We start from the raw sequence: 144179 nt of genomic DNA, 5'->3' as shown, positions 1-144179 counted from the left end.
GTCTTTCACGTGGAATTCCAATAAAATTGATTCATGTTTGTGGCTGTAATGTGACAAAATGTGGGAAAGTTCAAGGGGGCCGAATACTTTTGCAAGCTACTGTAAATGAATTCTTTAGGTACTCTCAAATGCACAAAGTCTCAACATCAGTCACTAACAGCAACCCGAACAAATATTTAAGTCAAGGTAAGTTTATTGCTCAATGTGTTCTTTCTTTTTGTTCATTTCTTATAAGTGTTAAGTAATCAGTTTCAGCCCGGTTCTTTTTATTCCTCGGGCCTCCAGAGATGCACCGGACTCAGTAGTCCTTTTCACAAAAAACTTTATTCATCTTCATTTAAGCACGCATCTTCTAGAAGGGGAGATGTGCCAGGCTGGTGTCCCTCTGCAGATCTTCACTCTTCTGTCTGTGAAACACAGTTTTGTAGAAGCGATCCATCATAAAACCCCCATGGTGTGCTGCGAACTCTGTGTGTCTGAGTGTATGCAGGAGCACTTGAGTGCCTGTGTATGCGCGTACCCATATGTCTATGTGTAGCATTCCAGCCGGACTTTATTCAGACGATGCACTCAATGATCATTACGGATGGACCATGGTGGGGTATTCCAACCCATTTATTCACAAGTTACCATAGACACATCGTAAGAGCTGTAATCATAACATAAAACAAAATAAAGATTCACTTGATATAACCACGTTTCCGTTATGCTAATTAATTCACAGAAAAGGCACAAGAGGTGCTAGCATCAGCCTGCGAGATCACTCATAAACTTATTAACAATCAAGTAATACATTTACAAATTGTCCGAAATGTAAACAACAAGTATAACACATAAACATACCTGTTCGCCTTCTGGCTAGATCCTAATTTAAAGATGGATGGAAAACGATAACCTTCTCATTAACCTTTTCTGCGGCAAGCAGTAGCAGTACGATCTTCCTTCCCGGAAGTTGCCCGTTCCGAATTTCAAAATAAGAGTCTAATCTATATTATAAGGTATAATTCATTCAGGGATTTAACTGTTTGAAAAATATCAATAAGATAAATAATCTGGGTCATTTACACTATGTGAGTGCATGTGAGGGAGTGTGCATGTATGTGTGGGTGTGTCGTAACAGTTAAAGCACTGTGTGTGTCTCTGTATACGTGACTTCCTGGGGGTCATAAAAGTAATCTCCTCACCCAAACTACACCAGATTCCTCTACAGAACATAGAAAACAGAGTTAACATATTACTGAGACTCCCACTCTGCATCCACTGGGCCATTGGCCTCTTATTGTCTTACATTTACGTTTAAGGTGGAGAGTCTCCTGCTTCTAAGTTTATAACAATTATGAGTTTTTATTAAAGGTACAAGCATCATCATCAGCAACCCCCCAAACTGTAGCTTCCTGTCTCCTTTTATGACACCAGACAATAAATTCCTCTCTCTCTACACAATTACACACACTCTCAGGCCTACAGCTAAGCCAAACTGAAACACAGAGACAAATCCTTTCCGAATTTCAAAATAAGAGTCTAATCTATATTATAAGGTATAATTCATTCAGGGATTTAACTATTTGAAAAATATCAATAAGATAAATAATCTGAGTCATTTACACTCCCACCAAATCATTAGTGTAACAAACATCATAACTCCATAACCATAGGAAGAGAGAACACAAATGATTTCATAATACAAATAATGACCAAACAACAGAAGCATAGTATGCAAGGAATGAACTAGTCATTTTCCAACAATAAGACTAGTTTTTGAACTGCCCGTTCGAGCACTGACCGCTTAGTAAGACGTTCACCATTTTTGCCAAGTCTCCTGACACCTAGACAGAACTTCACTCTCCTAACCAGTCCATCTCTACGACTCTTCCCAACCTCCATTCATTTCTGGGCAAGTCTTCATCCTTCATTATGACTATATCCCCGATCTGCAGGTTTCTCTTTGGGGTGTGCCAGCGTTGTCTAAAGGCAATGTTGGCCAAGTACTCTTTCCGCCAACGGCTCCAGAACTGCTCGGCCAAATATTGTACGTGGCGCCATCTCTTTCTCGCATACATATCTTCCCTTATGAACTTGCCGGGGGGAGGAAGGGCCATGGTAGACTTCAGGGTAAGTAAGTGGTTTGGTGTCAGTAGCTCAAGACTGTTGGGATCATGTAGGTTTTCAATAGTGAGAGGACGACTATTAACTATCGTCATTGCTTCATAGAAGAATGCTCGGAGGGAAGCATCAGATAGGTTTCCAGGTGAGAGTCCAAGGGTCGCGTTGAGAACACTCCTGACTGTTCTAATTTGACGCTCCCACACTCCCCCAACATGACTTGAGCCAGGAGCATTTAGGATGAAGTCACACTGCTTCTTAGAAAGGAAGTTCGTCAGTTTATCACCATCTAATTCCGTGAGGGCTTCCTGCAGTTCATTCTTGGCTCCTAGGAAGTTACTGCCTTGGTCAGATTTGATCTGGCGCACTGCTCCACGTATAGCAATGAAGCAGCGCAGTCCAATTATGATTGAGTCTGTAGATAGATCCTCCAGCATTTCAATATGTATGGCTCTGGAGGAGAAGCAGGTGAAAAGGAGACCATATCGTTTTCGCACACTACGTCCTTGCTTGCTATAGAAGGGTCCAAAGCAATCCATTCCACAGTAGGTAAAGGGTGGGGATGGATTTACTCGCTCTGGAGGGAGATCGGCCATTTTCTGTTCTTCTGTCCGTCTCCGAAGCTTCCAACAAACTACACATCGACGAAGATAGGATGCAACCGTCCTACCAATTCCTGGTATCCAGTAACCTCTTGTCCTAATTGCACTGAGAGTCATCCCCTTGCCTTGATGCTTGACTTCTTCATGACAGTATGCTATGATCATCCTAGTAACATAATGTTCCTTTGAAATGATGGTAGGGTGTTTGACTAAGAGAGGAAGGTTTGAATCACGGAGTCGACCTCCCACCTTAATCACACCATTGTTGTCCAAGAAGGGGTTGAGCTGATGTAGCTTGTTATGAGGTGGCAGCTGACAACCTTTCTTCAATAGCCGCACTTCCTCCGAGTATGTTTGTCTCTACAGATCTTTGATGATGAGGCGCTCGGCTTCTTCTCTTTCCTGCATTGTAGAGAGGCCGATTGACTTATCCTTGTTGATCCTTCGAAGAATGCGAGCCACTGCACAGATGGCGCGAGTCCAGGACGAGAACTTTGCCAGCCGATAAGTAAGAGAATCTTCTTCTATAGTTTCCGTGTTTAGAGTCCGTGTTTCCTTAACTTCTGGATCTCCGACTGATAGTTCCGGAGCCACCTCTGCTGAGAGGTCAACTCCCTTTTCCCATAGAAATGCAGGGCCGGTAAACCAGTTCGATAATATTAGCTCATTGACGAAACAACCTCTAGAAGCACGATCCGCAGGATTCTGGTCGGTAGGGACGTATCTCCATTGCCTTTGATTCGTGTAGAGATGTATCTTCTGGATACGGTTGGCTACGAATGTGTGAAAACGTCGAGTCTCGTTATTGATGTACCCTAGTACAACCTTGGAATCAGTCCAAAAATGCTCATCAATGTCCGCATATCCAAGTTCTTCCTTCAAAACATTGCTGGTTTTCACAGAGATGACTGCAGCCGTCAACTCTAATCTTGGGATCGTGGTGACCTTTGTTGGGGCAACGCGAGATTTGGCCATGACTAGTGCACAGTGGATGTCTCCTTCTTCATTGCTAAGCCTCAGATATGAACACTGTCCATAGCAGGTAGTGCTTGCGTTGGAGAAGTGATGTAACTCACGTTTGATAACCTTTCCGAAATCTGCCGGGGCGTAACTTCAGGGTATATTTATCCTCTCCAAGTTGTTGAGGTCGTTTTTCCATTTCTCCCACCGTGGACGAAGTTCGTTGGTTAGAGGGTCGTCCCAACCTGTTCCATGGCAGCACATCTGCTGCATCACTTCCTTTCCAATGAGCAAAAAAGGGGCTATGAGACCCAAGGGATCGTACAGGGATGCAACAATGGACAATATGCCTCAACGCGTTGCAGGCTGTTCCTTAAGGTTGGTGCTGATCTTCAGGCAGTCTGATTCGACGTGCCATTGGATACCCAACGCTCTCTCCGAAGGTAAGTTATCAAAGGCAAGGTTGAGGTCTTTAATGTCTGATGCACGTTCAGTTGCTGGTATGCTTTCCAGGACAGCTTTGTCGTTGGACACAAACTTGTGGAGCCTAAGACCACCCAGGGCACAAAGTCTTCTGGCTTCTTCTGCTAACTTGATAGCCTTCTCTGAGCTGTCTGTACTTGTGACTCCATCGTCGACATAGAAATCTCAGAATGAACTGAGAGCCTAATGGGAATTGGTCTTTATTTTCTGTAGCCAAATGCTTCAATCCGTAGTTCGCACAACCAGGTGATGAGGCTGCACCCTCATACGGTATTCTTGGGGTTGTGCACCGAGATCTCCTTTCTTCCACCAAAGGAAGCGCAGGTAATCCTGGTCCGACTTCCTCACATGAAATTGGTGAAACATTTTCTCTATGTCGTTCATCAATGCAGTGGAGTGTAACCGGAAGCGAAGGAGTACGCCGTTGAGATTGTTCATCAGGTCAGGACCAGTGAGCAGATGATCATTCAGACTGGTTCCCTGGTACTTGGCAGAGCAGTCAAACACCATGCGCAGTTTGCCTGGCTTCTTGTCGTGGAATACACCGTGATGAGGTATGTACCATTTTTCGCCCTCTTTCCCATCATCGTGGACCTCCTCTGTGTGACCAAGTGGTCGGCGGGGTTAGATAAAAGGAAATAATAAAATGACAACGCCACCTAGGGGAATTTCACCCCCAGGAAATATATTTAAGAAAAATGGATAAAAGGAGGCCACACAGATTCAAGGATGCACACTGAGGCAGGTTGGCTCCAATATTAAAACAGTTTTATTTATAGTAAAAATAAATAAAATATTAAAAATCAAGATGTAGCGTCATTGTTGACAGTGTCCTAAAGTGAAAATAAAACAATCATGGAACTTGGACTTACCAGCAGCCGTGGAACCAAAAGAAAATCACACAAAAAGAATCACTGCAGCCCACCCGGTGCTGTACAAAAGAAAGTGTGAAAACGACCCACCACCTGAGGTCCCAGGGCCACTGGCACGTCCTCCGTTCACTGAAATAAAACACAGAAAAATATGTTAAAAGAATAAAAGGACACTGAGCGTCAGGCTCGCTACAGATCACAAAAAACTAAAACACACTTTAAAAACTTTAATAAAAGAAATCACACACAGGTCAAACTACCACTCGTGCTGGTAGTAATTATTCTCAATCGCAAGCCGATCTGGCTCCCCACCGGCTGAGACCAGCAACCAAGGCGATTTAAAGTCCCAGCATGACACTCGGGCAGAGGGTCGCTTCAGCCCGATCACAGAAGCGTGGGTACGAGCAACAGTCCAGAATAAAATAGAATAAAACCAGGCGAACCAGAAAAAGGTAAGCCTACTTAATAAAAACAAGATAAGACAAGCTAAAACAAGACAGAATGAGATAAGACAGCAGGCTCCACCGAGGAGGAGTCCTCACAACAGCGGCTGGGAAGACGTTTCACTCTTCCGATTTGAGTTGGGCGATTTGCCACGAAGAGGTGAATACAGCAGTCAAACCCCCAGGACCGGAGCTACTCTCAGCTGGTGGGGATAACACGAGCACCTCTCTCCGCAACGTCGGAATAAAACAAACTGCCACGCTGTAGCTGTCATATGATCTGCTCTTGCTGATCAGTTCGTCGCAGTGTGCCAACATTTACTGCTGCTTTGCGCTGAATGCACGGGAGGAATGATCCAACAAAAACACCGGCTTAGCTTTATACGCCACCCTGCAATCAATATGCAGGTTGGTTCCCAATTAACCTAGTTGTGCAGCGAAAAGAATGAGCGCAGGAGAGAGAGAAAAAGAAAGGCGAGTAGTCCATCTGGCTACATCTGCATCACCCTTTTCTATGACCTCCTCCATGAACTTGACATACTGTTCTTTGTACCCTTCATCCTTTAACAGCTTCCTCTTTAGGTGCCTCAGACGCATGACTGCAAGCTGTTTGTTGTCAGGTAAGGTAGGTCTCTCCTTAAATGGTAACGGCATCTCGTAGTGACCTAGACTGTTCCTTTTGATGTGGTTCTTGAGTTTGTCCAGGAACAGGATGTCCTCCTGAGACACTGGTTTGCCGTCTTCCTTAGCATCCTTAAAGTCAGACTCTAGAATGCGAATGGCATCTGCCGGGGTGACTGGTGGGAGCTCCCTGACTGCAACTCGGAAGCACTGTCCCGCCGTACTTGAAGTGTCGGGGTATGTCGACGCACCACCAACTATGCTCCATCCTAAGTCGGTACGGATTGTGTAAGGCTCATCGTCTCCTCCCGTTATGACGTCTCTTGGTGCCATTGCTCGTGCACAATTATAGCCTATCAATAAACCAACCTCACAGTCCTGTAGAGGTGGAATCTCTTCTAGGACCTTGGAGAGATGATTCCATCCTTTAGCTGTCTCGCTTATTGGGATATGGGCTCTGTTTACCGGTATGCAATCCTTGGTATAAGCAGGAGGAAGGTTGATGAGGAAAGAAGAGCGATAACCCTGAACACAAAGCCCTGAGACTCTTTGGCTCTTTACAATCGCGTCACGTCCGATCATAGTAGTTAACTTCAGCTTAACTGGACAGGAATCTGCCTTTAGTACATCACTCAGTTCCTGGTCAACAAATGTCGTGTCGCTTTGTGTGTCCAGCAGGGCGTAAACCAGTTCCTCAGTTCCTGCATCCTTTTTTGACACCCACACAGGCACAATCATTGATGTGTTAGTTGGCTGTCCAGTAATCACTGACATTGAAGTTGCAGCAGCCTCTGTTTGGCCGGCGTTGCTCAGGATAGCGGTTTCCTGTGGCAGGACCCTTTCCTTCTTTACATAGTTGTCATCGTGTAAACAAGTGGGATGTTTACCCTTGCACGTGTTGCATGAGTGTCGATGTCGACAGTCTTTTGCACTATGTCCAGGTTTGGTGCAGCCATAGCAAAGCTTATGTTCTCTGACAAAATCTCGACGCTCCTCCAGAGTTTTAGCAATAAACTTGGGACATCCATGTAGTCTGTGCTGATTATTTTGACAGAAGGCACAAGGAGGCCTTTCCTTTCCTTTAACTGGCTTGAGCCTCTCCGTGTCAGCCTCAGTCTGTGTGTTTAGAACGCTTGCCTTGTTCCTCTTAGGGTCACTGCTGCCTTGTTTTGCAGTGCTCGACTCAGAGCTGCGGAGGGCATAAGCTGAGGTGATTGGATTGCAAGCGATCTCTGCCTCTGTCGCCATAAATGCGGCGAAGTCCTTAAAACTGGGGAATTCCTTATTGCCCTTTAAGGCTTCAGTAACCTTCCTGTTCCAGTGAGATGCTATCCACTCTGGTAGTTTGAGGATTAGCTTCTTATTCTCTTCACAGTCATTCAGTATTTAAAGGCTCTTCACATGTGTCATTGCATCTTGGCAAGTGTTTAAGAAATCTGAGAAGTCTCTTAATCCTTCTGCATCTCTTGGTTGGATCTTTGGCCAATCTGTGAGCTTATCTCTGAAGGCTTTCTGTATAATAAAGGTTTGGCCATATCTGTTATCCAGTTTGTTCCACGCATCCTTATAAGCGTCGCTGTCATTTCTATAGAAAGTTCCTTCCAATGTTTTACGAGCTGGGCCGCCTACATACTTCCTCAAGTATTAAAGTTTGTCTGCTGAGGAGATGGCCTTTTTGTCAATAAGTGACATGAATGAAGTTTTCCACTCAATGAACTGAATGGGGTCCCCACTAAATACAGACGGCTCTGGAACTGGAAGTCTATTTAGAGCCATACTGTCTTGTAGGGCTTGGGCAAGGGATGACACGTTTAGGTTGGGTGGCGATGCTGTGACAGTGGGAGTTGGAGGGCTGATAGCAGGGGGAACATGATGATTTCCCACTGAACTATTAGAGGAATGGAGACTGCCTTCCTGCGAGGCTACCTGGCTGTAGACCTGCAGTTTGGCTCGAGCAGCCCTCAAATTCTTTTCTGCTTGAAGGCGTTCAAGTCTGCGCTTTTCTACTTCCATTTTTCTCTGCTGTTCCTCTATCTTCTCCATTTGTCTCTCTTCTTCCAGCAACCCTTCAAATTCGACTTCCTTAGCAGCTAGCTCTGCTGCTGCATCCGCCTGTTTGAGTGTTAGAGTAGTGCTTTTGTGACTACGGATTGACTTTGTCACTCTAGATGCAGTGGATCCATAGATGGAGCGTGTGTAGCTGTTCTTAAGCAGCTCTCTGAGATGGCGATGTACTTGTTCTGCATCATAATCGCCACTGAAGTCTGACATTCTCTCATAGGTAACTTTGATAATTTCGGCTGTTAACTGCCTCACAACTGTCAACGTGACGTATTAATTCTGGAGAAGGTGTAATGTGACTTCGTATTTCAAGGTAAGTGTTTAACACACTTTCTTTCTCTTTCTCCAAAGTATCCATCAAAGATGCCAGCTCGCCTTTACTAATGTCTGACTTGAGCTGCTCTCTTGACTCTCGGGCTCGAATCTTCCATCTTTCGTATGTTGAGATGAACTTTCTTTCCCTTTTTCTTGCATTTCGAGCGCCTTTGGAGTTGGGATTTTTGTTCGAGTGGAGCGTCGGAGGCCTTCTTGTAAGTTGTTCAACGTTTCTTCTCTGCGTTGAATTTCCTTCTCCAAAGGTTCTATTTCCGTAGTTTCTGATGTGTCTTCAAGAGATGCCTTAAGCCTTTGGATTTTATTCTGCAGGTCGACTATCTGATGCTCTAGTTCTGTTTGTGAGGAGGGAGTCTCCATTTCCTTCATGTTTATGTTATTTACTTATCTAATTTGCAGGCTTTAGTTAATGAGCTGCTTGTGGTTACTATAACTTACAGGCTGCATTGACAGAAGGGAGGAGAATCTTTGCACTTTAAACCAAGTTGAAATAGAGGCAGATAACCAACACAATATTGAGAAGAAATGTATAAAATAATGAATGCAACCTGTTAGCTGTTGCAAACTGATGTGCTAAAGTAAACCTCTTATGCTAAACACAAATCAATACCCCATTAAGACTGTACAGTTACACATTAAACTAAATGCCCCCTCTTTCACCCACTTTTGGGTCAGTAGAAAGAATGATAAATAAACAGTAGTGGTGGTAAATACCAATAAACAAAATTACTTCACTTGTTATTACTTCATGTCCGTTGTGTCTTAATGCAGCAGATGTCCAGAGTAGTTGACGACCTTCTCTCTCCCTTTAACCACCACTGATGAGAATGAATGTCCTTTCCTTGTCAATTAGAATGAAATGTTCCATACCTTTTCTGACACACATCAAACTCACATCAAACCATTAAGCCAGCTGCATGATGATTATAAAGTCTCTGTCTAGAAGACCCATAGAATGGCGCTGAGTTGCTCCGTGAAATGTCTTGTCAATCCCAGACGAATAGCAACACAGCCCTGTGACTCGTCCTCGTGGTTCCGTGGTGCAGAGTGGCAGCAGGATGATGCAGGGGATCAGCTCTTACTGTAGCATTCCAGCCGGACTTTATTCAGACGATGCACTCAATGATCATTACGGATGGACCATGGTGGGGTATTCCAACCCATTTATTCACAAGTTACCATAGACACATCGTAAGAGCTGTAATCATAACATAAAACAAAATAAAGATTCACTTGATATAACCACGTTTCCGTTATGCTAATTAATTCACAGAAAAGGCACAAGAGGTGCAAGCATCAGCCTGCTAGATCACTCATAAACTTATTAACAATCAAGTAATACATTTACAAATTGTCCGAAATGTAAACAACAAGTATAACACACAAACATACCTGTTCGCCTTCTGGCTAGATGCTAATTTAAAGATGGACGGAAAACGATAACCTTCTCATTAACCTTTTCTGCAGCAAGCAGTAGCAGTACGATCTTCCTTCCCGGAAGTTGCCCGTTCCGAATTTCAAAATAAGAGTCTAATCTATATTATAAGGTATAATTCATTCAGGGATTTAACTGTTTGAAAAATATCAATAAGATAAATAATCTGGGTCATTTACACTATGTGTGTGCATGTGAGTGAGTGTGCATGTATGTGTGGGTGTGTCGTAACAGTTAAAGCACTGTGTGTGTCTCTGTATACGTGACTTCCTGGGGGTCATAAAAGTAATCTCCCCACCCAAACTACACCAGATTCCTCTACACAACATAGAAAACAGAGTTAACATATTACTGAGACTCCCACTCTGCATCCACTGGGCCATTGGCCTCTTATTGTCTTACATTTACGTTTAAGGTGGAGAGTCTCCTGCTTCTAAATTTATAACAATTATGAGTTTTTCTTAAAGGTACAAGCATCATCATCAGCAACCCCCCCAACTGTAGCTTCCTGTCTCCTTTTATGACACCAGACAATAAATTCCTCTCTCTCTACACAATTACACACACTCTCAGGCCTACAGCTAAGCCAAACTGAAACACAGAGACAAATCCTTTCCTATTCATCTGATCTAAACAAATTTAACACATTACATTCTAATAATTATTTTCTTGTACTCACATAAGCTATCGTCATTGAACTCCATGTTAGTGTTTAAAGTCCAACATCTTCCTCTAGTGGCCAAATATAAACCATGTGTGAGGATGGTGTTAATGTAAAATGTGAATCATAGTGTTCCAGTCAGTCATCAGTGTGTCTCTGCACAGCTGTAATTAAAATGTGTTCAGAGGGCCTCAGTGTCTGAATGGTTCCAGTTCAGCTCCATAACAGCAGCGTCCCTGGTTTGATTCCTGTGTTTCAGCTCATATCTGCCTCTCTCACTGAGGGGACGTCCACTACATGGACATGGATTTGTTCATCAACCAAACTACAGATCACTGAGAGCAGAGGACATTTAAATTATTGATTGTGTTTCAGAGAAATCTACTGTAGTGTGTAAAACTCTAGTCCCGACTTCTGTGTTTGAACCAATAGAAAGCTGGTGCTCAGAGGAAGAGGGCGGGCTTTACTTGGTGTCAGTGACAGAAATGAAAAAAAGCTCAAATGAGTGAGAAGGACGATGAAGGAAACATCTGTGCTGTGTCTGCTCTGTAAGTAGAATCTCTGTTTGTTTGAATTCTTGTACTTTGACTGTCTGCTCTCCTGATAACTGATGATGGAGGAGAAGACATGAAAAACAAATCAGGCTGAATTCAAGTTCAAACACCACGAGGACCAACTGCAGGTCTGAACTGACTCTTTATCTTTGCTCAGGAGTCGAGGAAACACAGCAGGCAGTGAAAAGATCAAATCATTCACTCATTATATCAACACAGCTGCACAGTGGACACATGACTTTAGAGGGTTATTTAAAAGTAGTGAACATTTTGTAAATTTTCTACACTGTCATTTCATATCAAGAAGCACTTTCATCTGACTTTTATTGCTAGAGTTGCTGTGTGGACATTGAATAGTCTCTTGTTTTACATACAACATACTGTTCTATAACTATGAACCAATTTTTATGAGGCGCACAAAGAGTTGAAAGTGTGTGCATACTATTATACTAACAGAATTACTCCAGAAATTGTTTGATGTGGTGTTTAAGCACCTGATAGAGGCGCAGATGTTAAAGCTCTTTGTGTGGAGTTGTTCTTTATGTTCACCTCAAATCAACCTGAGTGTCATTTCTCTTTAGTTCTGATCTCACTGCTGAGCTGCACAACAAACCAAGGTCAGTAACCTTCTTCTGTCACAGTTTAAACCTGATAAACTCTGACATGTTTTACACATTTGGATTAAAACTTTCAGTAAAGATCTCAAAGACGTGATCATCAGTTTTTCATTTTAACCCTCACAGCTCGTCTGACTGTGAGTCCCAGCAGCTCTCAGTTCTTTGAAGGAGACTTTGTGTCTCTGAGCTGTGAGGAGGACGACAGCTCTGCTGGATGGACTCTGAGGAGAAACACAAGCAAACGACAGAGGACTCAGTGTGGAGGAGAGGGGTGGGGGTGGAGAATAGCTGGTTCGACTAATTCTTCCTGTAACATCAGTATAACGAAACAGCATGACAGTGGAGTTTACTGGTGTGAGTCCAGAGAGGGTCCCATCAGTAACATGGTTAACCTGACAGTCACTGGTAAGCTGAGTGTGTGGAGTTAGTGTTGATGAAGCTGTGTGTAAATGGATGAAATGCTGTAGTTTGTCTCTGTGTTGAGGTGGATCAGTGATCCTGCAGAGTCCTGTCCTCCCTGTGATGGAGGGAGATGACGTCACTCTGCTCTGTAAAACAAAGACCACTCCCTCCAACCTCCCAGCTGCTTTCTATAAAGATGGCTCCCTCATCAGGAAGCAGCCTACAGGTCACATGACCATCCAGCATGTTTCCAGGTCTGATGAAGGCCTCTACAAGTGTGACATCAGCGCTCATGGAGAGTCTCCATCCAGCTGGATCACTGTCACAGGTGACACACTCACCTGTCTGTGTTTCTGCAGCTTTCAACATTCACAATGTGACGACAACTTAATGACTGTGTTTGCTTTATTTTAGGGGAACACACCACCACACCTCCACCTACATCCACCTCTCCTCCATCACTCTCTCCTCCTGTTCTCGCTGTGTTGTCATGTGTTGGATTAGTCTGTGTTTTGGTTCTACTGGTGTTACTGGTTCTGCTGGTGAGACGATGTGTTCATAGGAAACCTGAAGGTGAGACTCAGACTTCCTGATCTTTCATTTTCGAGTTTGTTTAGTAGAATAAAGTTCAAACTAATTATGATCACAGTAACTTTCTTGAATGTGATCTTTTTTTAGCTATTTAACTTATATTATTGTTTATTTTGGATCATTTCAATAGATCAAGAAGAAACTGAAGAAGATGAAATCATCACTCATGTCATGTACTCTTTTGTCAAAACACCAAATTATCAACAGCCAATCACACAAAACAGAGGTAGTACTTTGAAACATATACAACATAACTGAGATGTTAAATTTGCTTCTAGAAGGACTTTTGTGCAGCTTTACATTGTGAAAATAGATAAGGAAAATAGAATAGTTGTGTATTATGTTATAGTCATGAAGACTGTTGCTGACTTTGATGGATTATGAGGACATGTAGAATCAGAGGGATGATCAGAAGTTTAAAAATGTTTGCCTGATCAAAAGCTAAAATCACAATATTTAAGTCTAACTCTGTACTTACTCAGTGTTGTTCACTGTGAGCTGGACTGTGTTTGTGGTCTGTGGTTAACTGAAGCTAACAGCTCTGCAGTCATCCAGCATCCTGTTTCTGATAGAAAGAAACACTTCAGCTGCAGCTGTTTCAACACAGAGCTGCTCATTTTAAAATACGAAGGATCGTGGAGACATATTTTGAAAAAGTATTTCAATAAAACCTAATTTTGGAGTTTCTGTAGCATTCTGACATGTTTAACATTCATCTTGAAGATGATTTTAGTTAACTGTAGTTGCTGATGGAAGCTGATGAGACTTCTCACTGCAGTGTGTTCCGATCTGGCCAATGAGAGTGTTCATGTTGTGAGAACATGTTTGCTCTGTGGTTAAAGGTGTCAGACTGCACTGAAAGAAAGCATACATTCATATCACATAAGTAGTTCTTCGTGGTCACTTTGTGTATCACAGGTATTTATAAGTCTGTAAAAAGGTGTTGTTGTGTATAACAATCATCCCAAAGTCCCTTTATAATGGAACATTACAAATAACCAAAAACCAGTACCTTTGCAGTTTTATCTTCAGTAACCTTAATGTGTTTTATTCTGCAGACGCTGATCTAGCTGTGAGAACTGAAGAAGTCATGAAACAAACAACCATCAGACCAAGGAGACCCAGGTACAGCTACTTTGTATCTTTAACTGTAGACAGATGCAAGCTAGCTGATGATCAGTGGAACAACTTTCCTAAAAGCTACTACTCTGTGCTATAGCATGTAACTTTCATACAATTTGAAAGCCTCGTGCTAAAAACAGATTCAAGTCCCAACAGCTCTGCTGCGGCTTCGTTCACAGACTAATGTTACCCTTGTTTATGCTTCAGCATTAATTATGCAGCCTGACATAATTTAGGGGTTGAGATATTCACTGTAGAAAAACCACCAGGAACACTTGAGATTTCCCAGAATCCTTTTCAACTAATGTCCCTCAAAAAGCAACCGCCCCCTAGTTTCCAAATTTGTGTAACAATCAACAAAAAAATAATCTTAAAATTGTGTGTTTGTGTTCAGACTTTAAACCAGAGCCAGGCGTCATCTACTCTTCACTGAAGTAGCCCACCAGTCCAACCACTGACGTCCAGCTGCTGGTCTCTAACTGGTCCCCCCAGCACCTCAGACCAGAGGAGATCCATATGCTGTTATTTGTCTTTGTCTTTTTCTCATTTAGAATATTACAATTCAAAAATCACAAATATGTATTTTTAACTGGAGTTTTAAAAGTGTTTTTCCTGCAAAATCAACAATGAAAATATAAATGTGTTAATGTTTCTTATGGCCACAGTAAGTTCCCTGTTATTTATATTCAAAAATATGTCTCAGACCATCGTTTGTATTTCCCCAGCAACAATTTAGTTTCTCTGCTTTAATAAAATGTTATTCTTTCTTATTTTCCACGTGTGGTTTTGTGGGTTTCACCAAGATGTCAGATGGAAAATTTGACTTCTTCCGGTTTGGTTGTGGTTAAAAAGAAAAAAAGAAGCATTAAACCACAGCAGCAGAAACGATTTAGTGTTTGTTAATGATAACGCAAAGAGCTTTGTTTTAAATCACACAGAAACCAGCCAGCAGCTGCTTTCATGGCAGAACATTTTATTTTCGTTAATTAACTTATCAATGTTAAAATACAAATAACAGCCTAAACATTCTTCTTAAGTGAGTCTTTACCTTTATCTTTATTATTGATTACAAACTTCACATTTGAAACTTTCGTCTGCTAAACAAAAAATAAAGTAATCTAATTGGGTTAACTTGGACTAGAAAGTCACTGAGTGTCCATTTATCATTCCTCCATCTGGGAACATTCACAGTGTAACACTCAGAGCTTTAACATGAAGCCAGAGAGCTGAAGAGTTTAGAGATGAACTACAAACTGATGAACATGTGACTCAGACCGGACACGGCAGGCTTATCTCCTGAACCAGCTCAGAGACCCTTGTGTTACACCTCAGTGAAGCTTTATAAAACAATAAGTACCACTTAAAATCTGCTGCAACTTACTGGAGTAATGACTGTTACAGGAGAGCTCAAGCTCAATAGTATTGACACTGCCCCTAATATTGGTATTGAATTGAAACTACTTGGAAAGGACTGATGTTTGGATTCTATTCCTAAGTTCAGTATAGATCCCACTGAGATCTGTTGAATTACATTCTTGGGAGATGAAAAACTAGACATCAAAGATTAACCTACTCGCCCAACATAGCTGCCTTATTAAACATTCATGCAGCAATTCATTATTTGATCATGAATGGAAAATATACAAGAAAAAGAGGAATTATTAAGAAATATTTCTAAATGCCCCTCATTGAATCACAACTCTATCATAGTGGAGGGATCAATATGTCCCACGGGCTATGTTGTCAGGGGGCGTTTTCCCTCTTGTTAGGTTCTCTTACGTAAAATTGACTGCCCCTTGGAGAGGGACCAGACAAAGAGTGATTGAAGACCCCTATGAGTGAAAGATCTAGGGAACTTTTAACCCTGTCCAGGATAGGGTTACCTTGCCCTGTGGAGGGTACTAGTGGGTGAGTGCCTCATGGCTGGGCATTCATCCATGGCAAAGGGTGGAAACGCTGGCGGACTGATCCCTGAGTACTGAGACTAGCGAATGTTATGTCATGGAATGTAATACATTTATACTTTAATTTCTGAGAAAAATGGTATCCTGCCAAAACCCTGTTTTCCACCAGCTTTCGGCCAGCATTCCTTATTAAAGTTGACATTCAAATAATCTGCAAGCTTTCACTAAAAGATTAGAGAAGACAACCCCCCTCATAAAACATCCTGGCAAAATTGGTTTCATGAAAGGAAATTTTTATTTGCAACTTTACACAAATTTGATTTTGGAAACTCTTTCATAAGCTGATTAAAAATATTATATGATTCCCAACAGCTTGTGTCAGGGTAAATGACCAAACATCCTCCAGCTTCTGTCTCCTGAGAGGAAGTCTGAATATAGAGAAGACAAGGTTGTTAGGACAGAACACTAAGAAATCACAAACAATTGCTGGAGAAGCTGGGGCAACACTGATAGTAGTTAGAACAATGATGCAGCAAAGAAGCAGATCCTCCTGCAGTCTTAAGTAGTGAGGAGAAAATCAGTCGCGATGAGAAGCCATCGGGTGATTAACCTGAATGAGCAAAAGGTGAACATTGTGAGGTCAGAGGCGGGGAGTTTCGTCCTGCTTTGCCGTGGCAAGACTTGTAAAGGCAGCAAAACATAACACATCCTGCAGATCCGGGGGACCATGACAATTCGTCTACTTCTAAATTCCTTTGGAGAGATAAATCCCCACTTATCAGCTTAGAAATGCTACAAAGGACCCAGGATAAAGGAGGACTAGATTTGCTTAAGCTTCAACACCACATTTTAGCCAGCTGGATGCAATTCATCTCAGGATAGTTAAAACATACCATTGTAGATGAGCCCTGGCTAGATGTACAGGGTGGGCCATTTATATGGATACATGGGAATGGTTGTGATATTAAAGTCCTGTTTGTGGCACATTAGTATATGTGAGGGGGCAAACTCCTCAAGATGGGTGGTGACCATGGTGGCCATTTAGAAGTCGGCCATCTCGGATACAACTTGTTTTTTTTTTTCAATAGGAAGAGGGCCATGTGACACATCAAACTTATTGGTAATGTCACAAGAAAAACAATGGTGTGCTTGGTTTCAACATAACTTTATTCTTTCATGAGTTATTTAGAAGTTTCTGACCACTTATAAAATGTGTTCAGGGTTGCATTGACAATCCAACACAATGGGCAGCACCATTGTGTTGGATTGTCAATGCAACCCTCTTCTCCCACTCTTCACACACTGATAGCAACACCGCAGGAGAAATGCCAGCACAGGTATCCAGTATCCGTAGTTTCAGGTGCTGCACATCTCGTATCTTCACACCATAGACAATTGCCTTCAGATGACCCCAAAGATAAAAGTCTGAGGGGGTCAGATTGGGAGACCTTGGGGGCCATTCAACTGGCCCACGACGACCAATCCACTTTCCAGGAAACTGTTCATCTAGGAATGTTCGGACCTGGCACCCATAATGTGGTGGTGCACCATCTTGCTGGAAAAACTCAGGGAACGTGCCAGCTTCAGTGCATAAAGAGGGAAACATATCATGTAGCAATTTCAAATATCCAGTGGCCTTGAGGTTACGATTGATGAAGAATGGACCCACTATTGTACCCCATATACCACACCAAACCATCACTTTTGTTGTTCCAACAGCCTTGGAGGGATCATCCAATGTGGGTTAGCGTCAGACCAAAAGCGGTGGTTTTGTTTGTTAACTTCACCATTCACATAAAAGTTTGCCTCATCACTGAACAAAATCTTCTGTGTGAACTGAGGGTCCTGTTCCAATTTTTGTTTTGCCCATTCTGCAAATTCTGGGCACCGATCTGGGTCATCCTCGTTGAGATGCTGCAGTAGCTGGAGTTTGTAAGGGTGCCATTTGTGAGTAGCTAATATCCGCCGAGGGGATGTTCGACTAATGCAACTCTCCAGTGACATGCGGCGAGTGGTACGCTGTGGGCTGTTACTGAATGAAGCTAGGACAGCCACTGATGTTTCTTCATTAGTGACAGTTTTCTTGCGTCCACATTTGGGCAAATCCAACACTGAACCAGTTTCATGAAACTTAGCAAGCAGTTTGCTAACTGTAGCATGGGAGATGGGTGGTCTCGTAGGGTGTCAACAGAACAATAAAATGATCAACTTCCCGTATTGGAGCTAAAAGGGGGGTCCTATTCCTCTGCGGGGCAACCTGCATATGGCCAATAAAGCATTATTCAACTTCAACTTCAAAAACTTCAAAATACATATTCAAAGGAACAGACTTTATTCTGTTTGACAATTAGTTATACAATATGGGATAAACAAGAATAGAGTTTTAGAATATCAACAAATTAAATCTTTATTTAAAAAGTAGTTTAAGCCTAATCAAGTTAAATTGTGTGTTGTACAATTTCTAATCTCAAAATCCCCAAATTACCATCTAAAATATACAGGACACCTTCCAAAATAGATGAATCAATATCCCTTCCTACTGCAAAATGGGAGCTGCATCTATTGCTCAACTTGGGAAAAAGAATACTGGTCTCAGATATGTTTAAAAATCTATCCCAGTCTACAATTAATATAACACCAAATACTACATAGAGCGCAGTATGCAGGTCATCAGATGTTCAGGATGGATTTTACGTGCTCTGACAACTGCTCACATTCAAGGGAATAAACCTGACAATTACATACACACTTTTTGCTTCTGTCCACCAGTTCAGAGGTTTTGGGTCTGTAGCTGCGCTGCTCCTGGGTGGGTCCATGGCTGGCTTGGGATCTTAGGGTTCTGGGAGTTCTCCGCCTCTGGGCTGGGGTTCTGGCTGGTCCTGGGCGACTTGGGTCCTGGTTGGTATGTCGCCGGGCTGCTGGACGGGTCCATGCATGGGGGCCTGGCCCTGGTGCAGTAGAAATCTGGTGCAATAAAAAAAACTTCAATGTCAATTGAAAGTGATCCATTTATTAAGGCCATTAAGACCTTACAAAACAAAATGCAGAGCTGAAGCTGAACAATAACCTAAACTAAAGATAAACATCAAAAAATGAAACCTGACATGGGCACAAAGGAAGATGGAAAAGTGACACAAAGGACAACCTGACACTGAACAAAGGAGGACAGAGAACTTAAGTACACACAGAGATAATTGGGGGATGGGGAACAGCTGGGACAAATCAGACTTAACAAGACAAGGGGAAGCAAAACTAGACACACTGCACATAGGACAAGGACAATAAAACAGAAAACAGCATGGAATGCAGACATGACAACACAAACTTGACAACATGGAGAAGAAGACCTAAGTGAACATAACTAAACTAAACTTAAGGCAACAAAATGATAATCCTATTACTCAGTATATTTAAAGTGATAACTTGAAAACTCAAAACATAAACTGAAAACGCTGGGTCAGAGACCCAGGATGGTGACAGCATCTATAAGGCACTATGGCTCGAAGGTCATTGGTGCCTGTTGTGGCAGTAATTCCAGGACCAGAGGCTGGACAAGTGGGGCAGCTGTCAGGCTGAAGAAGGAATCTTATCAGTGTGGAACTCTTGAGGCAGTTAACAGGTGATGGCTAGCCCGGCAGAGTGCAACTTTGGCAGTGGCTGAAAAGAAAACTGGGTGTGAGAGACATTTGGTGAAATTATGGACTTTCATATGATCTCAAAGAAATTCTGGCAAACTTTTAGACAACTAAGGTAGGTGAAGTAATGCTCTGTTCACACTGTATACAGTGGTAGTGTGATGCTGCTGACCTAAACTGAGGGTACAGTCAGGTGGTGGAAGGAACACTTTGGGAATCTTCTGAATCCTACTGTCATGCCTTCTGTAATGGAAGCAGTGTCCAGTGATTGTGCTTATCAGTGGGTTAAGGTCACTGTTCTAGTTATGCAACTGCTTGGTGGAAGAGCTTGTGAGGAGGACAAGGTGTGCTCTGAATTCCTTAAAACTCTGGATCTTCTGTTGCAGTCTTGATTGATCTTTCTGCAACATTCTGTGGAGGTCTTGGATGATGCCTGTGGATTGGCAGATGGGTACCAGAGGGTGCCGTCCAACACATAGACTAAGTTAGAGAGGTGGAAAACTATGTCGGGGTACTGCAGAGGAGTGTCTGTCTGTTAGTTGAATCTCAGAGTGGAGATGAACAATGCAGTCTTCATCCTGGTTGTGGAACACTGGAGCTCTTCATCCTTAAAAAAAATATCCAAGGGTGTATGTGAATTTGCTTATATTGCTCTCTTCTGGTCCATGTTGGACTCTGTAATGGCTGCCTTTTTTCACAAATTCTGTTCATAATTTTAATGGTACGGAAATCAAGGCATAGCCAGGAAGTGGAGCATCTCCACTTTAGTTGCCTTAGGATATCAGCTTTGCTTTTGTCAACTCTAATTAATGTGGTGTTAAGCAGCAAGAATGAAAATTAGCACCTAGAATCTAAGGGCTTAATTCTCAGCAGTAAAAGCATGAAGTGGGCAATCCAGGACAAGTTCCTGCCCTGAGTGAAGTTTGAGTGTGAAGGGGGAGCTAAGCGTGACATTGACATATGTATTGATGTGGAGGCTGTACCGGTCCATTGTGGTGAAGAGAGAGCTCAATGTAAACTTGAAGCTGTCAGTTTTCCAGTCCATCTATGTTATTACCAAAAGGCTGATGTTGCCAATTCAAGTGACTTAGTTTCCCACTAAGGGAAAAGACTAAGAGTTGAGATGACCTGTTGTTTCAATCTCTATGTTAACACACTTGAATAAAATTTTGTTTGCTTACTTAAAATGTCCATCCATCCATCCGCTTCCGCTTATCCTTTTCAGGGTCGCGGGGGGCACTGGAGCCTATCCCAGCTGTCATGGGGCGAGAGGCAGGGTACACCCTGGACAGGTCGCCAGTCTGTCGCAGGGCCAACACACAGAGACAGACAACCATTCGCACTCACATTCACACCTAGTGGCAATTTGGATTATCCAATTAACCTATCCCCACAAGCTGCATGTCTTTGGATGGAGGGAGGAAGCCGGAGTACCCGGAGGGAACCCACGCAAACACGGGGAGAACATGCAAACTCCACACAGAAAGACCCCGGCCTGATGGTGGAATTGAACTCAGGACCTTCTTGCTGTGCGGCAACAGTGCTAACCACCGTGCCACCGTGCTGCCCTTACTTAAAATGTTTTATATATGTTCATGTTTAAGTTTATTTTTTTAAATGGCAGTTTAAAAGTTTAAGTTTTACTTGCAGTATTTTTTTAATTTGTATTTTTTTCATTCTTAAGGCACTACGATGTCCTTATACTTATTATTTATTTTTAATTATTTTTAACACTCACATCTTTAAACAAAGTAATAAATAAAAGTGAGTGCCCCACCACTTTCTTTGAACCAATAGAAAGCTGGTGCTCAGAGGAAGAGGGCGGGCTTTACTTGGTGTCAGTGACAGAAATGAAAAAAAGCTCAAATGAGTGAGAAGGACGATGAAGGAAACATCTGTGCTGTGTCTGCTCTGTAAGTAGAATCTCTGTGTTTGTTTGAATTCTTGTACTTTGACTGTCTGCTCTCCTGATAACTGATGATGGAGGAGAAGACATGAAAAACAAATCAGGCTGAATTCAAGTTCAAACACCACGAGGACCAACTGCAGGTCTGAACTGACTCTTTATCTTTGCTCAGGAGTCGAGGAAACACAGCAGGCAGTGAAAAGATCAAATCATTCACTCATTATATCAACACAGCTAGACAGTGGACACATGACTTTACTGTGTTATTTAAATGTAGCGGTTGTGTGTATAGTCAAAGTTTAGTCACTGTGCATGATAATTAGTGAGTGTTGATTTTACATAAAAACTGGGGTAGAGGAGAATCAAAAAGACAAAACTGTCTCAATACTTTCATGTCAGTAATGAAGTTTCTCCAAAAATTTTTAGATGTTGTGAGATTTGGTAATGAACAGAGTATACATTATATCTAATAGTACAAGTGTCACAGAGCTGCAGTGTCTCTGTATGTTTTCCCCCACAGTCCAAAGACATGTTTGGTTAACTGGTGATTCTGAACTGGCTGTAGGTGTGAATGTTAGTCCTTCTGTGTTACTCTGTAATTACCTGTAGTCATGTTAAAACAGCTGAGATAGATTCCCTAATTTTAAAAATTGGTAAAGAAAATTGAAGGATTGATTCTACCAGATGTATTTTAGCTTCAGGCACTTTTTATTTAGTCTTTTGTCAGAGAGAGATGAGTTTGTGTGTTTGTCAGATGTTTGTGTGGAGTTGTTCTTTATGTTCACCTCAAATCAACCTGAGTGTCATTTCTCTTTAGTTCTGATCTCACTGCTGAGCTGCACAACAAACCAAGGTCAGTAACCTTCTTCTGTCACAGTTTAAACCTGAGAAATGCTCACTGATATGACCTGATTCATATAGTCACGATGGTGCTCACATATAAAAATTATTAAATGAAGGATTAATTACAGAATTATAACAGTTTTAACAAAAGTATAACAAATCAAATATTTTTCATTTTAACCCTCACAGCTCGTCTGACTGTGAGTCCCAGCAGCTCTCAGATCTTTAAAGGAGACTTTGTGTCTCTGAGCTGTGAGGAGGACGACAGCTCTGCTGGATGGACTCTGAGGAGAAACACAACAAAGAAACAGAGGACTCAGTGTGGAGGAGATGGGTGGGGAAAACCAGCTGGTTCTTCCTGTAACATTGGTGTAACAGCACCTCATGACAGTGGAGTTTACTGGTGTGAGTCCAGAGAGGGTCCCATCAGTAACATGGTTAACCTGACAGTCACTGGTAAGCTGAGTGTGTGGAGTTAGTGTTGATGAAGCTGTGTGTAAATGGATGAAATGCTGTAGTTTGTCTCTGTGTTGAGGTGGATCAGTGATCCTGCAGAGTCCTGTCCTCCCTGTGATGGAGGGAGATGACGTCACTCTGCTCTGTAAAACAAAGACCACTCCCTCCAACCTCCCAGCTGCTTTCTATAAAGATGGCTCCCTCATCAGGAAGCAGCCTACAGGTCACATGACCATCCAGCATGTTTCCAGGTCTGATGAAGGCCTCTACAAGTGTGACATCAGCGCTCATGGAGAGTCTCCATCCAGCTGGATCACTGTCACAGGTGACACACTCACCTGTCTGTGTTTCTGCAGCTTTCAACATTCACAATGTGACGACAACTTAATGACTGTGTTTGCTTTATTTTAGGGGAACACACCACCACACCTCCACCTACATCCACACCTCCACCTACATCCACCTCTCCTCCTGGTTCCACCTCCATCACTGTTCCTCCATCACTCTCTCCTCCTCTTCTCTCTATGCTTTCATTTGTTGGATCAGTCTGTGTTGTGGTTCTACTGGTGTTACTGGTTCTGCTGGTGAGACGATGTGTTCATAGGAAACCTGAAGGTGAGACTCAGACTTTTCAATATATGTGGTTATGTAAATCCATGTGTTATACTATTTATGTTTATTAATTTTATTATGATTTGATGATTTTTAAAATTTTAATTTCACATTAAAAATGTAAAACTGTTTATTTTTTGTTTTTATTTGGACTCTTCACTGTAAAATGTTGTGATTGTAAATACTTTCTTAATTTTAATAATTTCACTAGATGAAGCTGTGGAAAATGGCCTCACAGATGACATCTTGTACAGTGATGTCAAAATATCAACTCATCAACATCCAAAAAAACAAAACAACGGTAATTTGAGGTCCTTTGTCGGTTATTTATTTGTGTTTATTCAGCTCCAATTTTATAAAATACTTTTAAGTTCTGATTATATTCATAGAGATTTTATGTCTCATGAAAAGATTTCTATGAGGATATTATGAAGCAGGTGAAGAAAGTACAACTGTGCATTGTAATAGAAAAATAAACGTTCTATTAAATTGATGCTAAAGTTTAACTCTGTAGTAATTTCGCCAGAGTTCATCTTTGTATGTCACGGCTTTGACAACACTTTTTTTCTTTTGTTTTGTTTCCTCTCTCCAAATTTAATAATTCAGTCATTTTAAGTCTGTAAAATTTCACTCTGTGCTCATTGAGCATTGCTCTTTACATGCTGCCCTCTGTGTTTGTTGTCTGTGGTTAACACAAGCTAACACCTCTGCAGTCGTACAGTTTCCTGTTTATGATTGTTTTTAAAGTCACCTGCAGGTGTTTCTCTATCAGGCGCTAGAAATAAATAATTCATATTCACATTAAGTAAACTTACTATAGTTTTATTCATAATTTCCTTTTATAATTAGCTTAACTCAGTTTAACATATGTAGCTTTACTCAAAGTTTAAATTACTTTACTGTTTCATATTTATGTTAAACCAACAATTTGTGTGTTTTATTGTGCAGACAGTGATGCAGCAGTAATCTACTCAGCAGTGAGAACAGAAGACATCGGTTATGGTCGAATCATCATCAAAGACACGAAAACCAGATCACAGATGAGAGGTACAGCTGCTCTTATTGGTCTCCTGTCTGTCTGACAATAAAAAATTTAAAGCTGTAGGTAAATTACAAATAATACCACCACCTTTTAATCAGGATTTGATGGTCAGTTGTGTAAAATGCAGACCTGAGATTATATCACAGATGAGAGGTACAGCTGCTCTTCTCCTGTCTGTGGTGATATGTCTGTCTGACATTAGACAATAGAAATTTAAAAATTGAAAGAAATTTAAAGCTGTAGCTAAATTACAAATTGATGGTCAGTCGTGTAAAATGCAGACCTGAGGTTATATACATTAGACTCAATCTATAACATACAGGCAGATTTCTTTCTTTGGAACATAAAATAAAGATATTCAATAAATTCTCATCACTGACTTTTCCTGAACAACTAAGTGAGCATAAACAACTCGCATATTCCAAACTGTGAAACCTGCCCAAATCTAGTCACTGGTTAATTGTTTGTGTATTGTTCTTTTTTTTTTTCACCTTTCCCCTTTCTGATTGTTTCTATTGTCCATTTCTTTAGTATAATTCCTGTCCTCAGATATTTGTTAAATACTATCATAGTAGGTTAAGGACTTGCCTTCATGCACCCATGGGTCAGGACTCTGACCTAGCTTCAATTGTTTTGACTCCACCTTTCTCACAAACAACTCAGAGTGAGCTGCTGAAAACACAGACAAAGACATCCACCACATACTCTTTTCTTGATGTTTCTTTAGTCTGAGACAGTGAGACTACATCTGACACTTTCCACTTTAACGTGAAGGTTTCTACTTCCTCTTGGAGAGAGGACAAATAGGACGCATCTGCAGTTTCCCTTGTGCCACACTTGGCCTTTACTAATAACATCGACTCATCCACAGTTCTGTTTTATAGAGATGTAAGGTGTGGTATAACTTTTCACAGTGCTACAACTGAACAGATTAGGCTCACATGTGTCTGCTTTATCTCTACAGCGTGTCCTTAACAATGTCTTCCTCCCCTCACTCCAACCAGTCACAGGTGATGGCTGCCCTCCCTGTGCCTGGTTCTGCTGAAGTTTTCTTCTTGTCAAAAGGGAGTTTGTCCTTTTTAACTACCTAAAGGGTTCTGCATGTAAAACCACAGCAGCTCCTTCCTGTAGTCTGAAGCTGATGACACTTCTCTGTTCTGGTTTGGCCAAGCACAGAGTTCATATCGTGAGAACTTGCCCTGTGGTGAAGCATCAGTTTGCACTGAAAAAGGTGTCAGATCTGTGGTCGTGCACCTTGAACTAGTTAGGGTAGCTGTTGTTTCTCAGCAGAAGTGTTGAGAAATGCAAAGACCATGAAAAGCTTGAGCTATTTACAAAAGTTACATACATGTGTTAATCTTCACAGTCTTTTTAGCTGCGCTCTAACTGCTCTGTACTGCTTGGTACCCCAGTTTTGATCGAACTAGGTTGAGTGGTGGGTTAGATGAAAAGCAGAAAACCAAAAAAGATCTGTGGTCGTGCACCTTGAACTAGTTAGGGTAGCTGTTGTTTCTCAGCAGAAGTGTTGAGAAATGCAAAGACCATGAAAAGCTTGAGCTATTTACAAAAGTTACATACATGTGTTAATCTTCACACAGTCTTTTTAGCTGCGCTCTAACTGCTCTGTACTGCTTGGTACCCCCGTTTTGATCGAACTAGGTTGAGTGGTGGGTTAGATGAAAAGCAGAAAACCAAAAAAGATCTGTTGTCGTGCACCTTCAACTAGTTACAGCAGTTGTTGTTTCTCAGTAGCAGTGTTAGGAAAGAAGACTGAAAAGCAAAAGCTACTTACAAAGGTTACATACATATGTTAATCGTTGCATCTTTGTATTTTTATCTGTGTTCTAACTGCTCTATACTGTCTCCAAAACCTGGTCCCCCAGTTTTGACCAAACTAGCTTTAGTGTTGGATTCAATGTAAAGCAGATACCACAAATGTTCTGTTGTTTGCAGTGATCTTATAACAATTTTAATATTAACCACACTGGCTGAACCTTTATTGAAATTTAACTCAGATTATAAATGTACAAAAATCAACCTGTTAAATAATATATCCAAACAAATAATTTGTCTTTATAAAACAATCAATACCTTTTAAAATAATATTACATAAAGATTTTAACTTGTTGATTAACTCACATAATCATGTCTTAATCGCCTGAGAAATTTAACTACACCTGAAGTCGATGCACCCCACAACGACTTGAACTGGTGTGTTTGTGTCCACGCTTTCTAGCTGCTTTTGCAACCCAGTATCATGACTAAATGTGAAATAGACATGCAAGTCCACTGTATCCATTTCACGCTTTGCCTCTTCGAAACATGAAATGGACATGCATGCAGAAGTTACCAGCAGTGAAGATGGTTTATTTAAAGCGATGAAGTCAGGTAGGGACCTGATAACTGGAAACAATTAAGTTAGGAGGATAATATGTATATACACATGTAAATGTGTTATGTCTGTTTTCATGATTATTTTTGTACTGGCTTGAAATGAAATGCCTACCTCTGCTGTTACAGCAACTTACTGGAACTTCTGCATGGGTGTACATTTCACATTTTGAAGAGGCAAAGTGTGAAATGTACATGGTAGCAGGTACCAGCCTACCTATTACATGGTTTGCCATGATATTGGATCACCCCAGGTTCTTGTCTCTTTAACAGCAATCAATAACAAAAACACACACGCTCTCAAATAGGTGTGTTCAGAGTGAGGCAGCTTGGCCAATTGCGTGATCTTTAAAACTTTAAAACTATTAATCTCATATCTCTCTTACACTCTAAAAATTATTGTTTAAGCTCAACAAAAAAAAAATTAAGGCAACAATTTCCATTACTCTTTTTGAGTTATGATAACTTATGTTGAAATCAGATTGAACCAACAAACTATATTGAGTTAGGGGAATTAACTTTTCCTTCATAATCAAAGGTGATTTTAATTACCATTTACGTAATATTTGGTAGCTTAAAACATATTTTTAAGTTGTTTACTCATAAAAATGATGTTCCTCCAATTACTTTTCCCACATTATTTAAAATGATTTTAAGTGTTATGTAATTAATTACAGCAATTACAAAAACAATTTTTTAAAGTTCATTATTTAAAATATTAAGTTGCTGATTTTCATCATTATTATCATCATTTTAGCTTTCTCTTATTTTTTTTTATTGTAATAGCTTTTAAGAAAGGAATTCATTGAACATTTTTTTTTATTATCAAAAAAAACTTTATTTTTTAACTGTAGGCATTTCAACACTTTGTATTTACAAAGTGAAAATAAACCAGAAATTTAGATCTATACCATCACAGCCAAGTTATAAAATATGCCTTTATGTATTTAACACCACAGAAACAAATGTGTTCAATTGGTAAAAAATCTACTTAGAAAACATTTTGTTACAGTAATACTTCCATGCAAGTGTTCAGTAAATGTTAACTTTCAATGCCTAACAAACAAGATCTTGCATCTTTCTATTACACAATGCAGCAAACACCTTTAAGATCAATGTTACACATACAGGATTCAAAACAGTTACCAATTTTTGAAACAGAGTCAACATCTTTAACATAATGATGGTTCCATCAAGGTCAAGGAACAGCTTCTGAACAATTTCAAAAGTATATTTCAGATCCTTGCATTCGCTCAGATTGAGAGCATATATTATGCCCATGAGCAAAACACAGCACCTTGGGAAATTCTGGCCCTCCATGATTTTTGTTTCCTCCACCACGATGGTTGCAGTCTTATGGTTAGATCCAGGGGTGTACTGGTCACTGATGATGGCAGTTTTCATCACCTGCCTTTCAAGGTTGGCCTTAAGTTCTTCAGTGTTAACTTAAGGCCAACCTTAAGTTAAGAAATTAATAGGTTAATTCACTAACCTATTTAAAAAAAAAAAATAGGTTAGTGAATTATAGATTAGACTTTTATACTTACTGAATCTTAATGAATTCAGATGATCAATGGAACACACACACACACACACACACACACACACACACACACACACACACACACACACACACACACACACACACACACACACACACACACACACACACACACACACACACACACACACACAATGCTGAATTACTTACACCAAACTCCATGAAAAGGTCCTCCTTCTTCTCTCCAAGGAAAGTGATAAGGCAGCAGATGGCTACTTCTCTGCGTGTTTCAATTGTATTGTGCTATTTAAGAAAAAATAAAGTATGAGTATAAAATACATGGGTGACTGCCAACAAAGTGCATTTCAAAGCTACCCAAAGTCTAAATAGTTGTCCTACCTCAAGCAGCATGTCCTTGATCTGCCTGATTCTCACTCCCTCACTCACTTAGCTCCTCCCCTTGATAAAATGACATCCATCAGTTTTGGGGTGCAATGGTCAAGTGTAGCCATTCAAGGCTTACAGTGGTTATTCTCTTGAACTCCTCCTTTATCTGTAGACCACACAAACAGAAGAATTAAATCTTGCAGACTATTAGCTATACTGCATTAATGAATGCTCTAATACATTATTTAAAGAGGATAGATGTGATCTAAGGCTACCCCAAGTTTTGAGGGAACAAAAACAATCTTGGTGAAGACAAGGGAGACTTCCCCACCATAACCGTGGTATAATCTCTAATGTTTTAGCAACCCTGTTTCTGCAGAGGTTTCGAATTTACACATTGTTCACTCCCAGCCCATTTTGTAAAAATTGTGTCCCAACTTAACAAAGCACTAATGACCCTAGATTATCACACTATACTAACTGCTTACATAAAGTCTTAATGTTAAGTAGATTCACATAGCCTATGCCAGAATAATGCTATTGGAATGAATTTAACAATATTTCACACAGTCTGATTTAAAAAAACAAAAACAAAAAAAACAAAACAAAGATAGCTACAGCTCTTAAGATCAAGAACAATACTTACTTTAAGCTGTATCACAATACTAACCAAAATCAATGTAATATTACGTATAGGTCATGCAAGTTTTATAAAGATATAAAATAGGTGAGCCAGACAGAAAAAAGAAGCCTCTAGGTTATCCCTCTGACAAAACTGTTCACAGCTTAAAGGCTTCTAATTTTGGTAAAAAGGAAAAACAAAATCAGCCTATGATCGAAATTAGATTGCACTGTGTAGCAAAGCTTTAACCATGCTTTTCCTAGCCACAGTTGCACTCTCTAGCTGAAGACTTTTGTCAAATGAAACTTTATAAATCTTATCCTCTCCTGTGCTAAAGTTTAGAATGGCTAGCATTAGCTACATGTGGTAGTTAAGTCGGTAGGGGAAGGAATTTGAAATCAGAAGTTACAGTGGAAAAAAATAAGTTATCTATTAAATTTCTTTAAGTAATTACAACTTGAATTTTATTTTGAACCCACTAACATTGGAATTTCAAATTACATATAAAATTAATTTAATGTAATTACCAACATTATTAATTCAACACAACCCCAAAAAAAAAAATAAAGTTTGCAACTTAGAAGGTCTATCTTAATCAATAAATTAGAATTTTTATGTTGCAGCCATGGATTTAATCAAGTGGTGGTAAAAGGAATAAAATAGGAAAATAGTGGAAAATGGTGGCATTTATTTACCACAAATAAACTACACACCACAAAAGAAAGCAACAATAATATGTGGGTGGTTGACTCAAGAAAATAAAACCCCTATTAAGCCAGCAATGCTAAATAGCTTAACAAAATAGTTTACCTAAGCTAGGAGATGATGCATCCCCAGACACACAACAAAAACCCTTCCCAATCAGCCAGGTGGTAATAAATCAGTGAAGCAGGAGGGATTACTTAAACATTAACCGCATGTACATTTGTCAGCTCACGTGAACACAAAGAAAATAATTAAACTAACCTGTTGCAGGCCTCAGCAGAAGATGCTTGAGTATTTTGACAGCACACCATCCTTGCTAGCTTACAGCAGTCAACACTTCTTTAGTGCTGCTAGCAGTTCTGCAAACCACGTTGTTAAATCTTGGTGCAAAGAAGGAAACAGCTCCGCACTGGTGGTGCAAAACCTAGTCCAACTCAAATTTAGCATAAAAAATTCCACAGTCCAACTCTGCCTCGGGAAAAACACGGCAGTAGGCTTTTGCTTCACTGAGGCTACTGTGGGGATAGACCACAGCAGTAGTGATGTGACGCCCTGTATTGAGGCTTCGAAGCGTGTGTCGAGTAATGGAGGGGGCGTTTCCGCGAAGCGCGTATCGAGGCTTGCTTCATTTATGGGAGGAGCTGAAAATGATGACGTCCGAAGCCTCGCTGCCCGGCTGTACCACGTGACTGGTTCAGGAAGCGGTTCGAACTTTGCCGCAAATAATCATTTTCCATACTGCCAGCATAAATATACACAGTATACTGCCATCACTACAATATAGATGTTTTACACGCTCCTTTTGTTGTTGACATTTACAGGCTGTGTGCAAAAGGCCACACTCTTCAAATTCATGCCAACTAATATTTTTACGTCCAGTAGGTGTCCTGCTAGAGCAAATGAAGCTTCAAGAAGCTTCGCGTTGGGGTGAACCAATTGGATGAAAAGCTTCAGTGCTTCATGAGGCTTCATCTGCCCATCACTACACAGCAGGGGTGTCACTGAAGCTTTGTCAGCTAGTTGTTACCTGAAAACATCCAACAGCTTACTCCAGTCCAGTAGGGCACGGGCCACCGTGGCCTGACCACACCCACTTCCTCGCTCCAGTATGGTTGACCAACCAATCAGGACTTAGGAAACGGAATCTCACGCAAACATACAAAACACTTTACAAACACCTTGATTATGCATATTTGTTTTTTACATATTTGCACCAATTATGAAAATGTGAAAATATTAAAGTGGCATAACTTTGCATTAATCTGCAGTTAAACTATTAAACTGCAGTTTCCCCTCTTTTTATTTACTTTAACTCTGAAGTTTTAGACAGAGGTGATGTTTAGTTAATCTGCATACAGTATAACCATCATGGCTACGTTATTTCACGGTGTTGTTGTTGTTGTGAAGTAATTTCTGTGTTTTTCTTTTCTGCAGATATTTATTCAGCTGCAGGCTACTCAGTGCTGAGAACAGGAAACATCAGTTATGAACGATTATGCTGCCACACCAAAGAGAAAAAGAGGTACAGTTGCTTTCCATTCAAATGCAGCCAAGCATTCATTTACTGGTTTGGAAAGGCCATGCTCACATCAAACCTTTTAAATGATGAGGTGATTGTGTGAACAGTAATTCCTGTGTGCCAAAAGCTGAGGTTGCAGCCTGCTCACAGGTTGTTTTTCCCAATAATCTGTATGGTATTATAGAGAGGTGATATATCCCTAATATGCTTTCCTCAGGCAAAAAAAAAAAAAAAAAAAAAAAAAAAAAAACAGCAGCCAATTAAAACAATGTTTTCTTGAACAAGGGTATATTAAATCACCTTATTTCAGGCAGAGATTAAAACCAGAGGCTGTACAAAAGTTCAGTATAAGTTAAAGAATGATTATTTTAAACCCTGTATCATGTAACGCTCCTCGGGAAATGAAGAGCTTCACTGTAAATATTGATAGATTATTATAGATATTATAGATTATCTGTCATCTCCTTCCAGAGTGGAAACAGACAGTTTCTCATTCAAGCATAGTACAAATCATATACAAGCTTCAATGAACAAATACAAGTCAATAACACCATGTCTCTTTCTATATGTTTTATTAAACTTTGCTGTAGGGCACAGTGAAGTGTAGTGTGCTGCATTTTTACATCCACACAGAAACCTAAAAATTCTGGGTCCTTGTGACCAGCCTTGTACTTTCATATTATGGTTTATGTTCTGAGTCCTTGGCTGTACTGTTTTGATTATTGTTATTTCCCTAGGTTTCAGTTATGGTTGTCAAGGATTTAGCTCTTAGGTTTTGTGTGATGGCTTCCCGTGTTGTGTGTGCTGTGCCTTTCTGTCCCATTTTCAGGTCCTTATGTTGTGTCTCCCCGGTCTGTTAAGTTTACATGTCTAGAGTTCAGTCAGTGTGTTTCCTGTTTTACTTTGAAGGTCTGTGTCTCATGTCATTGTTTCTAATTTTGCTTCCCTTGTCTCGTCCAGCCTAAGACAGAAGGAGAACTGTGCTCTCCTCATGTGTCACAATCCCCTCGTTTTCCCTCAATGTATTTAAGCCCTGTGTTTTTCATTGTTACTGTTGCATCAGCCCTTATAGCTGTGTGTTTCTCCCCCTGTCTCCTTGTGCATTAGTTTTCCCCAGTTTAGTTTTGTATTGTTATTTGTGTCGCCTCCTCGCCAGCAATAAAGCTGTGTTCTTTTTGAGTTGTCAAATTAAGGGTCACATGGGAACTGGAGCTTATCATAGCTGTCTGGGTGAGGGGTGAACTACACACTTTTACATGTCAACAGTTTTTCAAATGTATTTTGAAAATCGTTCATGGAGTCACCAAGAACCAATGAAGTGAACTAAAACAGCATATATTGGACTTTTTAATGCAAATCTGATTGTTTCAGCTCTGTGGGTTTAAGGTTTGGGTTTTGTTAATTTAACTTTAAATTAAAATGAAAGCAGTGTGTAACCTTTGTGATATGTATCTGAGCTGGTTCCCAGTAACGTCTGAACTGGGACTGTGTGTGATGCAGAGAGATGGAGACTGGAGGTCTTGATGGAACTACAAAGCTTGTAATCATGTTTCCTGTTGTTTGAACTGTGTTTGTATTCAGACTTTAGACCAAAGCCAAACCTGGTCTACTCTTCACTGAAGTAGTCCACCAGTCCAACCACTGACGTCCAGCTGATGGTTTCTAACTGGTCCCCCCCCTCAGACCAGAGGACATCCACATGTTGTTCTTTATTTTAATTTTTTTTTACTTACCTGAACAACTATGATAAAAAAAATATATATATATGAGTATGTATTTTTACCTGGAGTTTTAAAATTCAATTTTCTTGTAAAATCATCAATAACAATAAACATATGTTTGTGTTTTATGGACACAGTTAAGTTTCCTTGTTGTTTTTTATTTCAAATGTGCCTTAAACACGGTGTTCTTTTTCCCCAGCTATTAACTTTATCTGCATTAAAATATTTCACTCTGTGTTATTCATGTGGTTCTATGGGTTTCAAGCAAGATGTCAGCTGTGTGGTGTTCAGTGTCCAGGTGAGGTCTTCTACTCTTCTTCCTCGTGTCCACAATCATCTCCTTTGTCTTGTCAGTGTTGAGGGTGAGGTTGTTGTCCTCACACCATGACACCAGACCAGACCTCTCTCCTATAATCCGCTTTGTGCCAGCTTGTGAATGAATTTGTGAGGGATGACAGTGAAGCTTCAAAAGGGAATGATTCACATATGAGGTCTGCTGCCACCTACTGGTAAAACTGGGTGTTACATCAGAGACGCACTATGGAAAATTTATTTTGTTTGTTTATATTCGTTTAAACAACAACAGCTAAACCAAAGCACTTTAGAGTCAGACACTTTTACACTCCAGGTCTCTAAATTATTTAGTGGTCAATGCATGTTTTTTGAACTAACAAATGGATGATGATTCATCTCATAAATCACAACAGACTCATCTCACCAACATAAGTTGCCTTTATAGGTCAACAGCATCAATATTGGTATCAGGAATATTGACCCTGGATTTACTTGGTATCAGACTTATACCAGAATTTGTAGTACTGCACAGCACTAAGCAGAGCACCTGCTTTATACATGGCAATACTTTAATGTTAGAACCCTGGCCATATTTTGAATGAATGTGTCTGGATTGTGTTTTATATGTGTGGTCTTTATGAGAGGACCTGGGGAGCATTTTTTGGATGGCGTTGACCTGGCAGCTGCTGGTTGGTTCCCCATTAACAACTGGCTGTTTTAAAAACCCTTATACCAGCAGGGCCGTCCTTCAAATTCTGTTCTGTCTGCTTTTGCACTTTTTTTTGCTAATCTTGCAATTTTGGCGTCTACGCCACCAGCGCTCATGTCTAATCGACACTTCCTCAAAGCAGCCAGCTGTGGTGAGTGACAGAGACTTTGTTCGTGCTCTTTCGGAGAAAGGAAAAAATATGGACAGACACTGCTAACCCCAGTTTGAAAGGTCCATGCCATCGCCTGCCACAGACTCCATGCCATCACTCGCTTTGGGAATTAAACCAATGGGTCCCTTTCCAGCTGAGGCTGGAGGACGCCCATCTCCAGAGCCTGCTGCAGTCTCAGTCAGAGGCCTCAGCGATGTTTGGTTATATCACGTCTCAGCCAGAGGTCTGCGCTCCGCTATCTGGTTCTGCAACTGCCAAACCTGATCCGCATTCGGCACTGCCTGGACCTTCCATGGCATGACCAGGACCTCCTGCACCTGCCACTCCAGGTACCGTCTCCACCTACCAAGCCACCCAAAGGTCTTCACCCACACCTCGACTAGCCTCCAGCCCTGCCACATCTCTGGCAGCCGTTCTTCTGAACTGCTTCTTCTCTGCCGTTAGCCACGTGGCCACACAGCCTGGGTTTTGATTAGTCAATATATATATTGTTGAATTTCTCCCTCTCAGTGTCTAGTCTTCTGCCTTCCATTTGTACAGTGACTGACCTGGATGTCTCTGTGTCACCAGCCTGTATAACTTTATCTACTTACCACTTATTCTCCTTATGAGGATCTGACCTGATATGTTTAATATGCTGCTGAGAATATAGCCTAGAAGAAGTGTATAGTATAGCTTTTATTTTGGAAAGAGCCATTTCTCTGTAAAAAACTCTCTTTTCCAAAGATGAGTGATTTCTCCATCAGATAGAATTATTTGTTTTATTTATTTTGTTGTTTCAGCAACATTAAATTTAAAAACTGTACTTTTGAGAGTGACAGATATGGCGCGATATGGCAGCGAGCCATATCAATTTCTGTGATATTCTTATTAAGATAAATATTTTATTAATGTGGCAAGATCACTATGTATATTTCACTGAATTAGATATGATAAGGGTGGAGAAAGTCTTTTAAGCAGTGTGGGTCTGGATGCCCCAGTGAGTCATGAAGGTACTACAGGTGGGCCACAGTAAAAACAGAAATTCAGGTTGAAATTAGTCACAGGTGTGTTAAATTACACATTCATCTGAATGTATTTATTTATATAAAAAGTGAACTAAAAACAAAAGGTGGTGATATCACTGACTACTCTGACCTATATTCACTGCTCTGTAAGAACAGATCTTTATTGTCACTGTTACAAAAACAATGAAACACATTGAAGTTTGTGTGTCAGTGGCAGGTGGGTCACACATTGACTTTAACACTTTGCGTTTGATTGATTAGACTGAGGATTTAGCTTTGGGTGGAGTGTGTGGGATTTTCTGTTTGTTGAGTGGGAGGAACACAACCCTTGTTTTTTGGGAATTGGTGACTTAAAATATTTTCAGTTTTAGTATTTGGACTTTAAGTCAAATAAAGAATAATGCAGCAAATATTTACACAGTTACTTACAGATTATTATGTAGGTGCAGCTGTCTGCTCAGCTTTGCACTTTTTGATGGACTCAAAGAGATCTGAAGTTTTCTTCTGCCCTTTACAACAAATCTCACACGTAGGAAATCAAAGCTCTTTGTTGGTTTTAAGTAATTAGAATGGAAACACTGTTCCTGTTTTATTTCCCGTCACTAATTCCAAAGTGTTTACTGTTTATCTGACAACAGCTTCTTTTTTCTGTTCTCCCACGTCAGCACAGAGAAATGAAGTGAATATTCACAGGTACACACAATAACAAGAATCTTTGAAATCACTTCACAAACAGAGAGATGATGACAAAACAACAGAAACATTTTAATAATAGCTCCATGTTTAGGTAGAGCTTGTTTTACAGATGATGATGTACGTAAACTGTACACACTAGCAGGAAATGAATGAGTCCATCTGTACCAATAATACTCACTGAACCAGTTTGACCAGGATACTGATGAACACACAAACACATACTCAGTGCTGCTGATGATCGGACAATTGTAATCAGTAAATTATTGATTTATTGATTGATCAGATCAGTCTGAGGTGACGACTTCATGAAGAGTTTTCACGTCTTTCTGAGACTCACTTCTCCACAAACTCAAAGCTGACTTTAAAGATTCCTCCAGATGTTTTCAGAGTAAACACTATCAGATCCATGTGTTATTGTTTTAATTTTTTCAGGAAATGTAGGCAAGAATAGATCTTTGCTGTAACTAGTTTTGAGCAGCCACATATCTCACGTAGTCATATGAGCCTTCAGTTTACTGAGAAAGCACAAACCACTACTTGTTTCTGTTCTCACAGACGTTCACAGACTTGGCAGTTTTGTCTTTAAACCCTGACAGCTGGAGTGGGCAGTGTAAAACTGATTCATTTTGATTTTAAATCAATTGTAACTTTTTTCTGATTTAAATCTGTTTTTCAAGCCTGAAGATGTTTCCTGACATGATTGTGGTTATGAGCCGATGACGTTATGCTGAGAAAAACTACCAGATGGAGACAAGAACAGAATAAAGTAAGTGGCTTTGATCACAGTCAGTGTGTTTAAAATGTTTACTGATAATGTTTTTGTTTGTTTTCTTACATTTGTGAAAAAAAAAATTTCATCTATTACTGTTGTTACCTTCACCAAGGAGGTTATGTGTTTAGTAGCACTAGCATGTCTGTCAAAGTTCAATAAAACGTAAACGTTTGTTTGTATTGACGTGTACCAGCTTGTAGGGAATAATATCTGGGATTCCATATATATAATGTTACTTTGGACCTCTGACCTTTTCTTTAAGGTCAAATGAGGACAAATTTTTCCTAAAAATTATTTTATCTTTAAAACTTTGAATAAATTGTTTACATTCATATTTATCAAATTATCCTGGCTCATAGTGTTATAAGATAACATTAGTTCGACACATGCTTTAATATAATATTATATATAATATGCTTAAGTTGTTCATCTCCAGTTCTATACACATCAATACCTATTATCCATTTCCTCCTCCTAAATACTGGTCGTCTAATCAAAGTAAACATCTGTCATGCTGCTCTTATCTGAGTCTTGCTGCACTACAAATTTCTGTACATTTAACCAGAACAAAGAAAACTAAGGAATATATAAAAATATATAATTTTGCTCCCATAAAAGTAAATACTACCCAACAGAGACCTTAATTCTCATGTGAGGTTTTTGAGTTGTGTGTGTGTACAATTAAATATAAATAGTGCATATTTTATGTGAGCCTAAGCATGTTAACATGGGGTTTTATTGTTATTCATTAGAACAAGTTGATGTAAATTCACAGAGTGCAGTGGGAAGTTGTCTCCACATCTACCTGTGTCAGTGAAACAAGTCCACTTCCTGTTATGGTCACACCTTAGTTTGCATTTTTGAAATTTGTTAATCAAATCTCTGAGCGTACAGTGGTTTCTCTGTGGCAAGATCTCAGATCTGGGTGTGTCTGTTTAAAACAGCAGTTCACTGGTCAGCTCAGTCAGTTTGGTACAGAGGAAACTTGTTACAGATCATCTTTACAGTTTTAGTTGGAAACATTTACTTTTGTAAACCAGATCTGTCGCTTAGAGATGGGGTGAGGAGTTGAGCCATCCAGGAGAGGCTCAGAATAGAGATGCTGCTCCTCCACATCAAAAGGAGCCAGATGAGGTGGTTTGGGCATCTGACTAGGATTCGTCTTGGACACGTCCTGGGTGAGATGTTCTTTGGATATCTCACTGGAATGAGACAGCAGACCCAGGACACGCTGGAGAGATTATATCTTTTGTCAGCAGGGAGAGGGAGGACTGGGCTTCTCTACTTAGGCTGCTGCCCCCATATAAACAGAAGAAAATGGATGGATTGATGCATGTAAATCCTATTTTTTCCCACCCTGATGATCAGAAGAGTGTTGGAGGGCTTCAGAGATCCTTCAGAACAACAGTAAGTGTTTAAAATGATGTCTTTCAGTTTTTTAGATAATCTGACAGGTTGACTGAAGTCTGTGAGCTTCAGTAGATTAACAGATTGTTAATGTTAACCCATCTGGACCAGGATTAAAGCTTCACTTTACTGGTTACAGATGAATGTCATGCGGAGTTAGTGTGAAGCATGTTATTTACTGTTACTGAAAAAAACCCATCATATTAAATGGATTCAATATGTTTTATCATCTGAAGAACCAAAAACTGTCAGACTGACACAGTATAAAGAGGAAGATCATGTCAATCTGATTACAGTCATGTGATTTAGGAGAAGTGCTGGCAGGAGTCACATAATCTGTCTGCCTCTTTCTTCCTGGACTATTTGCTGCGTCTCATGTTTTACATGCGGTTGGTTGTCCTGCTTGTGTTTCCTCACTAAATGTCCTCTATGTGGTAATATATATATTTTACTCCATAGTGTATAGTACACAAACATATTTTCAGTTTGAGAATATTTTTAATAGTTCAGCTCGAATAATTCAACGTAGTATCTCAGTCAGTTTCATTTTTAGTGTTAACTCACTGCCAGCAAAAATACAGGAAGTTAACATTTAATGATTCCTCCTGGTCACACTTTACTCCACTTCTCTTCTGCTCAGTTTCATCATATTTCTCCTTTCTTTCTTTTTGTCACTGCACATGAGGAGAAAACAAACAGAAAAAATAAATGAAATAATAAATGAAACTAGAATTAAACAATCTTTGTTTTTTTCTCTTCAGATGAATTTAAAAAAAATAAGTAAAGATTGAAAATTAAATAACTTTCTTATAAACTCACATAAAATCAAACCCTCAAGAGAAAAAAACACCCAAAGTACATTAAATTTAAAATTTTACTGTTTGGATCTATTAGTCGGTCAGTCTAGTCAGTCTAAGCTAACCGGAGCTATGTTAGCTCTAATAACAAACATTGAACAGACAGATGAACCAACACTGAAGAAGAAAAAGAAGAAGCTCCATGTTGTAGTAGCCCTTAATTTTAGAGTTTATCAAACTTTACACAAAGCAGGAAATCTCATTCACACTGTTTGCTCACTGCTGAACCAATTTAATATGGATAATGCAAAAATACAACAATACCACAATGCAAACACACACACACCCTTTTCCACTCAGACAAAGCTGCTGAGGATTCAGTGATTAATTAGATCATTAAGTTACTAGTTTCAATTTTTACATTATTTTGAAGTGAGGACCAATAAACACATTTTGTCACTTAATTAAGTGCAGTTCTTTAAAACAAAGGGAGCTGAGGAATCCCAAAGCAATTAATTTTGACGTGAGAAACTACTTCAGGTTGCACTACCCCAATAACACACTAGGGGGAGCTCTTCGATCAACATTTACAGACACACTAACAAAGTACTTCAAAGAAGGTCAACGAATCTGCACATTACTTCAGTGGTGTAACAGCTCCACCACAAAAACAACTTTAAGTCAAAACAACAAAGCAAAATTGGCAAGATCAACCTAAAAGAGCAACATAACCATAACATGTACAATAAACACACTTTCCTTAGAATCAAAACAAAGTTTTCTTCCCACCTAGGTGGTTAGCTGCGCCAAGCAACCCACTTGTCCACAACAAAGTAATTTCAGCCTCAGAGATCTTGAAAGTTGTGCTGAGAGTCTGGAGTTGGAGCCAGGGCCCTGACTCCCCCTCAGATGGCATCGAGGGCTGGTAGGGTGCAAGATGATCAGAGCTCATCCACCCTATTCCAATTGACCATCTGCACTCTGTAAACCATGCCTGACAGTCTGCACAGTGCATTGTTCAACCCACTGACTCATCAGTTTGGGAGAAAGGCCATTCTTGTTCTCTGGGCAGTAGACTCACACCTGCTGTCTCGATGCATGGCCTTCTCTCCTGCAGCGTGTATCATAACTCAATTCAGCCAGGAGCCTGGATCAAAGACAGCCTGTCTGTCATCTCGTGTAACTCCCATAACTGTTCTCAGAGATTATGGAGGTAGTCCAATCTGGGTTCACTGGACAACTCTGTCTCAGGGAGAAGCTCGAGTACCAGGTCTTATTGGGCTACAGAGGTCATATCCAAACTTTCCAAACAGTGCACTCAAGCGCTTTTTCCATTAGTACCAACTCAGATTGGCTCGACACGACCCGATGTGGTATGACTTACCGCCACTCGATGGTGGCACTCGATTTTTCCAGCAAAATCGAGTGCCACCATCTTATAGCAACATGGCCAAAATTTTACCACATCACTTGAATGCAACACAAATGGCACAAGAAAGGTGGACATTGATGGACATTGTTAAACCTATTACCTGGTCTGTGACTCGGGGAACACAGTGTCGCTTCTGTGCAGCTATTTCCCACCTTGCTCTTCATGGTGACAAGGTCATAGCTTTTCCATTGGTCAGTGGTAAGGGGAATAAGCCAAGTATGCCCACCCAAGTCATTCCACCTGATCCTGTTCCAAGGAGGCATAGGAGCATTGTGACAGTCCCTTCTGGACAGTGCAAGCAGAGAACACAGTCCTCTAAGTTTTGGCAAAACTTTAGCCACTAGAACTTGAACCAAAGTCTTTGTAAAGTCTTGATGACTCTGAAGTGACATGTCCTTACCGAACCATAAACTAGCTGTTCGATCTCTTTCTTTCTCTCTCTCGTCACTGACACTCCCAAAACTTTCACCTCTCCCTAATCGAACAAATGCCACATGTCCGAAGAAGGATTTCTTCTTTCAGTGTGCAGAGACAGATGTGGTATGTATCCCCAGTGTCACTGTTACTTGCCAGAGGTAATGGCACTTCAGGCATTCTTGTGGCATAATGTGGCACTTTCATGACGCCTTGTCAGGAAGATTCTGTCAGTGGGTTTAGGGAAAAGTTTTACTGTCCCTCATAGTTGCCATAGGTGGGGATGTGCTGCTCTCTGAAACTGCTGTCACCAGGGGTGAGCTGGTTGCCTGTGACCACGGAGAGTGGAGGATTCTAAGCCAATTCTGTCTATCTCCAACCAATAGGTGGGGGTCTGTCAGGTCCCCTGGATGACCTGTTCTTGGCTGTAGGTCTGTACTCTTGTTTATTCAAGTGCCATTAATGGCTTGTTGATGGGTGTTAAGTTCCTCCATTACTCTCAGATCTTCTTTTAAAATGGATACCAACTCCATATCCCTGTGAAGAAACACAGCAACATTGGTAGAAAAAACTAAAAGAGCTGCATAACCATAAAACATACAGTAAACACGAGTTCCTTAAAATCAAGATAAACAGAATTTAAATTTTAAATTAAACTGAAAATTAAATTGAAATGTAAATAATCCAGAATAATCCAAAAACAAAATCAAGAAGTCCAGAAAACTCTGAACTGAGGAAGGGTGAACAGAATCCAAAATACTAAAAACCCTGCGACCTCAGTATCTCAGGGGGGGCATCCAGGAGGCCAGTGATGGAGATTAAGCTACTGAGGTGGATAGCCAGGAGGGCAACAGTATAGATTGAGAAACTATGAGTGCTGACCATCTGATTAGCAGCAGAAACAGCTTGTCTACAGACCGGCATTGATGGTGATGATAGGGTAGTTCAGGAGGCTTAGTCAGACGCCAGCAAGGAGGCCAATACAATAAGAACTCTGACAGAATGGTTTTGTTGGCCTGGCTGTGGGCCCAAAGTGGTCCTTACAACCCTTCAATGACTTTACTTATATTGATGAAGGAGGCAGACCCCTCCAGAGACTCAACAGGTGACCACCAGTGAAGGCAGAGAGCCATGGACACAGGCGGCATGGAAATATGGTCACTAAGATGTAGCTGTGGACAATGATGTCACAGATCGAGCATTTCTGTATAAAACAGCTGTCAAGAAAATATATGCTAGTTTGGTCTGGACATCTTTCAGAATGTTGGATACAGGTATCCAAAATAAAGCCCTGATCAAATGTTTAAGAACACTTGAAAACTGGCAAAAAAAAATCATATTTTGCAAGGATGGATCTTAACAAGGTTCCGACGAGAGCTTCAACATGCAAAAAGAAGAAATGGCAGTGAGCATGCAATTTATTGAAAGACTTAAACTGAAACAGGCTGTTTTACAGCTGATCAAAAGTTTAGGACCACACCTCCAAAATAATCTAGAAAGTTTAATGGCAGCTTTCTTGCAAAAAATTGCCCAAATTCATACAACAAATGTGGGGGAGAAAGAGACAATTAGGTTGTACTAAAAAAAAAAACCTACCAAAAAGACAAAACCAAAATCTAGCTGAGCTTGTACCTAGAAAACAAAAAAAGGGGGGAAGACCCTAATCTTCAACATCCTTGAAAGAAAAAGTGTATTGTGGTCTGTAAAGACCTTTATGGGTTCCACACTTAATCCAAAATAAACCTCAAAATGTTGCAGAGCCAACAGAACGGCAAGAGTCTCTTGTTTGATTGTAGAATACCTTCTCTGTGGATGAGTGATCAAGTCCATCCTGATCTTCCTGTAGGACAGCACCTACCCCAACCGTGCAGTCTGTGTACCTCAGGGAATGGCAAACAAAAGGATAGGCAAAGAAAACATACAGCCTGCAGACACGTAACAAATCCCAAAAGGTTGTCAATTTTATTTAGATCAAGGCAGGATGCTCCAAAAGAGTGATTTTATTCACCTGGAAGAAATCCCTTGTCCTACGGGCATTGTGTACTGTAGTGTTGTCCTGTTAAAAAAAACAAAACAAAAAAAAACAGTTGTTACAACACAGACGAGGGCCCTCAGTCATGAAAGATGCTCTCTGCAACATCTGGACATAGCCAGATGCTCTCTTGCTAAACCCAAACGGTCAGTTCTGTGGTGTTCAATGAGACGAGGCCTTTGAAGATGTTTTGGTTTTGAAGCTCTTCAGCAGGGGTGGCCAACCAGTCAGAGACCAAGAGCCCCTTTTTTTTTTTACTGTGTTACCGCAAAGAGCCACATCATATGCATGGGCACACATGAACATCACCCATCCTTTCCTCCCTCTCTCTCTCTCTCTCTCTCTCTCTCTCACACACACACACACACAAAAAAAATACACACATCTCTGCTCAGCCAGATTTATTGTAAATGTCACACACCAACATGATAATGACAGAAATGGACTCCTACAGTACTAAAACCACAGGCCAGTCATTCTCAACACTGTCTCACACACACAAACTCTCAGTTCAACCAAGTCCACAAACAAAAATATAATAATCTACAATAGCATTTACTTTTACAATGCATGTTGTTTAGTGGGACTTCTGGCATTCCTTGCCTTGAACAATCCTCTTTGTATTCCGTTGTTTCCACTCGAAGCAATTCTTTCATGTGAGTGTTTTAGGGTAGAAAACACAGACTCGCAGACGTATGTTGACCCAAACACTGACAGTATCTTGAGCACAGCCCGTTTGACATTGGGGTATTTTTCCATTGGCACAATTTTCCAGAACTCAATGGTCCCTTCCCTTATAGCAGGTTTCAATTGGTCCTCTTCACAAAGCTCTATCATCTCCAACTCAGCCGCAGCTTCATCTGTGACTAGCGGGACTTTCAAACAACCGGTCTCTGCATTAAATGGGTCGACGAGGAACGTAATCTGTGGCCTTTTCAATTGTAGATCATGGAACCGGGTCACGAAGCTTTCGTGCAAGTTTTCAATCAGTGTTGCATATCTGGCTCTTTGCTTACTCAGGGCAGCGCTGGCGACATGCCCGCTGGCTTTTAGCAGAGTGGGAAAATGTGTTAAATCTCCCTTTTGAATATGTGTCTTGAACAGCTTCAGTTTGTTGACAAACACACTTTGCACCAGGTCAGGCAGCATTTTTAACTTACCCTGCAGGGTCAGGTTCAGTCTGTCCAAGTGACACAGCATGTCGACCAAAAAGGCCAGATCCATAATCCACTTGAGGTCCGAGAGCTCGGGATAGTCCTTGTCCTTCTTTTCCATAAACAGTTTCACGGCATCCAAAAGCTCAAAGAAGCGAGAGAGTACCTGGCCTTTTGACAGCCACCTCACAGTGCAGTGCAGCGGCAGGTCACCTGGAAGCCCTTGGTCCAGCTCAGCGATGAGATTCTTGAATTGCCTGTGGTTAAGCGCATGTGTGCAGATATAGTTGACGATTTCCATCACAGGCTTCATGACGTTATCTAAATTCAATGATTTAGACACGAGTTGCTCCATGTGGATGATGCAGTGGAAATTCCAAAAGTCAGGAATAGTTTGGTCAGCTTTGCACAGCCCCACAAGCCCGTTCACAGATCCCATCATGGCTGGTGCTCCATCCGTGGCTATTGCAGTTAATTTCGTTATGGGCAGATTTGCTTTTTCAAATGCAGCCATCATGGTTTCTTTCACATCTATGCCACGGGTTCTGTCTTTTATGGCACAATATCCAGGAGTTCTTCTTTGATCACACAATCGTTTGACACAGACCGTGCAGATATTGCCAACTGAGGCTTGTCTTGTATATCACAACTCTCATCCAATGCGACACTAAAATACTCACATGCTTGAAGGTCAGAGTGCAACTGTGATTCAATAGCCGTGTTAATGTCCGATATTCTGTGTTCAACAGTGTGGCGGGACAGTTGGACGTCTGATACCATGCGTTTTAATTTGTCGTTTTCAGGAGACAAGATTTCAACAACATCACTGAGGCATTTTTAACGAACTCCCCTTCATTGTATGGCTTTTTAGCCCGTGCAATGTTCCAAGCCAGCTGATAGGATGCGAGCGTTATGGTCTCTGACCGCTTCTTAAATTTTTGGAAAAACTGTATCTGCTTTTCTGCCTGACTTTTCAAAGTGGCCAACTCGTGTTTGCGAAGTTCAGTCCCTTTTGGAAATTCCTGGTCGATGTTAGCATGGAGTGAGCTGAAACAGCGCTGAAGATTTGAAGCTTTGAAATGCGCTAATGATGTCTGACATATAAGGCAGAATGGCTTACCATTGCGTTCAACAAAAAAATATAAACTCTCCCACTCTGTTAAAAACGTCCTGTGTTCATCTTCATATTTTCTTTTTGCTGTGCATTTTTTTCCTGCCATTTTAAGGGCGAACTTGCTCCTACTGGGAAACTTTGCAGTATTTTCATCTCACACACATGCGCATTTGATGAAAATACCGTATTGAACTCAAGCGAACGCGCACATTTTAAAACAACAACATAAAAAAAAACACAAAACACAAACTTTGATATGAAAAAAAAAAAAAAAAAAAAAAAGGCCCAAAACATCATAAAAGACACCTCACATCCTGGCCACTCCCTGTTCGAACTGTTGCCCTCAGGCAGACGGTACAGGGCAATCAGAGCAAGGACTAATAGACTCAAACACAGCTGTTATCCAACTGCAATAACACATCTGAATACTACAAAAAAATGTCCATCACGCCACTCTTGTGTTAATCTATGCACGGTCTGAAGCATGTGTGTGGGAATGTATGTGAATGTTTTACTGTTATATCTTATTAGTATTTTAAGTATTCTATCTATTTTATTTATTGAATTTTATTGTTTTATTTATATTTTGATATTGCTAGGGATGATGCAATGATCGGGGACCATTCTTAATTTCGTTGTTCTCATGACAATGACAATAAAGTTTCTGATTCTGATTCTGATTCTGAACATAAGAGCCGCATGAAACCAGGCAAAGAGCCGCATGCGGCTCGAGAGCCGCGGGTTGGCCACCCCTGCTCTTCAGTCTCAGAAGCTGCCTGATGGTTATGGGCTGCAGTCGGCACCAGTAACGGGGGGTGTCTTCCACTTGCCTTTTTTGTTCCATAACCCTCAGGATCAATTAAGAAATTCCAAATGACTGACTTACTGCGTCCCACCTCATTAGTGATGTCACGCTGTGAGATCTTGAGATCACTTTGGTGGTCTCAGGATCTCATCTCTGCTTTTCACAGATGATGCGGCCCTGTTGGTTTCGTCAGGTGATGGCCTCCAGCTCGCCTTGAAATGGTTCCCAGCCGAGTGTGAAGCGGTGGGAATGAGAATCAGCACCTCCAAATCTGAGGCCATGGTCCAGCATGGGGACTCCACTCCAGGTCAGGGACGAGAGCCTGCTCCAAGTGGAGGAGTTTAAGTATCTTGGGGTCTTGTTCATGAGTGATTGGAGAAGGGAGCGGGAGACCAACAGACGGATTGGTGCAGTGGCTGCAGTGATGTGGACGCTGTACCGGTCTGTTGTGGTGAAGAGAGCTGAGCGTAAAAGCGAAGCTCTCAATTTAAATGGCCTGTATTTACCAGTCGATCTACACCCCTACCCTCACCTATGGTCACGAACTGTGGGTAGTGACCGAAAGAACGAGATCGCGAATATAAGCGGCGGAAATTAGCTTCCTCCAAAGGGTGGCTGACCTCTCCCTTAGAGATAGGTTGAGAAATTCGGCCATTCACAAGGGACTCAGAGTAGAGTGGCTGGGGAGAGGGAGGTCTGGGCTTCTCTGCTTGGGCTGCTGCCCCCACGACCCGGCCCCGGATAAGCGGAAGAAAATGGATGGATGGATGGACATTATAAATAACATTTAGAATATTTGGAAGGGATTCATATGGTGTTCTTTATAATTTCACAATATAGTGAAGTAAGACAGAAACAAGGTTAAGATAAAAATAAAAATAATTACTAACATTTTGACATTTTACAAAGAACTAATTGCATCGTAAATAAACAGTGCAGATTTTATTTAAGAAATTGAGTTATTTTCACAGTTTCATGGTTGATGGAGTCTTTAAAAGTTTTGTTCACATTTAGTGGAATCTAATGCTTTAGAAAATAAAGACTTCAGTTTTGTAAAGCAATTCACATTTGTGTACATTTCTTGATAGTGTTATAGAAGAAACGCTAAGCTAAACCTATCAAGTGCAGAATGTTTTTTTTTTTTTTGGATGGAATCAAAAGTTTTGTAGAAATCAAATGAGAAGTAAATAATCAGTAAGGTCTAATACTATTCTTATATGATCAGAGATATACCAATTCCTCTGTTTGTCTCATCAGTTACGAAAGCTAAAGCTACCTTAATTGTATGATCAAATATTTGGGTAGAAACTTTCTAGTCCTTATTAAGAAGTTAGACAGGACGCCAATCAGGAAAGTGTTTGAGGGCTTCATTTTTATATATTTACATTGTTGTACAGTGGAACGATTTTAAAGTCCTTTGGTCTCTAGCACGGAGCTGATTGTTTATGGATGAGAGCGGTTACGGAGATCATTCAAGAAACACTCAGAGCTGTTTTAGTTTTCACCTCTTTTCTTATGACTCACGTTTTGATCGTATAGCTGACGTCACTTAAATGCGACTACCTTAAGAGAACTGAATCGCAAGTTTGAAGTTGAAACGATCGGCTGAAGCTCAAATAATCTTTGTCTTGCTTAAACTTTAAATTGAATCTCCTGTAGTTACTTTTTAAAAGTCATAGTCTGTTATTCGCTGAAAATATCATCAGACTAGCACATTTAGAACAAACTTGTCCGATCATCAGAAAGAAGAACACGGAAATGTCTGTAACTGCGTCACTCTGCTCCACTTTGCTGTTTTTTGGCATCTTCGTGTTTGTCTCGGCAGGTGAGGTTAATAAACCAAAATTTTCCCCTCTGAGATAAAAAAGGAAAAAATGGTATCTTTGTCGTTTACGTGGTGCCAATACTTCACAAATAATTTGTTTCATGTCGATTCCATTTGTTTGTGTCCGTGAATGCATCACGAGGCTGGGTGGGGTCTGTACTTGTTTTATCGTAGAGTTAGCATGTTTGCTATCTGTACCACTTTGGGGACTGTCCTTCTGACTAAAGTGAGATCGGTGGTTAAAATGATGGCAGTGCACAGATTCTGTGTTTTATTCGGTCTGTGACGTCTGTTACTCGTGGTGTTTGTGGTCTGTCAGCCAGCCGGGGAGCAGAGCTAAGGCTAACATACCAAAAGCTCCCGAGTGTTAAAAACAAAGACAAGTATCGCTACAGTCACTGTCTTTGCTTTTCGTGCTTTAGTTTTTGATCTTTGAAGTTTTTTAGGTTCTCTTGTTCTTTGTAAACTCTGCTATCACTTCCTGCTCTTTTTTCACCTGCCAACCAATGAACATTCAGAAATGGCCTACGTCATCTGGCTTCCAATGACGTACAGTCAGGTGGGTTACCCTCCTCAACCAAAAAGTGGATGGACAGGTTTGTGGGACAATAAAACCGGCTTAGTGTGTGAAGACTTGTTGGAACACTGCAGGATAGAACCGACCTAAATCCTCTGACCGCAGGAATTTGGCTCACATATGATGAAGCAATTATCATCTCCATCATACTTGTTAGATGAGAGAAGGCAAGGAGTTGCAGAAAAGGGTGCTGGGTAGGAGTGCTGTAGATGTGATGGTGCAGGAGAATGGACAGGTGGATGTGACAGTGGAGTAGACTGTCAACATCTGAAGAGTTCACTATAAGTCTTGGCTTCTTTGCTTTTGACTTCGTCTCCTTATCAGCGATTATGAAGCGATATTGTTTGAGTGGCGACACTTATCCACATACGTTCTATAGATTGGCATCTTGCGGCATCATAACAGTAGCTGGAGGCTGCGGTGAAGCAGGAGGAAGAGGCTGCACTAATAAAAGATGAGTAAAGACCACAGGAATTGTAGATGCAGAGGGCTGTAAAGGCAAAGCTTCAGATGTTAATATAGTTGATACAGAAGAGTCCGCCTGTTCTTGTTGTGCTGCATGCTAAGCCTGATATATGTGTAGGTGAATCCCTTGTAGCTGTTGTTGGACTGTGAACCACAACAAGGTAACTGCACGCTAGTTGAGGGAGACAACTGTAATGTGGCTAAAATGCAGCTTTGTGGCATGAAGGGTAGGACAGGTGAGCACTCTGTGGATATGAAATCAATTTGACCATTTAGTCCATTTCCACTTAAATTAGATCAGCCTTCAAGCTCTTTCATCTTCTGGTTTCTTGTCTACCAACATGCATCCAGCCACTCCCATCTATCATCTGGACTACAGGATATCTAGCAGTTTTCCCCAGGCTATAGGTGTCACTGCATTAATTGGTCTCAGTGGAGATGTTTGCCTTATTGTGCTGATTACAGGACAATGACGAGGGAGGTTAGGTGAGTTTAAGGCTACGTCCACACGTACACGGAGATTTTTGAAAACGCAGATTTTTCGATGCGTTTGCACCTTTCGTCCACACGTAAACAGTGTTTTCGGTCACTGAAAACAGAGATTGTTAGAAACTCCTGCCAGGGTGGAGATTTTCAAAAACTCAGTTTTTGCATTTATGTGTGGACGAAGAAAACGGAGAAAGCGCAGCATCAAAGGTGTGCGGCTTTTTTGATGTTACAAGGGCGGACTTACAGAAAATACTGTTACTGTTAATTGTACTCTCTGCAGTGTTTAAATGTTTACATATACACATAGAGTTACTGTCCCTCCACACATAGGACTCAGTTCTGCTTCTATGCACCAGCTTTGTTTACTCTTTCCCACCCAGGCTTCTAGACTTCTGATTGGTCAACATTTCTACACGGTTAGGAATATATCGCCAACTGTTGCTTTGGCACGTTCCTGGCAGCGTTTTCCTTCATTTTTGGTGCGGGATCTTAAAAAAAAACAAAAAACCCCCGGAAAATCTCACTTTTGAAAAATACCTGTGCCACACTAGCCTGGATAGATTTGAAAAAGGCGTCCGCGTCCATACTAGAGTTTTCAGTCATTTTCACAGAGTCTGCGTCCATATTGAAATGGCCAAAAATGCTTACGTTCCAGTACTGCACATGCGTGCCGTTTATTTACTTTCCGGCTCCTTGAAACGTCGCGGTAGGATGTTGAAGAAAAGTACAGAGTTTTTTTTAAATGGACTAACAATGAGGTGGAGTTGTTGCTGAGAGTAACGCAAAATTACAAAATCGCAAAAGCGAGTGAGAATTAAAGAATTTGAAGAAAAGCTATCTGGAGCATTTACAAACGGATATTAATCTTTAATAGGGCTGTCAAAATTGAGAGCAAGCAAGGGACGATAACCTCCGCCATGTTGGTTGAATTGGTCACATGACTGCATCATATGACTAAAATGCATCTTCGTTTTAGAAAGTCTCTGTTTTTACTGTCCACACTGTGAAGCGAAAGCACAGCTTTCAAATGTATGCGTTTTCGAGAGAGTCTTGAAAATGCTGTGTTTTACATCAGCAAAAACGCCGTCTCAGTGTGGACAGGAGGCCAAAACAGAAAGTAAACGATGCATTTTTACAATGCTTTAAGGACCATTTCTGAAAACTGCATTGAAACGCTGGTGTTTACAAGTCTTCTGTAAGACAGACTGCAGCTACCTAAGAATTTGGGTAATTGTCTTCAAAAAGTCCCAGAGACACGTTAAACACTGTTTTAATCCAGTCTTAATCCACCCAAGACTGAACACATTATGTTATAGCGTGTGAGTGTGGGCTCCTGGAAAAAATAAATATTGAATATTGAATGAAATATTATTGGATGGACAATAATATGAACTTCTGCTGGGGTAGTATATGCTGCACAAGCAATATTTCACAATCTGTCCACAAGAGGGCGCTGTAGACCATAAATTTGCCTCCATTTTGTGAGGTTTGCAAGTTTTCCAATAGTAGCGCACAACTGTGGCAAAACTTCCAACAGCTATAGAGTAGAACAGCCATTTAACTGATTGTTTTTACAGCTTGATGCTATTAAAATAAACCACAAAAGCAATCTTAGTGATGTAATATCAGGAGTTCTATAAATAATCAATTAAAGAGATATTTAATCTTAATATTTGCAACCAGTTATAACCAGCATCATGATACTTAAACTGGCAAACATATAACATTTACAGATTTATTAACATGCAACTCAATCACAAAAACCTTTATTACAACTGTGACACTGTGACCGCTCCATTAAGATACCAGATGCAGAGTGCTGCTGACCACTGGCATAAAGCTCCTTTGGGCGTGCTTGGCTATTGTGTTTAGACATCACAAGGCTTAATCAGAGCAGGGAGATTTACACAGTGTGTTTCAGTGTGATGTGTTGTAGGTTCAGGAGTCAGTATGCAGCTACAAAGCTTTTACTTCAGTGTATACAAACAGCTGTAGCTCCATAAAGGCAGCATGCAGAGACTCAGTGTCTTATAATGAGAGGCTGCTTTCTCTCACACATTATGTTCACTTATTGTCAGCACGTGTGTTTCTATCGATCTGTGGTCAGTGAAACATCTGTGATTTTGATCTGGTTAGTTAAGTAACAGGGTTTGTCAATCAGTTTTAGCTGCATTGTGTTAATTTGCAGCTCTGACACTGGGCTCCTGTCAGTGCACATGAGATGGATGTAAAAAGGTCTGGAGAATCTGTAGAGAACGTTATTTATTGTTCAGCATGGCTGCTTTGGTGGTGAGTGAGTGATGGTCATGGAGATCATATCCACTGACGGATGCACAGACCTCTGCAGGTTAGTCAGCAGCACCCTGACTGGCGTTAGGTATCAAGAGGAATTATTGGACTCACTGTCAGACCCTACACTGGTGCAGTGGGTCCTTGGTTTGTCCTGGTGCACAACAATGCGGTGGTGAGAGTATGCAGGCAGCTGCTGGAGGAGGAAGAAAGAATTTATACTGGCCCCACCCCTTCCTGCTTAATCCAACAGAACAGCTCTGGGACATTGTTTCACTCTCTGACTTTGCAGGAGCTCAGTGTTGGATATGGTAAATCGAGTGTTTCCTGTTTAGTGCCTTTCTACTCTGAGGAGTATTTATAAAACATGCCTCATTCACCCATTCACATTTGCATGCACACTAGAACAGCCAGGGATCGAACCAACAACCTTCCAATTAGATGACAAGCTTCATCCCCTGACCTATAACAAAGAAGGAATTTCACCAGGACACAATCATTAGAAGCATCCCCCGATGTTGTCAGAGATCGATACAAACATGTGGAGGTCATACAAACTACTGAGAACCATTTTGAGTTCATACAATTAATTTTGGGGGTCTTTTTTTAACTTCAGCCCCCTGTAAGTTAATAACTTCCCATCATTTTGTTCTTAACACTTTACCCAAAGCATATCAGTGTAGATGTCAGCTTTGTTTATTTCCTCACTGCGATCTGATGTGTTTTAAAAGATTTCCTTTAATATCTGCTGTTATACACAATGAGCTCTTTGGTTGTTACAAACAGCACTGCTTTAACCCTCTGAGGTTTCTACTGAAGGTGATAAGTAAATCTAACCCTGTGCTATGGAAATAGGAGATTCTGGCTTTTTGAAAAATGCTCCAAACTATAAAAGGGAGAGAAAAAAAACAAAAACAGAAAAGACACAGGAAAAAAACAAAAAAAAAAACAAATCTTTAAAGTAATAATAAAGTCATTAGTAATTAAGAATGAGAAAGTAAAATCTAAACATAGAAACAAAAAGAGCTCCTGCAACAGGCTGCCACTAAGCAAAGAAACAAGTTAAAAAATAAATAAATACATTTCTCTTTGCTGGTTTCTCTTTTCTTTCTGTAAGTCTTCTCTGTGATTGGCTGTTTGGTTAATTACTTTGACCTTTAACCTCTCTGCTCTGTGTCATTTCCTCTTTCAGACCAGAAAATCATCACAGCTGAGTCGGGACAGAACGTCAGTCTGACATGTCGAGCTCCAAACAACAACATCTTAGGTGTAGAGTGGAGCAGAGCTGACCTGGGAGATGAATATGTGCTATTTTACAGAAATAAGCAGTTTGACCCTGATGGTCAGCATCCATCTTTTAAGAACCGGGTGGATCTGCAGGACAGACAGGTGAAGGATGGAGACGTGTCTCTGATTCTGAAGAATGTGACGATTAATGACACTGGAACATACGAGTGTCGTGTCAAGACAGGAACAAACCGTAGAAAGAGAGCTATTTTAAATGATAACCCCATCAGCATCGTCACACTGAGTGTTGTTGATCCTCCAGGTGAGTGAGTAGAGCTGAGTGTGTGTGTGATCAGAGGTGAAGCTGCTTCCTGGTTGTTGATGTTTGTTTCTAAAGATGTTGTTGATGAGACTTTGTAGAAAGCAGCTGGTCTGAGTGATGTGATCAGAGTGCAGTAGATAATGTCTGACAGCAGTTTGAAGAGGAAATGGATTCTGTTCTGTTCTTCACTCATCACCTACCTGACAGCTGACACCTCACACCTGTTTCTCACCTGCAGGTCAGACAGGAGGAGACACGGAGGATGGAAGGAAGGAGGATGGAGGGAAGGAGGATGGATCTGTTGGACTGATTGTTGGTCTGATTCTTTCTGCTGTGCTTCTTGTTGCTGCTGTTGTTGGTTTATTGATCTACAGAAAACATAAACAACAACAGAATCAGGATTCATACCAGCCTCCAGCTGAACAGAAACCTGTTTGAAAGATTCTTGCATGGTGACACTGGGAAAAGGAACTCAAAAAAGCAGGAGACGATCTGACTGAAGAAACTAAAACAATAGCGTTCAAGTATGAAACAAGAAGAGCTGCATATTTCATATTTTCACAGAATGGATGATGGTTTGATAAGACACAGAGGATGGAGGAAAAAAAGGATAGACCTGTTGGACTGATCGCTGGTCTGGTAGTTCTTCAAGCGTGCAGACCCTGAATTGGGACACAGCCTAAATATTGGGAGCAACAACACCATGAAGAGAACACACAAGACAGTAGTGATGGCCAAATGAAGCTTTCTGAAGCATTGATGCTTGTATTGAAAAACTGTTCATTACTCGAAGCTTTTCAACACAGTCCTCTCTGGTGACATCTGGTGGCCAGAAATATGAAGAGCAGCTTGCATCCACAAAATAAAACCAACTGCTTCGTAATGATTGCCCACTCTACAGAGTGGAATTCTGTCTGATATTGGGCCGCTGTTGTGTTGCTTTGAACGTGTATTTTTTGGGGTGACAAAAATGTTGTTTATTTCTTTAATAAATAATTTTGACCAGTAAACTTTCCTTGTTTAAACATGCACCATTGTGTGGTCTTTCTTTGCTTGTGACTTCTTGATGTTGGTAAATACAATAATTGAAAAATACCACATTACATATAATAATGTACAACACATTATGCTTCTTTTTGGGTTTTTTTGGGGTTTTTTTTTGTTTTTTTTGCCTGTCCCATTTGGTTCTTTAGCCGTCAGAATTGTTGTCTCTCAGACCAACAAGGATACCCAATGGATTTACTTTGCCAAATGGATCATCATGGCATTGCCGTATTGGTCCATTTGATCGACCTTTGTTTTTATTATTTATTATATTTTATTTTCAGATGTTACAGACGGGACAGACATGAGTGAGGGATAGGAAAGGGAGAGAGAAAGAGGAAGGAAAAGAAAAACAGAAGGGCAGAGGGACAGTGAGAAAGGGGGGGAGAAAAAAAATCTCCTGGATCACCTGTTGAGAGGAGAAGAATAGAAAACCAGCAAAAAAAAAAAAAAAAACCAAAGCAACATACTAAACACAACACCATCACATTAATCTAGCTAAGTGTAAACAGCAGTAAATACTAAAAATTCAATGTTGTTGTGCAGCACGCAGGACAGACAGCGCACAATGTGCTTTGAAGTAGCAGCCAAGAAAGGTGTAATTTAAGTCTACGAGCAGTGAACATCCGTGTGCACACCTGTGTGGATCAGCGTGCTAGTATTCAAATGGTTTCCACATGTAATGGTCTGCAAGAGGATGTAGCGAGCCATAGCCCCGTCCCCCAGGGCATGAAGCAGGCATGGAGGAGATCCAGGCCCCAGACAACCAGAGGCCCCAGAGTGCGAGAGCCCAAGGAGGACCACCGGAGGGGCATCCGTGCCACCCTCATGGGAAGGGCTGAGGATCCCCAGACGAGGCGTCACCCAGTAGCCACCGAGCAGAAGCTAGAGGGGGCTGCACCGGCATGCCCGCCAGCTCTGCCAGAGTGAACAGAGCTGCAGGTCCAGAGGCCGGAGGCCCGAGGGCACCCCGGAGGAGGCCTGACCGAGCAACAGGCGCCAGGTAGCCACCGGGAGTGAGCCAGTACATACCTGAGTGCCCAGCCCCGGACACCAAGAACCACCAATGCACCGACCCCTGAGGGCATCAGTCACCGGCAGGGAGTGTGGTGAGGGGAGATAGGCCTTGGAGGGCCTGGGAGTTCCCAGAGAGGTGGAGTCTAAGACCTGACCTGACATATACATGTACCCGCTAAACTGGTGGAACTAAATCTTCACCACCACGTCTATACAAGCAGAAAGGGGAGTGAGTGGGTCAGCGCTCAGAGCACAGAAATTTAGCTGGCTTCAAACACACCATTTATTTTCAGGATAAAACACAGTCAGAACCCCAAATACAAGCTAAAATCCCCGTATACAAAAAAATAGTGTTTACAACCCGCTAAAAACCCTGCCGGCAGGAATGATTAAACGCTAAAAACACAAAGCTAAATGAATGTTTTTCCCGATACTAAAACCTCCCCCCCAGGGTCCTAATTCTCCCAGTCCAGCAACACACGGGCAAATTCTCCTGAGCTGAAAGAGACAGGAGAGGAACTCCTCTTCCGGGATGGGGACTCTCGCCAGCAGAAGACCAGGGAGGAGGCTCCTATCTCCACCTGACTGTGCGCAATCGTGCAGTCCAGCCACTCTCCACCTCCGCGCACGGCCTCCCTCGTAGCTCCGCCCTGAAACAACAGACACGGGCCAGCAACGTTGTCGGTGCAGCCGCTGTTACCCTTCTCCGGCAAAGCTACTCCTAGCGCCCAACAGTGGGAAAGCGATACTCACAGATGCAGGCAGAGGCGTACCCCTGCCCTACTGTGGATTTCACGCGTCGCCTCCCACGGTCGCTATTCTGTCCGTCGGGACTGGATCGCCGGGTTATGCTGGCCGATCACCGAATGTCTCGTGGCGCCCCACAGTCAGGCCGGAGGTCCTTCTTCTCATATGCTGGCTTGCACACGTTTTGTTTTCCAGCTCTTCACTTTTCGTGTGTCTCGCTTCTCTTGTCTTTGCGCTCACTATCTTCCTTAAGTCAGTTTGGTGGCTGATAGGCCACCTCGGGGAACGCCCCCACCTCACAGGTGCCTACAATTGTCCGCTTAATCCACAGTGGAATAAAAAAAGCATATTGTTCAATCGACACTAAACACACACTATAAATATGGAGATAAAATCATGCAATAGGAATATCAATAAACAAACATGCAATATCACTATTACAATAAAATCATGCAAATAAAATCGACACCCTGTACCAACACAGTCTGATCCAGAACAAAATATAAAAACACAATTTTCCACTGTGTGACATACACACAGACACAAACATGCGTTCCCACCCTCATGCACACATGATGCCCCTCCCTCCCTCCAAAAATACCACGTTACATATAATATACATATAATAATGTACAACACATTATGGAGTATGCTTCTGCTGTGAGGTCCTGCCTCCATGTACTTATGCAGTTAATCGCTAGACGGGTATTTTTATAAATAAAATTACATTAGGGAAATTTTCCTATATTTTTGACCTGGGGGTAGAATTGCTTGTGAACTAGAAAGGGAAAGTGCTGATGAACTTGCAAATTAAAAGTATGATGCATCTAAGGTAACCCTTTTCCATTTGTATTTAAGAAGAAAATTTGTTCCACTGTGCGATGGCCGAACCTGTTCCTTTTCATGGAAATAATTTCTCCTGCCTCAAGGAAAATCCCTTCACATGGCACAGAGGAGGCTGGAGTGCAGAGAAACTGGTAGAGATGCAGTTATACAGTCTACCTGGGCCCCACAAACTATCAGATAAAGAGAATAAATAAATTAAATTGCTGCACATTTTGCAGACTAGCAGTTTAAGAAACATTTTAAAACATAAAATATATATTTTTATAACATTAAATGTAAAGAGTCAAATAGAAGTCTTTCTAAAGTCATTTAATGATATTTATATTATGAAAAGCAGATTTTTGACATTTTAAGTTTGTCCCATTGTCAGATAAAATAAACACGCACAAAACAAAAGCAAACAACAAGAACACAAAGCTGGAAAACCCACCCGATTGACCAAAATCAACTCAAAATTCTCCCACACAACAGAACCTCCTCTATTCCTCGCTGGCTCCAAATTTCTCAATATAAATATCAGTGGTTCGCTATTTGTCACCATCAAAACACTCCACAAACCCCGCGAATGGTTCACCTGCTTATAAACCATTGAATCAGATACCGAAGCAGTTAGGTTCTAAATGAAGCTTCAGACGTCACTGATCACGTGACTCTGGCCAAACGAATCAAGCTTCAACACAGTGCTTCTGAAGCAGTGTGTTGATTTTTTTGACACACGCACCGGTGTTCTGACAAAACCTTGTCAAAACAACCGTAGCGTAAATTTAGGGTCTTGTCTATCAATCCGTGCTACCTTATCAGAATATGCTATCTTACGTGGTTAATGGCTCTGTCGTATAGGTAGGACTTTCAGATGGCCAAATCACACTTCAAAACTTTGAGTTATTTCGCTTGGACATTAATAACATGCTCCCATCTAATGTTGACAAAGAATACAAAGACACATGGACGAGAAAAGACAGCTGTTTTTATTTGAAGTTGTTATGTGTTTTCCTTACATTTTTGGCATTTCTATTCTTGGTTGCACTCTATATTTTGCACATTCAAAATGTGCCCATCTTTGGCAAGATTCACGCTGCACCTGGAAAGGAGTTTGGTGAATACTATTAGTCAACATTTTAATCGTTTTTAATCGTTAGCGTTAGCTTCAAGCGGGCCATCACTACCAGACAGGTTAAAGTTATTGAGAAATTTAAAGCAGGCTTACTGATGGGTAGCTGAGGCCTCGTGAAGCGTTTCAGCACATTCCCCAAACTGTGTCGATACTGTGTGGACACAGTGTTGCTGTTTTGCTCCATACTGACTCCTGCTGGACCTTAAATATCATTGCAGGCAACTTACTTGAGACTCACAACAGACACTGATTCAATGACCTAGTCATACTTGTATACACTGTAAGGTATTGTACTTCCCATGGAATCATTTTATATCTTTTATATTGCAAATATTGTAGACATCTTTAAAATATATTGTGAATAACATTAAGTGAAAATTAAAATGAAAGTATTGTGAATATAATATTACCCATATAAATGTAAGTGACTCAGTTTATTATACATTTTTATTCAGAAAAATAAGTTTATCCAATGTTTTTGCATTCAGTCTATTGTGTTTTTTTGACACCATTTCCCCAGCTTTGGAAAACTCACAGGCACAGATGAAGCTGGGGTACACAAACTGTAAAGCCAGGTGGAAAAGGTTCTGATAAGATGTCTTCCTATTCCCCCAGTACGTTAAAGGATCCTCTGAACTTGGAATGTTTCTCTCCACAATACTAAGGGGTTGACAGTCCTTTATAATAAAACTCAGGACTTCCTGGTCCAGAACAGTCTTCTTAGATGTTTGATTTCAAAATAATAAAACACATATTAATAAAAAAATATGATGATAAAGTTGTTCAGTGTCTATATAGGCCGACCTGTGTTCATTCTTGGTGTGTTTGTCTCCTCATTTTCATGTTTGGCTCTGTAATGCCTAAACACTGAGGAGGTGCTTTTTATTGTGTAAGAAATGCAGAACAGATGCAACATTTAACCTGCATCAAATGAAATAAATAATTTATACTGCAGGTCATATTGCTGTTTTTCCTGTTCTGATAGATTACACTGAAACAAAGACAGACAAACTGTTATCTTATTTCCAGTTAAAAGATCAAAATGATCCCACACAGCAGAAACTTTTCTTTTTCTTTCAGGCTCCATTTTGTTATAATATGATTGTATTTTTATATATATATATATATATATATATTTTTTTTTTTTATCTTTGCGAGAGTAATCTAGTTTTTTTGGTGGCGACTCATTCTGTTGGTAGATGCGGATGCTAAACACAGCTTGGCGATGAGTGATACAGCAGCTGTATCGATCACGTGGCTTTTTCTTAAAGCAACACACGCACTGATACAGGTTCCACTCTGTGAGCTTGATACATGCGCCGGTACGTCAGTGTTGCTGGACCCATCACTACTGAGGCTACAAAAATATTTCCCAAGCCTTGAACATCCCACGGAGCACTGTTCAAGCGATTATTCAGAAATGGAAGGAGTATGGCACAACTGTAACCTACCAAGACAAGGCCGTCCACCTAAACTCACAGGCCGAACAAGGAGAGCACTGATCAGAAATGCAGCAAGAGGCCCGTGGTGACTCTGGACGAGCTGCAGAGATCTACAGCTCAGGTGGGGGAATCTGTCCATAGGACAACTATTAGTCGTGCACTGCACAAAGTCGGAAGAGTGGCAAGAAGAAAGCCATTGTTAACAGAAAACCATAAGAAGTCCCGTTGCAGTTTGCCACAAGCCATGTGGGGGACACAGCAAACATGTGGAAGAAGGTGCTCTGGTCAGATGAGACCAAAATGGAACTTTTTGGCCAAAATGCAAAACACTGTGTGTGGCGGGAAACTAACACTGCACATCACTCTGAACACACCATCCCCACTGTCAAATATGGTGGTGGCAGCATCGTGCTCTGGGGGTGCTTCTCTTCAGCAGGGACAGGGAAGCTGGTCAGAGTTGATGGGAAGATGGATGGAGCCAAATACAGGGCAATCTTGGAAGAAAACCTCTTGGAGTCTGCAAAAGACTTGAGACTGGGGCAGAGGTTCACCTTCCAGCAGGACAATGACCCTAAACATAAAGCCAGGGCAACAATGGAATGGTTTAAAACAAAACATATCCATGTGTTAGAATGGCCCAGTCAAAGTCCAGATCTAAATCCAATCGAGAATCTGTGGCAAGATTGCTGTTCACAAACGCTGTCCATGCAGCTGTTTTGCAAAGAAGAATGGGAGAGAATTTCAGTCTCTACACAGCAAATCCAGCATGTCCAAATTAACACTGTCGGATTTGATTTCAACACTATTAAAGTGTCTATATGGGTCCACACCAGAGAGTGTTAATTTAACTCTTTTTGAAGAGTTGGTACGTTAACTCTGATTTAGTGTTAAACACCAAATCTGTCTGGAGTTGATTGTGGCGTGGGTGTGGTCCTTGGCCAGCTGCAGAGGAGGGGTGACGCAGTGAGCTCCCGGGGCGGCGCAGGGGCGGGGTGAACAGGTGTGCTGGGATCTGACAGTGATTGTGTCTCTTTATATGTTGGCAGTGACAGACGGAGACGGAGGTGACAGCAGAGAAAGAGAGCGCGGGAGTATATGTGTCCACGTACAACCCCGAGTTTAATAAAAAGTTCTGCATTGTCAAAGTCGCTCCGGCTGGTATTTCTTGGGTCCACCGTTACACTGGTGCCGAAACCCTGGCGTGATGTCCGGTCCCCTGCCGGCTCCCCCTGCTCCCCCGGCGGCGGCGCCGCCCGCCCCGCCGCCCGCCCAGCCGCTGCAGATCTTGGGCCAGATGATGGTGGACATGGCGGCGATGGCGGCTCGTCAGGCGGCCACGCAGGACCAACAGTTGGCGTTGCTTCGCCTGCAATCGGAGCAGCAGACCGCGGCTCTGGGGCAGCTGCTGGGGAATGCGGCCGCGCCGGCTCCTGCCCCTCCGCTGTCGGTGACGTTGCACCGGATGCGGGATGGGGAGGACCCGCTGGTTTTCATCGAGGCTTTCCAGGCCACGGCGGTGGCCTGTCGTTGGCCGGAGGAGGAGTGGGCCGCCCCGCTGCTGCCGCTTCTGTCGGGTGAGGCGCAGACGGCGGCGCTGAGCCTGCCTCCCGGCTCGCGGGGGGTGTTCGAGGACGTGTGCCGGGCGGTGCTGGATCGTTTGGGGCTCTCCCCAGAGGATTACCGCCGTCAGTTCCGGGCCAGCAGGATGTCGGGGGGGGAGCGGCCGTTTGCCTGGGCTCGGCAGCTGGAGGATGCGGCAGCAAGGTGGCTGCGACCGGGCCCCTCGGCTGGGGAGACGCGGATGCTGAACATGGTCGTCCTCGAGCAGTTCGTGGGAGGCCTGCCTGAGGCGACGGCTCGTTGGGTTCGCTGCCACCGCCCGGCGGATTTGATGGCGGCGGTGACGCTGGCAGAGGACCATCTGGCGGCCGACCCGGTACCGGGCCGTGAGGAGCCGCGGCGGGGCGCCCGTGTTCCGCCGCCCAGGCCACCGGCGGCGGCGTCGCAGAGGAGAGGCGGCGGCCCTGCGGGAACGGAGCAGGCAGCAGGGTGGAGCCCCAGGAACCCGTTCCGGCCGCTGCTTCCCGTCGGAACCCCGGCGGCCGCCGAGGTTGCCCCGGAGCCACGGGGAGCCGCACAGACGCCGGGGCCGGACTGTTGGAAGTGTGGGCGGCCGGGGCACCTGCGCCGAGACTGTCCGCTCATGGAGGTGGGGCAGGTGTTCCGCGTTGCCGGCGCTCCAGCGCCCGCCCCCGGTCCAGGAGTGACGTACCGCGTGCCGGTAAGGTGTCAAGGGGGTATTCGCCATGCTTTGGTGGACACGGGCTGCACGCAGACTCTGGTCCACCAAAGTTTGGTTCGCCCCGGGGCATTGTTGGAGGCTGACTGGGTGGAGGTTAAATGTGTGCACGGGGATATTCACAAGTACCCAGTAGTGTCACTGTTGCTGAAATTCAGGGGCAAAACGCATAGAGTGAAGGCGGCGGTTAGCCCGCGCCTGTCGCATCCCCTTATTTTGGGTACAAATTGGCCGGGGTTCCACAGCTTACTGGGGCAGTACGCGGGGATGCGATCGCGGTCTGTAAATTCGTGTGACGTTTGCGCGGCGCTCGGCGGTGACGCGGGGTCGACCGACGCTGACTCTGGGGGGGAGGAGGAGGCGGGGACTTCCACGGAAGCCCCGCCGCCTCCCGTTGTGTACCCCACGGAAGATTTTCCACTAGAGCAGTCTCGGGACGACACCCTACGCTCAGCCTATGACCAAGTGATGGATATTGATGGTCGCTCGGTGCGCCCCGACGCTGCGCGAACGTACCCTCATTTCCAATTGCGGAACGATCGGCTTTATAGAGTGAGCCGTGACACTCACACTAATGAAATCCGCACACAGTTATTGGTGCCGCAAAGCCGCCGGGAAATGATTTTCCAGGCGGCTCATTCGAACCCCATGGCAGGGCACTTGGGTGGCGAGAAAACTCTGGAGCGCATAATGGCCCGATTCTATTGGCCGGGCATTTGGGCCGACGTGCGCCGCTGGTGTGCGTCGTGCCCCGAATGCCAGCTGGTTAACCAGCCGGCCGTGCCAAAGGCGCCGTTGCGCCCATTACCGCTGATGGAGATCCCGTTTGAGCGTATTGGCATGGATCTCATCGGGCCATTGCACCGGAGTGCACGCGGCTATCGCTTTGTGCTGGTCCTGGTGGACTACGCAACGCGGTACCCGGAAGCAGTGCCGCTACGCACCATTTCAGCGAAGAGCGTGGCGCAGGCACTGTTTCAGGTCATCTCCCGAGTCGGTATTCCGAAAGAAATACTGACTGACCAGGGCACGTCGTTCATGTCGCGCACATTGCGGGAACTGTACGAATTACTGGGTATTAAATCTATTCGGACCAGCGTCTACCACCCCCAGACTGATGGGTTGGTGGAGAGGCTGAATAAGACTTTAAAATCCATGATTCGTAAGTTCATTCGCGAGGATGAACGCAATTGGGATCGCTGGTTAGACCCTCTGTTGTTTGCAGTGCGGGAGGTGCCCCAGGCCTCCACGGGATTTTCTCCCTTCGAGCTGTTATACGGCAGGAAGCCGCGGGGGGTGCTCGACCTGATTAAGGAAAACTGGGAGGAAGGTCCGAGCCCTGCGAAAAGTGAAATTCAGTACGTGCTGGACCTGCGAGCAAAGCTGCACACACTGGGGAGGCTCTCATGGGAGAATTTGCTCCAGGCCCAGCAGCGGCAGCGACGCCTGTATGACAGAGGGGCTAGACTCAGGCAATTTTCACCGGGAGATAAGGTGCTTGTGTTGCTTCCTTCTTCCAGCTCTAAATTACTCGCCAAGTGGCAAGGACCCTTCGTGGTCACACAGCGAGTGGGGGACGTTGATTATGAGGTGGTACGGTCGGACAGGGGCGGGGCCACGCAGATTTACCACCTCAACCTCCTCAAAGCCTGGAGGGAGGCGGAGACCGCTTCTCTAGTGAGCTTGGTAAGAGGGAGAGATGAGTTGGGGCCGGAGGCGCCAAAGTCTAGCATCCCCGCCTCCCTCCATTGCAGTGACCATCTCACACAGGCCCAGAGGGCGGATGTTGCTGCATTGCAACAGCGCTTTGCCGACGTGTTCTCCCCCTTGCCCGGCCGTACTTCTCTCATAGAGCACCATTTTGAGACGCGGCCTGGCGTGACGGTGCGTTCACAGGCTGCCGGAACATAGAAGGCAAATTGTTTTCCGGGAATTGAAGGAAATGCTGAGGCTGGGGGTAATAGAAGAATCACACAGTGCTTGGTGTAGCCCCATCGTCCTTGTAGTAAAGAAGGATGGGTCTATACGGTTCTGTGTCGATTATCGCAGAGTGAATGAGGTGTCACGTTTTGATGCTTATCCCATGCCCCGGGTCGACGAGCTCCTGGACCGGTTGGGCACCGCTCGCTTTTTTACGACTCTGGATTTGACCAAGGGCTACTGGCAGATTCCCTTGTCTACAGAGTCCCGGGAAAAGACGGCCTTCTCCACTCCGTATGGGTTGTACCAATTCGTGACGCTTCCGTTCGGCTTGTTCGGCGCCCCTGCCACTTTTCAGCGCCTCATGGACCGGGTGCTGCGGCCCCACGCTGCCTATGCTGCCGCCTACCTAGACGACGTCATCATTTACAGTGACACGTGGGCGGGGCATGTGCGGTGTGTGGTCGCGGTGCTGGAGTCCCTGAGGCAGGCGGGGCTCACGGCCAACCCGAAGAAGTGTGCGGTTGGACGGAGGGAGGTACAGTATTTGGGGTACCACTTGGGGAGCGGGCAGGTGCGACCTCAAGTGGAGAAGACGGCGGCGATTGCATCCTGCCCGCGTCCCAAGACGAAAAAAGAGGTGAGACGGTTTCTGGGGCTGGCCGGCTATTACCGGCGGTTCGTCCCAGGGTTCGCGGACCTGACCAGCCCCCTGACTGATCTCACCCGCAAGGGTGCCCCAGATCTGGTCCAGTGGACGGAGCGGTGCCAGGCGGCATTTGTGCAGGTGAAACGGGCTCTCTGTGGAGAGCCGCTGCTGTTCACACCTAACTTCTCCCTCCCTTTTTGTCTGCAGACTGACGCCTCGAGCAGAGGGCTGGGGGCCGTTTTGTCCCAGCAGGTGGGGGGAGTTGACCGGCCGGTCGCTTACATCAGCCGGAAGCTCACGGACCGCGAGTCACGGTACAGCACCGTGGAGAAGGAGTGCCTGGCAATCCGGTGGGCGGTCGACTCCCTTCGCTACTACCTCCTGGGCCGCCCGTTCACCCTCTGCTCGGACCACGCCCCGCTGCAGTGGCTCCACCGCATGAAGGATGCCAACGCCCGGATCACTCGGTGGTATCTGGCCATGCAGCCCTTTAAGTTCAAGGTGATCCATAGGCCGGGCGCGCAGATGGTCGTGGCCGACTTCCTCTCTCGCTCGCGGGGGGGGGGGGAGTAGGTTCGGCCGGATGGGCCCCGGCCTCAGTCGGGCGGTGGGGATGTGTGGCGTGGGTGTGGTCCTTGGCCAGCTGCAGAGGAGGGGTGACGCAGTGAGCTCCCGGGGCGGCGCAGGGGCGGGGTGAACAGGTGTGCTGGGATCTGACAGTGATTGTGTCTCTTTATATGTTGGCAGTGACAGACGGAGACGGAGGTGACAGCAGAGAAAGAGAGCGCGGGAGTATATGTGTCCACGTACAACCCCGAGTTTAATAAAAAGTTCTGCATTGTCAAAGTCGCTCCGGCTGGTATTTCTTGGGTCCACCGTTACATTGATAATTTAACACTTGGTGTTAAGAGTTTATATATTAACTCTCAAAGAGTATTTTAGTTTAACTACGTAAGAGTTATCTTCTAATTAATTCTAAAAAGTGGGAATTTTACTGTTCTGAACTTCTACACAGCAAATTCAAAAGTGTTAAATGTTTTGGTGTTAATAGTCTTCTTGCAAAAGTAGAGTTAATTTTACTCTAAGTAGAGTCACATTCTTTTAATGTAACTCTGAGGTGTAAAATGATAGTAGTTAAAATAGAGTGTTAAAAATGAGTGTTTCTATGTCAAATCTGGAGGTTACAATGGAAACATTAACTCTTGACCTCTTAACTCTGAACTCCTACAGGGGCTATGACACCAACAGAGTAAATTCACAGACTCCAATCAAAGCTGAAGTGAAGCCGTTTCAGAACATTTTGCATGGCAAACAACTCAAATATGTAGAGAAAAATGTTCTGAAACGGCTTCACTTCAGCTTCGATTGGAGCCTATGGTTCTGGGGGCGGAGTCTGAATTTACAGGGCTTTGGAGCGTGATGTCACGGGGGTGGGCGTGGAAAGGATTTTGGCCCGATCCGCCATTTTGGGGGTCTAAGTGAAAAAGGAGCGAAAGCATAGCCATGGTTCGTTCTTGCTGTGTGGTCGGCTGCAATATTCGATCGCACGACCGGCACGGGAATAAGCTTGAAAAGGGTTTATCTTTTCATTCTTTCCCAACCTGGAAGCAACATGAGCAGCTCGTGTATCGATGTTACCAAACGAAGGCGTCCAGGCTGGATAGCAGCTGTGAGACGAGCTGACGTGCAGTTATCTTCCATCTCCAGATATCTGTTGGTGCTCCAGACATTTTCATTCCGGTAAGTTCTAAATATGTTCATATCACTCTTTATAGCCTATTAGTTTCATTTTTGATGCACTCTGAGGTCATAGCAAATTAGAACAAACATCCTACTGAGTGCAGAACTACCTTCTATTTATAGAGTTGCTAATTATTTGGCATTATTGCAGCAAACTATACAGTCTATACAGTCCATTCTCTATTGAGCTGCTTTTAAGCATCTTGTAATCGTCGTTCCAACACAGTGTGTTTGATTTGATTCGTAGACCCCGAAAATGGTGCCGCGCTCCCACAATGTATTGCGGCGTGACGTCAACTCCAAAGCTCTACTCTGTTGGTGTCATAGCTCCTCTAGGAGTTCAGAGTTAAGAGGTCAAGAGTTAATGTTTCCATTGTAACCTCCAGATTTGACATAGAAACACTCATTTTTAACACTCGATTTTAACTACTATCATTTTACACCTCAGAGTTACATTAAAAGAATGTGACTCTACTTAGAGTAAAATTAACTCTACTTTTGCAAGAAGACTATCCATCCATCCATTCGCTTCCGCTTATCCTTTTCAGGGTCGCGGGGGGAACTGGAGCCCATCCCAGCTGTCATAGGGCGAGAGGCAGGGTACACCCTGGACAGGTCGCCAGTCTGTCGCAGGGCCAACACACAAGCACAGACAACCATTCGCACTCACATTCATTCGCACATTCACACCTAGTGACAATTTGGATTATCCAATTAACCTATCCCCACAAGCTGCATGTCTTTGGACGGTGGGAGGAAGCCGGAGTACCCGGAGGGAACCCACGCAAACACACATGCAAACTCCACACAGAAAGACCCCGGCCTGATGTTGGAATTGAACTCAGGACCTTCTTGCTGTGCGGCAACAGTGCTAACCACCATGCCACCATGCTGCCCCAACACCAAAACATTTAACACTTTTGAATTTGCTGTGTAGATGTGCAAAACTGGTAGAGACAAACCCTAAAAGACTGGCAGCTGTAATTGCAGCAAAATTTGGTTCTACAAAGTATTGACTTGAAGTATCAGGGGGCTGAATCATTATGCACACCCCACTTTTCAATTATTTATTTGTAAAAAATATTTGGAATCATGTATGATTTTCGTTCCACTTCTCACGTGTACACCACTTTGTGTTGGTCTTCCATGCTGAATTCCAATAAAATTGATTCATGTTTGTGGCTGTAATGGGACAAATATATAAAAAAACACCCAGCACGCCCATGCGGGCGGTTTTATCCTTCAAGCTCGGGTCCTCTACCAGAGGCCTGGGAGCTTGAGGGTCCTGCGCAGTATCTTAGCTGTTCCCAGGACTGCGCTCTTCTGGACAGAGATCTCCGATGTTGTTCCCGGGATCTGCTGGAGCCACTCGCCTAGCTTGGGAGTCACCGCACCTAGTGCTCCGATTACCACGGGGACCACCGTTACCTTCACCCTCCACATCCTCTCGAGCTCTTCTCTGAGCCCTTGGTATTTCTCCAGCTTCTCGTGTTCCTTCTTCCTGATATTGCTGTCATTCGGAACTGCTACATCGATCACTACGGCCGTCTTCTTCTGTTTGTCTACCACCACTATGTCCGGTTGGTTAGCCACCACCATTTTGTCCGTCTGTATCTGGAAGTCCCACAGGATCTTAGCTCGGTCATTCTCCACCACCCTTGGGGGCATCTCCCATTTTGACCTCGGGACTTCCAGGTTATACTCGGCACAGATGTTCCTGTACACTATGCCGGCCACTTGGTTATGGCGTTCCATGTATGCCTTGCCTGCTAGCATCTTGCACCCTGCTGTTATGTGCTGGATTGTCTCTGGGGCATCTTTACACAGCCTGCACCTGGGGTCTTGCCTGGGGTGATAGACCCCAGCCTCTATGGATCTTGTGCTCAGAGCTTGTTCTTGTGCTGCCATGATTAGTGCCTCTGTGCTGTCTTTCAGTCCAGCTTTGTCCAGCCACTGGTAGGATTTCTGGATATCAGCCACCTCCTCTATCTGCCGGTGGTACATACCGTGCAAGGGCCTGTCCTTCCATGATGGTTCCTCGTCTCCCTCCTCTTTCTTGGGTTTCTGCTGCCTGAGGTATTCACTGAGCACTCGGTCAGTTGGGGCCATCTTCCCAATGTATTCTTGGATGTTCGTTGTCTCATCCTGGACTGTGGTGCTGACACTCACCAGTCCCCGGCCCCCTTCCTTCCGCTTAGCGTACAGCCTCAGGGTGCTGGACTTGGGGTGAAACCCTCCATGCATGGTAAGGAGCTTTCTTGTCTTTATGTCAGTGGCTTCTATCTCCTCCTTTGGCCAGCCTATTACCCCAGCAGGGTACCTGATCACGGGCAGGGCGTACGTGTTGATGGCCCGGATCTTGTTCTTACCATTCAGCTGACTCCTCAGGACTTGCCTGACTCTCTGCAGGTACTTGGTGGTTGCAGCTTTTCTAGCGGCCTCTTCATGGTTCCCATTCGCCTGCGGGATCCCCAGGTACTTGTAACTGTCCTCTATGTCTGCAATGTTGCCTTCTGGTAGTTCAATCCCCTCAGTTCTGACTACCTTCCCTCTCTTTGATACCATCCGACTACACTTCTCCAGTCCGAACGACATTCCAATGTCATTGCTGTATAGCCTGGTAGTGTGGATCAGTGAATCGATGTCTCGTTCACTCTTGGCATACAGCTTGATGTCATCCATGTACAGGAGGTGGCTGACAACTGCTCCGTTCCGTAGTCGGTATCCGTAGCCAGTCTTGTTAATGATCTCACTGAAGGGGTTCAGGCCTATGCAGAACAGCAGTGGGGACAGAGCATCTCCCTGGTAGATCCCGCACTTGATGGTGACTTGTGCTATGGGCTTGGAGTTGGCCTCTAGTGTTGTACGCCACATCCCCATTGAGTTCCTGATGAAGGTTCTTAGGGTCCCATTGATCTTGTACAATTCTAGGCATTCCAGTATCCAGCTGTGGGGCATTGAGTCATAGGCCTTCTTGTAATCAATCCAGGCAGTGCACAGGTTGGTCAGTCTGGTCTTGCAGTCTCGGCTGATTGTTCTGTCTACCAGTAGCTGGTGTTTTGCGCCTCTGGTATTCTTGCCAATTCCTTTCTGTGTCCCGCTCATGTATTGACCCATGTGCCTGTTCATCTTAGCCGATATGATGCCTGACAGGAGCTTCCATGTAGTACTGAGGCAGGTTATTGGTCGGTAGTTGGAGGGGACCGGTCCCTTCTTGGGGTCCTTGGGGATCAGGACCGTCCGGCCTTCAGTTAGCCATTCCGGGTGTCTCTCGTTAACTAGCAGCTGGTTCATTTGTGCTGCCAGACGCTCGTGGAGTGCAGTCAGCTTCTTCAGCCAGTAGGCGTGAACCATGTCGGGCCCTGGTGCTGTCCAACTCTTCATACTGGAGACCCTTTCTTGGATATCTGCCACTGTGATGGTTACTGGACCCTGTTCAGGGAGGTCGCTGTGGTCTGCCCTCAGATCCTCTAGCCACTGAGCATTGCCGTTATGGGTTGCATCCTTCTCCCATATGCTCTTCCAGTATTGCTCCGTCTCCAGCCTTGGTGGTGCTGTTCTCTTATTGTTCCCTTGCCACTGAGAGTACACCTTTGCTGGTTCTGTGGAGAACAGCTGGTTTATTCTCCTGCCTTCTATCTCTCTGGTGTACCTCCTCAAGCGGCTGGCCAAGGCTGTGAGTCTTTGCTTGGCAGTTTCCAAGGCCTCAGGTATGGATAGCTTGCTGTATTTCTTAGGCACCTTATTTGTCGCACGTTTCTGCAACTCCGTTAGTTGGCTAACCTCCCTCCGTGCTACTTTGATCTTGCCCTCTAGCCTCCTTCTCCATGGAGGGTACTGCCCCTTGTGGCTGTTCAACTTGTAGCCAAGCATCTCACTGATCACTGCTGCCGTATTGTAGATCAGCTTGTTAGTGTCGGTAATCGTGGTTGTAGGTATTGCCCGTAGTGCTGCATTAACATCATCTAGCAGACCTTCTGAGGGTACTTCACGTAATCTTGGTAACCTGCTACGGGGGATCCAGGTTTCAAGCTTGGCCATGATCCTATTTTTCAGGTCAGTTCCTCTCGCACTCAACGATCCTTCTCCTATCGCACTTGGGGCTATGTACCCAATCTCGGGTGGGGGTGATGATATCTCCCCCCTGACCTGGCGTCCTGACTCCTCCTTGCCATAGCATTTGTGTTGTACCTCGTCAATCTCTAGCTGTGAGAGCAGTCCCTTCTTTCGAATGTTGGAACACTGAGCTACTAGTTGTTTCGCCGTCATTGTGGATGTTGGGTATCGAAGAATCCATAGGTCCCTCATCCTATTCATGTAGCCCCTTCCGCCGGGGTTACTTGCGTAGTAGCATTCCAACAACGCCCTGTTTTCGTCCCTTGCCCACCGATGCCTTCTTGTTCCAGTAGCCCACTTTTTGTCAGGGTGCCCTGGTTCCTCAACACCTGACGCGGACCTTGTTGATCTGGGCGACGTCCGAGCCGGCATGCCTTCATATTTATCTGTATATATATATATATATATATATATATATATATATATAAACACCATTGTTTTTCTTGTGACAATACCAATAAGTTTGATGTGTCACATGGCCCTCTTCCTATTGAAAAAACAAAAGTTGTATCCAAGATGGCCGACTTCTAAATGGCCACCATGGTCACCACCCATCTTGAGGAGTTTGCCCCCTCACATATACAGTGGGGCAAAAAAGTATTTAGTCAGCCACCGATTGTGCAAGTTCCCCCACCTAAAATGATGACAGAGGTCAGTAATTTGCACCAGAGGTACACTTCAACTGTGAGAGACAGAATGTGAAAAAAAAATCCATGAATCCACATGGTAGGATTTGTAAAGAATTTATTCGTAAATCAGGGTGGAAAATAAGTATTTGGTCAATAACAAAAATACAACTCAATACTTTGTAACATAACCGTTGTTGGCAATAACAGAGGTCAAACGTTTACTATAGGTCTTTACCAGGTTTGCACACACAGTAGCTGGTATTTTGGCCCATTCCTCCATGCAGATCTTCTCGAGAGCAGTGATGTTTTGGGGCTGTTGCCGAGCAACACGGACTTTCAACTCCCGCCACAGATTTTCTATGGGGTTGAGGTCTGGAGACTGGCTAGGCCACTCCAGGACTTTCAAATGCTTCTTACGGAGCCACTCCTTTGTTGCCCGGGCAGTGTGTTTTGGATCATTGTCATGTTGGAAGACCCAGCCTCGTTTCATCTTCAAAGTTCTCACTGATGGAAGGAGGTTTTGGCTCAAAATCTCACAATACATGGCCCCATTCATTCTGTCCTTAACACGGATCAGTCGTCCTGTCCCCTTGGCAGAAAAACAGCCCCATAGCATGATGTTTCCACCCCCATGCTTCACAGTAGGTATGGTGTTCTTGGGATGCAACTCAGTATTCTTCGTCCTCCAAACACGACGAGTTGAGTTTATACCAAAAAGTTCTACTTTGGTTTCATCTGACCACATGACATTCTCCCAATCCTCTGCTGTATCATCCATGTGCTCTCTGGCAAACTTCAGACTTCAGACATGCACTGGCTTCAGCAGCAGAACACGTCTGGCACTGCGGGATTTGATTCCCTGCCGTTGTAGTGTGTTACTGATGGTGACCTTTGTTACTTTGGTCCCAGCTCTCTGCAGGTCATTCACCAGGTCCCCCCGTGTGGTTCTGGGATCTTTGCTCACCGTTCTCATGACCATTTTGACCCCACGGGATGAGATCTTGCGTGGAGCCCCAGATCGTGGGAGATTATCAGTGATCTTGTATGTCTTCTATTTTCTGATGATTGCTCCCATAGTTGATTTTTTCACACCAAGCTGCTTGCCTATTGTAGATTCACTCTTCCTAGTCTGGTGCAGGTCTACAATACTTTTCCTGGTGTCCTTCGAAAGCTCTTTGGTCTTGGCCATGGCGGAGTTTGGAGTCTGACTGTTTGAGGCTGTGGACAGGTGTCTTTTATACAGATGATGAGTTCAAACAGATGCCATTCATACAGGTAACGAGTGGGGGGACAGAAAAGCGTCTTACAGAAGACGTTACAGGTCTGTGAGAGCCAGAGATTTTCCATGTTTGAGGTGACCAAATACTTATTTTCCACCCTGATTTACGAATAAATTCTTTACAAATCCTACCATGTGAATTCATGGATTTTTTTTTCACATAACAAGTAATGAGAATATATTTCCACAATTTTAGGATTTTACCAGTCTGTTTCTTTGAAACAATTCAAAGTTCAAAAAAAGAGAAGCACTGAAAAAAAAGGACATGCAGTGTTAAGTGACAAGTAGCTAACCTTTTCTCCAAGAAAATCAAAAAACTTAGTTTCTCACTCACTGCATTTGAACCACTAGAAAGCTGGTGCTCAGAGGAAGAGGGCGGGCTTTACTTGGTGTCAGTGACAGAAATGAAAAAAAGCTCAAATGAGTGAGAAGGACGATGAAGGAAACATCTGTGCTGTGTCTGCTCTGTAAGTAGAATCTCTGTGTTTGTTTGAATTCTTGTACTTTGACTGTCTGCTCTCCTGATAACTGATGATGGAGGAGAAGACATGAAAAACAAATCAGGCTGAATTCAAGTTCAAAACACCACGAGGACCAACTGCAGGTCTGAACTGACTCTTTATCTTTGCTCAGGAGTTGAGGAAACACAGCAGGCAGTGAAAAGATCAAATCATTCACTCATTATATCAACACAGCTTGAAAGTCAACACATGACTTTATGGAATTATTTAAAAGTAGTGCTTACTCCGTGTATACACAAAGCTTAGTCACTGTGCATAATAATTACTGAGTGTTGATTTTTCATAAAAAACGGGGTAGAGGAGAATCAAAAAGACAAAACTGTCTCAATACTTTTATGTCAGTAACAAAGTTCCTCCAGAAAATTTAAATTTTAGATGTTTTGATATTTGGTAATGAACAGAGTATATCTAATAATGCAAGTGTCACAGAGCTGCAGTGGTTAGTGTCTGTATGTTTTCCCCCACAGTCCAAAGACACGTTTAGTTAACTGGTAATTCTGAACTGGTGTGAATGTCAGTCCGTCTGTGTTACACTGTAATTACCTGTAGTCATGTTAAAACAGCTGAGATAGATTCCTAAATTTTAAAAATTGGTTAAGAAAATGGATGGATTGATTCTACCAAATGTCTTTTAGCTTCAGGCACTTTTTATTTAGTATTTTGTCAGAGAGAGACGAGTTTGTGTGTTTGTCAGCTGTTTGTGTGGAGTTGTTCGTTATGTTCACCTCAAATCAACCTGAGTGTCATTTCTCTTTAGTTCTGATCTCACTGCTGAGCTGCACAACAAACCAAGGTCAGTAACCTTCTTCTGTCACAGTTTAAACCTGAGAAATGCTCACTGATATGACCTGATTGGGGTCATGTTACAGAATTAAGTAAAACATGCTTGTGTCAGACAAAAGCAACCAAGCAACAATTGTTTTTGTTTTTTTTTTTCATTTTAACCCTCACAGCTCGTCTGACTGTGAGTCCCAGCAGCTCTCAGTTCTTTAAAGGAGACTTTGTGTCTCTGAACTGTGAGGAGGACGACAGCTCTGCTGGATGGACTCTGAGGAGAAAGACAAGCAGACAACAGAGGAGTCAGTGTAGAGATGGGTGGGGAGAAGTAAATGGTTCTACATGTAAGCTCAGTATAACAGCACCTCATGACAGTGGAGTTTACTGGTGTGAGTCCAGAGAGGGTCCCATCAGTAACATGGTTAACCTGACAGTCACTGGTAAGCTGAGTGTGTGGAGTTAGTGTTGATGAAGCTGTGTGTAAATGGATGAAATGCTGTAGTTTGTCTCTGTGTTGAGGTGGATCAGTGATCCTGCAGAGTCCTGTCCTCCCTGTGATGGAGGGAGATGACGTCACTCTGCTCTGTAAAACAAAGACCACTCCCTCCAACCTCCCAGCTGCTTTCTATAAAGATGGCTCCCTCATTGGGAATGAGTCTGCAGGTAACATGACCATCCAGCATGTTTCCAGGTCTGATGAAGGCCTCTACAAGTGTGACATCAGCGGTCATGGAGAGTCTCCATCCAGCTGGATCACTGTCACAGGTGACACACTCACCTGTCTGTGTTTCTGCAGCTTTCAACATTCACAATGTGACGACAACTTAATGACTGTGTTTGCTTTATTTTAGGGGAACAAACCACCACACCTCCACCTACATCCACCTCTCGTCCTGATTCCACCTCCATCGCTGTTCCTCCATCACTCTCTCCTCTTGATCTCTCTGTGCTTTCATTTGTTGGATCAGTCTGTGTTGTGGTCCTACTGGTGTTACTGGTTCTGCTGGTGAGACGATGTGTTCACAGGAAACCTGAAGGTGAGACTCAGACTTCCTGATCTTTCATGTCTGAGCCAAAGATTCATAATGGCAAATGTTTAAAAGTGAAGTATAAGCACATAGTGAGTGTAAAAGTTGACTGACACAGATACACTTAGTGCATTACGGTAATCTAGTTTTTCAGCATCACTTTGAGACAGACATGAGAGAAAGCAAGTAGTTGAATATGGACACTGAAGGATATAATCTGGTCAAAAATAACTACAAGGTTTCTCACAGTGTTCCTGGAGGCAAAGTTAATGACATTAAGAGTACGTATCTGGTGAAATACCACATTTGTGACATTGGTTTTGGGTCAAATCTCTGTTTAGATATTTAATTCGTATTATTGATCAGCTTGGACCATTTCAGTAGATCAAGAGGAAAGTGAAGAAGAAGATGACCTCATCACTCATGTCATCATCAAGATATCAGCTCATCGAGAACAACCTGTCAAAGAAAGACGAGGTAGTATTTTTATTTTTTTTCTTTATGGTGGGTTAGAATTAGAATAGAATTCAACTTTATTGTCATTGCACAGGTACAGGGCAACGAAATGCAGTTTGCATCCATCCAGAAGTGCTTTAGTGATATAGATATATTACAATATATATTAGCAATAGTATAGATATGTAAGTATATTACAGAAATGGGTCTATTATGGTATGTTATAATGTACACGGTATGAAGTATGTTGTGAATATTCTATAACTAAGTATGTACAGGCTGTAGTGAGTACAAGCTATGTACAGGCTATGAACAGGATATAAATATGAAAAACTATACAGAATATGAAATAAATAACTTTACAGAAATCTGAGATATACAGCTATACAGAAATGGGAACTATGCAAATTGTAAACAGTTGTAGGATTAAAGATTATTGAATGTAGAGAATGATTATTTACACAGAGCTATACAGTAGTGCAGTTAAGATAAGTGAGGGTGTAGATAGTTTCTACAGAGGCTATATAAAGTGCTAGTGGTTGTGAGTGGTGGTTCAGTCCATGTTATTATTGTGTGTTTGGGGGTACAGTTGTCCATTGTGTGTGTGTGTGTGTGTGTGGGTAGGTGGTTGTGGGTGTGTGTAAGTTCAGTCCATGTGTTAACGTGGGTCAGATGTCAGGAGGCAGAGTTCAGGAGTCTGACAGCTGTGGGGAAGAAGCTGTTCCGGTACCTGGTGGTCTTAGTCCGGAGGCTCCTGTGGCGCCTCCCAGAGGGCAGGAGGGTGAAGAGTCCATGTGATGGGTGACTGGGGTCTTTGATGATTTTCCCAGCCCTTTTCAGACACCGCTTCCTGTAGATGTCTTTTATGGCAGGAAGTGGTGCTCCGGCGATGCGCTTGGCAGTTTTCACGACCCTCTGCAACGCCTTCCGGTACGAGGCAGAGCAGTTCCCGTACCAGACTGTTATACAGTTGGTCAGGATGCTCTCGATGGTGCAACGACAGAAGTTCACCAGGATGTCTGAGGACAGGTGGTTCTTCCTCAGAGTCGTCCAGGTGAGATCCTCAGAGATGTGGACTCCCAGGAACTTGAAGCTGCTCACACGCTCCACAGCCGTCCCCTTAATGTGGATGGGTGGATGTGGGTCAGCATTCCTCCTGTAGTCCACGATGAGCTCCTTGGTCTTCTCGGTGTTAAGCAGCAGGTTGTTTGTGTCGCACCACTCAGCCAGACGATCCACCTCCTCCCTGTAGGCGGCCTCATCGTTGTCACTGATGAGGCCAATCACCGTGGTGTCATCTGCAAACTTAATGATGGTGTTGGAACCATCAGCAGGTCTGCAGTTGTGGGTGAAGAGGGAGTAGAGGAAAGGGCTCATCACACAGCCTTGTGGTTCATTGTGATGGTAGATGAGCAGTGGTTATCCAGCCTGACATGTTGGGGGCGGTTGGTCAGGAAGTCCAGTAACCATTTGCAGATGAGGGAACTGATGCCCAGGTCTGTCAGTTTCCTGATGAGTTGTGAGGGGTGGATTGTATTGAATGCTTAACTGAAGTCTATAAACAGCATTCTGGCGTAGGTGTTGTTGTTGTCCAGGTGTGAGAGGACAGAGTGCAGTGCGATGGAGACTGCATCCTCTGTGCTCCTGTTCTGGCGGTATGCGAATTGGTGGGGGTCCAGGGTGGGGGGGGAGACAGGATTTGAAGTGTGCTAGGACCAGCTGCTCTAAGCACTTAGTGATGATGGGGGTGAGTGCTACTGGGCGGTAGTCATTGAGGCAAGATGGGTTGGAGTTTTTGGGTATCGGGACGATGGAGGTGGATTTGAAGCAGGCCGGTACCACAGCGTGGGCCAAGGACAGATTGAATATGTCTGTGAGCACTCCTGCAAGCTCCCCAGAACACGCTCTGAGAACACGCCCGGGGATGCCATCAGGACCTGCAGCCTTGTGGACATTGATCCTGCTCAGCACCGCTCCTACATCGGTGGGGGAGAGAGTCAGAGGTTGGTGGTCTGGCGTCATGTCTGCTTTGGTTGTGGGGTTCCCTCGCTCAAAACGAGCATAAAAGTTGTTGAGCTCGTTGAGGAAGGAGACATCAGAGGATGCGGGGGAGGGTTTGGTGGTCCTGTAGTCTGTAATGGTCTGGAGTCCTTGCCACATGCGTCGGGGGTTGGAGTTGGAGAAGTGTTCTTCTACCTTCTTTTTGTAATGGTGTTTGGCTTTTTTGATGCCCTTCTTTAGATTAGCCCTGGCTGTGCTGTAGGCGTGTGCATCTCCTGACCTAAAGGCGGTGTTGCGGGCCTTCAGGAGGAGACGAACATCCCGGTTCATCCAAGGCTTCTGGTTGGGGTACATGGTGATCCGTTTCTGGGTGGTGACACTGTCTGTGGTTTCGGAGATGTAATCCAGTACAGATGAGGCGTACTGGTCCAGGTCTATGTGGGTGAACATATTCCAGTCTGTGTTTTTAAATCTGTCCTGGAGCACTGCGTCTGTCCCCTCTGGCCACACTTTAATTGTCCTCACAGCAGGTTTCACACGTTGGATGAGTGGTGAATACCTAGGTGTGAGGAACAGGGAGAGATGGTCCGATTGTCCAATGTGGGGGAGGGGTGTGGCTTTGTAGGCTCCAGCCAGGTTGGAATACACATGGTCTAAAGTCTTGTCTCCTCTGGTGTGGCAGGAGACATGTTGGTGGAATCTGGGGAGGACTGTCTTTAAGTTGGTGTGGTTGAAGTCGCCAGCAACAATAAAAGCAGCCTCGGGGTGTTTATTCTGGTGTTTGTTAATGGCTGCAGAAAGTTCTTTCATGGCCAACCTAGCATTAGCGTCGGGGGGGATATACACGGCAGTGAGTATGATTGAAGTGAGTTCTCTGGGGAGATAATAAGGTCTGCATTTGACCATTAAAAACTCCGCATTAGGTGAGCAGTGACTCTCAGTAGTAGTGGAGTTCATGCACCAAGCATTGTTAATATAAATGCACAAACCTCCACCTCTGGTCTTGCCGGAGTCATCTGCTAGCCTGTCGGCTCGGTGTGTGTGGCGTCCTGCTAACTCGATAGCATTGTCCGGGCAGCTGTTGTTCAACCATGTTTCGGTGAAAAACATGACATTTGAGTCCATAATCCGTCTGTTGTTAGTGATGGAGAGCCGTATCGCATCCATTTTGTTTGCCAGAGAACGGACATTGGCGAGGAAAATACTGGGTAAAGGCAGCCGGTGTGGTGTTAGCTTTAGCTTAGCCCGTAGCCCGTAGCCCTCCGCGCCTACCTCGCCCTCCGGCGCCGTCTGCGTGCACTTCCGCCCGGCTGGGGAGAGTGGGCATCCTCCGGTGTTCTGGAGATCTCTGGGATGAGTCGGAAATCGGCGATAAAACTGTTGGAGTTGTGAGTCCAGATGTCCAGAAGCTCTTGTCTGCTGTAGGTCAGCAACGCACAGCAATTCTGGACGAATAATCCGGTTAAAAGTAGATAAAAAACCGCTAAATAGCAGATTCTGGAGAGACACTAAGCCTCGCATTGTTCACGTGCCGCCATCTTGGTTGGGTTGTGGGTCATTGCCCTTCCATGTGAGGTCAAAGATCTGTTTTTAATATTTTTTGGAAGTATATAAATAATCCTGTAAAGACTTTCATAAAGGAAGTATTGAAAACAAATAACGATGATTTAAAAACGTGTAAACAGAGAGACATTTCAAGGAGAATTTCATATAAATCTAAATCTGCAACAAACAGGGTTGCCCCGCCCCAAAAAGAGCCAGTCAGGAGCTGAAACTGGAACACACAAAGAAAGATGTGATGTGAGATGTACTGGATATATCTTATTGTGTCAAAGATGAACTTGGTAGTCTAGATAGCCAGGGATCGGTCGACCAGGGTCTCTGCTCCTGGCCACGCCCCCACAGCTATACCTGACCCCTACAGCTCCTCGTGTGGGTGCCGGGCCGACAAAAGTGTCTCTTTTTTGGGCTATGCCCAGCCAGGCCACATGGACCTCTTTTCATAAGAGTTGTTGAATTGCTCTTTCTCTGGTCCCTCACCCAGGACCAATTTGTTACAACAGACCCTAACAAAGGGACAAAAAGCCTACAACAACATAGCCCCTGGGATCCCTGGGACACCCCTCCACCACAAAAAGGCAACAATTCAAAGAAAATACAGTACTGATACAGTCAGGAGAGGTGGCGGGCCGGGTTGGGTATCTTAGCATCCCCTCAGCTTGCTGCCTTTACATTGGGGTTTTCTGGGGATAGCCCACTGGGTGGAGGCCTGAGCCAGACCCAGGACACGCTGAAGGGATAATATCTCTCGGCTGGCCTTGGGAACGCCTTGGTGTTCCCCGGAGGAGGAACTGGAGGAGGTGGCGAGGGAGAGGGAGTTCTGGGCTTCTCTCCTTAGGCTGCTGCCCCTGCAACCCGGCTCTAGATAAGCAGAAAAAAATGTGGCAGATCAGCAATTTTCTTTAGGGATTATTTAACTTTAACTAATGGCTCAGCCTCAAGTCCAGATGGCAGGTGTGTTGTGACACTCAGAATATTATCAGTGTTGTAACTGAGTAGTAGGAGCTCAGAGCAGCTCTTATTAGTCCCATATGTGTCTGCTGTTTGGTTTTTAGCGCATTTATTGTCACTATTAGACATATAATGAAAAAAAGTTCTTGTTTAATATAATAAAAACTTTTAAACTGTTTCAACGTTCTGCAAACTGTAAAACATCAGCAACTTCCGATTGTTGATTACAGTTCGTCTATAACACATGAACGTTCTCACCGAGGGTTTTACTGGTTTGTCTAACAATAGTGTTCATGTTGTGAGAACGTGTTTGCTTTGTGCTCTGTGGTGAAGAGTGTCAGTCTGCAGTGGAAAAAGATGGCAGCTTTGTGGTCGTCCACCTGCATCTTTCTCAGAAACAGCCTCCAGTTCTTTGTGGTCACTCAGTGTTTCACAGCAGAGGTGTTAAGATGAGGAAAAAAAACTGTACAAAGATGCTGCGGTTTATAAACCAGAACATCGGTGACATGTAGCTCCTCCTGTTCATGATACATCACATTTCTCAGGTTATTGAACCGTGTGAAGAACAGAAAGAAAGTTTACACGTTCTTGTAATTTCTTCACTATATTGGACGATAAACTCTGGGAAGTCACACAAACAGTGTTTGGGGGGACATATTCATCTGGTTACAAATGTGACCCTTGCAATGGCCGGCACTGTCATGGACTCTCGTGATGAAACATTAGAAACAGTAAAAATGTTTTGCTTTGTGTAGCTGCACTGGTGTATTGTTGTAGCTTCAAAGATTTTTTGTTTTCATTTTGCAGAAATGTATTTTGTAGTTGTGATCTACTCAGCAGTGAGAAGTGAAGATGTCAGTTCTGGACATACAACCATCAGAACAAGCAGGCCCAGGTACAGCTGCTCTTTATCTTTGACTTTGCATAGAGACAAGCTAGCTGCTCATCCTGTTTGCATCCATCATGCTAAGATAAGCTGATCAAACCTCATCCTGGATCAAACTCAGAGCTCTGACCCAGTTGAACTGGGACTGTGTGTGTGTGATGCAGAGAGATGGAGGTTGGAGGTCTTGATTGAACTACAAAGCTTGTAATCATGTTTCCTGTTGTTTGAACTGTGTGTGTTTGTGTTCAGACTTTAAACCAGAGCCAGACGTCGTCTACTCTTCACTGAAGTAGCCCACCAGTCCAACCACTGACGTCCAGCTGCTGGTCTCTAACTGGTCCCCCAGCACCTCAGACCAGAGTAAAAATAATACATAAAACACATTTTTATTTGTTTTATGCCATTTTTTGTGTATTTTTTTTGGAATATTTAATATTTTTTCAGGCTAAATGAGTAATGTGCAAAGGGCCTATATCCCGTGTATATTATTTGGTGAAATCATAATTCAGCATGTCTTCAGAAACAAACACAATGTGGTGATAAGTATAACAAAGAAGAGATGGTGCACAAATCTGCATCTGGTTAAAAGGAAAAAACACACAAACATGAAAGAGTTTGCCAGATTTGTGGTAAATGAAATAGCTGGGAGTGGAAATATGGATATTTACAGTCTTGTGCAATAAAGAATATGTGTGTTGTATCACAAGACACAATAAGACCAATGTGTTTCACTGAATCATCTACACAAGCATTTTGTAGAGGGTATAAGTGTTGTGACAGTTGTTCGGCTGGAAACGACTCTGAGGGCCAAATTTCAACTTTGTCAAATATGAGTTTGAAGCTTAATCTCAAAATTGACAATGTTTTTTTTTTCTTAATACTCTCTCATAGCAGCATGACAGTCGTACTAATCTATTAACAACCAATTTGTGCTGCAGCTATTTTAAGAAACGAATCAATGTCCATTTAGGTAAGAGGGATGAGTTTAAATCTCAGTGGGTATAACACTCCAGTGACTTTGCTGGGGGCATCTTAAACTCTGACATCTTGAAGTACAATGTGAACAGTAATCTATGGTGTGGAGGGCAAAATGTTAATTAATTCAGTGTGAAAACACTGCCACCATGTGGTAAAAGTGAAACATTACATAATTATGAAAAGACACATTTGTGGGATCATAAATTATGCATATGTATACGTAATGCACTGAGTATAATGTGACTGATTCTTCACCAGATTTACCTTTTGTTAAATCTGTTGTGAAGAACAGAAGAAGAGCACTGTCAGGACCCCCTGAGTTTCACAGAATTGCAGACTTTACTTTTCACAGAACATTAAAAACACATCATCTGTGGTGATCTTAATGGCTTTTTTACCTAAGAGGATTCAGAAACTAATAGTTAAATATATAAAAGTAAAATAATGCTTTTTCTGATTCCAGTGAGTTGGAATAATTATAATTAGAGGTTACAAATGATCAGATAGCCATCACCTGGAAAGTTTAGTGTTGATTTATAGATTAATGATTTTCAAATACAATCCAAATCTAATTTATTTATATAGCACATTTAAAAAGTGGAAAGTTTCCCCAAAGTGCTGTACAAAAATAAAACAAGATATAAAACAAAAGATAAAACCATTCATATTAAAACACGCACATAAAGGGAAACAAAGCATATCAACTCACACCAGTCTAAACGCTACTGAAAAAAGTTGTGTTTTCAAAAGAGACTTAAAAGCAAGAAGCGAAGATGCCTGTCTAATATTTAAAGGCAACGTATTCCAAAGTTTGGGAGCCACAATTGAAAAAGCTCGTTCTCCTTTAAGTTTCAACCAGTTTTGGGGACAACCGAAAGCAGCAGGTCGGCTGATCTAAGGTCCTTCAAACCTTTAGATCAGTGTTCCAAGAATACTGTGGTTGGTCAACAACATCAAAGGCTGCAGTAAGATCTAAAAGCACAAGAATTACAAAACTTACGCAATCATTTGGCAAGGCAAGTTTATTTGTATAGCACAATTCAACAGCAAGGTGATTCAAAGTGCTTTACAGAGACATTAGAAACAAAAACAAATAAAAAGCATGATTTAAAATTGATTAAAACAAGCAAATAAACTAACTAACTAATTAACAAACAAACAAACAAACAAACAAACAAAACAGTATATAAAATCAAAACAGATAAAATCAGAACAGTAGATAAAATCAGTAGTTAAAATGTTAGTTTTGAAATTTAAGCTTAAAAGTGTGGATTTGGTGCTTTATTCAAATGCAGCTGAGAACAGGTGAGTCTTCAACCTGGATTTAAATAAACTGAGTGTTTCAGCTGATCTGAGGCTTTCTGGGAGTTTGTTCCAGATATAAGGAGCATAAAAGCTGAATGCAGCTTCTCCGTGTCTGGTTCTGACTCTGGGAACTGATAAAAGACCGGATCCAGATGACCTGAGGGATCTGGAAGGTTCATACTGGGTCAGGAGGTCACTGATGTATTTTGGTCCTAAACCATTTGGTAGAATTACGTAATTAAAAGCCCGTAAAAGTGTTGTTTTAGTGGAGTGTAGATGTTTAAAACCAAACCACACACACTGGTGCTATCTTGATTTTTTTCTGTATTTAAATTTTTATTGCTATTTAGTTCAACAATTTCCCCGGTGATCCACCAGGGGGAGCAGCTCATCATTTCCTTAACTAGAAATCAAATGAATGCAGCACCAATCTACACAACAACAACCGTTCTGTTTCAAAACGTTTTGAACTGTGTGGTTTTATTGCTTTCACGAGCTAAGTATCTTGTTAACAGCTAACCAGCTCTGTTTGCTCTACTGACACATGAGGTCACGTCACTGTCAGATGTTTCATGAACACAGAATAAAATCGTAGAAGGAAAGAAGCTTTGTGTGTTTTCATTCTGCTGTACAAACCAACAGCTCATGTGAAACAAAACACACATCTGTACAATAAACAAACACTCACTGCTGAACCAGTTTGACCAGGACACTGACACACAGACACACACACACACACACACACGTTTTCCACCAACACACAGCTGCTGAGGATTTGATAAATAATCAGGATATTATTTAAATAATAATCAATAGTAATAATAAATAATTGGAAAATTCCATCGGCCTTTTTGTTTTACTTTATTCTGAAACTTGTTCTGAGCCACATTTCCCACATTTCCCACACGGTCATATGAGCCTTCAAAGTTTCCCAGAATGCACTGGTTTACCCTGGACTTGTTTCTGTTCCTCACAGATGGTTCAGTTTATTAAAACTTTGATAAAAATTTTGTCTCTAGATTGTGACAGTTGTAGTGGTTTGAGCTTTTCATAGAACTTAATTTTTTTGTTGTTTAGTTTTTTTTAGCCATTGAAATTTCATAACTTGTGAAGTTCTGAGGGAACAAATCGTAAACAGTAAATGGTTCTTATGTAGCACTTTGTACTCGGAGTAGAGTAATGAATGACGTCCATGACACAGACGACACCAGAAACAAGTGCGGTGGTTTTAAACAGAGTAAGTGTTTTATTTACATTTTCCATTCATGTTGTCTGAGTATGTGATCAGACCTGCTGGACTTATGATCAATGTTTTTTGTTTGTTTGTTTGTTTGTTTTGTTTTCCAAATGAAAAAATGCATTCACTCAAGACAGTGGATATATTTTGAACAGTCACTCTCTTGGGGTTTGTTGCATGTGAAGAATTAAGAAAAGAGCCTGTTGTTTTTGTAAATAACCGTGTTGTACAGGACATTGTACATGATGTTTAGGTACATGTGACATTTGAATTTTACTCATTAGAATAAGTTGATTTCAATTCACATACACTACACAGACAGGATGTTTCTACACATCTACCTGTTTCACTGAGAGAAGTTCACTTCCTGTTACTTTGTAAGTGTACTTGTTTGTCAAATATGTGTATGTAAAGCTGGAGAAGACAGGACTGTGGTTTCTAAAATGTTGCTATGGTCTTCAGTGGATTAACAGATTGGATACCAAAGGTAGGCAGAGTTCTCCAGAACAGCTGTGGTTTTATGGAGGCGACAGCTAATATTTTATTATGACGCACTTATATGTAGTTACACAAACTTCTTCTTTCATCAACACTTACGGGAAAGTCAACCAAGTAGCTCAATCACAGATCTCTCATCTTAATCAGTGACTTATTTAAATCTGAATTTAATCTTAGTCAGATTGAAACTCAACAACACACTCAGACATTTAGCAGAAAGCAGATTATCACAACTAGATAACAGAGGAATGTCTGCTTTACTCTGATCAGTTTCTCTGTTTGTCGGTGTTTTTGTGTTTGTGTCTGCAGGCCAGATTTAACTGTTAGGAGTAGGAAGGTTTTATTTATGCCAGGTCCACAGAGGAATAAAATCCATTTTTTAGAATCTTTCTAGACATTAACACACATTTTAACTTCATTATATAAGAGTAATCATATAAAACATATACATAAAATATAGACTTCACCTACATATAGTCTTTGAGCTCTGGGTCAAAGTACAGGTGGAATTACACATTATTACTCTGCTGTTTACAAAAGAACTTACATTTTGAGATATCTTTGTTATTTATTTATTTATTTATTTATTTATTTATTTATTTATTTATTTATTTTAATACGTCTCCCTGGTCATCAATATAAACATCCACCAGGAGGTGCTGCAGCACCCTCAGCGTACCTGCTCCCCACAGTCTTGAGCTAAAATTTGTCCCTATTTTATTTCCACCGATTGAATAAAAAGAAATGACCCAAAATAATTTACTGACGAGAGGAAGACCATAAAATGTTTCCTATCTGATCGTCACTCTCTGTCAGCACAGAGAAAGGAAGTTAATATTTAATCATTTCCACTCCATAAATGGCAACTCCGCCCCCCCCCCCCCCCCCCCCCTTTTTTTTTTTTTTCCTTCCTCTTTCTGGGTATAGTTTTGTCTTACACTGTGTGGTAGGACTTGTATGAATGATATGCTTTCTGAAAACTCAATAAAAACACTTTGATTATTATTATATTTAATCATTTCTCTTTGTTACATTTTAACTTCTCTTCAAATTTCATCAAATTTTCCCTGCTTGATTTTAATTGATTATGTTGACATATTTCTTTCTGTTCTCACCTAAGAAAAATAATCAAACTTTTACATTTAAGGAAGCTGGAGGTTTAGTTTCTGTTTGTTGTCTTTAGCAAACTTTCTCAGATGATCATTTCAAAGGAGTTACTGATCATTTAATTCATTAGAAGTAAACAATAAGAAACTTGTCAAGTATTTAGTTACCATCAAAACAAACACTAAAGGCAAGAAAAGTCAAAGTAGATTAAAATTAAACTTCACTGAATTTTGAAATGTTTAGATCTGTTGGACAGGCAGAAATAACCACAGGTGTGTCAGCTTTGACCTCTAAAATGATTTTACATCCAGACGAGAACAAAACAACAGAAAGAAAAATAATGAAGCTCCAAGTTCAAATAGAGCTGATGAATGTGCTGAACACCAAAGAGGAAATCTGATATGATTCACAGACAGACACATGATGCTACTGCTGAACCAGTCGGACCAGGATACTGACACACAGCTATTTATCATCAACACAGTGGTGCTGAGGAGCTGATCAATAATTTAATCACCTTGATTTATTGGTTTTACATATGTTGCATTTAAAAAGAATATTTAAGGTTTGTAAAATCAGTTTTTTAAACAGGTTGTATCATGAGTTTCACTTTAGTAAATGTATTTAGTTACTGCAACAATCAGTTTCAATTTTTCTTTTAAGTGAACAGTTTATGCTGCATATCAGTGTTATATTAAAACAATTATAATAATAATACATAGACCTTGTTAGTTTGAACTAATGATCCTGATCATCAGTAACAAGATGTTTTTATTGTATTTGATTCTATTGTATTCTAACAGACGGGCAGGCGGAGCTAACCACAGCTATGTTCGCTCTAACAGGAGCTTTAGCTGCACTGAAGTGAAATCATTTCACAGTCACACAGAGCATGAGCACAAAACAAGAACAGGACAGGAAATAAAAGGTGAGCTTAGAATAAAAGCAGACAGAAACAGTAACAGATGCATCTGTTGTTTGTCAGTAAATGTGAGCGACACTCTGACAGGCTGTAACTTGTGCTGGACAGTCTCCTGTCCCACATGGTGATACGCTGAATTATCAGAGCACAGATCAAACATCCAGAGCACCTCTGCTTGTTCCTGTTTCTACATCACAGACATGAACCTGCTGAAATTTACTCACATTATTATACATCATACTGATCCTCACACACTGAACAGAAATCACGTTCTGTCTTCAGACTGTGACAGGTGGAGTGGGTTTCCAGCCCCCACCCGTGTGTACTTCAAGGACCTGAAAATGTTTGTTGTATTTCAGGGTTTCATTAAGTTATTTGACAGAAAGATCAGCTGACTGTGAGGGCTCAGAGTCAGCTGTGACTTTGTTTTTGTCTGTCAAATATGTGAACTCACAGCTGATAGGTGGAGGAATGTGGTTGCTAAGGTGACGCTGTGGGTGCTGATGTCACAGATCTGAGGTGTGTCTGTATAAAAACAGCTGACAAGGAAACACAGCTCAGTTTGTTCTCTGGATGTTTAGTACAGAGGTCCATTTATTTTATTTTATTTTATTTTATTGTACTTTTTCTTTTTGCTCTTTACATTTTTTAAATATTTTGAATATTTATTTATTATTTATTTATTTTATTCCATCATGATGATTGTTACGGCCGCTGGCCTCAGGTGGCCCCGCCTTCCTCCCTGGAATCTACAGTGCTCCAGGACTCACGGGGGATTGGCTGGCCCGGACATATGCCCGCCCCAACTTCATGCGGATCTGAGCCTGTCAGACTACGCACACCATTGGCTCCCGCAAGAGCCTGGAGTACGACGGACAAGTGACACAGCTGACTGCAGTTACCTGATAGTATAAAAGGCTGAGGAGTCTTCATTCGTCGAGGGACTTGTTGATTTGAACAGACTGTACAGAGAGTCCCTCCCTTTTGCCTTTGTTTTGTGTTGCCTCCTGCGAGACGTTTAGTAGAGCAGTGCTCTACTGGTGTTATTAATCGTGGTGTTTGTTTAAAGTTTCTCTGCTGCCTAGTGAGTTGTTTCACTAACGGATTTCAGTTGTGTTAATAAACCTTATGTTTGTCGTCCTATCTAACTCCTTGGTCTCTGGGCTCGTTTATGTTACGTCCGCTGTCCTCGTTTTCCGGGGAGAATGATGTACCCACTAACAGAAACAATGTTCTGTCACCTCCAGACTCTGTGACGCCTGAGGAGCCTGATCCATTTCCTAAGGACTCTGTACTGCCTTTGACTAGAGATCAGCTGTCAGCAGCTCAATTAGCTGATGAAACAATAAAGAGCTGTTTCAAACGTATGGTAAGTGCTGAGCAAGCCAAAAAGGAGCAACAAGCCTATTTCATAGAACATGAAGTTCTAATGCGTCAGTGGTCTCCACCAGGTGCAGAAGGTGCAGATTGGAGTAAGGTCAAGCAGATTGTAGTGCCCTCTGCGTACCGGCAGAAAATCTTGGCCCTTGCCCATGAAAGCCAGTGGTCAGGACACTTGGGCATCACAAAAACATACCAGCTACTATTAAAACATTTCTTTTGGCCTGGTATGAAGCGTGATGTTTCTAAATTTTGCAACAGTTGCCATGTATGTCAGATTGCAGGTAAACCCAATCAGGTCATACCCCCGGCTCCGTTGTGTCCCATTCCTGTAGTGGATCAGCCGTTTGACCATGTCATAGTAGACTGTGTGGGTCCACTACCTAGAACAAAATCAGGAAAGCAATACCTACTCACGATAATGTGTGCCACTACCCGCTTCCCCGAGGCTGTCCCGTTACATAAAATTACAGCGAGATCTGTCGTTAAGGCGTTGACAACCTTCTTTTCAGTGTTTGGCTTGCCTAAGGTCGTACAAACCGACCAGGGCCCTGTTTCAGGAAGCCGGTTTAGTGGAAAAACTGAGTAAGTATACCCTGAGTTAACGAAAACTCTGGGTTTTCGGTTTCACAAAGCGAGTTCAGCTGAAGCCTGAGTGAGTCACTATGACGACACACGCCGTGAAGCTAACCTGCCCCCTAGCAGGTTTACTACAACTAACCCTGACTGTCTCCGCCCCTTTGTCGGAAACCTGACAGTAGGAAGTGTCGGACATGGCGTGTCCCTTCCTTGAAGAGCCAGTAGATCGTGAAGCCCAAATTCTCCGCAGAGCTCTCCGCCGGGAGAGAGTGATTAGAGCGCGTTTGGACATTTTATCATTTCCTGATGATTTTCTGTGCGAACGTTACCGTTTCTCAGCACAATCTATAATTTATTTGAATAACATCCTCAGGCCATATATTACGCATGTGACACATCGCGGACATGCTCTCAGTTCTGTACATATTATTTGTATCGCACTTCGTTTTTTTGCAAACGGGAGCTTTCTGTATAATATTGGTGACGCTGAGCACGTTTCCAAGGCTACCGTCTGTCGGGCAGTCAGGAATGTTACAGTTGCACTGAAACGTCTCCTGCACTCGTTTGTGGTGTTCCCCGGTCATAGACCCACAAGATTCATCAAAGAGGGATTCCACAAAATTGCAGGTATCAGGATGACCAAAACTTAATTTATGGTGTGGTGATACTTGGACTACTACTTAAATTTTACATTTATTTTCAGGGTTCCCAGGCGTGATTGGCTGTATAGATGGCACTCACATTCCAATCATTGCTCCTTCAGTAAATGAAGGAGACTATGTGAACAGGAAGTCTTTCCACAGCATTAATGTACAGGTACATAGTTCCCTGTAGCATTTCAAACTAACAAATTATTTCATTATAGTAATGGATGCTAATTTGTGTTCTCTGCACTGTGAAGATCATATATGATGCTGCCAACATTATCACAAATGTGGAAGCCAAGTGGCCAGGCTCTGTCCATGACTCACAAATATTCCGTGAATGTACACTGAGCACAAAATTTGGACATGGTGAGTTGAGAATACTTTAAAATATATAAAGACCAATTGCTTCAGGGACATTTGAACTGAAGTGTATCCTTCTGTCTTAGGAGAGTTCACTGGCTACTTGCTTGGTGATAGGGGGTATCCATGTTTACCCTATTTGCTTACCCCTTACCCTGACCCTGAACCGGGCCCACAGCAGCGATATAATCTGGCTAATTGCAGGACAAGAGCCAGAATTGAAATGACTATCGGAATGCTTAAGGCCCGGTTCCAGTGCCTGCAAAGACTCAGGGTCACCCCAGAAAGGGCATGTGACATTATTGTGGCATGTGTGATTCTTCACAACATTGCCACAATTAGAGGAGAACACTGTCCTTCTGAACCAAACATCAGCAGTGATCCAAACCATGAACATCCTGACCCTCCCACGGACATACAAGATGGAAGTGCAGTCAGAGACACCATATGTCACAATCATTTCTTTTGACCCATCACCTCAACATGTTGAAAGAAGAATAAACAGATTTTTTGTTCAACTGGCTTTATTGGTCGCCTGTATTTCCTGTACACAAAGTATTAAAAGATGTAAACCTCATAAAGTGTCTCTGTTGCTTCCTCCTCTGTAACAGCTGTCAATGTTTCTTCATTATTTTCCTGTAGTAAAGAAATAAACAACATTGCTATTCTACTGTAAACTCATATAATCTGTGGAGTATTACTCACAACTGCATGTTGGTCTGGCTCAACAGGAGGCTGCACCAGATGCAGTACACCACCACCATCAACTGATAGAATATGAGGTTTATACAGGTCACTTATAACTTACAAGGGACCAAATGGCAATTAACAAACATACCAATCACCTTACACTTCATTGTCATTATGCTCTCAAAGACAACCAAGCCTGAGGGAAGGCAAAATCAGTAGGAAAATAACTTCACTACAAAATAATCCATTATGGTAAAGAGTTTATCAAATGAATGAGTAGCACTGCAAAGGTGACTGTGAAGAAAGGATGTATGCACATCATGTATTATTTTGAATTTACCCCCTATGTAGGCACTTGTGTCTTGCGGGGTTATTGACTCAGAGGATGTCCCCGCAGAGATGCCTTCGGCCACAGGGCGCCCACTGTTTTGGCTGAGGGCCAACTGCTCAGCCTCTGTGAGTGGTGGTGGTGGAGGACCCCCACCTGTTTTTCGGGCCTCCGCTTTTTTTCTGTTGGCTATAACAGGCCACATTTGAGCATACAGAGTAAGCAAATATGTACTTGTAATGTGCTCAGATAATTTCAATAAGTGCTTACAGAAAGAAAATTAATGTAGCCTCTAACTGCAATTGATTTACATGGGACAAACAGACCAAGCACTATGGCTCATAATACAATTACACCTTACCTGTTTGGACTATATTTTTATATTTCATTTTTACTTGCTGCCAGGAACGTTTGGGGCCTGTTGGGTTGCACCTGCGCTCACATCACATCACAAAATAAAATGTATAAAATAAAAAATAAAATATAATAAAATAACGTGTTAAATGGGTGGAAATCCCTCGATCAATGTTTATATTAACACTCACGCATTGACTCTGTCGGCTATGTTTTGCCATGCATGCTCCCTGTCTTTCGCAGCTGTGGCTGTGTTACTTTTTTCCGCGGAATTTGCGTGTTATCGGCATATGCTGCCATCAGAATTTCGGCCTCAAGCGCTGTAAAATACATTGACCACGCCTTCTTTCCCTCCGTCTCCATGGTGACTCGCTTAATCTGTGCTCCGCTTATCAGGGCTTTATGTATCCTCGTCCGCGCGCTTCACTTGGGGTTAAAGCAACTCCGCGTTGACTGAACTAATTGTTATCAGCCTTTCTGAAACGGAATATTCCGAGTTGGACAGTTCGGGGTTACTCAACCCTGCGTATCGTTTTTCACTCTGAGTTTTCTAAACCGGCTTCCTGAAATAGGGCCCAGGGCTCGAACTTTCAGTCTAAGGTATTCAAACAAGCAGTTAGCACTCTGGGTGTTAAGCATATTGTGTCCTCTGCTTACCATCCTGAATCGCAAGGTGCATTAGAGCGGTGGCACCAGACCTTGAAGACGATGCTACGCAAATACTGCCTGGAGAGTGATAAAAGCTGGGACGAGGGTGTTCCATTTGTGTTATTTGCTGCCCGTGACGCCGTTCAGGAGTCACTTGGGTTTAGTCCCTCTGAGCTAGTATTTGGCCATAGGCCACGGGGACCCCTCAAAGCTCTGAAAGAGGCGTTTTTGAGCCCACAAGGGGTTTTCAAAACAAACGTCAGCAGTTATGTAAAACACTTCCGTGAGCGTTTGAATCAAGCCAACGCTCTGGCTAAACAACACCGGCAGCCGCGCCCGCTCGTGCGGGCTCGACGGGGAGGTGCCCATTGACTGACCTGCTCAGCCCAAAGGTTGAGTTTAGCTGGTCGAGTGAGTGTCAGGATGCTTTTGAGAGTGCAAAAGCCCTCCTCTGCCATTCTCCTGTGTTAGCTGCACCTGATTTGACGCGACCATTCAAACTTGAGGTTGATGCCAGTGCTGTCGGGGCTGGGGCAGTGCTGTTGCAAGAAGACTTGCTGGGTTTGAACCACCCCGTTTGTTACTTTTCCCGCAAGTTCAATAAAAATCAGTTAAACTACTCCACCATTGAAAAGGAGACCCTGGCTTTGTTGTTGGCTCTTCAGCACTTTCACGTGTACCTGGGGTCCAGCATGTTGCCTCTTGTCGTGTACACAGACCACAACCCACTTGTGTTCCTGGCGCGTATGTTTAATCACAACCAGCGCCTTATGCGCTGGGCTCTGTTGTTGCAGGAATACAACTTAAGTATCCACCACAAAAAGGGGACTGAAAATGTTTTAGCTGACGGTCTGTCCCGTTTGTAAACATGTTTTACTGCTTTTGTCTTTTGTTGTTGTTTATGCTCTGTAACGTTGGCTTCAGCCCAACATAGTTGGTATTTTAAGGGGAGGGGTGTTACGGCCGCTGGCCTCAGGTGGCCCCGCCTTCCTCCCTGGAATCTACAGTGCTCCAGGACTCACGGGGGATTGGCTGGCCCGGACATATGCCCGCCCCAACTTCATGCGGATCCGAGCCTGTCAGACTACACACACCATTGGCTCCCGCAAGAGCCTGGAGTACGACGGACAAGTGACACAGCTGTCTGCAGTTATGACAAGTGACACAGCTGACTGCAGTTACCTGATAGTATAAAAGGCTGAGGAGTCTTCATTCGTCGAGGGACTTGTTGATTTGAACAGACTGTACAGAGAGTCCCTCCCTTTTGCCTGTGTTTCGTGTTGCCTCCTGCGAGACGTTTAGTAGAGCAGTGCTCTACTGGTGTTATTAATCGTGGTGTTTGCTTAAAGTTTCTCTGCTGCCTAGTGAGTTGTTTCACTAACGGATTTCAGTTGTGTTAATAAACCTTATATTTGTCTTCCTATCTAACTCCTTGGTCTCTGGGCTCGTTTATGTTACGTCCGCTGCCGCCTAGCAGAGCCGGGCCGTAACAATGATCAGAAAAGACTTTGAGGATTACAGATTTCATCCAGAAAAAAAGTAAGTGTTTGACTATTTTGTACAAAGGTGGAGAAAGTTCTCTGTGGTTTGATGGAGGCTCCAGCTAAATGCTGCCTCCTCCATAGTACAATATACATTTTTATACAGTGACGTCATGTTGAAGTCTATTGGCTGATGATGGTCTTTAGTATGTAGCTGATGATTGATGATGAGAGAGGTGATGTTTGTGTTGTTCTGTGGAGATCATTCAAGAACTGAACCTGTTAAACACTCAGACCTGTTTTAGATTTCACCACTTTAGTTATGACGAACTTACTTATGGTCATCCTACAAAATGATGCAAGTGTTGGGTATGAATATGAGTATGAGTGAAAAAGAAATGTTTTAGCTTTATTTAAAACTCAAATTTAACATACTGTTGTCATTTGTAAACTTTTTTTAAAACTAAGCTTCTTTTATTCACTAAAAAAAGAACAGACTCGGACTTTTAGAACAAACTAAGAGTCAGATCAGCAGAAATAGAAAACACGGAAATGTTTCCTGTAACTGCGTCGCTCTGCTCGACTTTGCTGTTTGTCGGTCTCTTCGTGTTTGTCTCTGCAGGTGAGGTTTATAAACCAAACGGTGTTTCCCTCTGAGATAAAGAGGAATAAACATCAGTCTGGTTTACATCGTTCTTCCGACATGTAGTTTCATATTAGTAAGTCATAGTCAGTTTTTGTTTGTTTGTGACGGCATCACGAGGTCTGATGGTGTCTGTGGATTTACCCGCTTGGTCAGCGGTGTTGTTTCCAGCACAGAGACAAAGAAGTGTAATGTGTGTGTCAGTGTGATGTGTTGTAGCTTCAGGAGTCAGTATGCAGGGTTCCTGAACTGTGGAAGACTTCCTGTGTGGTTCCGGTGCCAAAAATCGCACACCCCAGGGAGCTCAACCACTTCAGGCCTGTTGCCTTGACTTCTCATCTGATGAAGACCATGGAAAGGCTCATCCTGCACCACCTTCAGCCACTGGTGGGCTCAGTGTTGGACCCCCTGCAGTTCGCCTACCGTTCTGGAATTGGGGTGGATGACGCTGTCATCTACCTGTTACACCGATCCCTCTCTCACTTAGAGCAGGCGGGGAGCACTGTGAGGATCATGTTTTTTGACTTCTCCAGTGCTTCAACACCATCCAACCCACACTACTGAGAGGGAAGCTGGAGGGAGCTGGAGTAGGCAAACAGCTGACTGCATGGACCCTCGACTACCTTACCAACAGACCACAGTATGTGAGGCTCCATGACTGTGTGTCCGAGGTGGTAATCTGCAGCACGGGGGCACCACAGGGCACGGTTCTCTCACCTTTCCTGTTCAGCCTTTACACTTCAGACTTCGGTTATAATTCGGACGATTGCCATATACAGAAGTTCTCAGATGATACAGCCATCATTGGATGCGTATCAGACAGGAATGATCAGGAATACAGGGGGGTCATCAGTGACTTTGTTGGCTGGTGTGAGACCAACGTACTCCAAATCAACGCCGGCAAGACAAAGGAGATGATCATAGACTTCAGGAGGAAGTCACCCCCTACAACACCGGTGAACATCCAAGGGAAAGACATTGAGATAGTGGACTCTTATAAGTACCTGGGTGTTCACCTCAACATTAAACTGGACGGACTGGACTACAAATACAGACGTCCTGTATAAGAAGGGCCAGAGTCGACTCCACCTGCTGAGGAGACTGAGGTCCTTTGGAGTCTGCAGGACTCTGTTAAGGACATTCTATGACACTGTGGTAGCATCTGCCCTTTTCTATGCAGTGGCCTGCTGGGGGAGTGGATGCACGGACAGGGACACGAGCAGGATTGACAAACTGGTGCGGAGGTCTAGCTCTGTGCTGGGATGTCCCCTGGAGTCTGTGGAGGTGGTTGGTGAGAGGAGGATGTTAGTAAAGCTGACATCCATCATGAACAACCCACATCACTCACTGCATGAGTCTGTGAGTGGGCTGAGCAGCTCCTTTAGTCAGAGACTGAAACACCCTCGCTGCAGGAAGGAGCGCTTTCACAGATCATTCATCCCAACAGCAGTGAGACTCTATAACTCCTCAATCACAATGTCACTGGACACTGAACATCCACAGTCACCACTTCATGCATAATGGACCTTCCATGACCTTCCAAGCTACATAGTTTATGTCTTCCATATTTCCAACCATATCCATAATCACATACTGTGTATGCTACCATTGTATATAGTGTATTATCTTACTTTTTTTCATTGATTGTACTTAATTGTATTTTTGTATTTCCTTCATATATCTGTACCTGAGCTGAGGTGACGCAAAAATTTCCCCGCTGTGGGATCAATAAAGTCTAATCTTATCTTATCTTACCTTAAAGCTTTTTGTTCAGTGTATACAAACAGCTGTAGCTACATAAAGGCAGCATGCAGAGACTCACAGTGTTTTATAATGAGAGGCTGCTTTCTCTCGGCACGTTTCACTGTATAAATGTTTATATAACACAGATCCTGCCATTCATCTTATTTATTTTCTGTAACAGCACAAGCAGGGAGTGCTTGTGGTCCTCACTCTGATTGGCTGCTGTCGAAGTGAACAGTTGTACTTTAACTTTTAACCTCTCTGCTCTGTTTTGTTTCATCTTTCAGAGCAGAAAAACATCACAGCTGAGTCTGGACAGGACGTCACTCTGACATGTCGAGTTACAAACAACAACAACATAGTTGTGGAGCAAAGCTGACCTTAAACAAGAATATGTCCTTTTGTACTGGGATGGTCACTTTGTTCCAGATTACCAGCATCCATCTTTTAAGAACCGGGTGGATCTGCAGGACAGACAGATGAAGGATGGAGACGTGTCTTTGATGACACTGGAACATATGAGTGTCATGTCGTCATGAGAGGTATAAACATAAGGTGACCCCATCAACATCATCTACCTGAGTGTTTGTGGATGTAGGCGGAATTTAACACTTAGAGAGCAAACAGTGTTTATGTCTGAAATACATATTAGCGTCGTTTACAAGTTGATATCTCTCAAAGAAATCATTACTACCTTTACCGCCCTAATAATGACATATTTTGTCATTTACGTCACTTTAATGCGACTTCCTTAAGAGATATCGAAAGGGTGGCGTTTGAACGAGTGGCTGAAAATCAAATGTTTCAGCTTTATTTAAACCTCAAAGTTAACCTCATGTAGTCAGTTTTAACTCGGGTTCTGTTATTCACTGAAAATACCAACAGACTCAGACTTTTAGAACAATCTAAGAGTCAGATCAGCAGAAACAAAAACACGGAAATGTTTCCTGTAACTGCGTCGCTCTGCTCGACTTTGCTGTTTGTCGGTGTCTTTGTGTTTGTCTCTGCAGGTGAGGTTTATAAACCAAACGCTGTTTCCCTCTGAGATGAAGAGGAATAAACATCAGTCTGGTTTACCTGGTACTTCCCAAACATGTAGTTTCATATTGAATCAGACAATCATATTGTCTGTTTGTGTGACGGCATCACGAGGTCTGATGGTGTCTGTGGATTTACCCGCTTGGTCAGCGGTGTTGTTTCCAGCACAGAGACAAAGAAGTGTAAGATGTTCGTCACTGTGATGTGTTGTAGCTTCAGGAGTCGGTATACGGCCAGGGGCAGATCTACAGACGTGGCATGGAGTGGCATATGCCACCCAAAAATAGTTATCTTGCCACACCTTGTGCCAGAGTAGTTTTATTATGTGACATTTTTTTTAATTTAAATGAGCTAGCATCAACACTTTGAACCTAGCTTCTATTAATGCTGAATTTAAATTGTAAAACTGAATATATTTCACATTGTTATCCTCCCCTCCACCTGGCTTTATTTCTTCTTGTCAGTAGCTTAATCATCTCCAAAGGTTGATTCTGTTCATTTCAGTGGGAGAAACGTTTCTTCAGTCTCAGCTGACTGCAGGTTTCTGAAATCTTATAATCAGTACATTTGCATAATGACTGAAACCAGCCCACTGAACAATGGGCTGGGAGGTCAGTTCCTTAATCTTAATTATGCAAATTCTCATGACCATTGATCAACAACACCGATCGAGGCAGTCCGAACTCTCAACACAAGCTGAAAAGGAGCAAGGCTGGATGTTGTTTCAATGTCTACTTAAATCTTTTTATATTACAGAAAAAGCAAAGACCTGGGAGATGAATATGTGCCTATATGTAAAGAAATGTTTGAAATGGTTGTCACAAGCTACATTTTAAGGCATATTACACAATGTAAAAGCTGCATGTGTAAAGAAATGCCTTTAATTTTGCCACCCTAAGAACATTTCATTACATCCAGCCCTGTATACAAATAAGCTTTTAGTTCAGTGTACACAAACAGCTGTAGCTACATAAAGGCAGCATGCAGAGACTCACAGTGTCTTATGATGAGAGGCTGCTTTCTCTCACACATTATGTTCACTTATTATCAGCTCATGTTTCACTGTATAAATGTTTATATAACACAGGTCCCTCCATTGATCTTAATTATTTTATATAATACTACAAGCAGTAAGTGTGTACTCTTCACTCTGAATAGCACATGTGTTTGTTTGTGGAAGCTGCAGGAACTGTGCAGTTGTTCTCAAATAATCGTTGAGTGCGCACAGAACTGAGATGTTGTGAGTTCAATGACACAGTGAGAGCAGGTCAGCAGATGTGTGTGAGCGCACAGAGCAGAGATCTGAGCACATGCTAACAACTCAGTGAGAGGGGCTGCTATTGTGTGTGTGTATATGGATGAACAATTGTACCTTGACCTTTAACCTCTGTGCTCTTCCTCTTTTAGACCAGCAAATCATCAAAGCTGAATCTGGACAGAAGAACGTCACTCTTCCATGTCGAGCTCCAAACAACAGCAGCAGCATCACCGGTGTAGAGTGGAGCAGAGCTGACCTGGGAGATGAATATGTTCTTTTGTACCGGGATGACCAGCTTGATCCAACCAACCAGGATCCATCTTTTAAGAACCGGGTGGATCTGAAGGACAGACAGATGAAGGATGGAGACGCGTCTTTGATTCTGAAGGATGTGATGATTAATGACACTGGAACGTACAAGTGTGAGGCCTTCATTAGAGGAACAAACGTGAGAAAGAGAGCTAATCTAGTTAGTGAACCCATCAGTATCGTCACACTGAAAGTTGATCCTCCAGGTGAGTGAGTAGAGTTGAGTGTGTGTGTGATCAGAGGTGAAGCTGCTTCCTGGTTGTTGATGTTTGTTTCTAAAGATGTTGTTGATGAGACTTTGTAGAAAGCAGCTGGTCTGAGTGATGTGATCAGAGTGCAGTAGATAATGTCTGACAGCAGTTTGAAGAGGAAATGGATTCTGTTCTGTTCTTCACTCATCACCTACCTGACAGCTGACACCTCACACCTGTTTCTCACCTGCAGGTCAGCCAGGAGGAGACACAAAAGATGGATCTGTTGGACTGATCGTCGGTCTGAGTGTTTCTGCTGTGCTTCTTGTTGCTGCTGTTGTTGGTTTTCTGATCTACAGAAAACATAAACGACAGAACTGAGATTTTAACTAGCATCCTGATGAACACCAGCAAGTTTGAAATGTCTCAGAGCTTCTTTCATGTTGATGCTGGGTAAGAGAAGCCTACATTAGGCAGAAAGGCAGGAGTAAAGCACACTGAAGAAACTTAAACACTAGAGTCAAAGTAGAAAACCAGAAGAGTTGCTTCAGAGATTTCACAGCTAAATAAAAGCTAATGTCCCAAAAGTACAAAGGAATAAAAATGGAAAATCAATTATTAAAAGTTGCAGGTTAAAAATAAATCACATTGTCCTACATCTGTGGGAGAGTCCTAAGAATTTAAACCCAAAGTCATCCAGGAAGGATCACTTTTTTTTACATTTTTAATCAGCAGGCTGAGAAGTTGACAGAAGATACTGAAGAATGTTGCAAAAGTGTTAAAGCCTACACCTTTACTCTTTTTAACAGCTATTGTTATGTATTTACGTCTAACACTGAGCATTATTGGTTTCTGATGTAATTATTATTAATAGTAGTTCAGTTTTGATGATGTGAGATTTCAAACACACACAGGTCTTCATCATTTGATTGTATGTTGTTCTGAGGCAGCTAAATTAGTTTGTGGAGAGAAAATGTCAGACTTGTGTTTGTGAGGTTAGTCGCTCATATTATTCTTTACATTTCTGTGAGACAGGCATGAGCTCATATTTTCAAACAATAATTAAGATATCTTAAAATGAATACAAATACATTTCAGTGTTTTCCCAAACAACATATTCTGTTTCCAATTGAACTTGTTTGAAGCAAAATTTTATCTCCACTAATGTCAGGAATTTACTTTTTTTTATGGTTTGTTTCTCAAAAGTTTTCAGAGTTCAGTGCCCAGTTTGTTACAGGTTCAGCCACTGTTTTTAAAGTCAGACTTGTTCTGTGAGGTTTGAACCGCAAACTGATCCTCATGTGCAGATCAGCTGTTACATAATTACAGACACTAACTGATCAATCATCAGTCCGATGATGCTCATTTGGCAACTATAACTGAATGAATGTTCTGACAGTGTCATGAACAGTGTTGGTCAAGTTACTTGAAAAAAGTAATCAGTAACTAATTACTGATTACTCCCCCAAAAAAGTAATCCCGTTACTTTACTGATTACTTATTTTCAAAAGTAATTAATTACTTAGTTACTTAGTTACTTTTTAAAAACACGATTTACAACCTGAAGAGGTGATAAAGCGATAGATCTTTCAGCCCAATTCTACTTTTTCTACATAATCCATCATACAAAATGTAATCAAATGGAAAAGTCTCTTTTTTTAACTTGTTTTATCAGTTTTAATCTTTTAACTTTATGCATCAAGCAAAACATTTAATTATATGCAACATTCTCTGACTTGAATAAATTAGTTTAACATTTAAACCTATTTTCTACACATTCCAGCACATAAAATAAAATATTTTTTGTGTTTTCACTCACTCTTTCAAACAGATGCAAGTAAAACACAGCAGAAAATAAATAAAGTCAAAGACTCAGCGGTCCTTTTGCTCTATTTTCACCTGTAAAGCAGGAGCAGGGTAGGCGGAGGTTTACCCTGGTGCAGGTGTGCTGCGGTCAGTTGAAGAATCCGCGCGAGTGTCTCTGTGAGTTTCCCATCACGTCGTAGCTACTCGGTGCTTGCTCGGAAGTTTAGGGGTTTTTTTCGCTGTAAAAAGAAGTTTTCTTCCCACGCACGATGGACGCTAATGTTTTTGTCACTTTTTATGGAATCAAACTCAAAGTAAGGTCAGTACTTCCACACTTTAAACGCTGCACGCTCATACTCTCTCCCGCACTCGATATATTATCCATTGTTGATCTACACACAGCTGCTGTCACCAACGGCGCACTCGCTTACGTCACTGTCATGAGACATTCTCGCAAAAAAAATCACGGTTTTAGTACCGCAGTAACGCAGCGTTCCTACGGGAAAGTAACGGTAATCTAATTACCGATTTTGCAATAGTAATCCCTTACTTTACTCGTTACTTGAAAAAAGTAATCAGATTACAGTAACGCGTTACAAGTAACGCGTTACTGCCCATCTCTGGTCATGAAAGCAAAGATGAAATGATTTCTGTAACAGTCAGATGTTTCCTCTGATCTGTGAACATTTATTGAACTTTTCATCCCATGAACACTGGTGTTGTTTGTGTTCTGGTTGTTTCTGCAGTGGAAATATTTCAAGAGCTAATAATTTTTTTTACCTAAATAATACTTTAGTAGTTGTTTTGAGTCTATTCATGTGTTTTCTGTGGCTTTAAATGTTTTTGTTTTTCATATCACTTTAATCTTGCTGTTGACATAATCGATGCAGAGTTTATCTCAGCTGGAGTCAGTCCAAATAGATCAAACATCCAAGAATATCACTCAAATAATCCTGAGGTTGTTTAGTTGCATCACTCCCATCAGAAGGTCAGTAAGTGTTTTAAAATGACATATTTGATTTCCAGAACAGCTGTGGTTTTATGGAGGCTGCAGCTAAATGCTGCCTCCTATATAGTACAATATACATTTTTATACAGTGACATAATTTTGCCTCACAGCAAGAAGACCCTGAGCTTAAAGTGACCAACTGGCCCAGGGGCCTTTATAGTCTGCATGTTCTCCCCGTGTATGTGTGGGTTCTCTCCAGGTACTCCAGCTTCCCCCCACAATCCAAAGACATACAGTTAGTGGGGCCATAGGTTTGACTATGAGTTCAAATGGTTATCTGTCTCTCTGTGTTAGCCCAGTAATTGACTGGTCACCTGTCCAGGATGTACTCACCTCCGGCCCTATGACAGGTGGGCTCCATTTAATTCAAGTAAACACGAGTTTATTATGGAAATGCTCAGTGTGATGTTCCTGCTCGATTATCACTGATGAGCTGCTTGTATCCATATTAGTGTTTAAAGTCCAACATCTCCCTCTAGTGGCCACATATAAACCATGTGTGAGGGTGGTGTTAATGTAAAATGTGAATCACAGTGTTCCAGTCAGTCATCAGTGTGTCTCTGCACAGCTGTAATTAAAATGTGTTCAGAGGGCCTCAGTGTCTGAATGGTTCCAGTTCAGCTCCATAACAGCAGCGTCCCTGGTTTGATTCCTGTGTTTCAGCTCATATCTGCCTCTCTCACTGAGGGGGACGTCCACTACATGGACATGGATTTGTTCATCAACCAAACTACAGATCACTGAGAGCAGAGGACATCTGATTTATTCAATGAACTAATGTCTAGGATGTTTGTGGGCATCGTACACATGGATTCCAATCTCACTGGTGAAATTTAGATTATGTTACTACTTAAACTTTTTTACATGTCCATGTTCATCCTTGTACATAAGTTTAAAAGAACAGAATTGTGATTTATTGTTTTTTGTTTCTGAAATAAAAGTGCAGTGTTACAATGTACCCTTAGATATATGTTTAAATTATTTTATAACGTAATTGTTAAAAAAAGAAAAAAGTGAGTTTCCCACCTCTGTGCTTGCGCCAATAGAAAGCTGGTGCTCAGAGGAAGAGGGCGGGCTTTACTTGGTGTCAGTGAGAGAAATGAAAAAAAGCTCAAATGAGTGAGAAGGACGATGAAGGAAACATCTGTGCTGTGTCTGCTCTGTAAGAAGAATCTCTGTGTTTGTTTGAATTCTTGTACTTTGACTGTCTGCTCTCCTGATAACTGATGATGGAGGAGAAGACATGAAAAACAAATCAGGCTGAATTCAAGTTCAAACACCACGAGGACCAACTGCAGGTCTGAACTGACTCTTTATCTTTGCTCAGGAGTCGAGGAAACACAGCAGGCAGTGAAAAGATCAAATCATTCACTCATTATATCAACACAGCTGCACAGTGGACACATGACTTCACTGGGTTATTTAAATACAGTGGATATTTATTCTTTATTATCAAAAGAAGTGAATATTTTGTGTATACTCAAAGTGTAGTCAGTAAACTATAATGCTATTGCTGTAGGGTCTACCATACAATGCAAAGCAACTGGAGCCGATTGTTGTTGGGATTTGGTATAATGTATAAATAAAATTAAATTGAATTAAACATGATCACAGCAAGAGCTGCTTTATAGATAAGAACTGGGGAAGAGAAGCATGAGGGGTCCACACTCATACTTTTACATCAGTAGTTTGTATGCAGTGAGAATTGGTAATGCAAACAATATATATATATATATATAAAAAACACCCAGCACGCCCCTGCGGGCGGTTTATCCTTCAAGCTCGGGTCCTCTACCAGAGGCCTGGGAGCTTGAGGGTCCTGCGCAGTATCTTAGCTGTTCCCAGGACTGCGCTCTTCTGGACAGAGATCTCCGATGTTGTTCCCGGGATCTGCTGGAGCCACTCGCCTAGCTTGGGAGTCACCGCACCTAGTGCTCCGATTACCACGGGGACCACCGTTACCTTCACCCTCCACATCCTCTCGAGCTCTTCTCTGAGCCCTTGGTATTTCTCCAGCTTCTCGTGTTCCTTCTTCCTGATATTGCTGTCATTCGGAACCGCTACATCGATCACTACGGCCGTCTTCTTCTGTTTGTCTACCACCACTATGTCCGGTTGGTTAGCCACCACCATTTTGTCCGTCTGCATCTGGAAGTCCCACAGGATCTTAGCTCGGTCATTCTCCACCACCCTTGGGGGCATCTCCCATTTTGACCTCGGGACTTCCAGGTTATACTCGGCACAGATGTTCCTGTACACTATGCCGGCCACTTGGTTATGGCGTTCCATGTATGCCTTGCCTGCTAGCATCTTGCACCCTGCTGTTATGTGCTGGATTGTCTCTGGGGCATCTTTACACAGCCTGCACCTGGGGTCTTGCCTGGTGTGATAGACCCCAGCCTCTATGGATCTTGTGCTCAGAGCTTGTTCTTGTGCTGCCATGATTAGTGCCTCTGTGCTGTCTTTCAGTCCAGCTTTGTCCAGCCACTGGTAGGATTTCTGGATATCAGCCACCTCCTCTATCTGCCGGTGGTACATACCGTGCAGGGGCCTGTCCTTCCATGATGGTTCCTCGTCTCCCTCCTCTTTCTTGGGTTTCTGCTGCCTGAGGTATTCACTGAGCACAGTTGGGGCCATCTTCCCAATGTATTCTATATATATAATTGCACTTCACAGCTCAGGAAACAGAGCGTTCTGTGGTTAGCGCCTGTGTGATGCAGACAGAGGGCGAGCTGAATGTGGGACTTTGCAGAAAGACCTGAGCTAAAAGTGAAGGCTTAAATGTTGACATGAGAAAATTAGAGAACAAGGACACAACTGGACTGAAAACGAGTTACAGGTGAACACAGAGACAACAAGAGAGATGAGTGACAAATACAAGAGCAACATAATAAGTAAGAAATTAACTAACACAAGAGACAATACTGACTTCGTACGGGCGATGCACAGAAACCACTCTTGGGCTAACATCAGTACATAAGATGTTATTTGAACAAGTTAACCCAGAATCTATGACTAGAAGAGTGTGATTTCTGTGTTTGTCAGCTGTTTGTGTGGAGTTGTTCTTTATGTTCACCTCAAATCAACCTGAGTGTCATTTCTCTTTAGTTCTGATCTCACTGCTGAGCTGCACAACAAACCAAGGTCAGTAACCTTCTTCTGTCACAGTTTAAACCTGAGAAATGTTCACTGATATGACCTGGTTGGGTTCATGTTCCACAATGTAAAGTCTAACAGATCATCAGTTTTTCATTTTAACCCTCACAGCTCGTCTGACTGTGAGTCCCAGCAGCTCTCAGTTCTTTAGAAGAGACGTTGTGTCTCTGAGCTGTGAGGAGGACGACAGCTCTGCTGGATGGACTCTGAGGAGAAACACAAGCAAACAACAGAGGTCTCAGTGTGGAAGAGATGGGTGGGGAAAACCAGCTGGTTCTTCCTGTACCATCACTATGATGCTTCATGACAGTGGAGTTTACTGGTGTGAGTCCAGAGAGGGTCCCATCAGTAACATGGTTAACCTGACAGTCACTGGTAAGCTGAGTGTGTGGAGTTAGTGTTGATGAAGCTGTGTGTAAATGGATGAAATGCTGTAGTTTGTCTCTGTGTTGAGGTGGATCAGTGATCCTGCAGAGTCCTGTCCTCCCTGTGATGGAGGGAGATGATGTCACTCTGCTCTGTAAAACAAAGACCACTCCCTCCAACCTCCCAGCTGCTTTCTATAAAGATGGCTCCCTCATCAGGAAGCAGCCTACAGGTCACATGACCATCCAGCATGTTTCCAGGTCTGATGAAGGCCTCTACAAGTGTGACATCAGCGGTCATGGAGAGTCTCCATCCAGCTGGATCACTGTCACAGGTGACACACTCACCTGTCTGTGTTTCTGCAGCTTTCAACATTCACAATGTGACGACAACTTAATGACTGTGTTTGCTTTATTATAGGGGAACACACCACCACTCCTCCACCTACATCCACACCTCTACCTACATCCACTTCTCCTCCATCACTCTCTCCTCCTGTTCTCGCTGTGTTGTCATGTGTTGGATTAGTCTGTGTTGTGGTTCTACTGGTGTTACTGGTTCTGCTGGTGAGACGATGTGTTTATAGGAAACCTGAAGGTGAGACTCAGACTTCCTGATCTTTCACGTCTGAGTTTGTTTACTAGAATAAAGTTCACATTAATTATGATCACAGTAACTTTCTTGAATGTGATCTTTTTTTAGCTATTTAACTTATATTATTGTTTATTTTGGATCATTTCAACAGATCAAGAAGAAACTGAAGAAGATGAAATCATCACTCATGTCATGTACTCTTTTGTCAAAACACCAAATTATCAACAGCCAATCACACAAAACAGAGGTAGTACTTTGAAACATATACAACATAACTGAGATGTTAAATTTGCTTCTAGAAGGACTTTTGTGCAGCTTTACATTGTGAAAATAGATAAGGAAAATAGAATAGTTGCGTATTATGTTATAGTCATGAAGACTGTTGCTGACTTTGATTGATTATGAGGACATGTAGAATCAGAGGGATTATCAGAAGTTTAAAAATTTTTGCCTGATCAAAACCTAAAATCACAATATTTAAGTTTAACTTAAATATATTTAACTGTGAGCTGGACTGTGTGTTTGTGGTCTGTGGTTAACTGAAGCTAACAGCTCTGCAGTCATCCAGCATCCTGTTTCTGATAGAAAGAAACACTTCAGCTGCAGCTGTTTCAGCACAGAGCTGCTCATTTTAAAATACGAAGGATCGTGGAGACATATTTTGAAAAAGTATTTCAATAAAACCTAATTTTGGAGTTTCTGTAGCATTCTGACATGCACACACCCAGGACACCGGGTGTTTAAGCTGCTGCCGTCTGGCAGGAGGTGCAGGCTGCTGAGGTCCCGAACAAATAGACTCAAGGACAGCTTTTACAACAGGGCAATAGCCCTGATCAATGTAAATAGCTGACCTGACTGGATACCTCCCTGGACTTTTTAGGGGGAGGTAACAATGTTTAAAACGATAACAATAATATTTATATTTATAACAAGGTGCAATAATAATGAATGTGCAATAATAACAGTGTGCAATACACATACACTTATTCTTCTTTTTTATACTAAGTTAATATACTGTGTTGTGTTGTTTGTTACGTTGTGATGTGTCATATCGTGTCGTGTTGTGTTATATGTAGTGCCGACGTAGGACAGTTTTTCTAATTTCATTGTACTACTGTACTATGTATGACTGTGCAATGACAATAAAGACTTATCTTATCTTATTCATCTTGAAGATGATTTTAGTTAACTGTAGTTGCTGATGGAAGCTGATGAGACTTCTCACTGCAGTGTGTTCCGATCTGGCCAATGAGAGTGTTCATGTTGTGAGAACATGTTTGCTCTGTGGTTAAAGGTGTCAGACTGCACTGAAAGAAAGCATACATTCATATCACAGAAGTAGTTCTTCGTGGTCACTTTGTGTATCACAGGTATTTATAAGTCTGTAAAAAGGTGTTGTTGTGTATAACAATCATCCCAAAGTCCCTTTATAATGGAACATTACAAATAACCAAAAACCAGTACTGTTGCAGTTTTATCTTCAGTAACCTTAATGTGTTTTATTCTGCAGACGCTGATCTAGCTGCAATTTCTCCAGCTGTGAGAACTGAAGAAGTCATGAAACAAACAACCATCAGACCAAGGAGACCCAGGTACAGCTACTCTGTATCTTTAACTGTAGACACATGCAAGCTAGCTGATGATCAGTGGAACAACTTTCCTAAAAGCTGCTACTCTGCAGCTGTAACTTTCATACAATTTGAAAGCCTCGTGCTAAAAACAGATTCAAGTCCCAACAGCTCTGCTGCGGCTTCGTTCACAGACTAATGTTACCCTTGTTTATGTTTCAGCATTAATTATGCAGCCTGACATAATTTAGGGGTTGAGATATTCACTGTAGAAAAACCACCAGGAACATTTGACATTTCCCAGAATCCTTTTCAGCTAATGTCCCTCAAAAAGCAACCGCCCCCTAGTTTCCCAATTTGTGTAACAATCAACAAAAAAAATCTTAAAATTGTGTGTTTGTGTTCAGACTTTAAACCAGAGCCAGACGTCGTCTACTCTTCACTGAAGTAGTCCACCAGTCCAACCACTGACGTCCAGCTGCTGGTCTCTAACTGGTCCCCCCAGCACCTCAGACCAGAGGACATCCACATGCTGTTATTTTTCTTTGTCTTTTTCTCATTTAGAATATTACAATTCAAAAATCACAAATATGTATTTTTAACTGGAGTTTTAAAAGTGTTTTTCCTGCAAAATCAACAATGAAAATATAAATGTGTTAATGTTTCTTATGGCCACAGTAAGTTCCCTGTTATTTATATTCAAAAATATGTCTCAGACCATCATTTGTATTTCCCCAGCAACAATTTAGTTTCTCTGCTTTAATAAAATTTTATTCTTTCTTATTTTCCACGTGTGGTTTTGTGGGTCTCACTAAGATGTCAGATGGAAAATTTGACTTCTTCCGGTTTGGTTGTGGCTAAAAAGAAAAAAAGAAGCATTAAACCACAGCAGCAGAAACGATTTAGTGTTTGTTAATGATAACGCAAAGAGCTTTGTTTTAAATCACACTGAAACCAGCCAGCAGCTGCTTTCATGGCAGAACATTTTATTTTCGTTAATTAACTTATCAATGTTAAAATACAAATAACAGCCTAAACATTCTTCTTAAGTGAGTCTTTACCTTTATCTTTATTATTGACTACAAACTTCACATTTGAAACTTTTGTCTGCTAAACAAAAAATAAAGTAATCTAATTGTGTTAACTTGGACTAGAAAGTCACTGAGTGTCCATTTATCATTCCTCCATCTGGGAACATTCACAGTGTAACACTCAGAGCTTTAACATGAAGCCAGAGAGCTGAAGAGTTTAGAGATGAACTACAAACTGATGAACATGTGACTCAGACCGGACACGGCAGGCTTATCTCCTGAACCAGCTCAGAGACCCTTGTGTTACACCTCAGTGAAGCTTTATAAAACAATAAGTACCACTTAAAATCTGCTGCAATTTACTGGAGTAATGACTGTTACAGGAGAGCTCAAGCTCAATAGTATTGACACTGCCCCTAATATTGGTATTGAATTGAAACTACTTGGAAAGGATTGATGTTTGGATTATATCCCTAAGTTCAGTATATATCCCACTGAGATCTGTTGAATTACATTCTTGGGAGATGAAAAACTAGACATCAAAGATTAACCTACTCGCCCATCATAGCTGCCTTATTAAACATTCATGCAGCAATTCATTATTTGATCATGAATGGAAAATATACAAGAAAAAGAGGAATTATTAAGAAATATTTCTAAATGCCCCTCATTGAATCACAACTCTATCATAGTGGAGGGATCAGTATGTCCCACGGGCTATGTTGTCAGGGGGCGTTTTCCCTCTTGTTAGGTTCTCTTACGTAAAATTGACTGCCCCTTGGAGAGGGATCAGACAAAGAGTGATTGAAGACCCCTATGAGTGAAAGATCTAGGGAACTTTTAACCCTGTCCAGGATAGGGTTACCTTGCCCTGTGGAGGGTACCGGTGGGTGAGTGCCTCATGGCCGGGCATTCATCCATGGCAAAGGGTGGAAACGCTGGCGGACTGATCCCTGAGTACTGAGACTATGGAAGCAGTGTCCAGTGATTGTGCTTATCAGTGGGTTAAGGTCACTGTTCTAGTTATGCAACTGCTTGGTGGAAGAGCTTGTGAGGAGGACAAGGTGTGCTCTGAATTCTTTAAAACTCTGGATGTTCTGTTGCAGTCTTGATTGATCTTTCTGCAACATTCTGTGGAGGTCTTGGGTGATGCCTGTGGATTGGCAGATGGGCACCAGAGAGTGCCGTCCAACACATAGTTTTCCACCTCCCTAACTTCGTCTATGTCGGGGTACTGCAGAGGAATGTCTGTCTGTTAGTTGAATCTCAGAGTGTTCCACATCCTGGTTGTGGAACACTGGAGCTCTTCATCCTTAAAAAAAAATATCCAAGGGTGTATGTGAATTTGCTCATATTGCTCTCTTCCGGTCCATGTTGACTCTGTAAGGGCTGCCTTTTTTCACAAATTCTGTTCATAATTTTAATGGTACGGAAATCAAGGCATAGCCAGGAAGTGGAGCGTCTCCACTTTAGTTGCCTTAGGATATCAGCTTTGCTTTTGTTAACTCTAATTAATGTGGTGTTAAGCAGCAAGAATGAAAATTAGCACCTAGAATCTAAGGGCTTAATTCTCAGCAGTAAAAGCATGAAGTGGGCAATCCAGGACAAGTTCCTGCCCTGAGTGAAGTTTGAGTGTGAAGGGGGACCTAAGCGTGACATTGACATATGTATTGATGTGGAGGCTGTACCGGTCCATTGTGGTGAAGAGAGAGCTCAATGTAAACTTGAAGCTGTCAGTTTTCCAGTCCATCTATGTTATTACCAAAAGGCTGATGTTGCCAATTCAAGTGACTTATGAAAACCTTCTGGAAAATGTCAACGTTGTAGCGAAGGTCAGCAGGGTAGGCAAGGTTTAATGCATACATGAGTCCAAATAGCATTATCACAGCAAATGCTACATTATCCAAATTCTTCGCCACCCTGATGCCTGCAAGGACAACTCTTGTTCATCTGCTGAAGTTTGCTCTTTAAGAAGATAAATTCAAACAGTGGTGTCTTCAACAGTCTCACTGATGGCACGTTCTTCCATACCCTATAAAAAAGAAGCCATGTTAGTCATTTCATGCCAAGTAAATAATATGACACTGTTTATTTTTAATTTGTATTTTTTTCATTCATAAGGCATAATTCATAAACTCCACCTAAACTTGGTTTATATCTGACCCAGAGAGACTGCAGGTCATAACTTCTTACCTGAAGTTCAGTTCACACTTGGACCAGCGGCCGCCTCGGGTCTCTCCTCCTCCTGCCTCCACTTTCCCTCATCCACCTGCTGCCCTCCACCACTTGCTAATGTTACTGAATCTGTGGAAGCTCCGCGATAGCCACCACACGAAGTAACGAGTAACGACCCTATCTAAATCCCAGTAACGACTAACGCGTTCCTGATTTTGGCATAATAACTAGTTACCGTGCTCGTTACCACAATAATAACGTAGTTACTGTAACGCGTTACTTAATAACGCGTTAGTCCCAACACTGCTTACAACCCAGCTCTGCTACGGGAGGGGAGGTAACATATATGAGATTTGCTTGAAGGAATGCTGTGTGGCTGTAAGTGTCAAAGTGCTTGGTCAGAAGGAGTTGTCTGATTTTGGGGGGTCTCAGCATAATTGCATTACAAAACAAAGAACTTTCAGCCCAATGTTGTTGTGATTTGGCATTATAAATAAAATTAAATTGAACTGACTTTAAGTGAATACATGATCTGAGAAATAATCATTTATAAAGCAAAGAATGTTTAAAATACAGTCAAATCAACCTGAGTGTCATTTCTCTTTAGTTCTGATCTCACTGCTGAGCTGCACAACAAACCAAGGTCAGTAACCTTCTTCTGTCACAGTTTAAACCTGACAAATGCTCACTGATATGACCTGATTGGGTTCATGTTTCATGAATCAAACAGATCATCAGTTTTTCATTGTAACCCTCACAGCTCGTCTGACTGTGAGTCCCAGCAGCTCTCAGTTCTTTAAAGGAGACTTTGTGTCTCTGAGCTGTGAGGAGGACGACAGCTCTGCTGGATGGACTCTGAGGAGAAACACAAGCAAACAACAGAGGAGTCAGTGTGGAACAGATGGGTGGGGAAAACCAGCTGGTTCTTCCTGTAACATCACTATGATGTCTCATGACAGTGGAGTTTACTGGTGTGAGTCCAGAGAGGGTCCCATCAGTAACATGGTTAACCTGACAGTCACTGGTAAGCTGAGTGTGTGGAGTTAGTGTTGATGAAGCTGTGTGTAAATGGATGAAATGCTGTAGTTTGTCTCTGTGTTGAGGTGGATCAGTGATCCTGCAGAGTCCTGTCCTCCCTGTGATGGAGGGAGATGACGTCACTCTGCTCTGTAAAACAAAGACCACTCCCTCCAACCTCCCAGCTGCTTTCTATAAAGATGGCTCCCTCATCAGGAAGCAGCCTACAGGTCACATGACCATCCAGCATGTTTCCAGGTCTGATGAAGGCCTCTACAAGTGTGACATCAGCGGTCATGGAGAGTCTCCATCCAGCTGGATCACTGTCACAGGTGACACACTCACCTGTCTGTGTTTCTGCAGCTTTCAACATTCACAATGTGACGACAACTTAATGACTGTGTTTGCTTTATTTTAGACAAACACACCACCACACCTCCACCTACATCCACACCTCCCCCTGGTTCCACCTCCATCGTTCTTCCTCCATCACTCTCTCCTCCTGTTCTCTCTGTGTTGTCATGTGTTGGATCAGTGTTAGGGCTGGGCCATATTATACCGTTCACGGTAATACCGGTATAATGTTAGGCAATGATAGGAAAATGAAATATCGCGATAGAATATGAGTAAAACGCGCATGCGCAGTGCCTTTGTTTTCATACGCACATGGCCGATTGTTGAGTGAAACAGATGAACCAGAATTGGTTTGTAAAAATGGTGCAACTTCAGTGATGTGGAACTGGTTTGGTGTTTGTCCGTCAGATACACGACAAAGCACATTTTTTGCAGAACATGCAAGCGGCTGTCCTTATTGTCGTATTTGTCGGACTAAGATGCTCTTAAATCTGGGAGTAATCTGGGTCCTAAACCCCCCTCTTCAGGTCAAACAACACTGCAGCATCACTGAGAGTTAAAAACTGTCTAAATTCTTTCATCTTTAATAAAACGATCAGCATTGCTGCTTTACCAGGTGTAACTATGAAGTTTAACTTCCAGGCATCCATGAAAACAAAATTTATTACATTTAACGGAGTTAGAAGTTAGCAGGAAGCTAGCGGAAGTTAGCACGCTAGTTTCGCTAGTTACCTAAGCATGATATTGCATGTTCTGACTGAGAGATTTCTGAAAAAATTCAAATGCGTGATCGCTAGCGACACAGCTATGTTAGCATAACATAAACAGTGAAGCTGGAGGACGAACACTAACACTTTTCCACTTGTAAAAGTTAACGTTAAGGTTCCTGATAGTTGGAGACAAATTCAGTCGCATGGCAGGATGCTGTAAACGGACCAAACTTCAGTCAGGAGAACAACTGAGATAATCCATCCACAATACGAGGTTAGTCATTAATATACTGCAACAACATGGGAATAGAGCAGCTGCCAGAGAATTCAACACTAATGAATCAATGGTACAGAAGTGGAGGAAGCAAGAAGAATGAGTTGAATAAAGTTTGATTTATCTGACTGCTTTGTTTCGCTTAATGTGCCTTATAATCCCGTGCACCTTATGGTCCGAAAAATACGTACTGCACACTGTTTAATGTTGCAAAGCACCTCTTTTTAACTTCAGTGGATATTATACATGGTTATGCTCAGTATATGTCAGCCCATTTCTACTGGAAATGCCTTTTGGTTAAACTTTCAGCAAGGAATTTGCATTTGCACTGTTACATTTTTATAAAGCTTTAATGTACATAAAAACCAGCTTCTTGTTTAAGTGAAAATAAATGGAAGGTTGTCTTTTTGCACTAGTAATGTTGTGGAGTTGTATTTTGTCTCGCATCAATTATATCGTCAGTTATATCGTTATCGCAAATTTTCAAATATATATCGTGATAAATATTTTTGGCCATATCGCCCTGCTCTAATCAGTGTGTGCTTTGGTTCTACTGGTGTTACTGGTTCTGCTGGTGAGACGATGTGTTCACAGGAAACCTGAAGGTGAGACTCAGACTTTTCAATATATGTGGTTATGTAAATCCATGTGTTATGCTATTTATGTTTATTATGTTTATTATGATTTTGATTTTAATTTCACATTAAAAATGTAAAACTGTTTATTTTTTTGTTTTTATTTGGACTCTTCACTGTAAAATGTTGTGATTGTAAATACTTTCTTAATTTTAATAATTTCACTAGATGAAGCTGTGGAAAATGGCCTCACAGATGACATCTTGTACAGTGATGTCAAAATATCAACTCATCAACATCCAAAAAAACAAAACAACGGTAATTTGAGGTCCTTTGTTGGTTATTTATTTGTGTTTATTCAGCTCCAATTTTATAAAATGCTTTTAAGTTCTGATTATATTCATAGAGATTTTATGTCTCATGAAAAGATTTCTATGAGGATATTATGAAGCAGGTGAAGAAAGTACAACTGTGAATTGTAATAGAAAAATAAACGTTCTATTAAATTGATGCTAAAGTTTAACTCTGTAGTAATTTCGCCAGAGTTCATCTTTGTATGTCACGGCTTTGACAACACTTTTGTTTTTCATTTGGTTTGTTTCCTTCATTCAAATTTATTAAACTCAGTCATTTTGATTATGCTTTTTTAAAGTGTAAAATTTCACTCTGTGCTCATTGAGCATTGCTCTTTACATGCTGCCCTCTGTGTTTGTTGTCTGTGGTTAACACAAGCTAACACCTCTGCAGTAGTACAGTTTCCTGTTTATGATTGTTTTTAAAGTCACCTGCAGGTGTTTCTCTATCAGGCGTTAGAAATTAATAATTCATATTCACATTAAGTAAACTTACTATAGTTTTATTCATAATTTCCTTTTATAATTAGCTTAACTCAGTTTAACATATGTAGCTTTACTCAAAGTTTGACGGACTTTACTGCTTCATATTTATGTGATTCCAACATTTTGTGTGTTTTGTTGTGCAGACAGTGATGCAGCAGTAATCTACTCTGCAGTGAGAACAGAAGACATCAGTTATGGTCGAATGATCATCAAAGACACGAAAACCAGATCACAGATGAGAGGTACAGCTGCTCTTATTGGTCTCCTGTCTGTCTGACAATAAAGAATTTTAAGCTGTAGCTAAATTACAAATAATACCACCACCTTTTAATCAGGATTTGATGGTCAGTCGTGTAAAATGCAGACCTGAGGTTATATACATTAGACTCAATCGATAACATACAGGCAGATTTCTTTCTTTGGAACATAAAATAAAGATATTCAATAAATTCTCATCACTGACTTTTCCTGAACAACTAAGTGAGCATAAACAACTCGCATATTCCAAACTGTGAAACCTGCCCAAATCTAGTCACTGGTTAATTGTGTGCGTTTTGTTAATTTTTTTTCACCTTTCCCCCTTTGATTGTTTCTATTGTCCATTTCTTTAGTATAATTCCTGTCCTCAGATATTTGTTAAATACTATAATAGTAGGTTAAGGACTTGCCTTCATGCACCCATGGGTCAGGACTCTGACCTAGCTTCAATTGTTTTGACTCCACCTTTCTCACAAACAACTCAGAGTGAGCTGCTGAAAACACAGACAAAGACATCCACCACATACTCTTTTCTTGATGTTTCTGTTTCTTTACTAATAACATCGACTCAGCCACAGTTCTGTTTTATATAGATGTCAGGTGTGGTATAACTTTTCACAGTGCTACAACTGAACAGATTAGGCTCACATGTGTCTGCTTTATCTCTACAGCGTGTCCTTAACAATGTCTTCCTCCCCTCACTCCAACCAGTCACAGGTGATGGCTGCTCTCCCTGTGCCTGGCTCTGCTGAAGTTTTCTTCTTGTCAAAAGGGAGTTTGTCCTTTGTAAACTACCTAAAAATGTTCTGCATGTAAAACCACAGCAGCTCCTTCCTGTAGTCTGAAGCTGATGACACTTCTCTGTTCTGGTTTGGCCAAGCACAGAGTTCATATCGTGAGAACTTGCCCTGTGGTGAAACATCAGTTTGCACTGAAAAAGGTGTCAGATCTGTGGTCGTGCACCTTGAACTAGTTAGGGTAGCTGTTGTTTCTCAGCAGAAGTGTTGAGAAATGTAAAGACCAGGAAAAGCTTGAGCTACTTACAAAAGTTACATACATGTGTTAATCTTCACACAGTCTTTTTAGCTGCGCTCTAACTGCTCTGTACTGCTTGGTACTCCCGTTTTGATCGAACTAGGTTGAGTGGTGGGTTAGATGAAAAGCAGAAAACCAAAAAAGATCTGTTGTCGTGCACCTTCAACTAGTTACAGCAGTTGTTGTTTCTCAGTAGCAGTGTTAGGAAAGAAGACTGAAAAGCAAACGCTACTTACAAAGGTTACATACATATGTTAATCGTTGCATCTTTGTATTTTTATCTGTGGTCTAACTGCTCTATACTGTCTCCAAAACCTGGTCCCCCAGTTTTGACCAAACTAGCTTTAGTGTTGGATTCAATGTAAAGCAGATACCACAAATGTTCTGTTGTTTGCAGTGATCTTATAACAATTTTAATATTAACCACACTGGCTGAACCTTTATTGAAATTTAACTCAGATTATAAATGTACAAAAATCAACCTGTTAACCCTTTACAGCCGATCGGAGCGGGCACGCTCCATTTTGCGTAACTATTTTTAAATCCCGGTAGCTCTGCAACCACTTAAGCTAGCGCAATAATTTTTTTTGCATATGAAACCGGAGGAGTTGTACTTACATCTGATGCCATCAGCTTGTCCTAGGTCACAGTTTCCTTCCACATATAGCTTTGCAAAAACTGCATAAAAATCACTTGCAGCAACAAAAACATGATATTCCAGAAACACGCTTCGCCGATCCGATCAGCTGTTTGTAACACTTCCTACGTCCATCAGCGCGAACTATCACATGACCGCATGACCTGCCCGAAACCGGAAGTGACGTCATTTTGCGGAAATGTAGTTTTTTTACGATCGGGGCCTTATGAGCCTATACTTGTGTTTTAAAAAGTTATGTTTGAGTTTATGACTTTCTGTGTCGTTTCTGGGATGCTTAGGACTCATATTGCACTGCTGGAAATAGTTTATTTTGATGCATATGCTGTTATTTTGCAAATTTGCACTATAATATTTATTTTCGTTTTTCCTGCAGTGTATAAAAATTGGTGTATTTCAAAAATAAAACTATGAAGACACTCAAAATAAATTTCCTGTGGTGGGAAACTAGTTTGTGCAACTTTTTTGTATTTACAGTTTTGAGGGATGAGCCTCTTAAATTTCTCTAACTAGAAATATATGTTAAAAAAACAAAAACGATTTTCAAATTTTTTGTAGTTTATTGCACTTTTTTGCAATTTATGTAATTACTATGCACTTAATGAATACATATTATTAAAATTTAGGCTGTAATGGTTGTATTGATGTATAGCAACTTGAAATGCTCCCAAAAATGGCTCCACAGCATGTAAAAATATAATATAAGCTCTGGCGGACTTGGTTCTATGGTAGGTCTTAAAGGGTTAAATAATATACCCAAACAAATAACTTGTCTTTATAAAACAATCAATACCTTTTAAAATAATATTACATAAAGATTTTAACTTGTTGATTAACTCACATAATCATGTCTTAATCGCCTGAGAAATTTAACTACACCTGAAGTCGATGCACCCCACAACGACTTGAACTGGTGTGTTTGTGTCCACGCTTTCTATCTGCTTTTGCAACCCAGTATCATAACTAAATGTGAAAATGTAGACATGCCAGTCCACTGTATCCATTTCACGCTTTGCCGCTTCGAAACATGAAATGGACATGCATGCAGAAGTTACCAGCAGTGAAGATGGTTTATTTAAAGCGATGAAGTCAGGTAGGGACCTTGATAACTGGAAACAATTAAGTTAGGAGGATAATATGTGTATACATGTAAATGTGTTATCTCTCTTAGCTTCTTTTAATCTATTTAATAATCCAAGGAATAAAATAGGAAAATTGTGGCATTTATTTACCACAAATAAGCAACACACCACAAAAGAAAACAACAATAATATGTGGGTGCTTGACTCAAGAAAATAAAACCCCTATTAAGCCAGCAATGCTAAATAGCTTAACAAAATAGTTTACCTAAGCTAGGAGATGATGCATCCCCAGACACACAACAAAAACCCTTCCCAATCAGCCAGGTGGTAATAAATCAGTGAAGCAGGAGGGATTACTTAAACATTAGCCGCATGTACATTTGTCAGCTCACGTGAACACAAAGAAAATAATTAAACTAACCTGTTGCAGCCTCAGCAGAAGATGCTTGAGTATTTTGACAGCACACCATCCTTGCTAGCTTGCAGCAGTCAACACTTCTTTAGTGTTGCTAGCAGTTCTGCAAACCACGTTGTTAAATCTTGGTGGCAAAGAAGGAAACAGCTCCGTACTGGTGGTGCAAAAACCTAGTCCAACTCAAATTTAGCATAAAAAATTTCACAGTCCAACTCTGCCTCGGGAAAAACACGGCAGAAGACTTTTTCTTCACTGAGGCTACTGTGGGGATAGACCACAGCAGGGGTGTCACTGAAGCTTTGTCAGCTAGTTGTTACCTGTAGACGTCCAACAGCTTACTCCAGTCCAGTAGGGCACGGGCCGCAGTGGCCTGACCACACCCACTTCCTCGCTCCAGTATGGTTGACCAACCAATTAGGACTTAGGAAACGGAATCTCACGCAAACATACAGAACACTTTACAAACACCTTGTATGTATAGATTATGCACATTTGTTTTTTACATATTTGCACCAATTATGAAAATGTGAAAATATTAAAGTGGCATAACTTTGCATTAATCTGCAGTTAAACTATTAAACTGCAGTTTCCCCTCTTTTTATTTACTTTAACTCTGAAGGTTTAGACAGAGGTGATGTTTAGTTAATCTGCATACAGTATAACCATCATGGCTACGTTATTTCACTGTACTGTTGTTGTTGTTGTTGTGAAGTAATTTCTGTGTTTTTCTTTTCTGCAGATATTTATTCAGCTGCAGGCTACTCAGTACTGAGAACAGGAAACATCAGTTATGAACAATTATGCTGCCACACCAAAGAGAAAAAGAGGTGCAGTTGCTTTCCATTCAAATGCAGCCAAGCATTCATTTACTGGTTTGGAAAGGCCATGCTCACATCAAACCTTTTAAATGATGAGGTGATTGTGTGAACAATAATTCCTGTGTGCCAAAAGCTGAGGTTGCAGCCTGCTCACAGGTTGTTTTTCCCAATAATCTGTATGGTATTATAGAGAGGTGATATATCCCTAATATGCTTTTCTCAGGCAAAAAAAAAAAAAAAAAAAAAAAACAGCAGCCAATTAAAACAATGTTTTCTTGAACAAGGGTATATTAAATCACCTTGTTTCAGGCAGAGATTAAAACCAGAGGCTGTACAAAAGTTCAGTATAAGTTAAAGAATGATTATTTTAAACCCTGTATCATGTAACGCTCCTCGGGAAATGAAGAGCTTCACTGTAAATATTGATAGATTATTATAGATATCATAGATTATCTGTCATCTCCTTCCAGAGTGGAAACAGACAGTTTCTCATTCAAGCATAGTACAAATCATATACAAGCTTCAATGAACAAACACAAGTCAATAACACCATGTCTCTTTCTATATGTTTTATTAAACTTTGCTGTAGGGCACAGTGAAGTGTAGTGTGCTGCATTTTTACATCCACACAGAAACCTAAAAATTCTGGGTCCTTGTGACCAGCCTTGTACTTTCATATTATGGTTTATGTTCTGAGTCCTTGGCTGTACTGTTTTGATTATTGTTATTTCCCTAGGTTTCAGTTATGGTTGTCAAGGATTTAGTTCTTAGGTTTTGTGTGATGGCTTCCCGTGTTGTGTCTGATGTGCGCCTTTCTGTCCCATTTTCAGGTCCCTATGTTGTGTCTCCCCAGTCTGTTAAGTTTACATGTCTAGAGTTCAGTCAGTGTGTTTCCTGTTTTACTTTGAAGGTCTGTGTCTCATGTCATTGTTTTTTTTGCTTCCCTTGTCTCGTCCAGCCTAAGACAGAAGGAGAACTGTGCTCTCCTTCTGTGTCACAATCCCCTCGTTTTCCCTCAATGTATTTAAGCCCTGTGTTTTTCATTGTTACTGTTGCATCAGCCCTTATAGCTGTGTGTTTCTCCCCCTGTCTCCTTGTGCATTAGTTTTCCCCAGTTTAGTTTTGTATTGTTATTTGTGTCGCCTCCTCGCCAGCAATAAAGCTGTGTTCTTTTTGAGTTGTCAAATTAAGGGTCACATGGGAACTGGAGCTTATCATAGCTGTCTGGGTGGACTACACACTTTTACATGTCAACAGTTTTTCAAATGTATTTTGAAAATCGTTCATGGAGTCATCAAGAACCAATGAAGTGAACTAAAACAGCATATATTGGACTTTTTAATGCAAATGCTTATCTGATTGTTTCAGCTCTGTGGGTTTAAGGTTTGGGTTTTGTTAATTTAACTTTAAATTAAAATGAAAGCAGTGTGTAACCTTTGTGATATGTATCTGAGCTGGTTCCCAGTAACGTCTGAACTGGGACTGTGTGTGATGCAGAGAGATGGAGACTGGAGGTCTTGATGGAACTACAAAGCTTGTAATCATGTTTCCTGTTGTTTGAACTGTGTTTGTATTCAGACTTTAGACCAAAGCCAAACCTGGTCTACTCTTCACTGAAGTAGTCCACCAGTCCAACCACTGACGTCCAGCTGATGGTTTCTAACTGGTCCCCCCCCTCAGACCAGAGGACATCCACATGTTGTTCTTTATTTTAATTTTTTTTTTACTTACCTGAACAACTATGATAAAAACAAAATATATATGAGTATGTATTTTTACCTGGAGTTTTAAAATTCTATTTTCTTGTAAAGTCATCAATAACAATAAACATATGTTTGTGTTTTATGGACACAGTTAAGTTTCCTTGTTGTTTTTTATTTCAAATGTGCCTTAAACACGGTGTTCTTTTTCCCCAGCTATTAACTTTATCTGCATTAAAAGATTTTATTCTGTGTTATTCATGTGGTTCTATGGGTTTCAAGCAAGATGTCAGCTGTGTGGTGTTCAGTGTCCAGGTGAGGTCTTCTACTCTTCTTCCTCGTGTCCACAATCATCTCCTTTGTCTTGTCAGTGTTGAGGGTGAGGTTGTTGTCCTCACACCATGACACCAGACCAGACCTCTCTCCTATAATCCGCTTCGTGCCAGCTTGTGAATGAGATTGTGAGGGATGACAGTGAAGCTTCAAAAGGGAATGATTCACATATGAGGTCTGCTGCCACCTACTGGTAAAACTGGGTGTTACATCAGAGACGCACTATGGAAAATTTATTTTGTTTGTTTATATTCTTTTAAACAACAACAGCTAAACCAAAGCACTTTAGAGTCAGACACTTTTACACTCCAGGAATTATTTAGTGGTCAATGCATGTTTTTTGAACTAACAAATGGATGATGATTCATCTCATAAATTACGACAGACTCATCTCACCAACATAAGTTGCCTTTATAGGTCAACAGCATCAATATTGGTATCAGGAATATTGACCCTGGATTTACTTGGTATCAGACTTATACCAGAATTTGTAGTACTGCACAGCACTAAGCAGAGCACCTGCTTTATACATGGCAATACTTTAATGTTAGAACCCTGGCCATATTTTGAATGAATGTGTCTGGATTGTGTTTTATATGTGTGGTCTTTATGAGAGGACCTGGGGAGCAGTTTTTGGATGGCGTTGACCTGGCAGCTGCTGGTTGGTTCCCCATTAACAACTGGCTGTTTTAAAAACCCTTATACCAGCAGGGCCGTCCTTCAAATTCTGTTCTGTCTGCTTTTGCACTTTTTTTTGCTAATCTTGCAATTTTGGCATCTACGCCACCAGCGCTCATGTCTAATCCACACTTCCTCAAAGCAGCCAGCTGTGGTGAGTGACAGAGACTTTGTTCGTGCTCTTTCGGAGAAAGGAAAAAATATGGACAGACACTGCTAACCCCAGTTCGAAAGGTCCATGCCATCGCCTGCCACAGACTCCATGCCATCGCCCGCTTTGGGAATTAAACCAATGGGTCCCTTTCCAGCTGAGGCTGGAGGACGCCCATCTCCAGAGCCTGCTGCAGTCTCAGTCAGAGGCCTCAGCGATGTTTGGTTATATCACGTCTCAGCCAGAGGTCTGCGCTCCGCTATCTGGTTCTGCACCTGCCAAACCTGATCCGCATTCGGGACTGCCGGGACCTTCCATGGCATGACCAGGACCTCCTGCACCTGCCACTCCAGGTACCGTCTCCACCTACCAAGCCACCCAAAGGTCTTCACCCACACCTCGACTAGCCTCCAGCCCTGCCACATCTCTGGCAGCCGTTCTTCTGAACTGCTTCTTCTCTGCCGTTAGCCACGTGGCCACACAGCCTGGGTTTTGATTAGTCAATATATATATTTTTGAATTTCTCCCTCTCAGTGTCTAGTCTTCTGCCTTCCATTTGTACAGTGACTGACCTGGATGTCTCTGTGTCACCAGCCTGTATAACTTTATCTACTTACCACTTATTCTCCTTATGAGGATCTGACCTGATATGTTTAATATGCTGCTGAGAATATAGCCTAGAAGAAGTGTATAGTATAGCTTTTATTTTGGAAAGAGCCATTTGTCTGTAAAAAACTCTCTTTTCCAAAGATGAGTGATTTCTCCATCAGATAGAATTATTTGTTTTATTTATTTTGTTGTTTCAGCAACATTAAATTTAAAAACTGTACTTTTGAGAGTGACAGATATGGCGCGATATGGCAGCGAGCCATATCAATTTCTTTGATATTCTTATTAAGATAAATATTTTATTAATGTGGCAAGATCACTATGTATATTTCACTGAATTAGATATGATAAGGGTGGAGAAAGTCTTTTAAGCAGTGTGGGTCTGGATGCCCCAGTGAGTCATGAAGGTACTACAGGTGGGCCACAGTAAAAACTGAAATTCAGGTTGAAATTAGTCACAGGTGTGTTAAATTACACATTCATCTGAATGTATTTATTTATATAAAAAGTGAACTAAAAATAAAAGGTGGTGATATCACTGACTACTCTGACCTATATTCACTGCTCTGTAAGAACAGATCTTTATTGTCACTGTTACAAAAACAATGAAACACATTGAAGTTTGTGTGTCAGTGGCAGGTGGGTCACACATTGACTTTAACACTTTGCGTTTGATTGATTAGATTGAGGATTTAGCTTTGGGTGGTGTGTGTGGGATTTTCTGTTTGTTGAGTGGGAGGAACACAACCCTTGTTTTTTGGGAATTGGTGACTTAAAATATTTTCAGTTTTAGTATTTGGACTTTAAGTCAAATAAAGAATAATGCAGCAAATGTTTACACAGTTACTTACAGATTATTATGTTGGTGCAGCTGTCTGCTCAGCTTTGCACTTTTTGATGGACTCAAAGAGATCTGAAGTTTTCTTCTGCCCTTTACAACAAATCTCACACATAGGAAATCAAAGCTCTTTGTTGGTTTTAAGTAATTAGAATGGAAACACTGTTCCTGTTTTATTTCCCGTCACTAATTCCAAAGTGTTTACTGTTTATCTGACAACAGCTTCTTTTTTCTGTTCTCCCACGTCAGCACAGAGAAATGTGAATATTCACAGGTACACACAATAACAAGAATCTTTGAAATCACTTCACAAACAGAGAGATGATGACAAAACAACAGAAACATTTTAAAAATAGCTCCATGTTTAGGTAGAGCTTGTTTTACAGATGATGATGTACGTAAACTGTACACACTAGCAGGAAATGAATGAGTCCATCTGTACCAATAATACTCACTGAACCAGTTTGACCAGGATACTGATGAACACACAAACACATACATGCAAACACACACATGCTCAGTGCTGCTGATGATCGGACAATTGTAATCAGTAAATTATTGATTTATTGATCAGATCATTCTGAGGTGACGACTTCATGAAGAGTTTTCACGTCTTTCTGAGACTCACTTCTCCACAAACTCAAAGCTGACTTTAAAGATTCCTCCAGATGTTTTCAGAGTAAACACTATCAGATCCATGTGTTATTGTTTTAATTTTTTCAGGAAATGTAGGCAAGAATAGATCTTTGATGTAACTTGTTTTGAGCAGCCACATATCTCACGTAGTCATATGAGCGTTCAGTTTACTGAGAAAGCACAAACCACTACTTGTTTCTGTTCTCACAGACGTTCACAGACTTGGCAGTTTTGTCTGTAGACACTGACAGCTGGAGTGGGCAGTGTAAAACTGATTCATTTTGATTTTAAATCAATTGTAACTTTTTTCTGATTTAAATCTGTTTTTCAAGCCTGAAGATGTTTCCTGACATGATTGTGGTTATGAGCCGATGACGTTATGCTGAGAAAAACTACCAGATGGAGACAAGAACAGAATAAAGTAAGTGGCTTTGATCACAGTCAGTGTGTTTAAAATGTTTACTGATAATGTTTTTGTTTGTTTTCTTACATTTGTGAAAAAAAAAATTTCATCTATTACTGTTGTTACCTTCACCAAGGAGGTTATGTGTTTGGTAGCACTAGCATGTCTGTCAAAGTTCAATAAAACGTAAACGTTTGTTTGTATTGACGTGTACCAGCTTGTAGGGAATAATATCTGGGATTCCATATATATAATGTTACTTTGGACCTCTGACCTTTTCTTTAAGGTCAAATGAGGACAAATTTTTCCTCAAATTAATTTTATCTTTAAAACGTTGAATAAATTGTTTACATTCATATTTATCAAATTATCCTGGCTCATAGTGTTATAAGATAACATTAGTTCGACATATGCTTTAATATAATATTATATATAATATGCTTAAGTTGTTCATCTCCAGTTCTATACACATCAATACCTATTATCCATTTCCTCCTCCTAAATACTGTTCGTCTAATCAAAGTAAACATCTCTCATGCTGCTCTTATCTGAGTCTTGTTGCACTACAAATTTCTGTACATTTAACCAGAACAAAGAAAACTAAGGACTATATAAAAATGTATAATTTTGCTCCCATAAAAGTAAATACTACCCAACAGAGACCTTAATTCTCATGTGAGGTTTTTGAGTTGTGTGTGTACAATTAATTATAAATAGTGCATATTTTATGTGAGCCTAAGCATGTTAACATGGGGTTTTATTGTTATTCATTAGAACAAGTTGATGTAAATTCACAGAGTGCAGTGGGAAGTTGTCTCCACATCTACCTGTGTCAGTGAAACAAGTTCACTTCCTGTTATGGTCACACCTTAGTTTGCATTTTTAAAATTTGTTAATCAAATCTCTGAGCGTACAGTGGTTTCTCTGTGGCAAGATCTCAGATCTGGGTGTGTCTGTTTAAAACAGCAGTTTACTGGTCAGCTCAGTCAGTTTGGTACAGAGGAAACTTGTTACAGGTCATCTTTACAGTTTTAGTTGGAAACATTTACTTTTGTAAACCAGATCTGTCGCTTAGAGATGGGGTGAGGAGTTGAGTCATCCGGGAGAGGCTCAGAATAGAGATGCTGCTCCTCCACATCAAAAGGAGCCAGATGAGGTGGTTTGGGCATCTGACTAGGATTCGTCTTGGACACGTCCTGGGTGAGATGTTCTTTGGATATCTCACTGGAATGAGACAGCAGACCCAGGACACGCTGGAGAGATTATATCTTTTGTCAGCAGGGAGAGGGAGGACTGGGCTTCTCTACTTAGGCTGCTGCCCCCATATAAACAGAAGAAAATGGATGGATTGATGCATGTAAATCCTATTTTTTCCCACCCTGATGATCAGAAGAGTGTTGGAGGGCTTCAGAGATCCTTCAGAACAACAGTAAGTGTTTAAAATGACGTCTTTCAGTTTTTTAGATAATCTGACAGGTTGACTGAAGTCTGTGAGCTTCAGTAGATTAACAGATTGTTAATGTTAACCCATCTGGACCAGGATTAAAGCTTCACTTTACTGGTTACAGATGAATGTCATGCGGAGTTAGTGTGAAGCATGTTATTTACTGTTGACTGAAAAAAAACCCATCATATTAAATGGATTAATATATCTAATATATCTGAAGAACCAAAAACTGTCAGACTGACACAGTATAAAGAGGAAGATCATGTCAATCTGATTACAGTCATGTGATTTAGGAGAAGTCACAGGAGTCACATAATCTGTCTGCCTCTCTTTCTTCCTGGACTATTTGCTGCTTCTCATGTTTTACATGCGGTTGGTTGTCCTGCTTGTGTTTCCTCACTAAATGTCCTCTATGTGGTAATATATATATTTTACTCCATAGTGTATAGTACACAAACATATTTTCAGTTTGAGAATATTTTTAATAGTTCAGCTAGAATAATTCAACGTAGTGTTTCAGTCCAGCCTCATGGTAGCAGTGTTACCTCAATATAATACATTTCAAGAAGTTTAACTTTTGAAAAAAATAAGTATAGATTTCTTATGCTTATCTTATAAAGTATAAGCTACACATACTTGTATTTAAGCACTGGCTCAAAGTAAAATTTATGAAACAGCAGCCACTGACACTATAACAGTTTTACTTCTAGTGTTAACTCACTGCCAGCAAAAAGACAGGAAGTTAACATTTAATGATTCCTCCTGGTCACACTTTACTCCACTTCTCTTCTGTTCAGTTTCATCATATTTCTCCTTTCTTTCTTTTTGTCACTGCACATGAGGAGAAAACAAACAGAAAAAATAAATGAAATAATAAATGAAACTAGAATTAAACAATCTTTGTTTTTTTCTCTTCAGATGAATTTAAAAAAAATAAGTAAAGATTGAAAATTAAATAACTTTCTTATAAACTCACATAAAATCAAACCCTCAAGAGAAAAAAAACACCCAAAGTACATTAAATTTAAAATTTTACTGTTTGGATCTATTAGTCGGTCAGTCTAGTCAGTCTAAGCTAACCGGAGCTATGTTAGCTCTAATAACAAACATTGAACAGACAGATGAACCAACACTGAAGAAGAAAAAGAAGAAGCTCCATGTTGTAGTACCCCTTAATTTTAGAGTTTATCAAACTTTACACAAAGCAGGAAATCTCATTCACACTGTTTTCTCACTGCTGAACCAGTTTAATAGGGATAATGCAAAAATACAACAATACCACAATGCAAACACACACACACCCTTTTCCACTCAGACAAAGCTGCTGAGGATTCAGTGATTAATTAGATCATTAAGTTACTAGTTTCAATTTTTATATTATTTTGAAGTGAGGACCAATAAACACATTTTGTCACTTAATTAAGTGCAGTTCTTTAAAACAAAGGGAGCTGAGGAATCCCAAAGCAATTAATTTTGACGTGAGAAACTACTTCAGGTTGCACTACCCCAATAACACACTAGGGGGAGCTCTTTGATCAACATTTACAGACACACTAACAAAGTACTTCAAAGAAGGTCAACGAATCTGCACATTACTTCAGTGGTGTAACAGCTCCACCACAAAAACAACTTTAAGTCAAAACAACAAAGCAAAATTGGCAAGATCAACCTAAAAGAGCAACATAACCATAACATGTACAATAAACACACTTTCCTTAGAATCAAAACAAAGTTTTCTTCCCACCTAGGTGGTTAGCTGTGCCAAACAACCCACTTGTCCACAACAAAGTCATTTCAGCCTCAGACATCTTGAAAGTTGTGCTGAGAGTCTGGAGTTGGAGCCAGGGCCCTGACTCCCCCTCAGATGGCATCGAGGGCTGGTAGGGTGCAAGATGATCAGAGCTCATCCACCCTATTCCAATTGACCATCTGCACTCTGTAAACCATGCCTGACAGTCTGCACAGTGCATTGTTCAACCCACTGACTCATCAGTTTGGGAGAAAGGCCATTCTTGTTCTCTGGGCAGTAGACTCACACCTGCTGTCTCGATGCATGGCCTTCTCTCCTGCAGCGTGTATCATAACTCAATTCAGCCAGGAGCCTGGATCAAAGACAGCCTGTCTGTCATCTCGTGTAACTCCCATAACTGTTCTCAGAGATTATGGAGGTAGTCCAATCTGGGTTCACTGGACAACTCTGTCTCAGGGAGAAGCCCGAGTACCAGGTCTTATTGGGCTACAGAGGTCATATCCAAACTTTCCAAACAGTGCACTCAAGCGCTTTTTCCATTAGTACCGACTCAGATTGGCTCGACACGACCCGATGTGGTATGACTTGATTTTCCAGCAAAATCAAGTGCCACCATCTTATAGCAACATGGCCAAAATTTTACCACATCACTTGAATGCAACACAAATGGCACAAGAAAGGTGGACATTGATGGACATTGTTAAACCTATTACCTGGTCTGTGACTCGGGGAACACAGTGTCGCTTCTGTGCAGCTATTTCCCACCTTGCTCTTCATGGTGACAAGGTCATAGCTTTTCCATTGGTCAGTGGTAAGGGGAACAAGCCAAGTATGCCCACCCAAGTCATTCCACCTGATCCTGTTCCAAGGAGGCATAGGAGCATTGTGACAGTCCCTTCTGGACAGTGCAAGCAGAGAACACAGTCCTCTAAGTCTTGGCAAAACTTTAGCCACTAGAACTTGAACCGAAGTCTTTGTAAAGTCTTGATGACTCTGAAGTGACATGTCCTTACCGAACCATAAACTAGCTGTTCGATCTCTTTCTTTCTCTCTCTCGTCACTGACACTCCCAAAACTTTCACCTCTCCCTAATCGAACAAATGCCACATGTCCGAAGAAGGATTTCTTCTTTCAGTGTGCAGAGACAGATGTGGTATGTACCCCCAGTGTCACTGTTACTTGCCAGAGGTAATGGCACTTCAGGCATTCTTGTGGCATAATGTGGCACTTTCATGATGCCTTGTCAGGAAGATTCTGACAGTGGGTTTAGGGAAAAGTTTTACTGTCCCTTATAGTTGCCATAGGTGGGGATGTGCTGCTCTCTGAAACTGCTGTCACCAGGGGTGAGCTGGTTGCCTGTGACCACGGAGAGTGGTGGATTCTCAGCCAATTCTGTCTATCTCCAACCAATAGGTGGGGGTCTGTCAGGTCCCCTGGATGACCTGTTCTTGGCTGTAGGTCTGTACTCTTGTTTATTCAAGTGCCATTAATGGCTTGTTGATGGGTGTTAAGTTCCTCCATTACTCTCAGATCTTCTTTTAAAATGGATACCAACTCCATATCCCTGTGAAGAAACAAAGCAACATTGGTAGAAAAAACTAAAAGAGCTGCATAACCATAAAACATACAGTAAACACGAGTTCCTTAAAATCAAGATAAACAGAATTTAAATTTTAAATTAAACTGAAAATTAAATTGAAATGTGAATAATCCAGAATAATCCAAAAACAAAATCAAGAAGTCCAGAAAACTCTGAACTGAGGAAGGGTGAACAGAATCCAAAATACTAAAAACCCTGCGAGCCTGAGTATCTCAGGGGGGGCATCCAGGAGGCCAGTGATGGAGATTAAGCTACTGAGGTGGATAGCCAGGAGGGCAACAGTATAGATTGAGAAACTATGAGTGCTGACCATCTGATTAGCAGCAGAAACAGCTTGTCTACAGACCGGCATTGATGGTGATGATAGGGTAGTTCAGGAGGCTTAGTCAGAGGCCAGCAAGGAGGCCAATACAATAAGAACTCTGACAGAATGCTTTTGTTGGCCTGGCTGCGGGACCAAAGTGGTCCTTACAACCCTTCAGTGACTTATATTGATGAAGGAGGCAGACCCCTCCAGAGGCTAAACAGGTGACCACCAGTGAAGGCAGAGAGCCATGGACACAGGCGGCATGGAAATATGGTCACTAAGATGTAGCTGTGGACAATGATGTCACAGATCGAGCATTTCTGTATAAAACAGCTGTCAAGAAAATATATGCAATTCTTTCACATGAGTGTCAGTCAGAACAGATCGATGCTTTGATTTCACATGTTTTAGGGTAGAAAACACAGACTCGCAGACGTATGTTGACCCAAACACTGACAGTATCTTGAGCGCAGCCCGTTTGACATTGGGGTATTTTTCCATTGGCACACTTTTCCAGAACTCAATGGTCCCTTCCCTTAAAGCAGGTTTCAATTGGTCCTCTTCACAAAGATCGATCATCTCCAACTCAGCCGCAGCTTCATCTGTGACTAGCGGGACTTTCAAACAACCGGTCTCTGCATTAAATGGGTCGACGAGGAACGTAATCTGTGGCCTTTTCAATTGTAGATCATGGAATCGGGTCACGAAGCTTTCGTGCAAGTTTTCAATCAGCGTTGCATATCTGCCTCTTTGCTTACTCAGGGCAGCGCTGGCGACTTGCCCGCTGGCTTTTAGCAGAGTGGGAAAATGCGTTAAATCTCCCTTTTGAATATGTGTCTTGAACAGCTTCAGTTTGTTGACAAACGCAAACACACTTTGCACCAGGTCAGGCAGCATTTTTAACTTACCCTGCAGGGTCAGGTTCAGTCTGTCCAAGTGACACAGCATGTCGACCAAAAAGGCCAGATCCATAATCCACTTGAGGTCCGAGAGCTCAGGATAGTCCTTGTCCTTCTTTTCCATAAACAGTTTCACGGCATCCAAAAGCTCAAAGAAGCGAGAGAGTACCTGGCCTTTTGACAGCCACCTCACAGTGCAGTGCAGCGGCAGGTCACCTGGAAGCCCTTGGTCCAGCTCAGCGGTGAGATTCTTGAATTGCCTGTGGTTAAGCGCATGTGTGCGGATATAGTTGACAATTTCCATCACAGGCTTCATGACGTTATCTAAATTCAATGATTTAGACACGAGTTGCTCCATGTGGATGATGCAGTGGAAATTCCAAAAGTCAGGAATAGTTTGGTCAGCTTTGCACAGCCCCACAAGCCCGTTCACAGATCCCATCATGGCTGGTGCTCCACCCGTGGCTATTGCAGTTAATTTCGTTATGGGCAGATTTGCTTTTCCAAATGCAGCCATCATGGTTTCTTTCACATCTATGCCACGGGTTCTGTCTTTTATGGCACAATATCCAGGAGTTCTTCTTTGATCACACAATCGTTTGACACAGACCGTGCAAATATTGCCAACTGAGGCTTGTCTTGTATGTCACAACTCTCATCCAATGCGACACTAAAATACTCACATGCTTGAAGGTCAGAGTGCAACTGTGATTCAATAGCCGTGTTAATGTCCGATATTCTGTGTTCAACAGTGTGGCGGGACAGTTGGACGTCTGATACCATGCGTTTTAATTTGTCGTTTTCAGGAGACAAGATTTCAACAACATCACTGAGGCATTTTTAACGAACTCCCCTTCATTGTATGGCTTTTTAGCCCGTGCAATGTTCCGAGCCAGCTGATAGGATGCGAGCGTTATGGTCTCTGACTGCTTCATAAATTTTTGGAAAAACTGTATCTGCTTTTCTGCCTGACTTTTCAAAGTGGCCAACTCGTGTTTGCGAAGTTCAGTCCCTTTTGGAAATTCCTGGTTGATGTTAGCATGGAGTGAGCTGAAGTGGCACTGAAGATTTGAAGCTTTGAAATGCGCTAATGATGTCTGACATATAAGGCAGAATGGCTTACCATTGCGTTCAACAAAAAAATATAAACTCTCCCACTCTGTTAAAAACGTCCTATGTTCATCTTCATATTTTCTTTTTGCTGTGCATTTTTTTCCTGCCATTTTAAGGGCGAACTTGCTCCTACTGGGAAACTTTGCAGTATTTTCATCTCACACTGTTAAAGATATTCTATTATCAAGTACTCAGATGCAATGAAATATCACTCAGACACTTAGCAGTTTAACGTGCACGGGTGAGAGACTCAGGGAGAGACTCACACACCGTGGAGCAGCTCGCTGCCTTTATTTATACACAACAGGAAGCATACAAAAAAGGAAATATCATGGTTATCTTGTCAAGCAAGCAGGTGTGATTACTCAAGAACTTTGTATTCTCTACAAGGTTGTTTCTTACTCTTGGGTGGCGGTTTCCTGCTAGTGTGAAGGCAAACAGTGACAATGTGAAGGCAAAGACTGATAATGTGAAGGCAAACAGTTTCCGTTATAAAGTAGGGAGCCAGCAATTAAAATATGCAGCTGGTTGAGTACAAGAATATGTATCTGTTTGAGTACTAGACAGAAATATAAACACTCTTAGCTGACTATTATATGAATAATAAAACCTTTAAAAGCAAAAATATTCTGACACACACACATGCGCATTTGATGAAAATACCGTATTGAACTCAAGCGAACGCGCACATTTTAAAACAACAACATAAAAACAACCCAAAACACAAACACAAACTTTGATATGAACGTAAGAGCCGCATGAAACCAGGCAAAGAGCCGCATGCGGCTCGAGAGCCGTGGGTTGGCCACCCCTGCTCTTCAGTCTCAGAAGCTGCCTGATGGTTATGGGGCTGCAGTCGGCACCAGTAACGGGGGGTGTCTTCCACTTGCCTTTTTTGTTCCATAACCCTCAGGATCAATTAAGAAATTCCAAATGACTGACTTACTGCGTCCCACCTCATTAGTGATGGCACGCTGTGGTCTCAGGATCTCATCTCTGCTTTTCGCAGATGATGTGGCCCTGCTGGTTTCGTCAGGTGATGGCCTCCAGCTCGCCGTGAAATGGTTCCCAGCCGAGTGTGAAGCGGTGGGAATGAGAATCAGCACCTCCAAATCTGAGGCCATGGTCCAGCATGGGGACTCCACTCTGGGTCAGGGACGAGAGCCTGCTCCAAGTGGAGGAGTTTAAGTATCTTGGGGTCTTGTTCATGAGTGATTGGAGAAAGAGCGATAGACCAACAGACGGATTGGTGCAGTGGCTGCAGTGATGCGGACGCTGTACCGGTCTGTTGTGGTGAAGAGAGCTGAGCGTAAAACCGAAGCTCTCAATTTAAATGGCCTGTATTTACCAGTCGATCTACACCCCTACCCTCACCTATGGTCACGAACTGTGGGTAGTGACCGAAAGAACGAGATCGCGAATATAAGCGGCGTAAATTAGCTTCCTCCAAAGGGTGGCTGACCTCTCCCTTAGAGATAGGTTGAGAAATTCGGCCATTCACAAGGGACTCAGAGTAGAGTGGCTGGGGAGAGGGAGGTCTGGGCTTCTCTGCTTGGGCTGCTGCCCCCACGACCCGGCCCCGGATAAGCAGAAGAAAATGGATGGATGGACATTATAAATAACATTTAGAATATTGGGAAGGGATTCATATGGTGTTCTTTATAATTTCACAATATAGTGAAGTAAGATAGAAACAAGGTTAAGATAAAAATAAAAATAATTACTAACATTTTGACATTTTACAAAGAACAAATTGCATCGTAAATAAACAGTGCAGATTTTATTTAAGAAATTGAGTTATTTTCACAGTTTCATGGTTGATGGAGTCTTTAAAAGTTTTGTTCACATTTAGTGGAATCTAATGCTTTAGAAAATAAAGACTTCAGTTTTGTAAAGCAATTCACATTTGTGTACATTTCTTGATAGTGTTATAGAAGAAACGCCCCAAAGCTAAACCTATCAAGTGCAGAATGTTTTTGGTTTTTTGTGGATGGAATCAAAAGTTTTGTAGAAATTAAATGAGAAGTAAATAATCAATAAGGTCTAATACTATTCTTATATGATCAGAGATATACCAATTCCTCTGTTTGTGTGTCATCAGTTACGAAAGCTAAAGCTACCTTAATTGTATGAGCAAATATTTGGGTAGAAACTTTCTAGTCCTTATTAAGAAGTTAGACAGGACGCCAATCAGGAAAGTGTTTGAGGGCTTCATTTTTATATATTTACATTGTTGTACAGTGGAACGATTTTAAAGTCCTTTGGTCTCTAGCATGGAGCTGATTGTTTATGGATGAGAGCGGTTACAGAGATCATTCAAGAAACACTCAGAGCTGTTTTAGTTTTCACCTCTTTTCTTATGACTCACTTATTGTTCGTATAGCTCAGCGAACCTGACGTCACTTAAATGCGACTACCTTAAGAGAACTGAACGCAAGTGTGAAGTTGAAACATCGGCTGAAGCTCAAATAATCTTTGTCTTGCTTAAACTTTAAATTGAATCTCCTGTAGTTACTTTTTAAACTCATAGTCTGTTATTCGCTGAAAATATCATCAGACTAGCACATTTAGAACAAACTTGTCCGATCATCAGAAAGAAGAACACGGAAATGTTTGCTGTAACTGCGTCACTCTGCTCCACTTTGCTGTTTTTTGGCATCTTCGTGTTTGTCTCGGCAGGTGAGGTTAATAAACCAAAATTTTCCCCTCTGAGATAAAAAAAGGAAAAAATGGTATCTTTGTCGTTTACGTGGTGCCAATACTTCACAAATAATTTGTTTCATGTCGATTCCATTTGTTTGTGTCCGTGAATGCATCACGAGGCGGGGTGGGGTCTACTTGTTTTATCGTAGAGTTAGCATGTTTGCTATCTGTACCACTGTGGGGACTGTCCTTCTGACTAAAGTGAGATCTGTGGTTGAAATGATGGCAGTGCACAGATTCTGTGTTTTATTCGGTCTGTGGCGTCTGTTGCTCGTGTTGTTTGTGGTCTGTCAGCCAGCCGGGAGCAGAACGAAGGCTAACATACCAAAAGCTCCCGAGTGTTAAAAACAAAGACAAGTATCGCTACAGTCACTGTCTTTGCTTTTCGTGCTTTAGTTTTTGATCTTTGAAGTTTTTTAGGTTCTCTTGTTCTTTGTAAACTCTGCTATCACTTCCTGCTCTTTTTTCACCTGCCAACCAATGAACATTCAGAAATGGCCTACGTCATCTGGCTTCCAATGACGTACAGTCAGGTGGGTTACCCTCCTCAACCAAAAAGTGGATGGACAGGTTTGTGGGACAATAAAACCGGCTTAGTGTGTGAAGACTTGTTGGAACACTGCAGGATAGAACCGACCTAAATCCTCTGACTGCAGGAGTTTGGCTCACATATGATGAAGCAATTATCATCTCCATCATACTTGTTAGATGAGAGAAGGCAAGGAGTTGCAGAAAAGGGTGCTGGGTAGGAGTGCTGTAGATGTGATGGTGCAGGAGAATGGACAGGTGGATGTGACAGTGGAGTAGACTGTCAACATCTGAAGAGTTCACTATAAGTCTTGGCTTCTTTGCTTTTGACTTCGTCTCCTTATCAGCGATTATGAAGCGATATTGTTTGAGTGGCGACACTTATCCACATACGTTCTATAGATTGGCATCTTGCGGCATCATAACAGTAGCTGGAGGCTGCAGTGAAGCAGGAGGAAGAGGCTGCACTAATAAAGAGGAGTAAAGATCACAGGAATTGTAGATGCAGAGGGCTGTAAAGGCACAGCTTCAGATGTTAATATAGTTGATACAGAAGAGTCCGCCTGTTCTTGTTGTGCTTCATGCTAAGCCTGATGTATGTGTAGGTGAATCCCTTGTAGCTGTTGTTGGACTGTGAACCACAACAAGGTAACTGCACGCTAGTTGAGGGAGACAACTGTAATGTGGCTAAAATGCAGCTTTGTGGCATGAAGGGTAGGACAGGTGAGCACTCTGTGGATATGAAATCAATTTGACCATTTAGTCCATTTCCACTTAAATTAGATCAGCCTTCAAGCTCTTTCATCTTCTGGTTTCTTGTCTACCAACATGCATCCAGCCACTCCCATCTATCATCTGGACTACAGGATATCTAGCAGTTTTCCCCAGGCTATAGGTGTCACTGCATTAATTGGTCTCAGTGGAGATGTTTGCCTTATTGTGCTGATTACAAGACAATGACGAGGGAGGTTAGGTGAGTTTAAGGCTACGTCCACACGTACACGGAGATTTTTGAAAACGCAGATTTTTCGATGCGTTTGCACCTTTCGTCCACACGTAAACAGTGTTTTCGGTCACTGAAAACAGAGATTGTTAGAAACTCCTGCCAGGGTGGAGATTTTCAAAAACTCAGTTTTTGCATTTATGTGTGGACGAAGAAAACGGAGAAAGCGCAGCATCAAAGGTGTGCAGCTTATTGGATGTTACAAGGGCGGACTTACAGAAAATACTGTTACTGTTAATTGTACTCTCTGCAGTGTTTAAATGTTTACATATACACATACAGTTACTGTCGCTCCACACATAGGACTCAGTTCTACTTCTATGCACCAGCTTTGTTTACTCTTTCCCACCCAGGCTTCTAGACTTCTGATTGGCCAACATTTCTACACGGTTAGGAATATATCGCCAACTGTTGCTTTGGCACGTTCCTGGCAGCGTTTTCCTTCATTTTTGGTGCGGGATCTTAAAAAAAAACAAAAAAACCCCGGAAAATCTCACTTTTGAAAAATACCTGTGCCACACTAGCCTGGATAGATTTGAAAAAGGCGTCCGCGTCCATACTAGAGTTTTCAGTCATTTTCACAGAGTGTGCGTCCATATTGAAATGGCCAAAAATGCTTACGTTCCAGTACTGCACATGCGTGCCGTTTATTTACTTTCCGGCTCCTTGAAACGTCGCGGTAGGATGTTGAAGAAAAGTACAGAGTTTTTTTTAAATGGACTAACAATGAGGTGGAGTTGTTGCTGAGAGTAACGCAAAATTACAAAATCGCAAAAGCGAGTGAGAATTAAAGAATTTGAAGAAAAGCTATCTGGAGCATTTACAAACTGATATTAATCTTTAATAGGGCTGTCAAAATTGAGAGCAAGCAAGGGACGATAACCTCCGCCATGTTGGTTGAATTGGTCACATGACTGCATCATATGACTAAAATGCATCTTCGTTTTAGAAAGTCTCTGTTTTTACTGTCCACACTGTGAAGCGAAAGCACAGCTTTCAAATGTATGCGTTTTCGAGAGAGTCTTGAAAATGCTGTGTTTTACATCAGCAAAAACGCCGTCTCAGTGTGGACAAGAGGCCAAAACAGAAAGTAAACGATGCGTTTTTACAATGCTTTAAGGACCATTTCTGAAAACTGCATTGAAACGCTGGTGTTTACAAGTCTTCTGTAAGACAGACTGCAGCTACCTAAGAATTTGGGTAATTGTCTTCAAAAAGTCCCAGAGACACGTTAAACACTGTTTTAATCCAGTCTTAATCCACCCAAGACTGAAAACATTATGTTATAGCGTGTGAGTGTGGGCTCCTGGAAAAAATAAATATTGAATATTGAATGAAATATTATTGGATGGACAATAATATGACCTTCTGCTGGGGTAGTATATGCTGCACAAGCAATATTTCACAATCTGTCCACCAGAGGGCGCTGTAGACCATAAATTTGCCTCCATTTTGTGAGGTTTGCAAGTTTTCCAGTAGTAGCGCACAACTGTGGCAAAACTTCCAACAGCTATAGAGTAGAACAGCCATTTAACTGATTGTTTTTACAGCTTGATGCTATTAAAATAAACCACAAAAGCAATCTTAGTGATGTAATATCAGGAGTTCTATAAATAATCAATTAAAGAGATATTTAATCTTAACATTTGCAACCAGTTATAACCAGCATCATGATACTTAAACTGGCAAACATATAACATTTACAGATTTATTAACATGCAACTCAATCACAAAAACCTTTATTACAACTGTGACACTGTGACCGCTCCATTAAGATACCAGATGCAGAGTGCTGCTGACCACTGGCATAAAGTTCCTTTGGGCGTGCTTGGCTATTGTGTTTAGACGTCACAAGGCTAAGTCAGAGCAGGGAGATTTACACAGTGTGTGTCAGTGTGATGTGTTGTAGTTTCAGGAGTCAGTATGCAGCTACAAAGCTTTTTGTTCAGTGTATACAAACAGCTGTAGCTCCATAAAGGCAGCATGCAGAGACTCAGTGTCTTATAATGAGAGGCTGCTTTCTCTCACACATTATGTTCACTTATTGTCAGCACGTGTGTTTCTATCGATCTGTGGTCAGTGAAACATCTGTGATTTTGATCTGGTTAGTTAAGTAACAGGGTTTGTCAATCAGTTTTAGCTGCATTGTGTTAATTTGCAGCTCTGACACTGTGCCCCTGTCAGTGCACATGAGACGGATGTAAAAAGGTCTGCAGAATCTGTAGAGAATGTTATTTATTGTTCAGCATGGCTGGTTTGGTGGTGAGTGAGTGATGGTCATGGAGATCATATCCACTGACGGATGCACAGACCTCTGCAGGTTAGTCAGCAGCACCCTGACTGTCGTTAGGTATCAAGAGGAATTATTGGACTCACTGTCAGACCCTACACTGGTGCAGTGGGTCCTTGGTTTGTCCTGGTGCACAACAATGCGGTGGTGAGAGTATGCAGGCAGCTGCTGGAGGAGGAAGAAAGAATTTATACTGGCCCCACCCCTTCCTGCTTAATCCAACAGAACAGCTCTGGGACATTGTTTCACTCTCTGACTTTGCAGGAGCTCAGTGTTGGATATGGTAAATCGAGTGTTTCTTGTTTAGTGCCTTTCTACTCTGAGGAGTATTTATACAACATGCCTCATTCACCCATTCACATGCACACTAGAACAGCCAGGGATCGAACGCACAACCTTCCAATTAGATGACAAGCTTCATCCCCTGACCTATAACAAAGAAAGGATTTCACCAGGACACAATCATTAGAAGCATCCCCCGATGTTGTCAGAGATCGATACAAACATGTGGAGGTCATACAATTAATTTTGTGGGTCTTTTTTTTAACTTCAGCCCCCTGTAAGTTAATAACTTCCCATCATTTTGTTCTTAACACTTTACCCAAAGCATATCAGTGTAGATGTCAGCTTTGTTTATTTCCTCACTGAGATCTGATGTGTTTTAAAAGATTTCCTTTAATATCTGCTGTTATACACAATGAGCTCTTTGGTTGTTACAAACAGCACTGCTTTAACCCTCTGAGGTTTCTACTGAAGGTGATAAGTAAATCTAACCCTGTGCTATGGAAATAGGAGATTCTGGCTTTTTGAAAAATGCTCCAAACTATAAAAGGGAGAGAAAAAAAACAAAAACAGAAAAGACACATTGGCTTCAGCAGGAATAGAATTAAAGTTAGATCTGCTGAGGGAGGGTGTGCAGTGGCACTAAATATGCTAGCAGCATTTTTCACTTTAATGATAGCTGGAACAAACCTTTTTTTTTTTTAACACAGCACTCTCAGTGTAAACAATGTGTAATATTTAAACTATTCATTAGCCAAAAACTCTAAAAAAAAAAAAAAAAAAAACATAAAAAACAAAATCTTTAAAGTAATAATAAAGTCATTAGTAATTAAGAATGAGCAAGTGATTAAGTAAAATCTAAACATAGAAACAAAAAGAGCTCCTGCAACAGGCTGCCACTAAGCAAAGAAACAAGTTAAAGAATAAATAAATACATTTCTCTTTGCTGGTTTCTCTTTTCTTTCTGTAAGTCTTCACTGTGATTGGCTGTTTGGTTAATTACTTTGACCTTTAACCTCTCTGCTCTGTGTCATTTCCTCTTTCAGACCAAAAAATCATCACAGCTGAGTCGGGACATAACGTCACTCTGACATGTCGAGCTCCAAACAACAACATCATCTTAGGTGTAGAGTGGAGCAGAGCTGACCTGGGAGATGAATATGTGCTATTTTACAGAAATAAGCAGTTTGATCCAGAAAACCAGCATCCATCTTTTAAGAACCGGGTGGATCTGCAGGACAGACAGATGAAGGATGGAGACGTGTCTTTGATTCTGAAGAATGTGACGACTAATGACACTGGAACATACGAGTGTCGTGTCAAGACGGGAACAAACCGTAGAAAGAGAGCTATTTTAAATGATAACCCCATCAGCATCATCACACTGAGTGTTGTTGATCCTCCAGGTGAGTGAGTAGAGTTGAGTGTGTGTGTGATCAGAGGTGAAGCTGCTTCCTGGTTGTTGATGTTTGTTTCTAAAGATGTTGTTGATGAGACTTTGTAGAAAGCAGCTGGTCTGAGTGATGTGATCAGAGTGCAGTAGATAATGTCTGACAGCAGTTTGAAGAGGAAATGGATTCTGTTCTGTTCTTCACTCATCACCTACCTGACAGCTGACACCTCACACCTGTTTCTCACCTGCAGGTCAGACAGGAGGAGACACAGAGGATGGAGGGAAGGAGGCAGGCGAGCAGAATCTGAATGGATCTATTTGGCTGATTGTCAGTCTCTCAGTTCTCACCGGGCTTATTGTTGCTGGTGTTGTTTTTGTGATCTACAGAAAACATAAACAACAACAGAATCAGGATTCATACCAGCCTCCCGCTGAACCTGTTTGAAAGATTCTTGCATGGTGACACTGGGAAAAGGAACCCAAAAAAAACAGGAGACGATCTGACTGAAGAAACTAAAACAATAGCGTTCAAGTATGAAACAAGAAGAGATTCATATTTTCAAAGAATTTTCACAGAATGGATGATGGTTTGATAAGTAAGACACAGAGGATGGAGGAAAAAAAGGATAGACCTGTTGGACTGATCGCTGGTCTGGTAGTTCCTGATGTGCTTCTTGCTGCTGTTGGTTTTTTGATATACAGAAAATATAAGTAACCGAAACTGAGTCAGCATTCATACCAGCCTACAGAAGAACTGCAGCATGATGGAAATGGCTCACCGATTCACACAGTCAGATAAGGCTGCATTCCTAAAACAAACAGAAGGATAATGTGTGACTGAAGAAACTAAAAAGATAACATCCAAGTAGAAAACCAGAAGAGTCACACGTTTCCGAAGAAATTTCCTAGGATGGATGATGGTTTGATAAATAAGCTGTGCTTATTTGGAGTATGCATTTGAAGTACACTTCGAATTGGGACAGCCGTCGTCGCGTGGCGGTGACGTAATCGCACTTAAAACGCATACTTCAAGCGTGCAGACCCTGAATTGGGACACAGCCTAAATATTGGGAGCAACAACACCATGAAGAGAACACACAAGACAGTAGTGATGGCCAAATGAAGCTTTCTGAAGCATTGATGCTTGTATTGAAAAACGGTTCATTACTCGAAGCTTTTCAACACAGTCCTCTCTGGTGACATCTGGTGGCCAAAAATATGAAGAGCAGCTTGAATCCACAAAATAAAACCAACTGCTTCGTAATGATTGCCCACTCTACAGAGTGGAATTCTGTCTGATATTGGGCCGCTGTTGTGTTGCTTTGAACGTGTATTTTTTGGGGTGACAAAAATGTTGTTTATTTCTTTAATAAATAATTTTGACCAGTAAACTTTCCTTGTTTAAACATGCACCATTGTGTGGTCTTTCTTTGCTTGTGACTTCTTGATGTTGGTAAATACAAGAATTGAAAAATACCACATTACATATAATATACATATACTAATGTACAACACATTATGCTTCTTTTTGGGGTTTTTTTTTCTGTTTTTTTTGCCTGTCCCATTTGGTTCTTTAGCCGTCAGAATTGTTGTCTGAAGACCAACAAGGATACCCAATGGATTTACTTTGCCAAATGGATCATCGTGGCATTGCCGTATTGGTCCATTTGATCGACCTTTGTTTTTATTATTTATTATATTTTATTTTCAGATGTTACAGACGGGACAGACATGAGTGAGGGATAGGAAAGGGAGAGAGAAAGAGGAAGGAAAAGAAAAACAGAAGGGGAGAGGGACAGTGAGAAAGGGGGGGAGAAAAAAAATCTCCTGGATCACCTGTTGAGAGGAGAAGAATAGAAAACCAGCAAAAAAAAAAAAACCAAAGCAACATACTAAACACAACACCATCGCATTAATCTAGCTAAGTGTAAACAGCAGTAAATACTAAAAATTCAATGCTGTTGTGCAGCACGCAGGACAGACAGCGCACAATGTGCTTTGAAGTAGCAGCCAAGAAAGGTGTAATTTAAGTCTACGAGCAGTGAACACCCATGTGCACACCTGTGTGGATCAGCACGCTTGTATTCAAATGGTTTCCACATGTAATGGTCTGCAAGAGGATGTAGCGAGCCATAGCCCCGTCCCCCAGGGCATGAAGCAGGCATGGAGGAGATCCAGGCCCCAGACATCCAGAGGCCTCAGAGTGCGAGAGCCCAAGGAGGACCACCGGAGGGGCATCCGTGCCACCCTCATGGGAAGGGCTGAGGATCCCCAGACGAGGCGTCACCCAGTAGCCACCGAGCAGAAGCTAGAGGGGGCTGCACCGGCGTGCCCGCCGGCTCTGCTGGCAGCCAGCTGTGCCAGAGTGAACCGAGCTGCAGGCCCAGAGGCCCGAGGGCCCCCCGCACCCCGGAGGAGGCCTGACCGAGCAACAGGCACCAGGCCCCGCCAGGTAGCCACCGGGAGTGAGCCAGTACATACCTGAGTGCCCAGCCCCGGACACCAAGAACCACCAATGCACCGACCCCTGAGGGCAGCAGTCACCGACAGGGAGTGTGAGTGGGAGATAGGCCTTGGAGGGCCTGGGAGTTCCCAGAGAGGTGGAGTCTAAGACCCGACCTGACATATAGACACAGACAAACAGGCACACACAGACACAAATATGCGTTCCCACCCTCATGCACACATATACAAACACTCAGCACTCACCCAACGTAAGGACTGACATAAATGGACATGTACACACAATCACACTCCCCAAACATACTCTATACCCCGGGTCCAGGTACCCTCGCCCCCAGAGGGGGAAACAGAACCCAGACCCAAGAGATGTTACCCTTCCCCCCGGAGTGGAGGCAAGCAGACCGTCCCAGGCTCCGTAGCAGCAGGGAGGCCAATCGGACAGCCAACATCTCCTCCCAGCCCCCCCGCCCCCGATGGCTAGCAGAGAACGGGGGTGTGTGAAGACCCCATACCTCCCTCCTCCTGCTCATGTGTAGTGTTGCTGCGTGTTGTTCTAAAGTGCATTTAAAACAAGGGATAGCATGGTGCTGCTGCTAGAGAGCCGCAGGTGTTAGCACGGCCCCTCCCGAGAACCCTCAATGTCTACATGGATTTAAAATTGAGAGGTGGGCACCAGCGCCAGAGGAAGGTTTGAATACACAGACCGTCCACTGGACGCCGTTAACGTGCCCACCCTCAAGGCCCTATATATATATATGTGTGTGTTATGAGAGTGTAAGTAATGTGGATGTCTAAGTTGTGAGATAAAATTGAGGCACAGGTGGCCAGAAGGGGACAGAGGGGGCGGGGGGGGATGTCTCCCCTGCACCCTCGTGACACACCCGCACCCCAAGGCCCTACCTGTGTGGGTGAGTGTGGTGGAGTGGGAAGAGGGAGGTAGCCAGGGAGGAAAAGGAGGGAGGGGAGGATGCCCCTCCCTCCCTCCAAAAATACCACGTTACATATAATATACATATAATAATGTACAACACATTATGGAGCATGCTTCTGCTGTGAGGTCCTGCCTCCATGTACTTATGCAGTTAATCGCTAGACGGGTATTTTTATAAATAAAATTACATTAGGGAAATTTTCCTATATTTTTGACCTGGGGGTAGAATTTCTCAATATAAATATCAGTGGTTCGCTATCTGTCACCATCAAAACACTCCACAAACCCCGCGAATGGTTCACCTGCTTATAAACCATTGAATCAGATACCGAAGCAGTTAGGTTCTAAATGAAGCTTCAGACGTCACTGATCACGTGACTCTGGCCAAACGAATCAAGCTTCAACACAGTGCTTCTGAAGCAGTGTGTTGATTTTTTTGACACACGCACCGGTGTTCTGACAAAACCTTGTCAAAACAACCGTAGCGTAAATTTAGGGTCTTGTCTATCAATCCGTGCTACCTTATCAGAATATGCTATCTTACGTGGTTAATGGCTCTGTCGTATAGGTAGGACTTTCAGATGGCCAAATCACACTTCAAAACTTTGAGTTATTTCGCTTGGACATTAATAACATGCTCCCATCTAATGTTGACAAAGAATACAAAGACACATGGACGGGAAAAGACAGCTGTTTTTATTTGAAGTTGTTATGTGTTTTCCTTACATTTTTGGCATTTCTATTCTTGGTTGCACTCTATATTTTGCACATTCAAAATGTGCCCATCTTTGGCAAGATTCACGCTGCACCTGGAAAGGAGTTTGGTGAATACTATTAGTCAACATTTTAATCGTTTTTAATCGTTAGCGTTAGCTTCAAGCGGGCCATCACTACCAGACAGGTTAAAGTTATTGAGAAATTTAAAACAGGCTTACTGATGGGTAGCTGAGGCCTCGTGAAGCGTTCCAGCACATTCCCCAAACTGTATCGATACTGTGTGGACACAGTGTTGCTGTTTTACTCCATACTGACTCCTGCTGGACCTTAAATATCATTGCAGGCAACTTACTTGAGACTCACAACAGACACTGATTCAATGACCTAGTCATACTTATATACACTGTAAGGTATTGTACTTCCCATGGAATCATTTTATATCTTTTATATTGCAAATATTGTAGACATCTTTAAAATATAGTGTGAAAGACATTAAGTGAAAATTAAAATGAAAGTATTGTGAATATAATATTACCCATTTAAATGTAATTGACTCACAGTTTATTATACATTTTTATTCAGAAAAATAAGTTTATCCAATGTTTTTGCATTCAGTCTATTGTGTTTTTTTGACACCATTTCCACAGCTTTGGAAAACTCACAGGCACAGATGAAGCTGGGGTACACAAACTGTAAAGCCAGGTGGAAAAGGTTCTGATAAGATGTCTTCCTATTCCCCCAGTACGTTAAAGGGGATCCTCTGATCTTGGAATGTTTCTCTCCACAATACTAAGGGGTTGGCAGTCCTTTATAATAAAACTCAGGACTGCCTGGTCCAGAACAGTCTTCTTAGATGTTTGATTTCAAAATAATAAAACACATATTAATAAAAAAATATGATGATAAAGTTGTTCAGTGTCTATATAGGCCGACCTGTGTTCATTCTTGGTGTGTTTGTCTCCTCATTTTCATGTTTGGCTCTGTAATGCCTAAACACTGAGGAGGTGCTTTTGATTGTGTAAGAAAGCTCCGCAGAACAGATGCAACATTTAACCTGCATAAAATGAAATAAATAATTTATACTGCAGGTCATATTGCTGTTTTTCCTGTTCTGATAGATTACACTGAAACAAAGACAGACAAACTGTTATCTTATTTCCAGTTAAAAGATCGAAATGATCCCACACAGCAGAAACTTTTCTTTTTCTTTCAGGCTCCATTTTGTTATAATATGATTGTATTTTTATATATATATATATATATATATTTTTTTTTATCTTTGCGAGAGTAATCTAGTTTTTTTGGTGGCGACTCATTCTGTTGGTAGATGCGGATGCTAAACACAGCTTGGCGATGAGTGATACAGCAGCTGTATCGATCACGTGGCTTTTTCTTAAAGCAACACACGCACTGATACAGGTTCCACTCTGTGAGCTTGATACATGCGCTGGTGCGTCATTGTTGCTGGACCCATCACTACTTAGGCTACAAAAATATTTCCCAAGCCTTGAACATCCCACGGAGCACTGTTCAAGCGATCATTCAGAAATGGAAGGAGTATGGCACAACTGTAACCTACCAAGACAAGACCGTCCACCTAAACTCACAGGCCGAACAAGGAGAGCACTGATCAGAAATGCAGCCAAGAGGCCCGTGGTGACTCTGGACAAGCTGCAGAGATCTACAGCTCAGGTGGGGGAATCTGTCCATAGGACAACTATTAGTCGTGCACTGCACAAAGTTGGAAGAGTGGCAAGAAGAAAGCCATTGTTAACAGAAAACCATAAGAAGTCCCGTTGCAGTTTACCACAAGCCATGTGGGGGACACAGCAAACATGTGGGGGACA

General features: G+C 42.1%; 4 protein-coding genes and 3 long non-coding RNA genes across 11 annotated transcripts; 6 read left to right on the top strand and 1 right to left on the bottom strand.

Annotated features, from left to right (window-relative positions):
• The first annotated feature begins 19234 nt into the window (after positions 1-19234).
• On the top strand, positions 19235-24298 carry LOC143419718 (sialoadhesin-like). Its single transcript, XM_076887081.1, has 5 exons — positions 19235-19319; positions 22338-22604; positions 22684-22929; positions 23016-23219; positions 24165-24298. The coding sequence occupies exons 1-5, from the start codon at positions 19235-19237 to the stop codon at positions 24296-24298; spliced, it is 936 nt and encodes a 311-aa protein (XP_076743196.1).
• A 3210-nt stretch (positions 24299-27508) lies between these two features.
• LOC143419333 (uncharacterized) lies at positions 27509-116980 on the bottom strand. 3 transcript variants are annotated; one of them, XR_013099285.1, is made up of 4 exons: positions 116747-116980; positions 28550-28703; positions 28361-28453; positions 27509-28106 (listed from the first exon to the last, which is right to left on the bottom strand). It is a non-coding gene; the product is annotated as an uncharacterized LOC143419333 (long non-coding RNA). The 3 variants fall into 3 exon arrangements; XR_013099284.1 differs by lacking the exon at positions 116747-116980 and adding an exon at positions 30126-30632 and having other exon boundaries at positions 27509-28141; XR_013099283.1 differs by lacking the exon at positions 116747-116980 and adding an exon at positions 30126-30632.
• On the top strand, positions 45826-54132 carry LOC143419605 (uncharacterized). The gene is made up of 4 exons (XM_076887014.1): positions 45826-45886; positions 46076-46216; positions 52747-53103; positions 53342-54132. Exons 1-4 carry the CDS (start codon positions 45826-45828, stop codon positions 53539-53541), a joined length of 759 nt encoding a protein of 252 aa, XP_076743129.1. The 3' UTR covers positions 53542-54132.
• Positions 47472-139631, top strand: LOC143419331 (coxsackievirus and adenovirus receptor homolog). Of its 3 annotated transcripts, XM_076885650.1 has the most exons (4): positions 47472-47734; positions 95313-95567; positions 97471-97836; positions 138473-139631. In XM_076885650.1, the coding sequence occupies exons 2-4, from the start codon at positions 95561-95563 to the stop codon at positions 138664-138666; spliced, it is 567 nt and encodes a 188-aa protein (XP_076741765.1). In that variant the 5' UTR covers positions 47472-47734; positions 95313-95560; the 3' UTR covers positions 138667-139631. The 3 variants fall into 3 exon arrangements, with proteins under 3 accessions (XP_076741765.1, XP_076741763.1, XP_076741764.1); XM_076885648.1 differs by lacking the exons at positions 47472-47734; positions 95313-95567 and adding an exon at positions 95783-96035; XM_076885649.1 differs by lacking the exons at positions 47472-47734; positions 95313-95567; positions 97471-97836 and adding exons at positions 132438-132701; positions 137875-138234.
• Positions 73624-74129, top strand: LOC143419604 (Fc receptor-like A; the record flags this gene model as incomplete). Its single annotated transcript, XM_076887013.1, has 3 exons — positions 73624-73683; positions 73763-74008; positions 74095-74129. Coding segments are annotated over exons 1-3 (303 nt in total), but the record flags the coding sequence as incomplete, so codon positions are not given.
• Positions 74147-80881, top strand: LOC143419626 (uncharacterized). Its single transcript, XR_013099637.1, has 4 exons — positions 74147-74280; positions 74653-74748; positions 80047-80134; positions 80375-80881. It is a non-coding gene; the product is annotated as an uncharacterized LOC143419626 (long non-coding RNA).
• Positions 88105-89719, top strand: LOC143419625 (uncharacterized). The gene is made up of 3 exons (XR_013099636.1): positions 88105-88947; positions 89033-89144; positions 89225-89719. It is a non-coding gene; the product is annotated as an uncharacterized LOC143419625 (long non-coding RNA).
• Positions 139632-144179: the final 4548 nt, after the last annotated feature.

This window comes from Maylandia zebra, linkage group LG7 (assembly GCF_041146795.1).
Source record: "Maylandia zebra isolate NMK-2024a linkage group LG7, Mzebra_GT3a, whole genome shotgun sequence".
In the NCBI taxonomy this organism is placed as follows: Eukaryota; Metazoa; Chordata; class Actinopteri; order Cichliformes; family Cichlidae; genus Maylandia; species Maylandia zebra.
The sequence above is the reverse complement of the archived record's forward strand: the minus strand, read 5'-3'. Positions and strand labels throughout refer to the sequence as shown.

Bases quoted from the DNA above. Each gene is read 5' to 3' on its own strand.
- LOC143419605 (XM_076887014.1), top strand. From the start codon at position 45,826: ATGCGGCTCGAGAGCCGCGGGTTGGCCACCCCTGCTCTTCAGTCTCAG. The intron at 45,887-46,075 runs GTTATGGGCTGC...TGCTTTTCACAG, and splicing joins GTCTCAGAAGCTGCCTGATG to ATGATGCGGCCCTGTTGGTT. The intron at 46,217-52,746 runs GTCAGGGACGAG...TTCCTCTTTCAG, and splicing joins GCATGGGGACTCCACTCCAG to ACCAGAAAATCATCACAGCT.
- LOC143419331 (XM_076885648.1), top strand. From the start codon at position 95,966: ATGTTTCCTGTAACTGCGTCGCTCTGCTCGACTTTGCTGTTTGTCGGT. The intron at 96,036-97,470 runs GTGAGGTTTATA...TTCCTCTTTTAG, and splicing joins CTTTGTGTTTGTCTCTGCAG to ACCAGCAAATCATCAAAGCT. The intron at 97,837-138,472 runs GTGAGTGAGTAG...TCTCACCTGCAG, and splicing joins ACTGAAAGTTGATCCTCCAG to GTCAGACAGGAGGAGACACA.
- LOC143419718 (XM_076887081.1), top strand. From the start codon at position 19,235: ATGGTGACAGCATCTATAAGGCACTATGGCTCGAAGGTCATTGGTGCC. The intron at 19,320-22,337 runs GTGGGGCAGCTG...TAACCCTCACAG, and splicing joins CAGGACCAGAGGCTGGACAA to CTCGTCTGACTGTGAGTCCC. The intron at 22,605-22,683 runs GTAAGCTGAGTG...CTCTGTGTTGAG, and splicing joins GGTTAACCTGACAGTCACTG to GTGGATCAGTGATCCTGCAG.